Source organism: Lactuca serriola, chromosome 7 (genome assembly GCF_051521515.1).
Source record: "Lactuca serriola cultivar US96UC23 chromosome 7, Lser_US96UC23_V15, whole genome shotgun sequence".
NCBI classification, from domain to species: Eukaryota; Viridiplantae; Streptophyta; class Magnoliopsida; order Asterales; family Asteraceae; genus Lactuca; species Lactuca serriola.
Genome location: NC_136414.1, coordinates 57,067,831 through 57,212,009, shown reverse-complemented (window position 1 = coordinate 57,212,009; position 144,179 = coordinate 57,067,831). Strand labels below are relative to the sequence as shown.

At 35.1% G+C, this 144,179-nt stretch overlaps 6 protein-coding genes and 1 pseudogene across 8 annotated transcripts; 4 read left to right on the top strand and 3 right to left on the bottom strand.

Moving 5' to 3' along the window:
• Nucleotides 1-37,656: 37,656 nt before the first annotated feature.
• LOC145061212 (Peptidase M28 family protein) lies at nt 37,657-41,317 on the top strand. 2 transcript variants are annotated; one of them, XM_079008631.1, is made up of 12 exons: nt 37,657-38,731; nt 38,826-38,893; nt 39,007-39,088; nt 39,183-39,275; nt 39,391-39,543; nt 39,623-39,694; nt 39,819-39,906; nt 40,021-40,104; nt 40,200-40,288; nt 40,373-40,492; nt 40,573-40,752; nt 40,919-41,317. In XM_079008631.1, the coding sequence occupies exons 1-12, from the start codon at nt 37,784-37,786 to the stop codon at nt 41,099-41,101; spliced, it is 2,160 nt and encodes a 719-aa protein (XP_078864757.1). In that variant the 5' UTR covers nt 37,657-37,783; the 3' UTR covers nt 41,102-41,317. The 2 variants fall into 2 exon arrangements, with proteins under 2 accessions (XP_078864757.1, XP_078864758.1); XM_079008632.1 differs by having other exon boundaries at nt 37,658-38,731; nt 40,585-40,752.
• VPS15 (protein kinase family protein / WD-40 repeat family protein) lies at nt 41,187-48,088 on the bottom strand. Its single transcript, XM_079008629.1, has 11 exons — nt 47,576-48,088; nt 46,503-46,625; nt 46,363-46,408; nt 46,126-46,286; nt 45,939-46,018; nt 45,703-45,808; nt 45,263-45,439; nt 42,218-45,166; nt 41,884-42,143; nt 41,689-41,788; nt 41,187-41,505 (listed from the first exon to the last, which is right to left on the bottom strand). The coding sequence occupies exons 1-11, from the start codon at nt 47,846-47,848 to the stop codon at nt 41,329-41,331; spliced, it is 4,452 nt and encodes a 1,483-aa protein (XP_078864755.1). The 5' UTR covers nt 47,849-48,088; the 3' UTR covers nt 41,187-41,328.
• A 26,220-nt stretch (nt 48,089-74,308) lies between these two features.
• Nucleotides 74,309-76,886, top strand: LOC145061445 (glucan endo-1,3-beta-glucosidase 13-like). Its single transcript, XM_079008916.1, has 4 exons — nt 74,309-74,505; nt 74,746-76,038; nt 76,435-76,465; nt 76,597-76,886. Exons 1-4 carry the CDS (start codon nt 74,451-74,453, stop codon nt 76,733-76,735), a joined length of 1,518 nt encoding a protein of 505 aa, XP_078865042.1. The 5' UTR covers nt 74,309-74,450; the 3' UTR covers nt 76,736-76,886.
• Nucleotides 76,887-80,076: 3,190 nt separating this feature from the next.
• On the bottom strand, nt 80,077-81,773 carry LOC145060952 (profilin-like). The gene is made up of 4 exons (XM_079008287.1): nt 81,528-81,773; nt 80,627-80,764; nt 80,390-80,533; nt 80,077-80,277 (listed from the first exon to the last, which is right to left on the bottom strand). The coding sequence occupies exons 1-3, from the start codon at nt 81,648-81,650 to the stop codon at nt 80,399-80,401; spliced, it is 396 nt and encodes a 131-aa protein (XP_078864413.1). The 5' UTR covers nt 81,651-81,773; the 3' UTR covers nt 80,077-80,277; nt 80,390-80,398.
• A 10,225-nt stretch (nt 81,774-91,998) lies between these two features.
• Nucleotides 91,999-93,999, bottom strand: LOC145061328 (profilin-2-like; annotated as a pseudogene). The gene is made up of 3 exons (XR_013687167.1): nt 93,656-93,999; nt 93,198-93,335; nt 91,999-92,330 (listed from the first exon to the last, which is right to left on the bottom strand). The product of XR_013687167.1 is annotated as a profilin-2-like (transcript).
• A 2,190-nt stretch (nt 94,000-96,189) lies between these two features.
• LOC145064001 (uncharacterized) lies at nt 96,190-97,685 on the top strand. The gene is made up of 4 exons (XM_079011533.1): nt 96,190-96,814; nt 96,905-97,000; nt 97,057-97,091; nt 97,344-97,685. The coding sequence occupies exons 1-4, from the start codon at nt 96,190-96,192 to the stop codon at nt 97,683-97,685; spliced, it is 1,098 nt and encodes a 365-aa protein (XP_078867659.1).
• Nucleotides 97,686-112,059: 14,374 nt separating this feature from the next.
• Nucleotides 112,060-114,318, top strand: LOC145062856 (phosphatidylglycerophosphate phosphatase PTPMT2-like). Its single transcript, XM_079010444.1, has 6 exons — nt 112,060-112,758; nt 113,212-113,334; nt 113,426-113,519; nt 113,596-113,678; nt 113,764-113,853; nt 113,938-114,318. Exons 1-6 carry the CDS (start codon nt 112,549-112,551, stop codon nt 114,193-114,195), a joined length of 858 nt encoding a protein of 285 aa, XP_078866570.1. The 5' UTR covers nt 112,060-112,548; the 3' UTR covers nt 114,196-114,318.
• Nucleotides 114,319-144,179: the final 29,861 nt, after the last annotated feature.

The window sequence follows — 144,179 nt, the reverse complement described above, 5'->3', positions numbered from 1 at the left end:
GTTCATTCCCAAGGGGATAATACTGGTTCTCGCCCTAAAGTCTTCAGGGCTTCCCGACTGCATATTTTTTCTCCTGAGGAGTTGAACTCCATCCTCTTGAATGTCACCCAAACACTACAAACACCTTCCCAACCGCAGGGCACTTCTTCCGCCCATGCCAGAACTGAGTCGAGGCCAAACTTGACCACGGGCTGTGCAGTCAATAGCAGTGGGATATCGGTGGGATACGGTTATCGGTAGCTGGCAAAATAGCGATACTAAATAGCGGTATCGCAAATAGCGGCGATATTGACCGCTATTTGACTGATATTTGGCAAATATCGGTGTGATAGCAGTGCAATAGCGTTTATAGCTAAAGTTTTAATTAAATCACTTCATTTATTGTTAAAATATAGATATATGGTGTGGGGGGGGGGGGTTTGGGATTGACAAACATTTACTTCTAACATTTTCCAATTTACTATATGTTTTACTTAATTACCTTGTATCCATCCAATACAACACAAGGTTACAAAGGTGCTACGTAATATAAAAATACCGATATCCCACCGAGATTACCTATATATCAAATATCGGCCCTTGACCGATATTTGATTTTGAACCGCTATAACTGCATAGACCACGGGTCAAGGAAACCAAGGAACCTCAGGAAATCCTACTATGCTTACATTAGTAACAGGTGGTTTAGGCACGGTGAGCACAAATGTGCAAGGATCCGTGGACCCGAGGGACACCTCGGTGCGATTTCAAGGAATTGACGGTGAAGATTCTAGTGATTCATGGAGCAAGTACCAACCCTCCAATGAGGCTGAAGCAAAGAAGTATGCCGCTTTTCGAAGGGCATTCTAAGAACGCAAGGATCAACAAATCAAACAATTGCAGCTGAAGGAAAAAGAAATACAAGCAGTGGCTAAGTATTGGGCAGATGCCATTAATAATGCCAATACCGTAGCCACCTGTCACACCCCCAAACCAAGGATGGCGGAAACGTCCAGGGGTGGAGGACTTCATGTTCAGTATCACAACAACATGTATAATAGTGCCCAAAGTAAATACAACCATCATAAATATAATTGAAAAAAGTTACATCAGAGTGTATGTTTACATGTTTCAAAATCAATTACAATATGATGACAAAAATAAATTGTTGACGGTTTAACGTCCCATCCTCAAAGCGCTGAAGTTTTCCTGTTTCACTGATTTCCTGAGAATACAAGTAGTTTTGAAAGAGTGTCAACAATTAAGTTGGTGAGTTCATAAGAGTTTTGTTTGGAGTAGAAACCGTTTTCCTTTTTAAAATCAATAGAGTTTGATCTCCAGAAAATCCAATATTTTCTTAAGTAAGTGTAAACAGAATAATCCTATATGATGCGTTGATGTATTCTAGATTGACCCGTAGATTTCCCCTATAATTGTCCAGCATATATAAGTTATATAAGATTTAGATTAAATAAAACGTCGAATATAATGGGTCCGCCCTAGGTCCACAACCAAACAAGGAACAGGAGATGAGGCGGGCACCACCAATTCCAAGCCAATCCAGACTAAATTCTTGTATGACTCAAGCATATACGCTCAACGATTATAGTTGAAGTCCAACAATACGAAAAATCTATTGTGAATATAACCTATACATATCATAGTTCACCGGGGAGTAATAGGGATTAGTGAACCTGAACTATGCATATGAATAGCTTATCAAAGTGGTGGTGATGGTGAGTGTAACCTATACATATCATAGTTCACCGGGGAGTGATAGAGATTAGTGAACCTGAACTATGCATATGAATAGTTTATCAAGGTGGTGGTGATGGTGAGTGTAACCTATACATATCATAGTTCATCGGGGAGTGATAGAGATTAGTGAACCTGAACTATGCATATGAATAGCTTATCAAAGTGGTGGTGATGGTGAGTGTAACCTATACATATCATAGTTCACCGGGGAGTGATAGAGATTAGTGAACCTGAACTATGCATATGAATAGCTTATCAAAGTGGTGGTGAATTCCTTTCTTGTAATTAAGTTCCTAGGGTAGATGAAACATAAACTATACCTATTATAGTTTATTACTTTGTTTGTGATATGTATTTACCATAACTATACCGACTATAACTAGTGCGTTCGTTTACGGGGGTATAATGGCTTAACTATACTTATTATAGTTTATCTTAATTGTCCATAGTGGCAGTAAATCTTTTGTATGTGTAAAACCTTTAATAATGTGTTTGTTATATAAGTAACCCTAAACTATACCTATTATAGTATATAAATTGTTTGTATGGGTAGTGAGCATAGGCCCTTCTTGTTATAATTTACCAATGTTTATATTTATAATGGATATAGCCTCGTAATGTCATTTATATATTTCCCATGCTTGTGGAGGTGTAAAATCCATTTGTTTTCTGATGTATGTCTATGTAAGAATACAAAATTTGTCATATATTGCAACTACACATAACCACTTAACGATGTATACCTTGCTCAACATGTTACAAGGTGAAATGAAATTTATAGTGTTTTTCTGTTAATAACATTTTCTGTAACTGTTATTGGAAAAATTGTAGAAAAACCATAAAATGTCCAAATCAATTTCTGTAACTTCTGAGAGTTTGGAAAATGAGTCTAGTTTGTTCATAATTTTTATTATAATTTTTAATGACCTCTAACTTGGGTGAAAAAGTCCATAATCACAGACTGGTCCGGATTGATGTTTGAAATGATAGGCAGTTTTGTAAAAATCACCATAAATTGTAGAAAAATCGTATGGAAATGTGCAAGTAGTCATTTTAAAGCTAAGAAGTGGAACTACATGCACCTAAAACAGTTTTGAAAACAAAAATGTTTAAGATGTCCAAAACAGTCCGTGAATGGAGTGAAACTTTTCTGATGAAAGCTGTTAGAAAAATGTAGTTATGTTCTAAGAATTTTAACTTGTATTCCCCCCCTAAAAACTTGAGAAAACATGAAAATATAGGGGTATGAACTCACCTTAAGTGTTTTCAGTAGGTAAGTGTTGAAGAAGAGAAGTGTTCAACCCAAGAACACTTGAAGAGTCACTTGAAGATTCGAAGCTCTAACACAAATATATTGGAGTTTGTGTAAGATATCCATGATTTGAGTGGAAATAATTGAGATAATCATAAAGAGAATGGATTATGCTTACCAAATGTGGAGGAAAGACTCAAGATCAGCCCTTGAATCTCGAATTTCTAGAGAGAGAAAGTGAGAGAGAAAAGAGTTTGATCTTCTTGTGAAATGAGAGCAAATGAGAGAAAATGAGGAGAGAGGATGATTATCCAGCTCTCAAAAACGTAGGGATGGCTTGAGAGGGAGGTAAAAGGTACAAGGTATGGTGGAAAGGAGTGTGGGTTGTCATGGAGTGGGTATGGGGGTTGTTTGCGTCATAAAACAAGGTAAAGTCAACACTCCACCTTTGTACTTTACCTACTCTTATTTGGATAAGATTTTACCCTTAAAATATGATTAAATCATTAATTTAGGGGTCTTATATTTTAAAATAAAGTTTTGGGTGAAAATCTCATGTTAAAACAATTAAAAACGGGTCTTAAACGCAAAATTACGCGAAACCGGGTGAAAAATGGGCTTTCCAGCGAGATCCTTCGGACCTAGGCCGAGGTTCGGTCCCTAGGCCGAAGTTCGGTCAGACGGGTGCAGGGTTCGGAGGCGAGAGACGCGAGCCAGAAGGAAGAAGCGAAGCGAGGATCTGTCCGAGGCTCGGTCCGAAGAGAAGTCAGAAGCGAAGTCAGGCGGCTCGGTCCGAAGGGAGCCAGAACCGAAGGAACTGTTGTGAACAGTAATGAACAGTACCTTCGGGTTCGGTTCTTCCTCTTATGCGATGTTCGGCTCGGATGAACAGTAGTCTCGGTTCGGCTCATAAGTCAACACCTCGGTTCGGATCATGAACAGTACTCTCGGTTCGGACCTTCATGAATAGTACTTTCGGTTCGGAGGGTTCGTTTCCTTAAGTCCGTTTTTCGCGTAGACTTCCGTTTTTGGGCAATTTTCGCCAAATTCGAGGGTCGGGATGCCCCGAGTGATTATAGAAAGTTGGGAGAGATTTCGAGAGAGATTTGAGAGAGATTCCACATACTCAGAGAGATTTGGGAGAGATTTGACATTCTTGGAGAGATTTCACATACAAAGAGATATGTGGGAGAGATTTCACATACTTAGAGAGATTTGGGAGAGATTTGACATACTTGGAGAGATTTCACATATAAAGAGATATGTGGGAGAGATTTCACATACTTAGAGAGATTTGGGAGAGATTTGACATACTTGGAGAGATTTCACATACAAAGAGATATGTGGGAGAGATTTCACATACTTTGAGAGATTTGGGAGAGATTTGACATACTTGGAGAGATTTCACATACAAAGAGATATGTGGGAGAGATTTCACATACTTAGAGAGATTTGGGAGAGATTTGACTTACTTGGAGAGATTTCACATACAAAGAGATATGTAGGAGAGATTTCACATACTTAGAGAGATTTGGGAGAGATTTGACATACTTGGAGAGATTTCACATACTTAGAGATATGTGGGAGAGATTTCACATACTTAGAGATATGTGGGAGAGATTTCACATACTTAGAGAGATTTGGGAGAGATTTGACATAAGAAGAGATAGAGTGAAAACGATTGAGAGAGGTTTCATTGGTGTCCTTTTTGAGTGTCCGGCTACGCACTGCAAGGTCCATAAATCCTGTTACGCCTTGTTTAAGGATCTTGCATACTCCCGATGAGTATGCGACATTGTTTTATCGGTTTGGCTCGCCACGTACCCCAGTTTTTAGGTTAAGGAGATCTAGGTGTACGCACTTTTGATTTAGGATCTCTCGTTAGAATAGAGTGTTGTTTTACTTATCATAAGCTCTAGTACTTACAGCAAAATGAGTGGACCGGTTTGACTTGTTGACTTTCGTTGACTTTGACTTGACTGAAAATTGATGGTTGTCACATCATCCCCCCGTTAGAGGGAATTTCGTCCCGAAATTTGAATTTAGGCAAGGAGTTTGAAAATGACTAAGGTCGGCTCTACATTATTTTGATTCTGACTAAGAGACGAGTTATCATACATGAAAACTTAGCTTATACACATTATGATATAACCAATACTGGGCGGATAGTAAAATGTGTGATTCTATTTCAGTTTCACATCCCAACGAGGAAAAGAAACTAAGTCAGAATTCTCACATTCTATTATCTACCAGGTATTCGTTATATATAACTGGGGAATGTATAAGCGAGGAAATCATAACAAATAACTTAGTAATCCTTCTTGATGAATTAGAGTTCCTAGTCAGGGCTAACATTGAACCTAGATGTATTTTAACCGCTCACCTATAGAGTAGAAGCATGTTCTCGAAAGTTTGACCTACATCCCTATGATGCAGTCCCATTGCGGAGTCGAAGAAAATTCATAGAATGGTCTTATGACGGCCTTGGAATTTCCTATTGTTTATGGCTCTCAGTTTAATCTTTGCCATTACTACTATGCATGCTTTAATCGATGCTAGACTCAATCAAATAAAGAAATTTGGAATTTAAACGTCGGTGTTAGAAACATGTACTAATATTTGCGGGCAGTTTCGGGGTGGTCTCTCCTTCGGTGATCGCAAGCACCCTTCCACCACCACTGGCATCCCTTGCTCTTGGGCAGTTCCTTTTAAAGTGGCCTGTTTCTCCACATTCGTAACAGGCTGGGCTTACTCCAGAGTCGGGGAACTGGTTGATGGGTCGTACCGGTGCATTACAGAAACGGGTAGTGTGCCCTTTTCTATTGCAGTTCATGCAATGCAATTCTCTACAAGCCCCAGTGTGATGGAAGCTACACTTGTTACATTTCGGAAGGGTTCCAGCGTATTGCTTTATGGGGGTTGGCGTGGTGAGGGTTGTGGCAGCATGAATCGCAACAATTGGCGTGGTTGTCGAAGTGTCACGGCTGGCTCGATGGTCGATGAGTTGTTGTGCCAACTCCTTGGCGCTGTCGAAGGTAGTTGGTCTTGAGGCCAATACACTATCATGGATCTGGGATGATAGCCCCCAAAGGTATCGTTCTATCTTTTTCTCCTCTGGGGTGACCATTGCAGGACAAAGGAGTGCTAGGTCATTGAATCGGGCAGTATAAGCTTCGAGATCCATCCCCGACATTTTGAGGTTCCAGAGTTCCTCTTCCAGTTTTTGCACTTCGCCTCTTGGGCAATACTCTTTCAGCATTAAAGCTTTTAGATCCTCCCAGCTTATAGAGTTAGCCACTGCAGGAGTAAGTGACTTAACTCGGCTATTCCACCAAGTAAGGGCTTTTCTTGTAAAAGTGAATGCTGCATACTTGACTTTGCTCGCTTCGGGACAAGCGCAGATTTCGAAGACTGCTTCGGTCCTTTCAAACCATTGCATCAGCGCGATGACGCCCCCGCTTCCGTCGAAAGGATCGGGTTTACCATTTGTGAAGTCTTTGTAAGAACACTCCTTAGTGCGTCCTGTGCTGTCCCCCTGATTCGAGTTAGTATTCCCGGATCCGAAGCCGCCGGAACCATTTGTATCCATTTGCGACATTGCTGCTGCCACTGCTGCTGTTACGGCAGCTTGAAACATTATGGGATCAAACTGCGGAGGGGGCGGTGCTGTGCTCCCGGAGGGTCTGGACTTTTTCTTTGGCGGCATAGTCCTGTCATAAGTTGGTAGAGACGTACAAACGATAAGTTTTTAATAATAGTGACAAGTCAGAAGTTATCAAGCCAGACTTGTCTGTATCATGTTCTGTCTTAAAAGTATTTTGTATGTAATTCATAATAAAGTCCTTATGAATGAATTTTAGTGGTAGTGACTCAAATGCAACTAGTGATTTGTTTCGCCTGATCCCTTTCTAAAATTACTTGGTATATATTAAGAATTTCTTGGAGTTACCATATGTAAATTGTTTGTAGTATAGGGTTCGAGGAAAATAGGTCTACATCTCATTAACGTAAAGAAGATTTTGGGCAATGCTACGGTTCCCTTGAATAGTGTAGTCTCCGGATTCTGAAGGATTCGAATGTCTCCACTTAACAACCTAGGTTGGTCGTGTTCTTCTTTCCAGGTTTCCAAGCACTCTACCCAAGGAGGCGTTGGGCCTTGAACAACCGGACGAGGGTTAGGATTTGGAACAAGGGCCATCAGGGTAGGTTCTCCACTTCAGGGTCGGGGTCAGGACCATCAGCAAAGCCTTCAGCTTGGTGACCATCCAAAGGGATTCGGTACTCACTCTATGGCTCCTCTCCGAGCCATTCAGTATTGCCGTGGTTAGGGTAGTACGGGTCGTCGTGGAGAAGGAATTCAGCCATAATACCTTTGCGAGAAATGGGGATATAAGAAATAACTAAGTAGACGTACTAATTATATAATTATAAGGTGATCTTTATCAGGTACTTCAATATATTATTTAGTGCATACTAGTCACATGTATTTGGGACAGGATAGACCTTCGAATAAGCGATCCTAACTTTAAATCCCCAATCCAACGAGAACAGGAAGTAAAGCAATGATTCACAGATTCTAAGTCTATGACGTCCTGGATACATATAGTTTTATTGTATCCTCTAGGAAGTTATTGACCTATTGATAAAAATCTATTTAGTTCTCAAATAAGTAATTATAATAACTCCAAATACCCCTATGGTATTTCATTGTGGTAGTGTTGGTAAGTTTTTAGGCTTGTTGCAACACCTACGACCATTCCTGGGCATATGCTAATCACTTCTGGGTGAGACATAGTTGATCAGGCTATGTCATTCCCAGACCTGACTATACATCCCCAAGCCTACTCGTATTGTTCAACAATCACTACTTTTGTCCCATCCCACCGTGATACTGACCCTAGTGTGTGTGCACATGTTCCTACTTTTACCGAGGAATTATTTGTTTCTAAAAGTATAGTTGTTTTGAAAACTTTAAATCAGAGACTTTCGGTCCCAATGTATTTATAGTTTGTATATCTTATGTGGTTCGATATACTGAGTTCACTATAAACAATGCTCTGATACCAATCTGTCACACCCCCAAACCAAGGATGGCGGAAGCGTCCAGGGGTGGAGGACTTCATGTTCAGTATCACAACAACATGTATAATAGTGCCCAAAGTAAATACAACCATCATAAATATAATTGAAAAAAGTTACATCAGAGTGTATGTTTACATGTTTCAAAATCAATTACAATATGATGACAAAAATAAATTGTTGACGGTTTAACGTCCCATCCTCAAAGCTTTGAAGTTTTCATGTTTCACTGATTTCCTGAGAATACAAGTAGTTTTGAAAGAGTGTCAACAATTAAGTTGGTGAGTTCATAAGAGTTTTGTTTGGAGTAGAAACCGTTTTCCTTTTTAAAATCAATAGAGTTTGATCTCCAGAAAATCCAATATTTTCTTAAGTAAGTGTAAACAGAATAATCCTATATGATGTGTTGATGTATTCTAGATTGACCCGTAGATTTCCCCTATAATTGTCCAGCATATATAAGTTATATAAGATTTAGATTAGATAAAACGTCGAATATAATGGGTCCGCCCTAGGTCCACAACCAAACAAGGAACAGGAGATGAGGCGGGCACCACCAATTCCAAGCCAATCCAGACTAAATTCTTGTATGACTCAAGCATATACGCTCAACGATTATAGTTGAAGTCCAACAATACGAAAAATCTATTGTGAATATAACCTATACATATCATAGTTCACCGGGGAGTAATAGGGATTAGTGAACCTGAACTATGCATATGAATAGCTTATCAAAGTGGTGGTGATGGTGAGTGTAACCTATACATATCATAGTTCACCGGGGAGTGATAGAGATTAGTGAACCTGAACTATGCATATGAATAGTTTATCAAGGTGGTGGTGATGGTGAGTGTAACCTATACATATCATAGTTCATCGGGGAGTGATAGAGATTAGTGAACCTGAACTATGCATATGAATAGCTTATCAAAGTGGTGGTGATGGTGAGTGTAACCTATACATATCATAGTTCACCGGGGAGTGATAGAGATTAGTGAACCTGAACTATGCATATGAATAGCTTATCAAAGTGGTGGTGAATTCCTTTCTTGTAATTAAGTTCCTAGGGTAGATGAAACATAAACTATACCTATTATAGTTTATTACTTTGTTTGTGATATGTATTTACCATAACTATACCGACTATAACTAGTGCGTTCGTTTACGGGGGTATAATGGTTTAACTATACTTATTATAGTTTATCTTAATTGTCCATATTGGCAGTAAATCTTTTGTATGTGTAAAACCTTTAATAATGTGTTTGTTATATAAGTAACCCTAAACTATACCTATTATAGTATATAAATTGTTTGTATGGGTAGTGAGCATAGGCCCTTCTTGTTATAATTTACCAATGTTTATATTTATAATGGATATAGCCTCGTAATGTCATTTATATATTTCCCATGCTTGTGGAGGTGTAAAATCCATTTGTTTTCTGATGTATGTCTATGTAAGAATACAAAATTTGTCATATATTGCAACTACACATAACCACTTAATGATGTATACCTTGCTCAACATGTTACAAGGTGAAATGAAATTTATAGTGTTTTTCTGTTAATAACATTTTCTGTAACTGTTATTGGAAAAATTGTAGAAAAACCATAAAATGTCCAAATCAATTTCTGTAACTTCTGAGAGTTTGGAAAATGAGTCTAGTTTGTTCATAATTTTTATTATAATTTTTAATGACCTCTAACTTGGGTGAAAAAGTCCATAATCACAGACTGGTCCGGATTGATGTTTGAAATGATAGGCAGTTTTGTAAAAATCACCATAAATTGTAGAAAAATCGTATGGAAATGTGCAAGTAGTCATTTTAAAGCTAAGAAGTGGAACTACATGCACCTAAAACAGTTTTGAAAACAAAAATGTTTAAGATGTCCAAAACAGTCCGTGAATGGAGTGAAACTTTTCTGATGAAAGCTGTTAGAAAAATGTAGTTATGTTCTAAGAATTTTAACTTGTATTCCCCCCCTAAAAACTTGAGAAAACATGAAAATATAGGGGTATGAACTCACCTTAAGTGTTTTCAGTAGGTAAGTGTTGAAGAAGAGAAGTGTTCAACCCAAGAACACTTGAAGAGTCACTTGAAGATTCGAAGCTCTAACACAAATATATTGGAGTTTGTGTAAGATATCCATGATTTGAGTGGAAATAATTGAGATAATCATAAAGAGAATGGATTATGCTTACCAAATGTGGAGGAAAGACTCAAGATCAGCCCTTGAATCTCGAATTTCTAGAGAGAGAAAGTGAGAGAGAAAAGAGTTTGATCTTCTTGTGAAATGAGAGCAAATGAGAGAAAATGAGGAGAGAGGATGATTATCCAGCTCTCAAAAACGTAGGGATGGCTTGAGAGGGAGGTAAAAGGTACAAGGTATGGTGGAAAGGAGTGTGGGTTGTCATGGAGTGGGTATGGGGGTTGTTTGCGTCATAAAACAAGGTAAAGTCAACACTCCACCTTTGTACTTTACCTACTCTTATTTGGATAAGATTTTACCCTTAAAATATGATTAAATCATTAATTTAGGGGTCTTATATTTTAAAATAAAGTTTTGGGTGAAAATCTCATGTTAAAACAATTAAAAACGGGTCTTAAACGCAAAATTACGCGAAACCGGGTGAAAAATGGGCTTTCCAGCGAGATCCTTCGGACCTAGGCCGAGGTTCGGTCCCTAGGCCGAAGTTCGGTCAGACGGGTGCAGGGTTCGGAGGCGAGAGACGCGAGCCAGAAGGAAGAAGCGAAGCGAGGATCTGTCCGAGGCTCGGTCCGAAGAGAAGTCAGAAGCGAAGTCAGGCGGCTCGGTCCGAAGGGAGCCAGAACCGAAGGAACTGTTGTGAACAGTAATGAACAGTACCTTCGGGTTCGGTTCTTCCTCTTATGCGATGTTCGGCTCGGATGAACAGTAGTCTCGGTTCGGCTCATAAGTCAACACCTCGGTTCGGATCATGAACAGTACTCTCGGTTCGGACCTTCATGAATAGTACTTTCGGTTCGGAGGGTTCGTTTCCTTAAGTCCGTTTTTCGCGTAGACTTCCGTTTTTGGGCAATTTTCGCCAAATTCGAGGGTCGGGATGCCCCGAGTGATTATAGAAAGTTGGGAGAGATTTCGAGAGAGATTTGAGAGAGATTCCACATACTCAGAGAGATTTGGGAGAGATTTGACATTCTTGGAGAGATTTCACATACAAAGAGATATGTGGGAGAGATTTCACATACTTAGAGAGATTTGGGAGAGATTTGACATACTTGGAGAGATTTCACATATAAAGAGATATGTGGGAGAGATTTCACATACTTAGAGAGATTTGGGAGAGATTTGACATACTTGGAGAGATTTCACATACAAAGAGATATGTGGGAGAGATTTCACATACTTTGAGAGATTTGGGAGAGATTTGACATACTTGGAGAGATTTCACATACAAAGAGATATGTGGGAGAGATTTCACATACTTAGAGAGATTTGGGAGAGATTTGACTTACTTGGAGAGATTTCACATACAAAGAGATATGTAGGAGAGATTTCACATACTTAGAGAGATTTGGGAGAGATTTGACATACTTGGAGAGATTTCACATACTTAGAGATATGTGGGAGAGATTTCACATACTTAGAGATATGTGGGAGAGATTTCACATACTTAGAGAGATTTGGGAGAGATTTGACATAAGAAGAGATAGAGTGAAAACGATTGAGAGAGGTTTCATTGGTGTCCTTTTTGAGTGTCCGGCTACGCACTGCAAGGTCCGTAAATCCTGTTACGCCTTGTTTAAGGATCTTGCATACTCCCGATGAGTATGCGACATTGTTTTATCGGTTTGGCTCGCCACGTACCCCAGTTTTTAGGTTAAGGAGATCTAGGTGTACGCACTTTTGATTTAGGATCTCTCGTTAGAATAGAGTGTTGTTTTACTTATCATAAGCTCTAGTACTTACAGCAAAATGAGTGGACCGGTTTGACTTGTTGACTTTCGTTGACTTTGACTTGACTGAAAATTGATGGTTGTCACATCATCCCCCCGTTAGAGGGAATTTCGTCCCGAAATTTGAATTTAGGCAAGGAGTTTGAAAATGACTAAGGTCGGCTCTACATTATTTTGATTCTGACTAAGAGACGAGTTATCATACATGAAAACTTAGCTTATACACATTATGATATAACCAATACTGGGCGGATAGTAAAATGTGTGATTCTATTTCAGTTTCACATCCCAACGAGGAAAAGAAACTAAGTCAGAATTCTCACATTCTATTATCTACCAGGTATTCGTTATATATAACTGGGGAATGTATAAGCGAGGAAATCATAACAAATAACTTAGTAATCCTTCTTGATGAATTAGAGTTCCTAGTCAGGGCTAACATTGAACCTAGATGTATTTTAACCGCTCACCTATAGAGTAGAAGCATGTTCTCGAAAGTTTGACCTACATCCCTATGATGCAGTCCCATTGCGGAGTCGAAGAAAATTCATAGAATGGTCTTATGACGGCCTTGGAATTTCCTATTGTTTATGGCTCTCAGTTTAATCTTTGCCATTACTACTATGCATGCTTTAATCGATGCTAGACTCAATCAAATAAAGAAATTTGGAATTTAAACGTCGGTGTTAGAAACATGTACTAATATTTGCGGGCAGTTTCGGGGTGGTCTCTCCTTCGGTGATCGCAAGCACCCTTCCACCACCACTGGCATCCCTTGCTCTTGGGCAGTTCCTTTTAAAGTGGCCTGTTTCTCCACATTCGTAACAGGCTGGGCTTACTCCAGAGTCGGGGAACTGGTTGATGGGTCGTACCGGTGCATTACAGAAACGGGTAGTGTGCCCTTTTCTATTGCAGTTCATGCAATGCAATTCTCTACAAGCCCCAGTGTGATGGAAGCTACACTTGTTACATTTCGGAAGGGTTCCAGCGTATTGCTTTATGGGGGTTGGCGTGGTGAGGGTTGTGGCAGCATGAATCGCAACAATTGGCGTGGTTGTCGAAGTGTCACGGCTGGCTCGATGGTCGATGAGTTGTTGTGCCAACTCCTTGGCGCTGTCGAAGGTAGTTGGTCTTGAGGCCAATACACTATCATGGATCTGGGATGATAGCCCCCAAAGGTATCGTTCTATCTTTTTCTCCTCTGGGGTGACCATTGCAGGACAAAGGAGTGCTAGGTCATTGAATCGGGCAGTATAAGCTTCGAGATCCATCCCCGACATTTTGAGGTTCCAGAGTTCCTCTTCCAGTTTTTGCACTTCGCCTCTTGGGCAATACTCTTTCAGCATTAAAGCTTTTAGATCCTCCCAGCTTATAGAGTTAGCCACTGCAGGAGTAAGTGACTTAACTCGGCTATTCCACCAAGTAAGGGCTTTTCTTGTAAAAGTGAATGCTGCATACTTGACTTTGCTCGCTTCGGGACAAGCGCAGATTTCGAAGACTGCTTCGGTCCTTTCAAACCATTGCATCAGCGCGATGACGCCCCCGCTTCCGTCGAAAGGATCGGGTTTACCATTTGTGAAGTCTTTGTAAGAACACTCCTTAGTGCGTCCTGTGCTGTCCCCCTGATTCGAGTTAGTATTCCCGGATCCGAAGCCGCCGGAACCATTTGTATCCATTTGCGACATTGCTGCTGCCACTGCTGCTGTTACGGCAGCTTGAAACATTATGGGATCAAACTGCGGAGGGGGCGGTGCTGTGCTCCCGGAGGGTCTGGACTTTTTCTTTGGCGGCATAGTCCTGTCATAAGTTGGTAGAGACGTACAAACGATAAGTTTTTAATAATAGTGACAAGTCAGAAGTTATCAAGCCAGACTTGTCTGTATCATGTTCTGTCTTAAAAGTATTTTGTATGTAATTCATAATAAAGTCCTTATGAATGAATTTTAGTGGTAGTGACTCAAATGCAACTAGTGATTTGTTTCGCCTGATCCCTTTCTAAAATTACTTGGTATATATTAAGAATTTCTTGGAGTTACCATATGTAAATTGTTTGTAGTATAGGGTTCGAGGAAAATAGGTCTACATCTCATTAACGTAAAGAAGATTTTGGGCAATGCTACGGTTCCCTTGAATAGTGTAGTCTCCGGATTCTGAAGGATTCGAATGTCTCCACTTAACAACCTAGGTTGGTCGTGTTCTTCTTTCCAGGTTTCCAAGCACTCTACCCAAGGAGGCGTTGGGCCTTGAACAACCGGACGAGGGTTAGGATTTGGAACAAGGGCCATCAGGGTAGGTTCTCCACTTCAGGGTCGGGGTCAGGACCATCAGCAAAGCCTTCAGCTTGGTGACCATCCAAAGGGATTCGGTACTCACTCTATGGCTCCTCTCCGAGCCATTCAGTATTGCCGTGGTTAGGGTAGTACGGGTCGTCGTGGAGAAGGAATTCAGCCATAATACCTTTGCGAGAAATGGGGATATAAGAAATAACTAAGTAGACGTACTAATTATATAATTATAAGGTGATCTTTATCAGGTACTTCAATATATTATTTAGTGCATACTAGTCACATGTATTTGGGACAGGATAGACCTTCGAATAAGCGATCCTAACTTTAAATCCCCAATCCAACGAGAACAGGAAGTAAAGCAATGATTCACAGATTCTAAGTCTATGACGTCCTGGATACATATAGTTTTATTGTATCCTCTAGGAAGTTATTGACCTATTGATAAAAATCTATTTAGTTCTCAAATAAGTAATTATAATAACTCCAAATACCCCTATGGTATTTCATTGTGGTAGTGTTGGTAAGTTTTTAGGCTTGTTGCAACACCTACGACCATTCCTGGGCATATGCTAATCACTTCTGGGTGAGACATAGTTGATCAGGCTATGTCATTCCCAGACCTGACTATACATCCCCAAGCCTACTCGTATTGTTCAACAATCACTACTTTTGTCCCATCCCACCGTGATACTGACCCTAGTGTGTGTGCACATGTTCCTACTTTTACCGAGGAATTATTTGTTTCTAAAAGTATAGTTGTTTTGAAAACTTTAAATCAGAGACTTTCGGTCCCAATGTATTTATAGTTTGTATATCTTATGTGGTTCGATATACTGATTTCACTATAAACAATGCTCTGATACCAATCTGTCACACCCCCAAACCAAGGATGGCGGAAACGTCCAGGGGTGGAGGACTTCATGTTCAGTATCACAACAACATGTATAATAGTGCCCAAAGTAAATACAACCATCATAAATATAATTGAAAAAAGTTACATCAGAGTGTATGTTTACATGTTTCAAAATCAATTACAATATGATGACAAAAATAAATTGTTGACGGTTTAACGTCCCATCCTCAAAGCTTTGAAGTTTTCATGTTTCACTGATTTCCTGAGAATACAAGTAGTTTTGAAAGAGTGTCAACAATTAAGTTGGTGAGTTCATAAGAGTTTTGTTTGGAGTAGAAACCGTTTTCCTTTTTAAAATCAATAGAGTTTGATCTCCAGAAAATCCAATATTTTCTTAAGTAAGTGTAAACAGAATAATCCTATATGATGTGTTGATGTATTCTAGATTGACCCGTAGATTTCCCCTATAATTGTCCAGCATATATAAGTTATATAAGATTTAGATTAGATAAAACGTCGAATATAATGGGTCCGCCCTAGGTCCACAACCAAACAAGGAACAGGAGATGAGGCGGGCACCACCAATTCCAAGCCAATCCAGACTAAATTCTTGTATGACTCAAGCATATACGCTCAACGATTATAGTTGAAGTCCAACAATACGAAAAATCTATTGTGAATATAACCTATACATATCATAGTTCACCGGGGAGTAATAGGGATTAGTGAACCTGAACTATGCATATGAATAGCTTATCAAAGTGGTGGTGATGGTGAGTGTAACCTATACATATCATAGTTCACCGGGGAGTGATAGAGATTAGTGAACCTGAACTATGCATATGAATAGTTTATCAAGGTGGTGGTGATGGTGAGTGTAACCTATACATATCATAGTTCATCGGGGAGTGATAGAGATTAGTGAACCTGAACTATGCATATGAATAGCTTATCAAAGTGGTGGTGATGGTGAGTGTAACCTATACATATCATAGTTCACCGGGGAGTGATAGAGATTAGTGAACCTGAACTATGCATATGAATAGCTTATCAAAGTGGTGGTGAATTCCTTTCTTGTAATTAAGTTCCTAGGGTAGATGAAACATAAACTATACCTATTATAGTTTATTACTTTGTTTGTGATATGTATTTACCATAACTATACCGACTATAACTAGTGCGTTCGTTTACGGGGGTATAATGGTTTAACTATACTTATTATAGTTTATCTTAATTGTCCATATTGGCAGTAAATCTTTTGTATGTGTAAAACCTTTAATAATGTGTTTGTTATATAAGTAACCCTAAACTATACCTATTATAGTATATAAATTGTTTGTATGGGTAGTGAGCATAGGCCCTTCTTGTTATAATTTACCAATGTTTATATTTATAATGGATATAGCCTCGTAATGTCATTTATATATTTCCCATGCTTGTGGAGGTGTAAAATCCATTTGTTTTCTGATGTATGTCTATGTAAGAATACAAAATTTGTCATATATTGCAACTACACATAACCACTTAACGATGTATACCTTGCTCAACATGTTACAAGGTGAAATGAAATTTATAGTGTTTTTCTGTTAATAACATTTTCTGTAACTGTTATTGGAAAAATTGTAGAAAAACCATAAAATGTCCAAATCAATTTCTGTAACTTCTGAGAGTTTGGAAAATGAGTCTAGTTTGTTCATAATTTTTATTATAATTTTTAATGACCTCTAACTTGGGTGAAAAAGTCCATAATCACAGACTGGTCCGGATTGATGTTTGAAATGATAGGCAGTTTTGTAAAAATCACCATAAATTGTAGAAAAATCGTATGGAAATGTGCAAGTAGTCATTTTAAAGCTAAGAAGTGGAACTACATGCACCTAAAACAGTTTTGAAAACAAAAATGTTTAAGATGTCCAAAACAGTCCGTGAATGGAGTGAAACTTTTCTGATGAAAGCTGTTAGAAAAATGTAGTTATGTTCTAAGAATTTTAACTTGTATTCCCCCCCTAAAAACTTGAGAAAACATGAAAATATAGGGGTATGAACTCACCTTAAGTGTTTTCAGTAGGTAAGTGTTGAAGAAGAGAAGTGTTCAACCCAAGAACACTTGAAGAGTCACTTGAAGATTCGAAGCTCTAACACAAATATATTGGAGTTTGTGTAAGATATCCATGATTTGAGTGGAAATAATTGAGATAATCATAAAGAGAATGGATTATGCTTACCAAATGTGGAGGAAAGACTCAAGATCAGCCCTTGAATCTCGAATTTCTAGAGAGAGAAAGTGAGAGAGAAAAGAGTTTGATCTTCTTGTGAAATGAGAGCAAATGAGAGAAAATGAGGAGAGAGGATGATTATCCAGCTCTCAAAAACGTAGGGATGGCTTGAGAGGGAGGTAAAAGGTACAAGGTATGGTGGAAAGGAGTGTGGGTTGTCATGGAGTGGGTATGGGGGTTGTTTGCGTCATAAAACAAGGTAAAGTCAACACTCCACCTTTGTACTTTACCTACTCTTATTTGGATAAGATTTTACCCTTAAAATATGATTAAATCATTAATTTAGGGGTCTTATATTTTAAAATAAAGTTTTGGGTGAAAATCTCATGTTAAAACAATTAAAAACGGGTCTTAAACGCAAAATTACGCGAAACCGGGTGAAAAATGGGCTTTCCAGCGAGATCCTTCGGACCTAGGCCGAGGTTCGGTCCCTAGGCCGAAGTTCGGTCAGACGGGTGCAGGGTTCGGAGGCGAGAGACGCGAGCCAGAAGGAAGAAGCGAAGCGAGGATCTGTCCGAGGCTCGGTCCGAAGAGAAGTCAGAAGCGAAGTCAGGCGGCTCGGTCCGAAGGGAGCCAGAACCGAAGGAACTGTTGTGAACAGTAATGAACAGTACCTTCGGGTTCGGTTCTTCCTCTTATGCGATGTTCGGCTCGGATGAACAGTAGTCTCGGTTCGGCTCATAAGTCAACACCTCGGTTCGGATCATGAACAGTACTCTCGGTTCGGACCTTCATGAATAGTACTTTCGGTTCGGAGGGTTCGTTTCCTTAAGTCCGTTTTTCGCGTAGACTTCCATTTTTGGGCAATTTTCGCCAAATTCGAGGGTCGGGATGCCCCGAGTGATTATAGAAAGTTGGGAGAGATTTCGAGAGAGATTTGAGAGAGATTCCACATACTCAGAGAGATTTGGGAGAGATTTGACATTCTTGGAGAGATTTCACATACAAAGAGATATGTGGGAGAGATTTCACATACTTAGAGAGATTTGGGAGAGATTTGACATACTTGGAGAGATTTCACATATAAAGAGATATGTGGGAGAGATTTCACATACTTAGAGAGATTTGGGAGAGATTTGACATACTTGGAGAGATTTCACATACAAAGAGATATGTGGGAGAGATTTCACATACTTTGAGAGATTTGGGAGAGATTTGACATACTTGGAGAGATTTCACATACAAAGAGATATGTGGGAGAGATTTCACATACTTAGAGAGATTTGGGAGAGATTTGACATACTTGGAGAGATTTCACATACAAAGAGATATGTGGTAGAGATTTCACATACTTAGAGAGATTTGGGAGAGATTTGACATACTTGGAGAGATTTCACATACTTAGAGATATGTGGGAGAGATTTCACATACTTAGAGATATGTGGGAGAGATTTCACATACTTAGAGAGATTTGGGAGAGATTTGACATAAGAAGAGATAGAGTGAAAACGATTGAGAGAGGTTTCATTGGTGTCCTTTTTGAGTGTCCGGCTACGCACTGCAAGGTCCGTAAATCCTGTTACGCCTTGTTTAAGGATCTTGCATACTCCCGATGAGTATGCGACATTGTTTTATCGGTTTGGCTCGCCACGTACCCCAGTTTTTAGGTTAAGGAGATCTAGGTGTACGCACTTTTGATTTAGGATCTCTCGTTAGAATAGAGTGTTGTTTTACTTATCATAAGCTCTAGTACTTACGGCAAAATGAGTGGACCGGTTTGACTTGTTGACTTTCGTTGACTTTGACTTGACTGAAAATTGACGGTTGTCACACCACCATCCTTAAAGTTCAAGATTGGATGACAGAAATGGTTAAAACCTTCCACAAGACTCAGGAAGCCACTGCTGACCAACATGTCTCCAAAGTTCCTCCCACTCCCACTGCTGAAGGTTCACAAGATGAAGGACGTGAAATCGAAGTGAGTTCTGATCCCAGCTTCGGTTTTGATGATGCTAAACTAGAAGAGGTAAACAGACCCTCTCCTTCTGATGACGACCTCATGATGTTCGATGGAGATGAAGAATCCAGTGGCTCTCATCATTCAACCTCTAAACCCAAAGAGAAGAAGAAGAAGAAGAAGAAGAAGAATGTTGTTACAAGAAAAGAGTTTCTAAGTCTTCAAGCCAAGGTCGATCTAGTCCTTGTTGCGGTTAAGCCAACTCAACCGCAACCAGAAGATATACCTGGACCGCAGTCCCTGATGGAAAGGATTGAACGCCGGGAAACACGAGAGAGAATGGTTGCGGAGCGTATCTCTCTTAAGGTCGAAATGGGGATCCGGTCCCTTGACAATAATCGTCAAGCTGACCACAAAGATTTCATGGCTGCTGCGGAACGCCTCATCTCTGAGGTAACCACAATCAAAAGGGATCTTCAAGCAGCTGTTGCGGATCAAGCCTCTCACACTGACAAACTGATTGCGGAAACTCACACTGCCTATGAGTCCGCAATTTCAGTCCTTCAAACTACTATCAACCGTCTATAGAGATCTTTGTCTGCAAATTTCCATGGTATTCCAAAATTCTTCATCTTACCAAGGAAATCCACAGGCTACTCTTCAACCCCTCCATCCCAAACAATCAACAATTAGCTGAAGCTCTCAAAGCTCAATTCCAAGAGGTGTATGCTAAGGTTGATGGCCTTCGTCAATGGCTTGAGGAGGCTCCGGGTCTGAACTTCTCAAGAGGGGGAAGTGAAGAAGAAGAAGTTCATCACTCCAATCACTCCATCTCTCCACAACATCAAACTCCCCCTGTCACTACAGAAAAAGTTCCTACACCACAACCTTCACCGCAACCATCTCACCACACTCCACCTCATAACTCTCCAGTGCAACAGGAAAACACTCCTGAGAAACCAGAGACTCCTCCTCACTTCAAAAACCTCGTGGAGTACATGACCTCTCCAAGTTCAAATGACTCCCTTGCCACCACTCAAAGGAAAAGAGATTGGAAGACAGCCAAACTTGCTGAAGAAGTTTGGAAACTATGCAGTTTTGACACCATCATGGATGAGTCCTTGATAAATTCTTGGATCAATCCCCACCACAGGCCTACCAAAGGCTATGAAGAAAGATCCTTAGGTGCAACCAACTGTCCTGAACTTGGAGTCATTTTCAAAAGGAAGACTGATAATGTCAAATACTTCAATCCTATTACTGCCATGCATCGTCTCACCAGGAAGAACCTTGACATCTGCCGAAACGCAGTTGAAAAATCTAAGCACACAACTGCAGAAGTCAAGTTCAAAATCTTAAGAAGAATCAACTGGTTGGAGAACATCAGGAAGTTTTGGTGGATCCTGATCAAGTTTCTTAAACTTGATAGTTGATCAAAAGTTAAAGAGGTCACTTAGGGGGGAATTGTTGAATCATAAAAAGTGACCCTCTTGAACTTCAGCTACCGCAACATCCAAGCCACCACAGTCAAGCCACTTCATCAGCAGTCATCAACCGCAGTCTCTATCTATATTACGTTACTTTGTCTTTTTTGTAATACACGCTATTGTCCAGTATGCCTTGCATGGTTACTCTTAGAGTTGTAATCTAGTAATCTTTATGAGTCTCAATAAATAGAGCTCATTCTCTTGTAAAAAAAGGTGTATCGCATCTAATTCTAATACACATCTCTGAAGTTATCTTTTCTATCTTACTTATTCAATCTTCTTACTCTCATAATCGATCACAATCTCTCTTTAGAGCAAGTCTTCTGTGACTTAATCACTAAGTTTGATCTCACTTGTTAACTTGGCTTGAATGCATTCCTCGTTATGAATCAACTTAAGTGTATACTTGATATAACAATTGTTGTCATTTACATTTCTTTACTTTTCCGCAACTAACTCTCTAACATCTAACTCTAAATATTATTGTTGAGCTTTTAGATCCTTCGAGATTAACTATTCTGCAATATACTTGTTCTAACGTTTGTTCAAGTGTGTCTTAAATTTTTTCTCTCGACGCTCCTGATTTCAATCTCTTTATACATAAGAAGTTTAATTTCAAATGCTTCTATCTCCTAGGTCATCCAAGTTTGCATCGAAAGGGAAAGGATTTGCTCCTTTTCTTATTATTCTTTCTTCTTGAATCCTTATTCGGCCAAACTTTCATGCCACAATACTAATGTATTTAAATTCCTTATTAAAACTATAACAAAGACTTATTCAAAAAACATACCATCCGATAAAACTTTGTTTCCCCCTCAACATGTTTAATATCATACATGTAAAACGGACCAATAAACTCTTGACCATCATCAGACAAATGGTTACATATTTCCACCCAATAAACCTCATAACACTTAGTTCATATCTAATATGTGGAAATTCCCTAGACATTTCTTTGGTAAGTCATAAAATTACATCCAACATCTTGGCATGATAAGTATGTAACCCTAGTAATATGGCTTCGACCACTATCATGTGCTCCTCAATATAAATGGTGGTAACATAATATTTTCATACAAATGAGATCGAATGAATGTTTGTTAAAAGTATAAGGAATTTGAGTAGTAACAATGATATTGTGTCGATACTAATAGAACTTTAATAAATTGGTCAAGTAACATGTGTTTCACCAATTATGTTAAAGAATCATGAAAAGTAGACATTCAATATTACATAAATGATTATTTGCAAAACTTGACAAGACATGCGACATGTACTTCAAGTAAAAGCTAATATTTGACAAGATTGATAGAGAATGCTTGAAATTTATAATTTGAAAGTAAAAGGTTGTTTCTTGAGAAAGTAAGTGTAAATATTAAAACATAACCAATACAAGTTTCTATTATATATAAATATACAAGGATAAACAAAATAACCAAATTTTGGTTAATAAGAATTAAAAGTGCTAAAATGGCAAAAGAATCAAAATAATTTCAGTTAAATTAATAGATAATTGTTCATTTGAAGTTTTATATATATATATATATATATATATATATATATATATATATATATATAATAGACATTGAATGTTATTTATAAAGTGTTGGAAGTATAATAACATCAAATTAGATTAAAATTTGTAAGTTTGAAAATAGTTTATGCATTTAGAAACTTTATTGTAAGTTTGAAAATAGTTTATACAATTAGAAACTTTATTAAAGTAGGTTGCTAAGTTGGTACAAAATGTAATAACATCTAGTAATTTGAAATAACAAGTTGTGAATGGTATTAAAATGACTAGAATATGATATTTATTACATGGTTATGAATTTTAAAGTAAATTTCTAAAGGAAATTAATTTTGTTAAAAGAAAGTAATTTGCTAAATTGTGATTATGAAAATTGAATATCTTACATTTCAAAACCTTTATAATTAGGGAAGTATCCCTGCGTTGCGGGGGTTAGACGGTATTTCCTTGTAAACCATGATGTTCAACATGAAAATGTGCTATTTTTTCATATAAAAAAATGAACAAATCAGCCCACATGCAGCCCGTTACCACCTCACTTGCAAGATCAAAGAACTATCAAGATCTACTTTATTACCACTAAAGTCAGTTAGATGTTGTGTGATGTTGTAAGAACTGTCATGGCTGCAAATTGACCATACTAATTGAGTAATTTCTTTTAAATGCAAGGCGGAAATGCTTTTAATGATTTTTTAGTCTAATGTGAGAGGCATACACTGCTTCAAACCAACTACCCATGGAAACATATTTTACTAATACAAGTAAATACAAATTGTTGCAAAGCAACTATCCAAGATTATCTCTGACAATCATCACAATTTAGTAAAAAGAAAGAAAAATCAAATTCAAATGCGCCACAAATACCTAATCGCCAGAAAAAAGGTGCAACAGTTGGTAGGTATTGACCTCCAACCTTTGTGAACAGTATCCTATACAAATTGAAGCACGGTCGATCCATTTCCCAAGTTAACCAATTTTAATATTAGAGAAAATACATAAAAGAATAACATAATTCAACCATGTTATAAATTTCGTCACTAAACTATTATTTGTATCCAAGTATTATAAGTACATTGTGTTTTTCTATTAGAAAAAGTTTATACAATTCCAACTTTTACAAATGGTGACATCAAGTACCATGGAATAAAAATGCAGGATACCTTTTAATCTTCAACTACATTCAAAAAGCATGTGAATGGAGATACCCTCAACATATAAGTAGAGAAAAATAGTCTAGGGGTTTATTGCGGTTTCGAATGGTGATTTTGTTAGCATTGCAAAGTCATGGAGGTCATTAAAGGTGATCAGTATTTCACTCAATCCCCAAATCCTTGAAAACATGTAAAAGTGTAATGCCTAAAACCCATTTTTGCAACCACGAGAGTAAGTTTTTGTTTATTTTTAGTGTTTATAAATCATGTTTCTCTAAAATGCATCTACACAAAACAAAATGATTTGTCCTTGTTTTTCCGATGTTCTAACTTATAAAATGAGCTCATCAATGAATATATCAATAAGGTTCAAGTACATTGTAAATGAAAATGATTATTAAACTCACCTCAAGCTTATTTTTTAAGCAAGAGAATCTTTAACTGGAGGATTATTGAAGTCAAGTCCTGAGAGTTGCGAAACCAACACCCACACACAAGTGCAATCCCATAAAAATGTTGTTTTGGCTGAATGAAAACAAATTAGTAACTAACGGATTAGTAAAAATGAACCCTAATATATTTTACTATGTAATAGGAATAAAAATCAAAGCACGTGATTCTCTCCTGATTTATTGTAATCTCGTCAATATCTCCTACTTTGTTGCATTTCCTTTTAATCCCATGTATGTACTTATTATATAACAAAATGCATATCTCTCAAATATATAGTGAGAGAATTTCTCTCATACATGGTATCAAGCCTAATTCCGATCTTTTCTTCCCTATCCCACCTCCCTTCTGTCCTTGTCACCTGCATCCATCTTGCCCTCGTCCATGTTGAATTCTACTGATGACACTCTCCCAATGGCCACCTTCCTTCACATGATCACAATAAAACTATCATCTACTAACTACCTTCTATGGAAGAATCAAATTCTTCTTGTACTTTCTTACCAAAAATTACAAGGACTTGTTGATGGCTCTGTTTTACCTCCTCTTGCTACCTTAATACTTGATAGGAAAACATCTCCAAATCCCATTTATGTCTCTTGTATTAACAATGATCATCGTGCCATTCTATTGCTGAACTCATCCCTCACTAAGTATATGGTTGGCTCTTGAGGCTGCCTACAGCAATACGTCTGTTGAACGGGTTCATCACTTTTGTGATTCTCTTTGTCAAATCACCAAAGGTTCTCTCTGTTGTTGACTATGGTCGAAAATTCAAAGATATATATGATTGTTTGTCTACCATTGCACAGCCTGTAGATGATGATGATAAGTTTCAGTGGTTCTTGTCCGGTTTTGGTCAATCCTTTGAAACATTATGTACTGTTGTCCAAGCAACCAAACCCTCCCCGGTCTTCCAAGATCTTTTGGCTTAGGCGGAGAGCCACAAGCACTTTCTCAATCACTTCATAGCCCTACTACTCCGCCTGGTGCTTTTTTTGCTCAACAACATCAAAACCTGAACCAAAATTTTTCAAACAACCATAGTCGAGGGCGCTCCAATAACTCATCTCATGGCTCTTATTCCAACACTCGTGGTCATCCCTGTCATCCTCCTCATTGTCAAATTTGTAGAACTAAAGTACATTATGCTTCATCGTACCCACATCTGACTTCATTTGCTGCTAATGCTCCTAATCTTGATGCTAATTTGGCTCAAGCATTTCACACCCAATGTCATGTTACTAATGGGTCTCCAAAATGGACAACAGATACAGGAGCTATACAACATATGGCTACCAACACGAGTAATCTAAGTGACTCAACTCCTTATACGGGCAACTCACATGGTGTATTTGGTAATGGCACTTTTTTATCTATCTCACATACATGTCACTATCATACTTCAAATATACCACTTAAAGATGTTATGGTTGTTCCAAAACTTACCAAATACCTTCTATACGTTAGCAAATTAACAAGTGATTATCCGGTTGATGTTTTATTTTCTTAACATTTCTTTACAATCCAGTACCGACACACGAAACAACCACTAGCAACGGGAAAATGTGAAGACGGGCTTTATTTCCTACGGCACATAAATCATGCTCTGATGGCCTCGGTTAGCAATAATAAAGCCTCTTTTGAGCTATGACATAACCGGTTAGGCCATGTAGGATTTGATACAATTTCACTCTTAAATAGACATGGTTGTTTATCTATCGCTTGGATTTTACCCAAACCTACCATTTTTCACCCTGCTAGCTTTCCAAGACACATAAATTACTTTTGATTTTAATGAAAAATGGGTATTACAATTGTTGGATTTTGTTCATTGAGATTATGGGGTCCGAAACCGGTCATGAGCGTTAATGGATATAAATATTATGCGGTGTTTGTAGATGATTTTTCCAGGTTTTCTTGGCTTTAGCCGTTAAAGGAAAAATCTGATTTTTACTCTATGCTCAAACTATTCTTACAATTTGTTCAAACCCAGTGTTCTCGTAAAGTGAAGATTTTCCAATCCGATGGTGGAACCGATTTTGTTAATCAACATGTGCGACATACTTTTGAAGAAAATGGCACGTTTCATCACAGACCATTCTTAGTTTTCTATTTATACATAAACTTCTCATTTGTTTGGCACAAAAGTCTTGAAGGCAGCAGCCTCTATGGAGGATCTTTTTTTTCAGTGGTGATGCTTCTTTGACGTTCGTTTTTAGTGACAAGGTGATAGGCGGATCCCAGACTTAGTGTTGGAGAGGTAGCGAGTATTTGGGTTTTGATGAAATTAAAGTCACCATAGAGGCCCATGAGAAACTCATACAATCTCTCATTTTCATGAGGTTCAACGAGATGTCTTCCAATTCCATATGTGCACTTCGGTGTAGGGTGCATAGATTGAATTTCATCCCATAGTAATCATAGCTTGGTGTAGTAGGCAGACACAGAAGTCCTATCTTGTCAGGTGGCGGTGAGTTGCTTCTTCGGTTCATCAACTCTAAGAGCATTTTCTTTCCCAAATCTTTCACGAAGATCCAACCATATTTCTGAAGCAGTGTTGGCGTATTTGACGCTGCTTCTTATTTCTTTTTCTATTGTTGTAGTAAGCCATCCTGTGACATCCCCATTTTTCACGGCCAGAAAAGACATATTTGTTTATGCTTCATTTTTAAAATCAGAGTATACTTTTAAGGAAAAGTGTTGCAGAATTTGTTCCCAGAAAACATGATAATGATACTATCAACACATTTCCGAAGTAATACGTTTTGTTTATATTAAAGCTTTGGGATGTCATCGTCAATATAGAAACATAAGCATAAACAGACATTACATGTATATACATTAATGATTTTCATCTTCTTTAATCTCTAAGGCCCCGTTTGATATGCGTCTGACCGAGTCAAGTCAGACGTTTTTGGCTGACTCGGTCAGCAAAATGTGTTTGATAATCCAATTCTGGACATCTGACTCAGTAAGAAATGTCTGACTGAGAAAGGAGTTGGCAGGAGGCTGACTGAGAAAGAAAGCAAGACTTTACAATAATACCCTTCGCCTTGGATAAAAACAAGTGTAATTGGAGGTTACAAGAATTGAACTCGAGTCTCCTCTATACATAGAATGATGTTTACCAGCAAGCTAAAGGGTTTTTTGTGTTTTAATCTCTAAAATAGTATATTTAATGTCTTTTATGCTGGAAGTTTTTTGTATACATTATTATTATTATTATTATTATTATTATTATTATTATTATTATTATTATTATTATTATTATTGCTTTTATTATTATTATTATTATTATTACTTTTATTATTATTATTATTATTACTTTTATTATTATTATTATTATTATTATTATTATTATTATTATTATAAAGAGCATCAGGGTAAAATTGTCATTTTGTATCAGTCAGCACATTCACTCAGATGTATAATCAAACAGCATAGTTTCTTACTCAGTCAGAACTTATTACTCAGACAGATCTTTCTCAATCAGCACTTTCTTAGTCAGCAACTATCAAACGACCCCTTAGTGTAATTGTAGTTTCGTATCGACACTTGTGATACAAATAAACTGAGTGGGTCAAGTTGGAAAACCTAGTGAGTACATAGGGTTTTCAACCCACAATAATAAAGTTATTATGTTTCATCATCACACAAGTAACCCAATTACCCATCTCTATTATCTTTTTTATTTCTTAAGGATCTACCCTAAGAATCATCTATCATTCACTTTTTCATTCCTAAGGAATAGGCACTAGGTCCATCGTTGCCTATGGCGCAGCTGCTAATGTTATCTATTAGACGCAACTGCCAATATTATCCTTTAGGCGTAGCTACTAGGATTATGGTGTTCTCTATTAGGCGCAGCTAGCGATATTATCATTTAGGCGCAGCTTCCAAAATTATGATGTTCTCTATTAGGCGCAGTTGCCGACATTATCCTTTTGGCGCAGCTGCTAGGACGTTTAAAGTACATCGTAGTTCGAAAACATCTATAGGTTGTGGCGTAGCTACCAATATTAATCTATATCATCTTTCATCCCTCATCATTTATCTACCCATGTTCCACCCAGCATATTTGTAGATATAAAATACATATACAGTTTTAGATCTGAAGAAAAGGTTCAAATCTTGAAAACAAAATACATCTACAGTCTAGATCTGAAGAAAAGGTTCATATCTGAAAACAAAATACATCTACAGTCTAGATCTGAAGAAAAGATTCATATCTTAAAAAAATACATCTACAGTCTAGATCTGAAGAAAAGGTTTAGATCTGAAAACAAAATACATATACGGTTTAGATCTGAAAAACAAAGAAGTTTAAATCTTTCATCTTGCACAGATCTCAAGTAAATATGCACACATAGCACGTAATTTATATAAAATATTTCATATATCTATGTGTAAGATGAAAGTAACTATGCATTCACTTGATAATGTGGTGATTCCAACTCGTATAGCGCTTCGCTTCCTAAAAATATGATTTCCTTTGACGAAACCGAGAGGTTTGCTTGAAAACTGGGTTCTGCGTGGGCAGAGTTTCAAATCGAAAAAATCTTTTTCTCAAAGACTTCGGACGCTCCGGGGCTTAAGTCTAGTGCTAAGGAGGTTCCCTACGGCTTTAGGGGTGTTTAAGTGAGTTAGAGAGAGAGTAGAGAGAGAAAGAAGGTGTAGAAGATGTGAAAATGAAGGTTGGCTTCAGTCTATATTTATAGCCGGAGGTCCTCGGATATGCGGGGCGTTCCTACGAGGTGCGCTAGGCATTCCTCGATACGCAGGGTGTACCCTCGTACGCAGCGCGTAGGAGTGAGGTTCGTACAACATGTGTCGATCATCGGATGGGATAACGTGGCCGAACCGAGGCCTAGTCTTCCCAAACGCTACGCGTTCCTTCCTTTACACGGGGCGTAGCCTCGCATCCAGCTTGTAATTTTCACATCCGACTTCTAAAATTTGTAACTTTCGCATACGGGCTCTATTTTTGACGTTCTTTATATCCACGTGTAGGTGGGACCGTACTCTACAGCTTTTGTTTAGACTCTGTCGGCTAATTTTGAATCTATTTTTAAAGTTATATTTTTAACAGGTCGGGACAGGAAAGTCCGTTAAAAAATCATAACTTCTTCATCTGACGTCTATTCTCATCTGTCTTTTTACGGTTGAGCTACTATTAACGAGACCTTTGATTCCCGTTTAGGTTGTGTCGGCCGAAAACCGTTCGATCTACTATTCGAACTTCGGGTTGTGTATGTTAATCCGAAATTTGGAAAAATCATAACTTCCTCATACGAAATCATATTTAGGCGTTCTTTTTATGCATGATCTCGGTTTAGTGAACACTACGACTTTTGTTTAGATTGCTAAGGCTAAAAATCACTTTATCGTAAACTCATTTTCTATGTCATGTCGGTTCTGTCGTGAAACTTCGACAGGTCATAACTTTTTCGTTATAACTCGGATTTCGGCGTTCTTTATATGTCCGGAATCCTTGTCACAACCACTACAACTTTATTCATAGATATCCGGCTTATCTAACGTTTTATTTTTTACGCTTATTTTTATTATATCTTTACAAACAAGTATATAATCACATAATATTCAAGTAATTCATCTTTATTACTTTAAAATAGGTTACAATAGTTGACCTTGACTATTACATCATTGAATTAGTGCTTAGCCTCGAAACACGGGCGTTACACATCCCTTTATCACTACATCACATCTCATCCACGTCATTTAGTCCTTCGATGTCTTCTCTGGTTTCACAATGGTGCCGTTTATGAATCCAATCGTGTTCTTGGCGAACAAGAAATTCTTCATCTCTTGGACCCAAGCCGTGTAGTTCTTATCAGACAAAGCTTCGTTGACTTACATTTTTCTGGTAGAATCATATGGGTGAATATAGTAAGGAGATTCATGATCTGGTGTGTTGTTACTGTTCTTTTTGGAAGATTCGACACTGTCACCAACCATAGTGATGGAAATTTAGGGTTTCGCAGAGTAGATAGGTTTCCTACTCTGATACCATCTTAAATTTTGTTCATTCTTATTCCATCAGAGATCAAAAAGGATTCTTTAAATACAATACTTGCTCAAATTTCGTTCATTTTTATTGGTGGTTTATTGTCGCGGGGGAGGAGATCAAAGATTTAGGGTTATTTGAAAATGAGATAAAATGCAACATTAGATAGAAAGAGAGGGGTTTAAGGAATATGCACCGTTATAAATGGATGAAGATGGGGACGATGATGGTGGTGAAGTACTCTTGCGGGTGGGGTGGTCTGACAATGGCAATTGGTTTTGAAGGTCACGGTATCTAGTGTTTCTATGATTTTAGAGAGAATAACTAAGTGGTGTTGAAAGCCATGGTGTGACGGTGGATGGTAGACACATTGAAGGCCGCTAAGGTTTCAAAAAGTTGTAATGTTGCAAGGGTGGTGCCACATTAAAGAGTGGGTGGTGCTACAATTGTGGTAATTCTGGTGGCGGAGAAAGGAGGATGGAACACTTTGTGGTGTAGGTTTGTTGTCGCAGGGGATGAGATTAGGGTTTTCTGATAATGAGAGAAAATGCAAAATTAGAGAGATAAAGAGAGGTGTTTGGAATGTTATAAGCGTGTTTCATCTATTCTATTGTAAATCGTACATGCTCAAATGATAAGTTTAAGAAGATTGTACATGATGTTATAATCTTGGTACCTTTTAAAATTCAAGAAATGTCTAATATGCTTAATAATATAGTTAAGATATATATATATATATATATATATATATATATATATATATATATATATATATATATATGAGGACCACTTGTGTGTGTTTTAATTAGTATCTAGTCGAGATCACGCCTAATTATAAATATAAAACTAATAAATTAAAATAACACACAAATTAACATTGGATATAAATGTGTGAAGAGTAGGGGTGAGCATTTGGATTGGACCGAATCGGTTTCGGATAATATTATGGACCGTGGACCAGACCGGATGAGACTAACCGGGTCCATGTCCGGGTTTTCCAGTTCTTGGACCCGTTTGGACCGGTACAATTTTACATGCACACGGTATAATTTGTTAAAACGTGTGTTTGGGTTTGATACAACTCGTTAAACCGAATATGTTGATGGGTTTGATATGTTACACTCGTTAAAATGTATACTTTTTTGGATTTGATACGTTACAACTCATAAAAATGAATATGTTTCCGTTTCTTGTGCCTTTTTTGACCGATCAAACTTTGATTGTCTATAATTTATACCATTTGTTTGAAGGGTTGTAGCTCATTGAATATAACATCAAAAACAACAAAATTATAGTCTAAACTTATCTAAAAACTCTAAATTAGACGTTTGAAAAAACCGCATGTCAATTTGACTTAAAACAGATAATATATGTTTGTTTAAAGAATTTCACAGAATACAAAAGTTTAAATTTATTGCTAAATATTTCAACTTTGATATCTAATCTTTGAAGGATTGTAACTCATCAAATGTAACACCAAAAACAAAATTATAGTCTAAAATCATCTACAAATTCAAAATTGTACGTTGGAAAACCGCATGTCAATCCGACTTAAAACGAATGAGATATTCTTCTTTAAATAACTTCACAAAATACAAAAGTTTAAATTTTTTGTTGAAAAACTAAAATATTTCATCTTTCAAATTTCATCTTTAAAGGATTGCAAATCATCGAATATATAACCAACAAACAACAAAATTATAATCTAAAATCATTTACAAACTCTAAATTACACGTTGGAAAAAACCTCATGTCAATCTGACTTGTAATGAATGAGATCTGATTGTTTAATGAACTTCACAGAATACAAAAGTTTAAATTTCTTGCTGAAAAGCTGAAATATTTCAGCTTTGATATCTCATATTTAAAAGATTGTAACTCATCAAATATAACACCAAGAACAACAAAATTATAGTCTAAAATCATTTATAAACTCTAAATTACTTTTGGAAAAAACCGCATGTCCACTCGACATAAAACGAATGAGATATACGTGTTTAAAGAGTTTCAAATAATACAATTATTTTTTAAAATAAGTCGGTTCAATACTAGTTTTTACCCGGAACCAACCGAACTGGACCGGTAAAAAAAACGAACTGGTTTTGCTCAAATCCTAGAACCGAAAACTGAACCGGTGGTCCAAAAAAACGGTCTATTCGATCCAGTTGACATGCGGTATGTTTTGCATGCCTCATGCACGTCTTTGGTTGACTATTAATATAAGTTTGTTTGTGGATCTGTCCAGTTTACACAGTGGTTCGGCCAAATTTTTGATACAAATGTTTAAAAAATTGTCATTGGACCTAGCTAACTCTAGTTATTCCTGATTGCAACTGTAGCATGCATTACCTTATTTTATGGATGTCCCAAATTAGGATAGAAGAGCATACATTTAATTAAATTTAAGAATATGAACCCAACTTGACTCATCAACCGTAGTTTATGTGATAAATGCAAAAACATATAACCAACATGGTAGTAAGTATTTAGTAAATGCCAAAAAAAACATTGTTTAAAACATATGTTATAATATCATTGGTCAGTGTTTTGACAAATAAATGGTGACCAACAACAAAAGAATGTTGACAATCATTGATGTGAAGTTTTACCTATTTATATATAACTACTAGGTGATATCGGGCTTTGCCCGAAACGTTTATAAAAATAAATAAATAAAAAATAAAAATAAAAATAAAAATAAATAAATCGGTAAATTCAAAACAATAAAAACTAAAAAAATTAAATGATGATTTCTTAATAAGTAGCCAAAATGGAGGGATTATTTATCTAATTTATGACAAATGTATAAAATAGCAAACTTAACAAATAGTGGTGCATAATAGCAAACCCATATACGGATCAAAAGTGCAAAGCTAAACAATATCTAGGTACCATTCATGTAACTTATGCATATAGGGAAACACTTCAACACTAGACCTGGCAAAATCTGGCACGAACCCGACACGAAGTTAGCGGGTTAGGGTCAGAGATTTCGACCTATTTATGTATACGGGCTGACACGACACGACACGATAATTAAACGGGTAGGGTTAGAGTTAAGACTTTCAACTCGAAGATGACTCGTTTAATTATATATATATATATATATTTCATATTTTTATAAATATTTTCAATATTGTACGTTTGTAGTGGCCCAACTTCAAGAACTAAAAGTAAAATTCAAAATTTCAAAGTGGCTTAATTTTACTCCTTCTCACTACCTATCTCATTTGTTTCCTTACTCTAACTCTTTCCATTTTGCTTTCTAAACTTACTACTACCTCCGCCTATATTTATTGTCCAATTTTATTTTTGAAGTCTTTATTCTTCAAATTTGATCTTAAATATTTTTGTTTTTTATATGTAACACTTAATGCAAAATATATGAATGAATTGTGTTTTAAATGTCTTTTCATTGTTATAAGTTTTATCAAGTAATTTATAACACAAATAAAAATATTTAAGGTCAAAGTAGAAAAATAAAAACTTCAAAAGTAAAAAATGAACAATAAATATGGGACGGAGGGAGTATAATTTTTTTTCCGTTCCACCTCCAAACTCCAACATTTCACTTTTTCATTTTTTTCCTCCATGACTCTTACTTTTCAACCTTTAAAATGTTTCAACCCGGCATGAAACAACATATTTATAAGGTTTAAACCTTAACCCGAAACCCGATACGAAATCGACACAAAAATAAACGGGTTGACACGACACGACACGATAATTAAACGGGTCGGATTAGGACTCTCAACCCGTTTAATGTCTTGACACGGCACGAACCCGACACAACACGACACATTTGCCAGGTCTATTCAACACGGGTGCAAGGAAAATAAAGAAAAGAAAGGAGTAAATTACACGAATGGTCCCTATGGTTTGGGGTAATTTGTATGTTTGGTCCCTAACTTATTTTTTTATCTCGGAAGGTCCCTGCAGTTTGTTTTTGTTGCACGTTTGGTCCTGGTCTTACCTAAAAAGACTATGTTGCCCTTGATTTTGTAATTTATTTAAATAAACACACCTCCAACCTCACTTCCACCTCACCTTACCTTATCTTACATACTCCACTTTATTTAAATAAAGTAAAAAATCAATGGCAAAATAGTCTTTTTAGGTAAGGAAGGGACCAAGCGCGCAATAAAAACAAACTATAAGGACCTTCCGAGTTAAAAATAAGTTAAGGACCAAACGTGCAAATTACCTCGAACCATAGGGACCATTCGTGTAATTTACTCAAAAGAAATATCAAAAATGGTCAAAGGAGGTAAAGTGACAAACATTAGAAGTATGTGGGCAATCTTTAAAAAACCATTAACTATAAGCTAACACCATTATAAATAGCTTAATTTGTAGAGAAATTAAATATATTCCTACTTTTTTCCTACAAATTTTATTACTCAATTAAATAGTGACATGTGTAACATTTAATGTTCATCATGTCATCATTTAATTAGGTAGGAGAATTTGTAGGAACAAAAGTAAAAAGATATTTATTTTTTCTAATTTTTATTATGTTTTATCAACGGGCATCATGTTGATTTTAAGGGTTACGTGCGAAAAATAAATATAAGCCTCTAAATATAATTTTTTTATATGTAATCAAAACTCGTTAATACTATGATTAGTCTATTAATGTTCTAAACACTATCAAAACAAAAAGAATGATAATACGATATATAATATGAATCGTGAGCTCTCATAACATTTTTGGAAGCAAAGTTGGTTATCAACTCTTCATAATCAATATTCTTTAATATATCGTTCTCAATAACTATAATTGCCAATTCATGAAGTCTTTCTTATAACTTAGTGGACCGTAAGTAGGACTTTAATAACTTCAATTTTAAAAAACTTTATTCTGCGGGCATCATTGTTACTAGAATAGTTAGCAAGACAATATATGCAATAATTACATTAAAAAAACAATCAATTTTTTCATACATTTTAATGCATCGACAGGGTTGGTAGTTTCACTTAGTAAGAACTCGTCAAGCGACTTTAACTATAGATAAAATTCATTAACATCAATATCTGGTCATTCATCATACCTAAGTGCGGCTTGCAGACGACTAAAACACAAGTTAAGATATCTGTCATCAAATTCCATCAAATATTTTGAAAACAAAAAACTAAAATTATTTTCATACTACTCTTCATATTGTTTAAACCTTGTTTTAGGAGAAGTGTTTGTTTGATCAACAATATATAAAAAATAATTAACTTTAAAATTCTCTTAAAAGTACATCATCTTGATTACTTGAATTCTCGTCAAATTATTTTTTTCTATAAACAAGACGCTTTTGAGGGAATATTTGATCAATATTCATTTCAATCGAAAGTTCCTTAGCATCACCAATCATCTGATAGAACTACATTTCTCTAAACTCCTCGAGAACTCAATCAAGATGTTCACTTCTTTAACAGGAACATCAAGATCAAACCATATCTTTTGATTGTAAATTTTTTTCTAATTAAGTTCCCAATGTATAGTGTATAGTATCTGACACCAAAAACTCAAATTCACCAACCTCATTATTTGCTAACGATTTAGCTTCACTTTGTATTTTAGCATTATTGTTTTTTTTTCCGTCAAAACTCATGAATACATAAAACTTAAACATTACATACATGTAAAATAAACTTTGAACCCCCTCATGTACTATACACGATCGCTCACATCGCATATCTTCAAATATGGCAACCTATTTATGTCAAACAATCAAATCAAGTAAGACCAAAGATATTGTTTAAAAACCCAACATATCAAATGCGTCAAAAGTTTTTCAAAAGGCTTTCTTAGCATACGCATGAAACACGCCTTCTATTAAAAAGAAAGACCATTAGCATAATAATATACTAGTTGTGAGACCCGTATAATATACGGGTTGGTTAAAACAAAATGTTAAGTACGAACGATTAAATAGAAATTTTATTTGAATTTGAAATTGAAATAAGTGAAAATTATGAGAAAAAAATATGCAAAGAATAAATTAATTAAAATTATGAGTTTAGTGTGTACTAAACGGGTTAATTATAACAAAATATTAAACATAAAGGTCTAAACTGTAAATTTATTTGGAATTGAATTTGAAATTTAAAATTTGATAGTCATTATTGTAGGTTTAATTTATGGAAAGTAAATCAATGATATATTGAAAATGAAAATTAAAGTAATGACAAGTGGAAAATAAATATATTTCAAATTATGACAAAATGACAAGTGGCTAATTTTATGAGAGAATGACATTTGGCAAAGTCATTTTCATTTATTAGAGTAGATTTTTAGATTAATTTCAACTCAAATTATTATTTATATAAAATAGACAGGGACGTTGAGATTCAACCTACATACATGCATAACAAATTGTTCCATCACCCTTACCATCACAAGAACAAATATTGATTCATTTAACATCGAAACTATATTGTTAAATAAAATATTGAGTAAATTATACAATTCATTCATCGTGCAGATACCAAAAAACATGTTTAGTCCCTATTTTTAAAAATTAACTCAATCGTCTCCATCATCCCTATCCCAGACTTAGTGGCTTCCATTTAAGTGTCCCAAAAACACGTTCGGTCCTTTGTTTCTTTTAAATTTATTATTTTTAGTCCCTCATCTCTTTTAAATGATTATATTCCCTTTTTCTATTTATTTCTCAATTATTTATAATTTATCAATTAAATAAGATTGATAGTATCAATTGATTGATTAAACTCTCTCTCTCTCAAACAACCACTTCCTATCATCGCGGGCAAACATTTCATGTCACCGTCAACACCTGTCAACACCTCCTCTGACCACCAACAAATATGAATCTAAAACTCAAACCCAAACCCGATACTATAACCAAAATCTAAAACCTATAATCAACACCAAATCCTAATCTAAAACACCAAATCCTAATCTAAAACCTTCTTGAATTCCACCATTTTTATATTTACTTAAAGCATTAGCACTTAACCAAAAAAAGATGATAATTTTGTTCCTTATCTTCTGCTTAATATCTATTGTTAGGTAAGTACTTAAAGGACATAACTAATTTATAAGATACTAATTCACACTTAGACTTGACACTTAACCACAAATAAATTCATGAAACCCAAATTTGAGTGTGACCAGGCATAGCCCAAACTATCTACAAGGCCCAATTTAAAATGGATTAGAATATTTGGCCCATTTAAGGGATGTTTGGCTTAAATTTTCAAACCTCAAAAGTCTTTTTTAGAAAAGTTATAAAAAGTTTATTTTCTTTATGTAAAAACTTCAAAATTAGCTTTTAAAATTAGTTTGCCAAACATCTTTTGCTTCTTTTTCTTTTCCAAAAAAAACTTTTAATTATGAAAAGCTAAGCCAAACACCCCTTACACAAATTATTGTAGTACCCAATTTATATGCTGGACGTCACCTCAGCAACAAAGCAGAGTATCTACAAAGAACGCAATTGCATAGGAAAACCTGAAGTGGGGTTGTCCCTTTTATTAAATCAAAATTGAAAAAGATCCTCTTTATAATGATGGGTAACGTTTTATTATGCCACCACACACTTCATACCTATCTTCATCAATCACTCTCTTCAATGTCAATAAAAAGCCAAATAAGTGGACGAAAAATGAAATAAATTTATAAAAAGGTCTCAATTATTATTATTAATTTACTATAAATCACTCCTATTGGACCTTCAAAAGTAAAAAAATATCTCAGAAAATGACATCAAAAACAAGGCAATCGTCCATCTAAACAACCCAAAGAGAAGACCAAACAAGTGTTCTAAAAAAACACCACCGCCGCTGCCACACAACCACCACCGCCATGGGTGGCAAGATGATAACCACCTTTATAGCCATAACCACCTCCTTATCTTTCTACTTCATTTCAACCCCACCAAAATCCCACTACCACTCACTCTTCATATCTCCGCCGTTCTCCGACAACACCTCCATATCAAACCACCTCTTCACACTCACGCGCCGCCCTCACCTCGCCGGAACTGAAGCCAACGCGGAGGCTGCTTCCTACGTCTTATCAACTCTCTCCTCCAACAACATCAAATCACACCTCTCAGAGTACGCCGTCCTACTCACCTACCCCGACTCCCGTTCCCTAACACTAACCCGCCCCACCCCAGACCCACCCATCACTTTCACCCTCCGCCAAGAAACCTACGACGGCGACCCCTACGCTGACGTGGCAGACCAAGTGGAACCCACATTCCATGCGTACGCAAAGTCAGGTACAGTGAAGGGACACGTGGCGTACGTGAACTACGGACGCGTGGAGGACTATAAAACTATTAAAGATCTCGGGATTAATATATCGGGTGCTATTGTGCTTGCGAGATATGGGGAGATATATAGGGGAGACATCGTTGAGAATGCGTATGACGCTGGTGCTATAGGTGTGTTGATTTATACCGATAGGAAAGACTACGGTGGTGGTGGTGGTGGTGCACGGTGGTTTCCGGAGGAGAAATGGATGCCGCCGAGTGGTGTGCAGGTGGGGTCAGTGTTTAATGGAGCGGGTGACCCTACAACGCCAGGGTGGCCTAGTGTTGAGGGTTGCGAGAGGTTGTCCGAGGATGACGTGGAAAAGGGAGGAGATGTTCCGTTGATACCTTCGTTGCCTATATCGGGAGCTGATGGGGAGGAAATTTTGAAGTGTATAGGTGGGGTGGTGGGTGATGAAGAGTGGCAGGGTGACAAAGATGCTCCGGTTTATAGGATTGGACCGGGTCCAGGGATTATAGACCTTACTTACAAGGTAAAGTTACCCTTTTCGTCCCTGTAGTTTAGTAGTTTTTACAAAAGGGGTCCGGTGTTTTTGTTTCTGACGTTTTTGGTCGTTGGTGTTGTAGGCAAAACAAGTGATGAGCACGATTCAGAATGTGATAGGGATAATTGAAGGAGCAGAGGAACCTGATAGGTAAATCCTAATATATGATTTTATTAACATTTATGGTAAAGTTACCTTTTTGGTCCCTGTAGTTTAGTAGTTTTTATGTAAATAGTTTAACAGTGTGTAAAGCTTGTGTACAGATTTGTAATTTTGGGTAATCATCGAGATGCTTGGACATTTGGGGCAGTTGATCCCAACAGTGGCACTGCTGTTCTCCTCGAGGTAAATAATTATTATATATGACTAATGAGTACAAATGGCAAATGATTTTATTAAAATTTATTTATGGTAAATATGACGTGGCATACTGATACAGGTGGCAGAAAGGTTCCAGAAGCTACAGAAAGAAGGTTGGAAGCCTCGAAGAAGTATCATCTTTTGCAATTGGGATGCAGAGGAATATGGATTGGTCTACATCTCTCTCTCTCTTCTCTCTCACACACACACGCATACATAATTGCAGTTTTTTATAAGAAAAGTAAAATAAAAAATGCTAACTGGGTTTTTACGCTGGGTTTTTTCAGATTGGATCAACAGAATGGGTTGAAGAAAACCGAGAAATGTTAGCTTCAAAAGTTGTTGCTTACTTAAATGTTGATATTGCGGTTTCTGGAGCAGGGTTTCAGGCATCTGCAACTCCACAGCTTGATCAGTTAATTATTCAAGCTACAAAACAGGTAATAAAATTTATTTTTTGTTTACGAGGGTATTCTGGTCTTTTAAACATGGGTTCAAGCTAAAGTCAAACTTTTGAAGGTTAAAGACCCAGATAACTCATCACAAACTGTCTATGAATCCTGGGTTCAAACCACCGATTATCCTCCTAAAGTAAGTGTTTCACAATTACTTTCCTACCCTCTTAAGTTATTCCAAAATTAGGTTTGACTTTCTAACTGTGGAAAAAATAGTTTGATATATAATGCCTAACAAGAATTTAATGAAAAAAAAATAGATTGGAAGGTTAGGAGGTGGAGGATCAGATTATTCAGCATTTGTACAGCATATTGGTGTTCCATCAACAGATATATCTTTTGGAGGAGGTAAATTAAGTTGACATTTTTTTTTAAAAAAAAAAAAAAATTGGTCAACAAGTGGTCAAGGGAAATATTTAAGTTGATGAAAAGTGAAAACTAATTGAATGTTTTTTGTTGTAGGCTACCCAGTGTATCACTCCATGTATGATGACTTTGTATGGATGAGTAAATTTGGTGATCCAATGTTTCGTAGACACGTGGCGGGTATGTTTTAAGTTTTAACATTATTTTATATATTATTTAATTTAATGATAATTATAATCATACAACTTATTATTTACAAAACTAAAAATTGACAGCGGCAAGCATTTGGGGTTTAGTAGCTCTACAGCTTGCAGATGATGAGATTTTGCCTTTTAATTATGATTCATATGTATATGAGCTTCAGGTATGTTAATAAATCTGAGGCGAATGAATAATTCTATTTAAATATTTGGTGGAATTTTATTAAAATGTTTTTTGTTGACAAAAGACAAGTGCTGAAGATTTGGAAATTGAGTTATCGGATAAGAAGAGCATAAGCCTTGTTCCCTTGTTCAAATCTATTGAGAAAATGAGAACAGCAGTCATACAAATAAACAATGAAATCAAGGTATGATATTGATTCATCTTTTTTATATAAATAAATAAATAATAATACCATGAATGGAAATGGACATTAAATTAAAAAAGCTGAAATTCCAGGAAATAAAAGAAAAACAAAATAAAAGGTGGGCATCATTGGCATTGATATGGAAAGAGAAAGATGATGAAGCATGGAAAGCGAGAGAAATGAATGACAGATTAATGATGGCAGAAAGAGCACTTACAGATAGGGAAGGACTCCCTGGAAGACCTTGGTATAAGCATCTGGTATGTATTTTCTCTTTCTGCATCAACAAAAAGAGTAAATTACATTTTTGGTCCTTGAGTTTACCTGATTATGGTCCTTAAAGAGAGAAAAAGGAAAAATAAGATTATGTTTATGTTACCATGAAATGGAGAGGGTGATTGATGTTTGTTGGGTTGGGTGTGACAGATATATGCTCCATCAAAGCACAATGATTACGGATCAAAATGTTTCCCTGGAATAGACGATTCCATTGAAATTGCAAAGAGCCTCAACACTCAAGAATCATGGAATTCAGTACAACATGAAATTTGGAGAGTCTCAAGAGTAGTCACACAGGCATCACTAGTTCTTCGTGCTCAACTAACATAAATACTGCTGTCTAATAACTACTTTATTGTAAGTGTAACTGTTAACACTTGTATTTGTGTTCAAGAAAAGAGAAGGATGCAAACAATTTGTCCGAAATATAAGTTAAGAATGATTATAGTGGGGATGGGATACAGAGCTGATAATCAAAGTTTGTAAAACTAATAAATATAAACAAATAATATGTACAAACTATTACTAATAATTGTTGTTTATTTACATTACATGTTCTACTTCCAAACCTTGATTGTGCCATCTCTGCTGCTTGATAAGAGTAGTCTCTGGTTCAATTTAACAGAAGCAAGAGAAAGGATGGAGTCGCGGTGGCAGCCGCCTGTATCAGTGGCGGCAGAAGCAAGAACCGCCTTTCCAGTTGGCCTAGTTGCCAATGGTCGCCTCTTTGCCTCCTATAATCAACATATCAAAATTAGGGCCTTTGTTGTCACCATTAATTGTCGAATGGATAAATGATGTCTAAGTGTAAATGGGGCCCACAGCCCACACATTATTGGGCTTTCTGTGATTATCCCGATAATTATAGTATTAATAATAAGTAGAAACAGGTTTTCAATTAAAGAAAATCAACAAACCTGCACAATTTGCACCCCAAAACTGGATTTTGTTTCATAAAATTCGTCATTCCCAACTCCCTTAATAGATGGACCACAAATGCAATAACTTCGATCTGGGCTGCATTTTTAAAGAACCAAATTTATGTCAGTATTAATAACAACAGTGTTAGATTACACAAACAAATAAACAGAAAAAAATAAATAAATAAAAACCTGCAATGATCCCATCGACGAATTTTTAAGTCGGTCCCACCAGTTAATAAATCTCCACCAGGTAAAGGAAGCAATGAACGGATTCCAGGTGATCTAGCAGGAGGTTCATTCAACTCATCTACTCTATACTTATAATTCACATTCCTTCTAGAATCACCTTTTGAATTTGTCTTACTAGATGTAGATGTAGATGCTCTACCCAATGCCCAAGGCATGTCAGAAATCTCACCATCACTCTCATTATTCGCAACCCTCAACACCTGTAGATGTAGCCATTACCAAAAAAAAAAAATTAAAAATTAATTTTATAATAAGACTTGTGAGAATATTGTACCTGATGACAACTCCCATTTTCTGCATTCCAGAGAGAAACTTCATTACACCCTGCAGCAACATAAACAAGTGGCCTAACAGTAGTTGACAATGTGGTACTCTGAGGAGGGACAAAAAGACACATGTCTTCAACAGGACATGGAACAGAATACTGCCATGAGTTCACAGGTATACCAAATCTCAAATCCCATAAAGTCAAAACCCCTCTAGAAGACCCCGAAACAAACCAATTCCCACATGGACTTGTCACAAGAGCAGAAACATAACCCTCTTCTGGAATCACTTTCGTATTCCATGCGTTTGAATTCTGTCGCGTATCCGACAAATGGATTCCACAGTTGTGAGTACTGTAAAGAATCATTTTCCCATCATCGCCATGTGAAGAGTAGTTTAATAGTGTTAGAATCGCACCTTCTCCGATTCCATTCCGTTTGACATCCGCGATTCCGGAGTATTTCTCAACAACGGTTCCGAGTCCTCGGGAGACGTAATCGACTGAGAACATGTGGATTGTTCCATCGGATGATCCGACAACTACTTGAGCAGATCCATGGAGCATTGTGGCACAGAGTGCACGGCTTCCTTCAAGACAATAAGTTAGTCTTGATCTGAATGAAATGTCCTTTTCCAGCTTTCTAGAATCCCAAACTTTAACAGTGGAATCATCGGATGCAGTTACAAAAAAGCTATGGTCTGTGGAAACAGCGATGTCGTTGACGGCAGATCGATGTTCTTGGAGATGTGCTACCAACACACCGCGAGGACGCCAACCGGAATCCGGGATTCCGGGGGTTCGTGAGAAGGAGGGTAAACTTGGTATTTCGGTAGGAGAGGTGTCGTTTTCCACGATTGGATTCCCTCCTTTTAGGGTGCTGGAAACTCCCATGTCTTGGAATTTGTTGCTGAGGTGGACGGTTTGATCCGATTCCCGATCTTCCAGCTCGTGTACAACTCGGTGGAATTGCGGAGTGGAATTGGTGATTCCGATTGAGCTCGAGACAAGGCTGGGAGACGGAATGGAATCCAAACCGTCTAATTGTGATGATGATTCAGGTGCAGATGAAGAAGCACTTCCGGGTGATCTTTTGTTATCGTATTTGAAATAATACAAAGGAATCCCATCTGAAGATTTTTCACCCACTAAACTATTCGCCCCACTTATTTGAGGCGACATAAACCCTGAAAACTTCAATTTATCTGAAAATAAAGGATCCAAAATATCAACTGTTCCAGAACCAGTACGCGAAAACGAGGGCAATCCTGGAATTTCACCAAGCCCAAAAGATTGGATACTGTTGGAAACATGTTTATGATCTTGAAAATCGGGTCTTCTATCAGACCACATTTTCATTTTCTCCAATTCTCGAACACCTTTATTGTACACATCATCACTTTGTTTACCCTGTGCAGATGAATTATACCAAATCTTTCTTTGTCTTTCCAACATATCTGAACTCCTGTTGTTCTCCAAGATTTGGTAAAACACAGTTCTTGAAACGGGTGGCTTCAAACACGAGAAAAGGGCGTTTTCGGAAGCTAAAGAAGATGGTTGTCTACGAAGAAAAGGACGAATAAGTGGGACAAGAAACACGTAGGAGTCAACAGCACCTAAACTCTCGCTACTTGCTGAAACAAATGTCACCACTGACCTTCTTACCCATTGACTCGGATAACACAACAAAGGAAACGCATGTTCAATCATTTCAAGCAATACCCTTTTGCGTAAAAAGCCACTTTTGGTCAAAATAGCTAAACAATCCAATGCGTTGACTATCACTGCTTCTGTCTGGTCAACTAAAGCTTGTTCAAGATAAGGTAAAAGATACTCTTCAACACTCCGTTGACCAACAAAGAAACAAACATAAACTATTTGTCTATAAAAAACCGACCTCAAAAGCTCATCTTGATCATTCAAAAACGCAGGTAGAATCGGTAATAAAAAGTCATTGCTTTGTCTTTGACCAAAAAACCAACAAAGATTCCCAATGTCTTGTAACAATGCGCGTCTTATGTTAGGAGTTTGTTTGGGTCCCATTACAAGTTCTTGAATCACTTCAGCTATCGATTTCCTCAACTGTGCCAACTGTGCATCGTTTTTCTGATTCTGAAGCCTTCCGGACGCGACACCTGGCACTCCAGGTTTCTGTCCATCGTTCAAAACTCCAGCTTCTGTTAAGCTTATGGAGTGGATTAAGAATCCGTAAGCAGTAAGGGCAAGTTTGGAAATGTTACTCGCGTAGCATATACGTACACTTTCTTCAGGATCATCTGGAAGCATTGAAAGCATTGGGAGAATATATTCAGGGAAGATTTTTGCATCACTTGGAGGGAAATCTCTGACCAAGGGCAAAATGTCACATAAAGTTTCCAAAGCTGCTGATCTTACAATTGCAGAAGGATCTGACAGCATGGCGATTACATATGGAAGAACACGTTGTAATCGATCTTCATCGTCAATGTATGATGAACATGATTTTAGTAAAAGGACAGCTGTACGTCTGAGTTGTGGCATTTTGACATTGCGGATAGAGGAACAGAGGAGTGAGGCGATTAGAACCATGCCTTCACAGCTTATGTTGTCTTGTGGTAGGGGTAAAATCGGCATTCCGAAAGTATCGGATTGGTTGTCGTAATCGGACATGAAAGAGTTCAGATCACTTACTGTGATTTCTCGGGTGTGTGGATGGTGGTTTCTTTCGAATACATTTGAGATTGTTCTGAGTAGCTTTTTGGTGGATCGAATGCCAAATTGTTGGTTGTTTTGAGAGTTTTTCTTGTCCTCTGTGTGTGAGGGTATTTTGGGAAAACTTACATTTTGTTTGGAATCCATCAATCGGCGATTTGTAACAACATTTGTGGAGAAGTTGTTTATTCCAATGGTGTCCTCGCCTGATTTGTTGTTTAACATCTGTTTGAGTATTTCAGGGAAAGACAGCTGGCACATTGCTACCTGTATGAAAAATGATTAAAAGGGTAGCGAATATTTATTTATTTACATTTTAGTTAAATTACAAAATTGGGTCTTTGTCTTTACTCTCTTTCTTACCCTGGAATCAGGATTGATGGGATTCAAATTGGAGTATAAGTTATGGAGGAATGGAGAGAAGTAGCTTGGAAGAACAACACCTGCATAGGTTTGGAGATAGCTTTCAGCAGAACAACGGGAATCAGGATCAAGTTGAACCATATGGAGAATCATCTTGCGGATTCCTGAATCTGGAATCTGAAATGTATATATTCAAATATGAATTTGATTAAGTTGATTTAGGGTTTATTGTGTTAATGAATTTGTTTCAATTGTTCAGCCATTGATGTAATCAACCTATCTAGGAAGTGGGAACAACACATCCATTCAAGATAATGATAAGAATAACAAAGATGAGTTGCACAATCTTTAATATGTAACATAAAAGAATAGAACTTGAGGTTATTAAGAGGGAAAAATGAGAGATGAAAAAGGGAAAAGTCACAAAAAAAAAAGTTCACCTTCTCCAAATGTTGACTAGGATCAAATTGACCCCTTCTATATGCAAGTAGTTGTGATAGTTCAAAGAGGGGTTGACCTTCAAGGAAAAGTTCAGCAATTACACACCTAAAGCAACAAGCAGATAAAGATTATTGTTAAGAGACATAAAAAAAATAAATAAATAAATAAATAAAATAAAAAAAAAAGATTATGTAATTTCACTTGGGTTTGTTTAAATGTTGAATTCATGGCTTACCCAACAGCAAAGATGTCCATTGAAGGCCTTAAAGGTGCATCTTGTGAAACTTGAATCTCACCTCCATGCTCATAGAATCTCTAAACATCAATGATATACGGTAAGTAGATATTATAGCTACAAACATTATTTGGGAAAGTGAAATAAAGAAGTAACAAGATTGAAGAAAAGTATTATCAGTTATCACCTCTGGTGCAAGATAGCATCGTCTCCTTCCTCCAGTATCAAAGAAGAATGAGAAATCAGAGGGATCATCATGTGGGATATAGGTTGGTTTAAATGATGCAAAATCAGCAAGGTAAAGCCAGTTCCAAGAAGTAACCAGAACATTCTCACATTTAATATCACCTACAGAAGTAATTTGATATTTTTATTACATCAATGTGAGAATAACAAGAGCTATGATGTAAACAAGTGCACTCACCATGACAAACTCCATAGTCGTGACTCTGTTTCACTGCATAAAGCAACTACAGAGCAAGAAACATTAGAAAGATGAGTCATTTTTAGTGGTGTTGTTAAAGAACTCATCAATGTCATGGTTGATGGAGATAAAGGGAAAACCTGAAAAGCCAACCATTTCTTCTCAACAAGGCTGAGAAAAGGGCGTGTACTGAGTCGATCATGGAGGTTATTGAAGAAATATTGTCTCAATAAGTAAGCAGCTTTATCAGTCTCCAGCCAAAACTGCAAATAGGTTTTATATGTTTTAGATTTTCAGTATTTCCTATAGAGTCCCCCAACACTAAACATATATTTAGCATCCTACATCACATTCTGCACATTCATTAAGTCATGAATATCCTAAATTATCTTTTTGGCCTTTTTTCCATCATAGATTATACAGAAAGTGAAGTTTACCCATCTTTGTTTTCCCAGAAAACCAACCAAGCAACTGTGTATAAAAATTCCCTCTTTAATACAAGTTAATTACATCTCTTTTGTTCCACCTATATAATAGCATTGAAATCTAAAAGATTTAATGGATGGGAAGAGCATGAAAGCATACTATGAAAAAGTAAATTCCACATGACTTCACAGCTTGAATACAATAAACATCATTCAACATAACATGGATGATAATTTAAGCATTTACATTAGTATTTTGTATCCTTGGTATTTGACAGAGGTTAAAAATTCTCTGAAATTAAGCCTCAAGAGTTACCTAGACAATAATACTAGACATTCTAACAAGCATTCTTCAAATTATCAGTTAAGATGCTATAAGCATTCTAACAAATTATTTTATGTCCCCTTTGTTTGGCAGCAATAACATAGCATTCCAATTTAATAATAACCATAAGTATAGACTTTATGTGGATTTTAATGCAAATTTAACACCCACAACATTTTAGTTATGGTGCTTGTCATAGGGTACAGTGATTAGCAACTCCAGCTATTTGTAATTGCCTAATTGTATATGATTGAACTTCACATGACTGGTGCTTTAGCTATGATCAGTGAACTGCAGTTTTTGGGATAGGGAAAATATAATAGGGTTCTAATTTTACGAAAATGATGATAATACCAAACCCCTAAACTAAGCTTGACAAATAAGTATAATCATTTAACCCTCAGTTAGCTTCCCTTAGGCATTTACATATCATAAACAATAACAATTATATAATATAAGAAACCTGAAATGGCCAAACGTGAGGATTCTCCATACGGCTAAAGATCTCACGAATCTGAGACAATCGTCGTTCATAATCCCGAAGATCAATCGAGTCACCACGCTTAAAATAAACCTTGACTAAAACCAACCCTTCGTCATGCTTACACTGAATGGATTTCAGGAACCGTGCTCTTCCCAACACCTCTTTAAGCACCAAATTGTACGAAGACGGTAAGTCGTGGAGGTAATACTCCGTCGCCGAAGCTTGCGTCGTACGCGCGATCTTGTTTCCCATGGTTAATCCAATTCAAAGGCGTAATATTACCGATTGAATCGAATCCGATGCGAATTGTGATACTAGGTTTCGCAGTGAGTAATTGCGTGAGTTCTTGACAACAATATCACTGTATACCACATGATTATGGTGCTTTAGACTATCTTGATCGATCAAAGGAGTGGGAGCCAGTCAATTGGCGATGGGAACTTGGGGAATAGGGGAGGACGGGGATGTTGTTGCGTACAAATGGGAGTAGCCTGCGATGAATTTTTATCATTAGTAAATAATAATAAATATAAATAATAACCAACACAATATGATAATATAATATAACAAAAATAATAAATTAAATGAATAACATAATTTACATATTGGTTGCTAACTTTTTCTTTTTTTAATTTGGATAGTCATACGTTTTTATTGAGTTATTGGTCTTTGATATAAGGAGGTGTTTGGGATTGTTTTTTAATATCAAAGTTTTTTAGAATGATTTTTTGTAAAACGAACTATTTAAAATATGTTTGGATTAGTAAAATGATTTTTGGTGTAATTTTTACATGTAAAGGCACAAAAAGTCACAAAAAATCATGTTTTTGTGACTTTTTGAAACCCCTCATTTTCTTCTATGCAAAAAGTCATTTTTAAAAGAATTTTTCTATTACCAAAACATCTTTTTACTTTTTGAAAAAGTTAAAAGTTAAAAATCATTCTAAAAACAATGTCAAACACCCCCTAAAATTACCCTATTATCCTTACGGATTCAATTTCACCGAAAGCTCATTTTTCCATATAAACAAGTTCCATTTAGACTAAAAAGTCAATGTCTCGAAATTTGATGAGAATAGAGATTTAGGGCTTAATATTTTGCTCTTTGTTTATCTCTATAGTTTATATGCAATTTATGTGTTTATTGATTTTTAGAGGAATTTACTGTGTTGATTGGAATTAGTCTCATTGTTCAAAATGAAAGTAATGTTGTTTACATCGTAGAGATAGCAACGGGGCGGGTATTACAAAGGATCCCAATCCCCATCCCCATTCCGAACCCTCATTCCAATCCCCATCCTCATCCCTGTCGGGAAATATAAATAAGCCCTCATCCCCACCCCCAACGGCGATTGAGGATCCCCGACGGGGAATCGGCGAGCCATGGCGTGAGGCGTGGCGTGGCGGCAAGACCAAGCCTCAAGCTTAACGAGCCATGGCGTTTTTCAAGGCATGATATAAGACGGCGATTTGTATTAATTTAAAATTATATTACCACATAAATATAAATTTATATTAAATATAACTACTTTTTAGAAGTGTTAGTTCAATAACTAATAACAAAAAGTTAACAAAAACCACAATACTTGTATCTTCGATTTGAAAAGACATAACAAAGAGTAAAAAACTGTGTCTCAAACAAAAAAACACGCGCCATAACACGTCATAACGCGCCATGGCGCGCCATATCACGCATTGTCACGCGTCACGCCTAACATCAACGTTATGAAGCTTTTCGTAACGACGAAGTCACGCCTCACGCCATGGCGCGCCTTTTAGAACACTAGGTAAAATAGATAAACAAAATATAAAAAATATACATGAGTTTAAAGTACATAAAATGAAATATATATATATATATATATATATATATATATATATATATATATATATATATATAATTTCAAACAAGTAATTACTAATGACTTAGGTTACTTGGATCAAATTTCATGTATTGTAAATTGTACTATAAATATATGTTTTATATTACTTTTATATCTCCTATCCTAATAAATAAGAGTCTTTACTTTTATATCTCATATCCTAATAAATAAGAGCCTCATTCACACGTGGCATTTTCTAAGCCCTTCCCAATCAATTTTTCCCGCCTATATTATCAAAGTGAAATTTCAATTATACCCTTTGTTGTTATAATCTAATAAAAGTCATGCCATTAAACCCGGATGGAATAACGAAGAGGGCTGCCAAAGAAATCAATAAAACAGTTGCCAAATCACAGGAAATTAGGATGCAAGATCATTTTCAAAATTGAATTGCAATTGCTAAGGTTAAGTCCACTTACCTCAATCACTTCCAATAAAATAGCCATCAAATCGCAAAAAATCAGGAAGCAAGATTAGTTTAAATTTTGAATTGTATTTCCTAAGCTTCAGTCGATTCTTACCTCAATCGCTTCTACTCTGGGTCTCTCTCTGCAAAACACATATCTCTGTGTGGAAGAACGAAGAATCAAGAATTAATCGTCATCTTCTCTGAAGTTGACAACTTCAGGTAACCCTAAGTTTTTCCCTTTTTTTACGCTACTCTTCTTGGTTATGTTTCCCTCCTAATTCGATAATTTTTCTTTCAGATGTTTTTTGTTTACAACTGCGGTATCAGTCTCCTCTCACAAAAGTCCTACCTTCTATATCAGTGAATATCGTTTCATTCTCTCTGCGATTTTGGCGAAACTTGGTTATGCACAAACGATTTTTTTTCCTTTTACGCAGTAGTGATTTTGGCGTACAACTTCATTAACTTTTTTTGTCAGTGAAATCGTCTTACTATTATTGATTTTGTCATACAAGGAAAAAAAATTGTTTCTGTCATCAAATGGACTCGGATTTTTGCTTATATTGGTCCGGTTTTGGAAGAAAAGAATGTGAAGTAAATTGCATCAGTAGGTAAGTTATTCGGAGCAACACATCCACTTCAAGCTGAACCGGGTACAATTAGAGTGGATCTTGCTTTTCAAACCGGAAGGTTAAATTTTGGCCTTTTTTTATTTGTTGGTTTCTATAAATTTTGGAATTGGTTTCTTTTTATGTGAAGTAAATTGTATAATGAATCAATGATGAGTTTTTTGAACATAAATGTGGTTCATGCAAGTGATAGTTGTGAAAATGGGAAGCGAGAAATAGGTATCATCTTATATTTTGATCTCTTTTTTCATGGGTCGGGTTGAGGAATGAAGGTAAAATAGTAAATTTGTTATATGAAATGGAATAAGATAAGATTAGATAAGATCATATAGAAACAAAAAAAAAAATCTTGTATATGATTTATGTTGTAACATGACCAACGTCTATTTTCATGACAACTTTATGTTTCAAATAATGTGAATTAACAGAATGGACACAAGTTCAAGCTCCATGGCTGATAGAATAAATAGATTTGAAGGAGCAGTCGGCCAAGGTTGCTAATTTACCCTTCTCTCACCTATATTACATTGATTTACGTGCAAAGAAGTACCCCCGAAGCCCCGGTATCATCTTGACACCTGAAGCGAGTCCCGAAGCCCCGAAGATCCCGAGAAGAAAAGAGTTTCAAGCCGAAGCTCTACCCGCGAGAAGCCTGGTGTGTGAAGATATCTCGGTTTCACCAAAGAATACTACTATTAGAGTTGTAGTATTGTCCGATCATCTTCTGATCAAGTGAGTGTGTGGTTACTTTCTTCTAACACATATATATAAAGTATTATCTATGAAATACGTGTTATGTGTTTATACATTGTTTGCTTACTTGAGATGGATGTTAAATGAATGTTTTATATACAAGTTTTAAACTGTATATGTGTTTTATATCTACGAATATGTCGGGTAAACATGGGTAGATAAGTGATGTAGTATGAAAGATGTTATAGATAATCCTGGCAGATGCGCCTAATATAGAGTGTCATAATCTTAGCAGATGCACTTAATAGTAAATGTCATAATCGTAGCAGATGTGCTTAATAGTGAATGTCATAATCTTAGCATATGCGCTTAATAGTGAATGTCATAATCCTAGCAGATGCGCTTAATAGTGAATGTCATAATCTTAGCAGATGCGCTTAATAGTAAATGTCATAATCTTAACAGATGCGCTTAATAATGAATGTCATAATCCTAGCAGATGCGCTTAATAGTAAATGCCATAATCCTAGCAGATGCGCTTAAGAGTGAATGTCATAATCCTAGCAGATGCGCTTAATAGTAAATGTCATAATCCTGACAGATGCGCCTAAATGATAATATTTGCAGATGCGCCTAATAGATATCATTGGCAGTCGCACCTTAAGTAACAATGGAATTTGTGTATATTCCTTAAAGTCAATCTTTAGGAATGAATAAATGAAGGATAAGTGATTCTTAGGGTAAATCCTTAAGAAATAAAGGAGACAATGGGGGTGGGTAATTGGGTTGATGGTTTGATGATTAAATATAATATAATATTTTATTGTGGATTGAAAACCCTATATGTCCACCAGGCTCCCAAGCCTGACCCACTCAGTTTTCTTTGTATTACAGGTAATGGCACAAGAGTATAAGTCGGATGGCTTGACGAGAGATTTTGTATTATAGACCAGTAGTTATAAATAACTATTGTAAGGTCTGTATTGTACTGTTTATGCTTTTGGTCTGTATCGAAACATGACATCCCGAAATTTTGTTATTTAATGAAAAATACATTTCTTAAAGAAAAGTTTTACTAGATTCTTATCATATTTTGTTTTGGGAACAAATTCCGCAACTGTTTTCTTTAAAAATATTACTCTGATTTTAAAACAAAGCATAAACAAATTGGTCTTTTCTGGCCTTGAAGTTGATGTCACGGATAATGACGAGTTGGATATGAGTTTTGTTGATAGTTTGTACTCGTCTCCTGAAGATATGGAAACATTATTTCAAATTTTTGGTGATGATGTTCAAGAAACAATGCCTCTAGTGCTTAATTAGACTACCGGTACTTCAAATCCCATGGATACAACTTCAGGGCTTCCTCCCCCGAATGTTGAGATTCCTACATATATGGCGTCTGCGAGTGATCCGCTTGAGACTCATATCTTTGTGCCTTCATTGAAGAGAAGAAGATTAGATCCAAGGCCAGGGGTACTGATTCAGGATTTGGTGCAACCTATCCAACCTATACTGACCACCTCAACCACGACTTCAACACATGCTGTTGAACCTGAGCTTAATCAACCTAAAACAACTTTTGAAGCTGGAAGCTCTTTAGCCCCTGAGAATGTATCCCCTACAAGGCCTGAGCATGATATTGCCTCAGAAAGGTTTGTTAGGTTCGTGGCCGAAATCAAGCAGATCTTCCTTCTCGTGGTAAAGGTATATCCATAGAGGAAGGCAACTTGAAGGGGGATGATTCATCTAATCCAGAGCTTAGGAAAGAGATTGTTGTGCTCAAACAGCAATTGATCGAAAAAGATCTTCTAATTGAGGACCTTGATGCTCGTCTCTCGGTGCTTGAAGCTGAAAGTTCTTTAAAGACTGATCAAATTTCTGCTCTTCAACAAGAAAACACTCAAAAGTCCAAACAAATTTCTGATCTCCAGATTAACCTAGGTGCTCTTTCAGCCGGCTACTTTGATATGAAGAATAAACTTATCGTTGAATTTGGAGATAAGTTTCAATCGGTGGCGGAAGACCCTAGTGTTTCACAAATTCCTTCAACTGATCCATCCACTTCTCAAATCTTTGAGCAGATTGATAACAGACCAGTTAGAACCACAATGGTCGTTGACCGCTTTGAGAAGGAACCGGTTCAAGCTCCACCCATAATCACTATCAAGCGAGGAGGGAGAACGGTTACGTCTCAGAAAAGAGGATGACTGCTTTTCATGAAAATTACTGATCAGAATATTCACGGTGATCATCCTCAATTAACCGTGACCGACCTTGAAAAGAAAAAGTTCCAGTATAAATATGGAGATAGGTCAGGAGTCTGTATGTGAGGTTATCACGATAAAATCAATTGTTGGCTGGTCAAGAGGAAGAGCAAAACAGTGGAGTACTACAAACATCAAAATGACTTCTCTTCGCTTACCAAGGTGGATCTAACATAGTTGTATGTTGCTCCGTTCTACAATCTGTCACAACCAGGAAATTTGATGCTTCGTAAACATTGAACAATGATAACATGGTGATTAAAACTTGAAAGCATGTATGATGATTATTCAATGACAACAAAATTTCATCAAACAATCTATACAAATACTTCAAATAGTCAACAAAGAATTGGAAACCCTAGAAATCCCAGTTTAGGTCCATCATGGACTAGGATTTCCTTATTGGGCCTAATGGGCCAATAAGCTTCCAAATTGACTATTTTGGGCTTAGAACTCTTATGGGCCCTAATTGGACCCACATTCATGAAAATTAACATTTTGGACCATAAAGGATCTAAAATGGACTAGTTTATCTCTAATGGGCCTTATTGGGCCATAACAAATCTAATTAGCCCAAATGGGACATGAAACTCATACTTTAACTTATTTTGGGCCGTGAACCATCTCCAAAGACCTATTGGGCCGAAAAATCATCAAAATGGGCCATAATATGGATTTAAGCACAAAAAAGCTCAAATTCTTTCTTTCTTCTCCCTCTCTCGGCCCAACTACAAAAATGGGGGGAAAGAGTTGACTTTTATATGCCACCTCATATTTGTCCATTGGAAACCCATGCACAAATCCCATACTTCCATGCATGTCAACTCATTTTATCTCTTCTCCCCTCTCGTCTTCTATCCTCAGCCGAACACATAAACACACACACCTCTCCCTAAAAATCTCCTTAAACACTCTCAAAGAAAACAACTCTTCATCCTACATTAAAACCTTCGAAAATTCTAAGGGCTTAAAGAAGGATTTCATCCAAAGATCACTTCAAGTTCATACTAGTGGTAAGATCTTGCAGACATATTTCCTTCTACGCTCATTCACTCTTCTTACCACCTTAATTTCTTGATCATACTTCCTAAAACTCATCAAATTCGAGATCCACCCCAGAAAGCTTGCTCCGAAAATAGCATCAAACTTCTTCCATCTCTTCTTCAAAACCGAAACACCAAAGCTAAGGTGAGTTCACACCCCTCTAATTTTGGTTTTTACAAGATTTATGGGGGAGAATACAAGTCAAATGTGTAGATATATGTGTTTTGTACGATATGTGTGATTTCTTGAATTTGTTTGATAAATATGTGTGAAAAATCATGATCTAGCCGATATCCTTAACCATGATTAGGATATATATATATATATATATATATATGTGTGTGTGTGTGTGTGTGTGTGTGTTCTAAGGCATCTTAGAACATGTTATTATCAAGACCAAAGTATTATATAAGTTCAAAATAAACAAAACAAAACACAAATCCAAATTATGAACCATTTTTGACAAATAAGCAAAAGAGGGGAAATAAATGTCATTTACGGTTTTATAAGGGTCAAAAAGGTCAAATAAGTTAAAATATGAGTTATTATAACAATCTTGATTTTTAAAGGACTAAAAGTGTAAATTTTAGCCAAATGGGCTAAACCTTGGGCTTTTCAGCCTTTAGGCCCAAAATTTCGAAAAAGGTGTTTTTCAAGGGGTTGAAATGGTAAAATTCTCAAAACAAGGGGAAAAAGAGTAAACAAAATTAATTCAGGGGATTAAAATGATATTTTTCCAAACAAGGATAAAAAATGTAAAGATTTTGGATTTTGGGCCAAAATTGTAAAAGTTGCAAAAAGTTTGGGCTTTAACCGAAAAACACTTTTCTGGAAGGTCTTAAACTACCAAAGAATAAGTTTTGAGCTAAAAATATCACTTGAACAAGTCTATGGGTCAAAAGTGTCAAGAAAATGGATTAAGGGCTTAAAATGTCTTTTTTTTTATAAAGGACTAAAACTGTCATTTTTACTAAAGAAGGGATGAAAGGGTTCAAACCAATATTTTTGAGTCAATTATTTTATTTTTAAGATATTGAGTCAAAAACATCAAACTACAACTTACGAAAATAGAAACACGAATATACATGTAATTCTAAATATCGTTATAAGTAACCGATCGGCTTTGTATTGTTACGAATCTAAAAATCAATCTTTCCGACAAATTATGCAATACCTAAAACAATTAAATATTCAAATATTTGGCTTGAAAGCTCCAATCATGCTTGTTGGGCCTTTGTGACCCATTAACATGACTTTTGGGCCCAAAGGATAATAATAAATGTTATTGGGCCTTCTATGACCCAATTTCATATTTAAGGGACCCTCAATGGCTTTTAAGTACTATTGAGCCTTAGTGGCCCATTAGCATTGCTAGTAAGGTCCAAGTAAATCAAATGCGAAATGTGCCAACGTGCCCTTCGTATACCCAATAGCCATAAATAATATGTGGGATTAGTAGGACCTTGTAATCCTCTTCTCCTCGTTTATTAGACCTACCTTCAATTCAGTAAACATATACAAGTCGTTAATCAATGGTAATCAAATTCATGTTAGATTTATTGAGTAATAGCGGGCGGCACCTCTATGGGTCGTCTGTAGTCTGTAGTTATAATCAAAGTCTCCTCAAGGGAGAGCGAGAGTTTGTGTATAGATCTATACGGGGGTGACTCCCCCACACCTCAGCTGTTCACTACAATTAGACTCGGCCAGTCTAGGGTGACAAATTCTTAAGAACAATTTTGGCGTTCGTTCGAATGCCAAGACGGACGAACTAGTCATTATCATGCATGGTTATAACGACTCACATAAACAAATCTAACACTATCCGAGTAATCAGGGAAAAGTCATAATCATTCGTTGTGACGGTTTAACAATTTGAAACAATTATATCTTTTGATCAGAAAACATTGGGTTTTTCGAGGAAATCAGCACCATTCATTTGTACTTTTCAATACCTATAATGCAAAAATTTTTATTTATACACGCTTTGAAATCATTAATGCATAAACCTATGGATATTCACACTTTGGTATAAACAATTGTTTTTTTCAGAAAATATCAGATTTTCTGGGTTTTAAACTACACAAAACATTTTCATAACAACCATGCTTATGAACTCACCAACATTCCATATGTTGACGTTTTCAAAATAACTTGTATTCTCAGGTAACAGGTAAGCTGAGGAGTAATACCAAGTACGTTTGGGTATTATGCTTTTGAAAACTATCAAACAATTTATGTTATGGATATGTAATGTTTAAACAATGTACATTATGCGAACAATGTAAGTTGTAATATATTGATGCATGGTGATGTTTATGTTATGATTCATGTATATTCATTATGATGATATTCAATTTAAGTCACGCGAGCCCTCAGACGTTTCCACCGTCTGGTTCGGGGTGTGACAGTAGTCCCTCCAATAATCCTCAGGCAACGACTTTCAAACTTTTTCTGGAAAATCAGGTGAAAAGAGGATTTGATGGTATGAAGACTGTTGAATCATTCCTGAAAACTTCTAAGCATGTGTTTGATCCTACCACCAAGAAGAAAATCAAAACCGTCATGTGGCCTCCTACAAGCAGTTGACAACGATTATTATCATTAAAACTTTTGTAATGGATCTTTGCGCAACATGCTATACTGGGTTTATGATGGAGCAACGGCCTCAACAGTCATCAAGTTCAAAAATGGTTCATTCCGTCTAATTGATAAGAGGGGTCTTCTGCAATTTGGTAAGGAGGACATTCACACGTTGGCTGGTCATCAAATCATTTGTGAGCAAGAAGTTTTGGAGCCAGCTGCTAAAGAATTTACTAGCATGATCTCTGAGATAATTAACAAGAGTATGTGGCTAGGTGCAATGGGGAGATCAGATGTGTTGGTCATTGAGAAGGATTGAACTTATGCTAGCCTCAAACTAAGGGGGAGATTGAAAGGCTATTATCTCGTGGTTTGGGCTAGGCATTCATTTGTATAAGTCATAAGGTTTCTGGTCAGTTTTAGATGTTTTTGTCGTGTTTACGGCTTCAATGTGTGTACGGCCGTAAACCTGTTTACGGCCAACCTTCCCCTATATACAATGCGTGTCAAATTCTTGTCAGGTTGTTGGCAAATCAGTGAATCTTTATAGTTTACGGTCCCCAAGGTGTATCAGACGTTTATTTGATTAATATAACGTGTGCATGTTTGGATTGATTATATTCTTCTACTACATTCTTACTTGATTGATTGGTGTTTGTTTGATTACTGTTGGATTTATTGTTTTGGGACTTACACCAACGATCAACCCTCCTCAACACGACCTCTACGAGCCACTAGGGACATCGATACCGCGATCCAAAAGGTTGTCCAAGGTAAGCGATAGCTAACAAATGAAATTACCAAAAAGAATATTTTATAAATTACTAAATTATTTAAATTTAAAATATAAAACTTATTTCCCTTAAAAGCCATTTCTTATACCACTAACATCATTATGCAATTAAATTTAGAGAAGTTTAAAAAAATAACATTTATGAACAAAATTAACCGAAGAGAATAACTAAAAATTTAAAGGTTTAAAAAACAACTATGGAGTTTGGAACTCTGTTTTTTTTTTTTCTACTATGACATAAAGGTTTTTCAGTATATAAGGGATCCAAGACATTAGAAGTGGGGGCACATGTCCCCGATGGCTAAAAAATTTACATATAAATACTTCAGTTATTTAAAATTTTACTTTAAAACCCTTTATAGTTTTGCAAAAATTCAAAAAATGCCCCAACAAAAAAAAAATTATTAGAATCACCCCTGTAACCTGTTATATGAATATTATGAATAATAGAGCAGGACATTCCAAATTGACTTCTCATACGTTTTGGATTGATCTTTATTCCGAATAGAGATTGCGAACAAGTAGACAACTGAATTCATATTTGTTTTCTTTATATAGTTTAGAGTTTTATTATTCTTGTTTTGTATTCACTGCACCATTATTATTAAAAATGAGTTCATATAATCAAATTTATAGAGTCCGTGTTTATAGTGATTAACCTATATTTTCACATATAATGATGTAGACTTAAACCCATCCCGAAAACTGATTAACCTGGATCTTTTCAAGGGTTTTGTCCCGTTGTTGAGGGGAGTTGAACGATAACAACCCTATCGAAGTTGGTTTTCTGGATGTGACAGAGGCGATTTCCAACACTTTTAAGGGGCAACGTACAATGGATATCTACAAGGAAATAAGTGGTTTGTGGTTTGTCGTGGGTGGAGTTTTGATCAGACTATATGGAGGTTCCAAACTTTCATCTACGGTTGTTCTAGCTAAAAAAAATAGTGACGGATAGTTATTCGGTAAACTTTAACGAACCTTGATGGTGCTCAAGAGACTTTCAATACTCATTCAAGAGGTTACCAACTAAAATAATAATAATAATAATAATAAGTTAAACCGAAAAAATAGCCGGTTGGTTTTTAGAACTTTTTATAAAGAAAAACATTAACTTGAAACTAAAATACATTTTAGACCAAAATTTTAAAAGTTTACTAAAATTTCTCCCTTTTATCATTATAATAAATTGTTGATCTTATCCCTTTTGTTAGGTTGTCCTTGTCATGTCACGTGCCTATCATCCACAGTATGGAGGTTTATCTCTTAATAAATACCATCAAACACCATCTTCAACCCCACATCTATTCAGTGTGACTGAGAGTAAGATTAAGAGTGAGATGAAGAACGACGGGAAAAGTCTCAGATCTGGTGGAAAGTACGGCCAAGAAGCACGCAAGGACAGGAAATCCGCCACCGGCATCAACGGATCTCCGAAGAAAGGAGGTCATGGAGGTAAGTTCACTTGGTCAGGCGATTCTAATTTCTCTCCGGCTGAATTAGGAGGATTTGATCGAGCTGTTAACGATGATGCGATCCATCCTAAGTCTAAATCTGATGATCTGGAGTAGATAGACAGCAGAGCTTTGATCGAGGAAGATTTGATGATCTAGGGTTTATGAATAATAATTTTCATCGCCACTTGTGAACGGATATGTAAATAGAGTATGGACGCTATTGGCTTACGAATAATAATTTTCCTTTTCTGTTATCGTATGATTTGATGATCTAGGGTTTATGTTCGAATCTATAGTTAATCGTCATCATGATCTGATCTGATCTGATCTTCATTTCGTTTCTAATTTGTAGACGTGATTCTGAAAATATCAGTTGATGAATTCCAGAATTCCTTCACTATTCATCTTCCTGTAAGCTTATAATCGGATATGAGAAGATAATTTCGGGAAAATTGAGCTAAAAAAATACTGATGCTTAATCTTGTACGTTGATGATTGAGATCAGTGTATTTTTTTTTTTTTTTTTTAATTTGTAGCATGATTCTAAAATATACCACGTATCTATACAGAAACCAAAGGTATCAGCTATGTAACTTTATAAATATTTTAAAGAGAAAGATGGCTTAGATAAACATCACGATGTAATTTATTCAATAATCACAAAACTACCAAAATGGGTGGGTCCTAACTAATAAACTGATCGCATTTTCTGTTTTGTAGTTGATTTATAAATATGTGTTTTGATGATTTGATTGTCAGATTTCAAAAAAACATGAAATTAACGGAAATTAAAAAAAAAACTAAAAAAAATCAGAAAAAAAAATCAAAAAATAAAACCATACGCACATTTTAACAACCCTTGATGATCAATGAAATTTGCTAGTGTGTCAAAAAAAATCAAAAAATAAGATGATGTTACTTATTTAAGGTGGATCTAAAAAAGACTTTTCACTCCTTAACTTTGAGTTATTTGGACTCGGTTCTAACTGAAATGGACTTTGGAAAGAAATGGTGCTTATGGATAAATGGAATTCTTAGATCCGGTTCTTTTTAGTTAGGGCTGACAATTCTCGACACGACCCGCGATACGACACGAAATAAATGGGTTTGGGTTGAATTTTTCAACCCGTTTATTAAACGGGTCATATATGGGTTTCTCAAAAAATAAACGGGTTGACCCGCCAACCCGTTTATATTCATACTAAAAAAATTATTTTATTTTTAAATGTATTTATGTATCAAGTATTAATATTTAATAAGTATTATATAATATATACCATTGATTCATAGACCATTTGACTGTTTTGACATTTTGACTCGTGGAGGATGGTCTAAGGTCGTAAGTCGTAACCTATAAGGCTAAGTCTGTAACATGTTTCTATGAATGTTTTTAATTTTCATTTGGATATTTAAGACTTAAATGTCTAAAATTCGGACCCACAAACCCAAATCTGACCCATGAACCCGTCAACCTGTGAACCCGTATAAATAAATGGGTTGACGGGTCATATATGGGTTTATGTTCCAAACCCGCCAACCCGTGACCTGTATATTTAAATGGGTCGTGTTTGGGTTGACATATTTTGACCCGCCAACCCGCGACACGCCAACCCGAACACGACACGATTACCAGACCTATTTTTAGTTGATGGATCTCCTTGCATTTCACAATGAGTTAGATAAAGCGACTTTTTTTTTTGTTATCTTTTCTTATTCATCATGGGGTATACATTGTTATGGAATTGGCCATGAAAAAACATATTTTAAAAGGTAAGAGACTTTCTAATAAAGCCCGACGTCATCACATTAGATGTACGTCAACGATGTTTTGTTTATTAGAGGATGGCCAATCTTGAACTTTAATTGATCTTAAGAGAACCCTTTGGTGTTTAATTAACATCCGGTTTTAAAGGTTAATTTTATTAAAAAGCAAACTTTTTTGGATTTGACAGCGATAACTTGGAATTAACTCGAATGGCAAATCTTTTTAATTGTGAATTTAGTTCTACTCCATTCACATGTCTTGGTGTCTCTATTATTGGGGCAAATATGAAGTTGATTAAAAGTTGGTCCACGATTGATCATCGTTTCAAGTCAAAAGACCGTATTTGGATCCCTCCATATATGAACCATACCAATTCTAGCTCCACATGTCATTAGGTCTCTGATCATGAATAAAACACTTCAAAACCCATTTATCAGTTCATGTCTTAATAGGGGGAAAATGAAACATGCTGTAACTCTATATTTTTAGCCGTTTTTACAATATTAAGGTGATCTCAAGTAAATGCATCGTTAAAGATCTTTTACAATCCAAGGTGCAAGCTTTTTATAGATGTTAATTCATACAATGACTATATGTTCATTGATCTTTATAAACCGTTTTGTTTGTATTCTCGTACAACAAAAATCCATAGAAAATTATTCACCAGAATGATCACAAATTCACAAAATGACAACTTTAGGGATCTTTTTAAGTCGTATGTGCGTTCTCTACAACTAAATTAATATATATATATATATATATATATATAAAATAAACAAGATATGTAAAATATGTAAAATCAACGATCATTTAATAAGTTAATTGGATATACAAGGTCGTTCAAGACGGTGGACAGAATGGGCTACCGCCCATGACCCATCTTTCCAAGAGGCTTTAAAATTTTCGATTTTATACGTTAACAACTATGTATAGAAAGAATTCTTTTTTCCTATTTACCAAGCTTAAAATTCGTGAAGTATGTTTTGAACGAAGAAGTAAATTATTGAAAGTCTAAAATTTAAAATAAGATGGAACGACACCAAAGCAAGGGAATAAAAAAATTTGGAAATAAATCATCCTTTTGACCCTATAGAAGCAAACAATGGTGGTACATCATCTAATACTAAGTTACTACAAATATAAATAAATTGTTTTTGTTCTTAAATGTTGCCTTCAAAATTATATTCGATTATTTTTATTTTTGTTTTACATCTCCATTATGAATTAATAGATTAAATATAGTTCAATTTTTGGATAAGGTTAATCATTTGTGTAATGTTTGTTGGCATTTAATTTTACTTCTTATCTTTCTTTATTATGATATATTTCATTCTTATCAGAATATGTCATTGATATGTGGTGGTGTTTTTAAAGTTGTTTCAAATTTCATTAAGATTTGGATATGATAGTAGGACGATGAACTTATGGTCGTTGTTTCATTTCATACCTATTTTTTGGAGTCGCTTTATAAGCAAATGAGAGACTTAAGAACTAACAATTTCTTTTCATGTTTTTCAATAATAAAAGTAGTAGATGATTTATAACATTCTAACTTCTTTTTTGTTTTAAGCTTAAAGACCAAGCTCGTAATTTATGAATGGTTTATGTTCAAGAACAACACATATAACACATTGATAATATGTATTATTTATAGTTATATATTCTATGAGATCGAAATTTATCAATAAGCCTTCGTTTTTCGATTTCAACATGCTTTGTCATGATTCAAAACAAATAACTCGGATACTTATTAAGCCTTATAGATTGTTTATCAAAAGAAAAAAAAAATTGAAAATGTGTTGTAAGCATCCAAATTTTATGTGATGATTAGTTTTGAGCTTAATATCATAAATTTTGTTTATAGTTAGCGAGTCTTTTAGTTGAAAAAGATAAACAATTTATTTATTAAGGCATTTAGTGAAAGGGAAATATATAAGACGATGTCGAAGTAACTTTTTTTTTGGAATCGAAAATTACTCTAAAGTTGATATTTAATTCAAAATTTATTTGACTTTGTTGTTGGTTTGACTTATTTAAAATTTAGTGAAGTATATATCAATAAATACTGGAATTTTATTAAGTTTCGTCTTCGAAGATTTATTTTCTCTCCCACCCTTAGCGCAAAATATATTTGCAACCGGGTATACTCAACAATATATGTTAATATATGTTAGATCATCATTGTCGTACACATTGTCTTCTTTAACAAACATTCTTTAAGAAAATATTAAGCTTTTGGCAATATATGTTAGTATGTATATGTTGTTCGTCTATGTCTTTAAAGTAGTTAACATTAAATTTATATACAAAATTAATAAGTACTTACTAAACTTATTCACAAGTTACTTCTAAATCTAAAAGAAAAATCTGCAAGAAAAATCTTTATATTTTGGTTTCAATGACAAAAAAGTCATCATTTGATTTTTTTTAAATTTAACTACTAAAATCGGTAACGCTTGCAAAACAATCTTTGTAACCGGTAAGTGTCGATTTTAAAGGTTAAATTGCAAAAAAACAAAAAACAAAACAAAAACAAAAATTATGGGTGACTTTTTTGTTAATAAGGTTAAAGTTTAATGACTTTTATAAAGATTTTATTTTATACATATATTAACGTTATTTGAAGAAAACTTATATTTATTTATTAAAAAAACTCAAAATAAAGATAATATTTTTATTAAAAACACAATAATAATAATTTATATATTATTTTTGGAATCTTTTGTGATTCTCTTTAATAAATATCTTTACTTCAATTATAACATATATATATATATATATATATATATATATATATATATATATATATATATATATATATTACTTAAAAGGATTTTGTTGATTTATCGAAAGAAGTGCAATTCTATGTCAAATGCTACTTTATTGTTGAATTTTTAGGTATTGGTGTAAAACATTTATCATGTAACTACAACTTACCGAATATCCTTTCACAATCGAACAACATCTCAGACAATAAAGGCTTATTAGAGGGTGTTATTTATAAATAAAACTTCATTATACATACTATGTGACCTAGAAATGCACTTCTTAGGATAAATTAATGTCTAATATTAGTAAAAAAAATCGTTTAACCTTTTATAGGTTTTGCACCCTCTTAGTTAATCACCATTGACATAAAAGCCCTCATATTTACATATTAACTATAACATCGTAAAAATTAAAACAATTTTTCACATTTTCAAAACACATTTTCTATACACATCTATTAATAAAATCTCATTGTATCATATCTTTGTTCCACAAAACATTTCCCAAGATCGAAATACATAAAATCTCATATGTGTGTACGAATCATGTCGGCGCCTTCCCGCGATCATCACTGGTACCTGAAACACATAACACATAACACTGTAAGCATAAAGTTTAGTGAGTTCCCCAAAATACCACTCTAACACATATTAGCCACTCGAGGCTATAGCTCTGCTGACCCTCTGGTCAGTGTGTCCTAATGGGACCCTCCAGTCCCAACTCTCTGTGGGCTCTCTAGCCCTAACTCTATGGACCCACTGGTCCTATATCTGGAAACTCTGAATCATGCATATCACATATCACAATAACACACATAAATAGCATACAAATACACTGGCACATAACTCAGCAGTATACTAGCACATAACTCTGTTACCACTCTAGGTAAGTATAGTGAGAAGACTCACCTCGGATGTCTCGGTAAATCTCCGACTCGGTGGAAATATGGTCTAGCCTCCGCCTAATCACATAAAGTAAAATACTCTCATAAATATAACTCTCGAGACTAGACTCAACCCTCTCTTGACAAAAAGACCCCATTGTTGACCAAACCCTCAAAGTCAACGGTCAGACTTTGACCCGACTCGTCGAGTGCACTTGGGTGACTCGGCGAGTCTACGCACGTCCACTATCCCTCTAGTCTCACATGACACGTCGAGTCTTTCCCCTGCTCGACGGGTTACACCTGGCATGAATCGTGGGGCCACCCCGACTCAACTCGCCGAGTCCCATTATGAACTCGGAGAGTTCCGCCTTGAACTCCAGTCCTCTAATTCCCTCTGACTCACCGATTCATTCCCCCCAAATCGGCAAGTACTCACTGAGTGAACTTATGGGAAACCCTAACCCTACTCGCAGAGTCTGCTCTTGGTACTCGGCGAGTTCATGCCATGCTCGAGCTCAAATGACCTCCTGTGGTCAGATTCGTTCCTCTAACTCGTAGATATGGCCTCCTTAAGCAATATAAACACGTAAAGTTTGGATCTTGATGCCCATGCAAAGACCCAATGGCTCTATTTGAAAAAATGGCCTCAATATGTCACCCTAAGCTCATATTACCCAATGTCACCCCATAAAGATCAAGGGGCTTAGGTCTCTGGACCTCTTTGGATCCAGATCAGAAGCCTCAACACAAGAAGGGACCAATTGCACCATCATTCATACTCTAAATGGGCTAGAAACCCTAACTCTCAAGGATTATCACCCAAAACTGAAGAAGGATCGAATATATACCTCAGTATGAAGTCCTTAGGCTCTGAAATCCACAGAATAGCACCTTCTTCAGTTTCCTCTTGCCTTGGTCACCTTCTTCTTGCAAAAACACCCACACAAGGATCAAAAATGGCCTCTTTTTCCTCACAAACGCTCTAGATCGCTAGGGTTTCACTCAGGGGTCTGGTAGCCGCAAATGGTGGCTATAAGCCCCTTTAAATAGGCCTCAAACCCCGGGGATTAGGGTTTCATTAAACAGCGTGGACTCGCCGAGTCCACTAGCCGACTCGCCGAGTCTGGTCATTAACCCGGATGGAAAATCGCAACTCTACTCGGCGAGTCTAAGCTTCAACTCGCCGAGTCCCTCCCAAAATCTCCAAAAATAAATGAATAATTAATGTACCTGGAAATCCGGATATTACATTAACACCACCACCACCTTTGCCACCAACAACAACATCTTCACCACAAAACACCAACAACCCCCATCAACAACATCTTTGTAACACTCGATTCCATGTATGAAGTTACTTTCGTTTGTGTATGCTATTTTCTTTTGTAGGCTACAATGTGGTGAAGCCTCACCATGATGTGGCGATAAGCTTTTGGTCGCAAGGGTTTAATGACCCACCACGGCCTGGTGATTCTCTACCACGATGTGGTAGCTGCTATTAGATAAAACCATAAAGTTAAGGGTTGAGCCCCTATTTAAACTCCTTAACCTCTCATATCCTCCCTCTTATCAACCTCCATCTCTCCAAATTGTCTATTGCAAACCCTAGATCCCTTGTGTGAGTTTTTGGCCTTTAAGTAAGTGTGCGTGTGTGTATGTATGTGTGTGTGTGTGTTTGATGCTTATGGAGGAAGAAGGTGATGGAAGATCATATTGGGAGTCCAAAGCAACTTAGGTCCATAAGTTTATCTTCATAAAGCATCTCAAGAAGGTATAAATACTTCACCTTGATGAGTTTTTTTTGATAAATCTATGGATTTTGTCCACTTTTCTCTATGCCTTGTTGTTTTGGAAGTTTGAATCTCATAAAGCTTGCAACTTTATGAATCTCCATGCCATTTGAAGCATTTAGCTATTTGGATCTGATTTAAATTTATGTTTTGAGGCCACGCATGAAATCTTGGCCTTCTTTTACCTAAATTTACCTAATAAGTGTTCAAGACATACATTGGATATGCATGTCTGGAAAGCACCGATTTTTCTAATATGTTTGGTGTTAGAAACTCTTTATGGGTCCTTTGAGCAAGTAATCTTAAGGATTTAGTGAATATTGCTTAAGCCATGTAGTGTTTTGGACCTTAAACTTGAGATCTATGCACTTTGGAGGGTTCTATTGGATAAAGTTGGAAACTTTATCCATCTAGACCTATTATGGATCAGATCTGAGTTGGAGACCTTTTAGAATCGAAGAAAATGGTTGAATGCGTTAAGCTGCTGAAAACCATGTTACCACGACGTGGCAAGGCCACCACGACGTGGTGGCGGGATAGTCACGAATCTCTTATCGTTTTCGACACCACGACGTGGTAAAGGGCTACCACGACATGGTGGTCAGCTGAATTGACTCTTCTTGAATTTTTGGCCGTTTGACCCAAGGGGGTATTTTGGGTATTTTGGATTTTGTTGAGAAATGGTCTTTTTAATGGTTAGGTGTCGGTTAGAGCTGAGATTCGGAGTCGGAGCCTCATCAGCTATTGATTTAGATTCAGAGGTGAGTCTTCCTCATTGTGTTTAGCGAGTTGTAAGCACCAATGTCGGGCCATGGTTTGTTATGTTAGGGTGCTAGATGTATGTGTGACTCTTGCATGTGTATGTATGCTTAGTGGGTGGGGCCTAATGGGTAATTTGTATGCCATTACTTGTTTTATTTGTATGTTTGTGTGTTGGGCGGGGCTCGTTGTGAGAGTTAGGGCGAGGCCCGTTATACTTAGTGGGAGGGGCCCGTTATGCGAGTTAGGGTGATGCCCGATATACTTAATGGGTGGGGCCCGTTATACAAGTTAGGGCGGGGCCCATTATATGTTGATATGTGTGGTATATGGTATTTAGGGGAAACTCACTAAGCTTCGTGCTTACGGTTTTTAGTTTATGTTTCAGGTACTTCTTGTGCAAAAGGGAAGAGTTAGGGGTGATTGTAGTGCACACACGATATAGTTTTGCATTTTCATGACAACTCTAATAATTTGTAATGTTTTGATACATTTGATCCTTTTAAAATTTATGTTGAAGCTTTGGGGTAACGTTTTATTAACTGAAAAAATGAAAATTTTGGGTCTTATTATTGTGACGTTTCGATCTCGGACCCACCTTTTGCATTCTTCATCTCCGATCCACCATCATCACCATCGTTCACATATTGTTTTGTCTCTTCGCAACTTGATAAAAAGCCCAAAATGAAAAAACTTACCTAAATTTTAGGCATTAATGAGTACATATTTAGACTTATGACATAATCGTACATTTCATGTGAATATGAGGGCTTTTATAACAATAACCTTAATATAAGAAGTTATAAAAACACATGTTAAATATAATTAATATGACTTTTGTTGATTTGTTGCAATGAGTGCATTTGTAGACCATATATATCATGGAACTCTATTCATGAATTGTATTTTGATGACATCTTTATGATTGTAGTAATAATTTAAATTGAAGAGAATTACAAAAATGCCAAAAATGATATATTATCATTATTGTTGTTTAATAAAAAATGAGTTTTTTTAATGAAAGAGATATAGGTGGTATCTTTATTTTATGTTTTTTAACAAATAAATATAAGATTTCTACAAATAAATTTAGTGTGTGTGTGTGTATATATATATATATATATATATATATATATATATATATAAAATCTTCAGAAAAGTACTTAAACTTTAACCTTATCAACGAATAAGTCATCCATAATTATTTATTTATTTATTTATTTTATTTTTGCAATTTAACCCTTAAAATTGGCACTAACCGGATACAACAGTATTAGATTAAGGTGTCTAGCTCATATATAATTTATATACATTTGTAATTAGAAACAAAGTCCTTTTTAGGTTGCCCTTATGACCAGATATCTACAAATGATATTAGGATAGAGAAGTATGGTTTATTATATTATTATATGATTAATAAACTAATTGAAAATCATGGGAAAATAATTTGTTAATATAGTATATGATTAATATATATTGATTGAAAATAGATAGTTGATTTATTATGTGATTAAATAAATCAATATGAGATCAATTGTTAAATAACTGATCTGTTAATTTATATGATTAATAAGTTAATGTGAAATACTTTAGAATTGATTAATTATTAATCAGAATTAATCTGGAATTAATTCATGATCAATTGAAATTTATTAGAGGTGCAAGGGTGAATTGTAATTGTTCAATGGTCGAACAAAACAGACAATTCTAGAATCATCCAAGCATGGATGGTTTTGGGAACTCTTCTAGGGTTTCTGTAAGCTTCTTGATTGCATAAAAGGAAATGATTTGAATTATGATTAAATCTATTATTTAATCAATTCAAATCTTGTTTTGTCTGCAAGTTACCTATACTATAAATAAGACATCTTGGCTTCCAATTTCGTTCATGACATTACCTATAAACATATGAACATAATTTCTCTCATATCTCCTGTAACACCCGGTTATTTTAGGTAAAATCCATTCTTAAATTGGTAAGTTTTGTGGTGAGTTTTAAGTCTACGCAGGACATAGATAAACTCTACACGTTGCGCAGAAGGATGAAAGATGGCAGGACTTTAATGAACTATGCAGGAAGTAGTTGAAAAGTACGCATGACGTACTCGGCTAGGGTGCAAACCCTAATATTGAGGGTTTGAGCCCTATTTAAACAACCTTAACTCTCATAAACCTTTCCAACTTCAGCCTCCATCATCCCAAATGACCCCTTGTAAACCCTAATCTCCATTTGTGAAGTTTTGAGCCTTTTTAGTGTTTTGTGATCATCTTTGAAGGAAAGAAGCTCTTGGAAAGCACTTGAGCAGTTTCAAGCCTTGTGGATCTGGACCTTACATCTCCTTAGCAACATCCAGAAGGTATAAAGTTCTGAACCCGATGAATACTTTAGTAGATCTTGTTAGTTTTAATGTTTTTGTGCATTTTGGTCCCATAATCTTGGTGTAGTTGAGTATGAGCTACTCCAGACCTTATGAGTAGACTTTTCAGACATTTTGAAGTGCATGGAGTCAAAAATATGATCTTTATCCTTTCCATTCATTCATGCATGAGGCATGGGGCTTAAAATCTTATGATAAGTTAGGGTTTTAGATTTGGACACTTTCTAGCCATGTAAAGTCATATAGTTGGAAACTTTATGATTATGGAGATTATTTGGGGTTAGATCTGAGATTTGGATGTAAGTCCTAAAGGGAATAAGCACTTAATGAGGAAATTGGGACCCGACGGAGTACGCAAGGCACACCTAGAGATACGTAACGCATACCATGTTTGAACCCCGTAATTAGGGATGGGAATCTATGCCATGCATATAGATGGAGTACGTAGGGCGTACTCAGCCTCTGTAGATATTTGAGTTTTTGACCTTTGACTGGTTACCGTTGACTTTGACCAAGTTTGACTTTAGGTCATGTAGGGTAATTTGGGTAGTAATTAGTTTGTGGATTGAGATGTGGTCCTTTCTTATAACATTCACATTTAAGGTAATTCTCTTTTGCCCTCAAACTTAAAACCTTTTTGCATTTGGGTCCCTAGCCAGTATATTGGGCGTACCGGGCTGAAAAGATGGTCGCGGAGGCATCCGCGTACGCCATGCGTATGTGGAGTACGTTGGGCATATAGCCACCTGGGACAAACCCTAATTTATAGGGTTTGAACCCTATTTAAACACCTTAAGTTTCTCTTGTATCTTCATATGACCAACCTCTATCCCTCTGAACACTGAGAACGAAACCCTAGCCTCTATTTGAGTGTTTGTGAGCAATTTGTTGTGATCGTGTGGTGTTTTGGGTACTTTAAAGAAGGTGAAGCTTGGTGGTGAAGCAGTGGTGGAGTTGGATCTTGAAGATCCAAAGTCTTCATCAACTTTGCAAGCTTTATAAGGTATAGAGCTTCTACCTTCATAAATCCATTTGCTAAATCTAGTTTAGGGCTTTTTTTGGTATATTTTGGCCCCATGAGTCCTCCTTGTGAGTTTGAGCCACTTCAGGAGTTAGGAATGCTAGATATTAGCCTCTCTGATGTTCCTCGTGCATAAAAATGCCATCTTGGTGTGTTATATTGGACCATGCAAGAGATTGACCTCTTATTATGGTCTTAATGGACGAAAACGAGTATTGGGTCCCATTAAGCAATGCAAAACTGTAAAGTTGCCAACTTTATGTGTTAAGACCTTAAAATGAGGTAGATATGAAGTTTAGACATTAAGAGCTTAAGTGGCTAATTCAAAATTTGAGGATTGGCCCTTTGGAGAGTATGTTGGGCGTACTTTCTAGTACGCTGAGTGTATTAGCTCAAATGCCTATTTTCCGGTTCAACACTCGTACGTTGCGCGTACGAGGAGTATGCAGGGCGTACGCTGTGAATTGGATTTTTAGTGTTTTGGGTCCTTTTCGGACTTGAACTTCTTTTGGGCTTTGGGCCTTAGTTGGATTTTAGGCTTTGTATCTGTTGGGACATAGTTGGACCTTAGGTTTATGGGTTGGGCCATTTTTGGGCCTTAGGCCACTATAAAGTTATTGAGCCAAACTAGTTGGGCCAAGTAAGGAAAAGGAAAAATAGTATTTTACTCTAGAGGTTGAGGATGATGAGTTGGGACCCCGGTTATGAATTATGACATAATTATTAATTAGGGTTTTGTTTGAATACTTATTGGGGTGATTACCAGCTGCAACAACTTGTGTACTTTGTTATCAACAAATCGAGGTGATTTGCTCATTTTACTATAGGATACTAGGATCGATGTGCTTGTTGTCTTTGTGACTTTTGTTGTATGCACGTATGCATGATTGCTTTATGCATGTGGGGTGAAATAGACCCGGTTTAGCTTTGAGCTGACATATGAGTTGAAATAGACCCGGTTCATCCTTGAATTGGAATATGAGTTTAAATAGACTTGGGGGTGAAATTAATAGAACCGGTTCAACTTTATGTTGACTGCTATGTATGGCATGCAGTATTTTGGGGAACTCAATAAGCTTTGTGTTTACGCTTTTCATTTTATATTTTAGGTACTTCCTGTTTGAGGGGGAAGAGATCAAGATGATCGCATCGCACACACACTTGATGCTCCTCATTTGGTTGACTTGATGTATTTCGGATGAATATTGCCATACTATAATTTTCACTATGGTTTTGTATGAAACGTTAGGTTGATGGTTTTAATCAAATAAAAATGAAATTTTTATTTCTAATTTTTGGGACGTTACATTTCTTTTGATGTATAGGTGATCTATAGAGTTGATATTCAAAGTTTCGTTCTTTTTAACTATCATCTTGGTTTGAGGTGGGTTTCTTACTATGCATGCATGTCGAAGGCACCAAAGTCGACCTATTCGTTGTGTTATGTACTTGATGTAGGACCATTATATGATCATTTGTTACTTACATATGTCGACATATTCAGATGGTTGGGTTGAGGCTGGAAGCCAACTAACCCGAATGGTTGGGTTGAGGCACTGCTTCATGCGGTGGACCTATAAACCCGAATGGTTGGGTTGAGACTATATGTCGACAAACCTGGATGGTTAGGTTAAGGTTATGGACAACAAACTCTATATGCATGCACTGTAATTGTATTTTCCGATATGTTGGGTATTTTGGGAAACTCATTAATCTTGGGATTACAGTTGTGGATTTATTGTTTCAAGTACTAGAGATGATCAAGGAAAGGCAAAGGCTTGATCGTACAAATCCTCTGCAATTTTTGATTTCCACCTGTTTTGGATACTCTGATTTTTGGGACATTTGTATTTGACGCTTATGATTGTGACTTAGGTTTTATGAAAATGATGATTTTATCTAAATGGTGGATACTCTGATTTTTGGGACATTTGTATTTGACGCTTATGATTGTGACTTAGGTTTTATGAAAATGATGATTTTATCTAAATGAAAATGAAAAAGTTTATCGTGATTTTTGGGACGTTACATATCCTCTCTCCTCCTCTTACAGGGTTTATGGTTTTGGGTGTGAGCCATTGGAGGTATCATCCTTTTGGTGCTAAGCTTTCCAAGACCAACAAACACAAGAGATTATAGTGATTTGTTTACTACAACAAATCAAAGGTATGTAACCCTAATTCTTGTATTTTTTTTTTATTATACTAAGGTATCATTAGGGTCCATGTTAGTTTTATCGTTCATTGTATGTTACATTCAAAGTGTATGACATAGATCATTTAGGTTGTATATGTCCTTAAGTGTTAAGTGAAATTTTGTAGTCATATAGTTTTGTAACTTATAAAACCCATCAAAGAGTTGTTTTGCAAGTGTTTACCGGTTTCAATGATTTAATAATAATAATAATAATAATAATAATCATAATAATAAGTAGTGGATTTTCTGTCAATAGAGCCGAAATATTGAGATTTTTTTGTAGCTTCCTATTCTAAAATTGATTAAAAGCAAAATAGTTTCGTAACTGTTAATGTATCCCACATTGGGGCCACACATTCTTATAATAACTATATACGTTAGAGTCACCATTATCTCCATAAAGACTCTTTTGGAGAGACTACTCTGGACTCCACATATATTCACATGATATCATAGTCGATGTCCCACATCCTCGTGACTCAACATATTCTTGTCTATCCTCATCGAACATCTCATTCTGAGGGATCACTGCAATACAATACTATAACTGATTATATCTTAGAGTCATTTCTCTCCATAAAAACTCTTTTGCTAAGATAATATTGGGCTTCATATATATATATATATATATATATATATATATATATATATATATATATATATTGTAACAAATAAAATAAAGCTATTTTGGAAAAATAATATTAGACTCTACATATATTTATAATAGTATTTTACAGAGGTAATTTTAGACTCCATATATATATTTACCATAGCAAATAAAATAAAGCTATTTTAAAAAGATAATATTAGACCTCTACATATATTTACAATAAAAAAATAAAATGTTACAAGATTGTTTTAGAAAGAAATTGATAAGGTTTTTATTTATAGTGAGCCTTTATATAACATTATAAAATCAAAAACTGAAATTTCTTTCCCTTCCCCAAAGGATGTTTATAAATATGATTTGCAACTTCAAAAAATCCCTCCATGGATCTTTTGTCTCCATCTTTAAAAGATTGATCATGATGTTTTAAGTTTTTATTAAAAAAAATATTATAGTCAATAATTAAAATTTGGTATATCTGTATTCGATTTTTATAAGCTGACAAATATATAAATTAAACGAGCATTACGTGGGGAACAGACATGCTTTTTCTGGGACAAATGCCGGAAACAAGACATTTCAATTGATTCCAATTTATAAAACCATTTGAAGTCCGATTCTTGATTTTATCTCACCAAAAAAAGAACTTGTAATCTATCGTTCGCTCGTACTGTTTGCTGACACAAATACACCAACACACTCATCCCTGGTACTTTCACTTCCTCTGTTTTGTCACCATTATCGTCTATCGAGCTCCGAAAAGCTTCAAACCCAGTGCGTGTCTGTGTGTGAGAGAGAAATATAGACGTTACAACGTCTCAATAGAGGTTAAATTTATGTATTTGTAGAGACTACAGTTCAAACTTCAAAGGGTTTCGGTTTTCAAGCGAGTGAGAGAGCAGTGACATCGATATCTGGGTGTAGAATGGTAAGAGGGTTTAGATTGATCTTCGCGACTTCTCTGCTTCTCATGCTTCTGGGTATGTTTTCTTATGCACATTACTGTTTATGTACATGATTGATTTAAGTTGTTGTGGTGTTTTAAGCGTTTCGGATTCATTTTTGCTACTTCTGTTATGTTTCTGGTTATGTTTTCTTATGCACATTATGTGTTTGTGTTTATGTCTGTGCCAATTAAGCCTCTTTTGGAACAATGTGCTGTTTTGATTCGTATTTAGAATGCTAAGATTCTTCTTGTTTGTGTTTGTGTGATCTAAAAGGAATCTGCAATGGAAGCAAAATTGGGATTTGCTATGGAAGAAACGCCGACGATCTCCCGACACCGGATAAAGCCGTAGAACTCATCAAAAACCAAAACATCAATTCCGTCAGAATCTACGATTCCAACATTCAAGTCCTCAAAGCCTTCGCCAACACCGGAATCGATCTCATGATCGGAATCCCCAATTCCGACCTTCTCCCCTTCTCCCAATTCCAATCCAACGCCGACACCTGGCTAAAAAACAACATCCTCCCATACTACCCCGCCACCAAAATCACTTACATAACCGTCGGCGCCGAAGTCACCGAAGCCCCAAACAACGTCTCCGCCATGGTCGTCCCCGCCATGACAAACGTCTACACCGCCCTCCGGAAAGCCGGCTTACACCGCAAAATCAAAGTCTCCACCACTCATTCCCTCGGCGTTTTATCCCGATCCTACCCTCCATCCGCCGGCGCATTCAACAGCAAACACGCAGGTTTCCTAAAACCATTACTCGAATTTCTCGCAGAAAAGCAATCGCCTTTTTTAGTCAACACTTATCCATACTACGCATACCAAGATTCCTCCAACAACGTGTCATTAGACTACGCCCTTTTCGAATCATCCTCTGAAATCATCGACCCAAACACCGGTTTACTCTACACAAACATGTTCGACGCCCAAATCGATTCAATTTACTTCGCGTTGACCGGTCTAAACTTCAAAACAATCAAAATCACAGTAACCGAAACCGGTTGGCCTTCAAAAGGCTCCCCAAAAGAAACCGCCGCCACACCAGAAAACGCACAAACATACAACACAAATCTGATCCGCCACGTCATCAACAACACGGGTACGCCAGCTAAGCCAGGGGAGGCGGTTGATGTGTATGTGTTTTCATTGTTTAATGAAAACCGGAAACCAGGGTTGGAATCGGAACGGAATTGGGGATTGTATTATCCGGATCAAACAAGTGTTTATAATGTCGATTTTACGGGGAGGGGTAGTGTGGATGTGAATACGGGTGGGAATTTTACAAGTGGGAATGGAAATGGGAATGGGAATGGGAGTTTTTGGTGTGTGGCTTCGAGTAACGCGAGTGAGAAGGAATTGAGGGATGGATTGGATTGGGCGTGTGGGTCCGGGAATGTGGATTGCTCTCCGATTCAACCGAGTCAACCGTGTTTTCAACCGGATAGTTTAGTGTCACACGCGTCTTATGCTTTTAATACTTATTATCAACAAAACGGGGCTACGGATATTGCGTGTAGCTTTGGAGGAACGGGTGTCAAAACCAACAAGAATCCAAGTAAGTTTTCTAGGGCTATTTTTTTTATGATCAAGGGCATTTATGTCTTTTTGCATAGACGAGATCATGAGAGAGACCATGATCTAGACCTATCTTGTTCCACCTTTTAATGTTTGGGGCGAAAAGATGTAGGGTTATTTCTGACGATAAGGATGAGGAAGGGCATTTATGTCTTTTCGCACTCAGAGGAACTAGTCATTGACTCATTGTCCTCTTTTGGTGGTTATTTTGGACGATGGAGGACATTTATGTCTTTTTGCATAGATGGAAGATATATAACTAGGGCTAGTCGACAAAAAGAAAATCAAATTTTGTCTGACACAAATCTTTCTGTCCAATCCATGTCAAACACAGTAAAATAAATTATATAATTAACGTTGATTTTTGTGTGGACAGGTTACGACAGTTGCTTGTACATGACAGCCGGGTATGTAAAATCATCAAATCGCTCTCAAACATCGATAATTTTTTGTTTTTTATTTACAACTTTATTTACACATCGGTTCTTTCTCTATTAAACACTGATATATAGCTTACCAGATTAAGTAATGTTTGCAGTGGTAAGAAAACGGCTGCAAGTAATGTGACCGCAAATGCGACTTCATGGGGGCAAAAAGGGTATTCGGTTCCTAGTCCTTATTATTATTATTGTCTACTTGTAATCCTTTTTGTGTTGACCACATTAAGTGATGTCTAATAGACATTGTGTTTGTGGTATGTATTGAGGAGATTCCCTAGTTTTGTATGATAAGGGGGTAGTAGAGGTAGTGTGGTGTATGGTTAAGTTAACCAAATGTTGTAAACATGTACTACTATCAAATGTATCAATGTCCATTTTGCCACGCCAACTATTTTCTGTATTTTGGTTGCTAGTATGATTTAATTGGATAAATTATAATTATGTTAGTATTGGAGTAATGTAAAACATATTTTAAATTTATTAAATTTGTTGATAGAAATTGTAGATCAAGGAGGGTGGATGGGGGGTCACATCTACAATTAATGGGATGCAAGATTTCTGTCGACTTGTATGTTGGCTAACAACTAGACTTGATAAATTAAGCATAATAGTATATTTTTTAATCTTATTGATTATTATTATACACAATGATAAGTTATGAAAGATTTCTGTTAGGATTTTACAGGAAAAACTTAGATTGATAGATTACTATTCTTATGGTGTGATTGACATTTAATTTTTAGGAGCTTCAATCTTTTACCAGTTGTTTTTAAGAAAAAAATGGAAAAAGTTTTTCAGCAACAGAAACATTTAGCTTTTAGACGAAACAAATAAAAATTCAAATACTCTTACAATTTTACAAATTGACTTAATTTTTTTTTTTTAAAATCAGGGACATGTTTTAGTTAAGTCATTTGATATAATTTTATATGTTTTAAAAGTTTCCTGACTGTTTTTGTCGAATACTTATATACAAATAAAAACTACAGTTTAATTTTGACAAAGATGCCTTCGCTATTCATTTTATTTATTTGGTCATGCCAACCACAAGTCCACAACCACAACTTGTAGGTGGTATATTCACCATACTGTATTAAATGACCCAAAGTATATTGCCTACAATGAACAAAAAATAAATGGTTCTATGTTACATAATAAAGGCATCACATAAGATAAAATGTTGACCTAAAATATGTTGCTATTGTGTGTAATCAAGACTAACATAATTTTCCTTAGTTCTCAAAGAAAAAGAATAACCATTTTAAATTTTCCTTGTGAAAATTTGACATTTTCTTCATAGTCGCGATTGACATCATGTGATGGTAATTTGTTTTGTTATCTCAAGTGAAACCATTTCCTCCAAATTCCAATGCATTTCCATCTACTCTCGGATTTCCCTATCCATCGAATCCAACAAACTTTACCCTTTTCAGATTACGAGTCAAGATTCTCATTGTTTCAGCTTCATCCAACTTATTAGCCTAATTAGGCATGAATTTTTCTTGGATTAAATAAAATTTAATGGTCAAAATTTTCGGCCCTGAGCTCTGGGGCTTTTCTCTACTATATTAAAATATTTTTTAATCCATTTAATTACTGATTTTTTTAATTGTTAAACTAATGTATTAGTACTTAGAAAATGAATATGACAAGTTTTTAGCCAATTATTTTCGGTTATTGACGGTTAATAATTGTTACATAGAAAGACTCTAAGTACCTCTCTTTAATAGACTTTGAGAGTCAAAAACATTATAAACCACACATATTCATGCAAGTCCGTTTTTTGGATCATAAAGGGAGCATAGCCCTTTCGACATAATAAATAACTCTTGATTAGATTGTTGAATCTTAAGACGGACCCTTATCAAAGTTAGGACATTGCATTTGCAGCCTCAATATGTACCTATTTCATTGTGTAATATCATGAGCGTCTCGTTGATTTTGAGGCCCTAAGCGAAAATTAAAATTGGACCCCTTAAACATAATTTCTTTTTATATATAAACAAAATTCATTTATATTACAATAAGTTGATAATTGTTAGAAAAATAAAATAAAATAAAGAACGATAATATAGAATCTAATCTTACATGGTTACATATATGACAATGATTTTATAGCATTTTTAGAAACAAAGTTGTTCACAAATTGTTCATAATAAATACACTCAATATATTGTTCTCAATAGCTATAATTTCCAAGCCATTAAATTTTTATTGCGACATTATGGACCATAAAAAGGATATTAACAACTTCAATCTTAAGTAACCTGTTTATGTGGACACAATAGTTAAGTAAATAGTCACCAAGCATTAGGAAAACAAATCACTTTTGAAATGGGTGGTCTTATTTGGATTTTGAAACTTACACTTTTGATTTATAAAGGAGACGGTGCACTGATTTTGAAACAACCAGTTAATCAATAATCCAACATACACACCCTCGACGACTTAGCGTGTTCAAGAAAATGAGTGGCGTCGTAGCAACTTCCTACTCGGATAGGCGATAATCGCGGGGTGAACCAGTTTTAGTCTAGTGACGATACATTTGAATCGATTTTGGTTTTAAGCCTAGATTACTAGTCTACTATAACGAATCGCTTGTAAAAATTAAAAATTAGGCCCTTTTACAGCATGGACCATGTGCGATCACCCACATCGCACAACCTAAAGACGCCCATGTGTAATATCCATATTTAAATATATTTCTGACTGATTTTGATTTATATTTTAGTAAGTATTCTGTTTTTTACAGTGTCGCACAACCTAAAGACGCCCATGTGTAATATCCATATTTAAATATATTTTTGACTGATTTTGATTTATATTTTAATAAGTATTCTGTTTTTTAAAGTTTTGTAATAAGTTTATTGAATTTATACTTCTTTAATAACAACATATATTTCCTACAATAATATCATATATTTCCTCCAACCTAAGGGAAAAACATCAAGTCAAATAGTTTGACATTGGCGTGAATCCACTGTCTTGTTGACGACATATCATTGTAATTTGATTTTTTTTAATCATTTTAATAATTATGTTATTAAGGGCCCACCACCGCACCCCTACAAGCCATCCACGACCACCCTCTCCCTTTCGTCCCCCTTCTGGATTTGAAGTGAAACATAATTGATTTTATCTATTGCTAATTACATTACATATTTTTGTCCATTTTCATTTTTCGCATCATGGACAGTGCAATAGGCCCATATAAATGTAGGCCCACTTTAAAGCCCAATACACCATGTGCAATTTTCTTTATAAAAGAGATTCAAAAATAACTCAAAGACATCCAAAATAACTTCATCACTTTTTTCATAGTTCTTTGTTGAAGATTTACAGCAGACAATCAATAACGAAACTTAACACTTCAGACCTAAGATTTGGAACTATAGTTTATATTTAGCCTTAGATATAAAATTTTCTGGGTTTTCTTATTTGGTGTCAATAAAGATAGATTTGGAAGTTGATGCTAAGGTATGTTATATCTTTCCAAATGCAGATGGTTTGTTTAATGTTTATATCACCTTTTAAGACAAAGTATTTAACTAAATTGACTTGTGGAATGGTGAAAAAAATAATAATAAGGGGAATAAACTAATAAAAGCATAGAAAACAAACAAAAATATGAGATTATAATAATAGTACATTCAAAAAAAAAAAAAAAAAATCCACCAAAACAAGTATCACACTTAAATCATGATGAGGGTAACACCACTAGAAGTTTAATCAGTCTTCATATACTGTCACACCTTAGTTACTCACGTATCATTTCCCTCCTGTAATTACCATCGTTAGTCACATTAACAAAAAGCAATAATAATAATAAAATAAAAATAATCATCCGGATTTTTTAATGAAGAAATTGAAATAATAAAAATTAAAACATACCAAAGCAATCTAGAAACCCTGATCCACAAGGTAATCACCAAGCCTTTCAACAATCAAGTTGCATTGACCTGGAGTCATTGGCTCATCATAGATCCCAATGATCAAAGCCATTCCGGTCTTCTTAATTGTAACCCCTCCTGGTCCCTGGAATCGGAATCAGAGTTGGAATCACAACCATTTAATAGAGACAAAAATTATGACCTAACATTTGTGACTCTATAAAAAAGATTTGATCACCTTTTTGCCTCGAATAACAACTCCTGATTCACCTTGAATCACCATATACTTGGTCCCACCAATGTGTAATCCAGTTGGAGCAAGTGTGCCAGGCTCATTGAAGTCATTGATGATACCAGTTACTTCCTCTGGCTTCACCTGTTTGTTTCATCATCCAAAGAGATAGATTATCAGTGATTCAGTTCAACAAACAAAGATCTGGAGTTAAAAAGGAAGAAATAAGCTTATGAATTGCACTCAAGATTCAAGAGTATTGGTTGATTTGGTAGACAAAAAGAAACAGTGAGTATTCTTTTTTTCATTAAAACTTACTCAGATCTAGAACCTTTATATCCTTCAGAGATCAATTGTTAAAGTCAGGTTTATATCTATCCATGGATCAGTGAATAAAAACTAGGTCCAAATTTAGTTATTCGAAAGCTCAAAAGAAGCTATCATGTGCAAGTTGAGCAGTAGATTACAAAGATCGACCATGTATGCCCTAACAGCAATGAACAACTTATAGTACTAGAAACTGAAACTACAAAGCGATTGCAGCCATCGCATCATGGATCGCGAAGCCAGATCAACAACTCAACTATTTGAAACAAATCGATTGAACTCGAAAAACTCGACGAATCTGAATGAAAGGACTTGAAACTTCAGAAATCGACACTATAAAACGATTGTAACCAACGCATCAACGATCGGTAAATCAGATAAATGAATTAGCCGCTCAAAACACAACGATTAAACACTGAAAACTCAACAAATCTAAATTCAGATTTAGGCAGTATCGATATGGATCAGATCCGCATAGTTTTTGTGATCGAGCAAATCAATTGAAGTAAAACTTATGTAATGAGCAAATGAATTGAAGAATAATGAAAATTATACATAAATTGGTGGATTGGAAATGAACCTGAGGGAAATTGGCGGATTGAGCCCAGATGCTGCCGTCATGGCCGAGGATAGCGGCAGCAGAGAGGTGGTTGCCTTCGATCTCGCACATCAAGTGGTCATCGACGTAAGCTTGCCACGACATGTTATCCGATTATCTCTCGATCTCTCTCGGTCGACTTCCGAATTTTTCTGTCGTTGAATGCGCTTCAGCAGAAATCGTTGGGACGGAGATAAATAATTAAATATAGCGTGGAAACAACGAAAATGTGGTGTGCAATTATGAATTTCCACATAAAAGCTGATCACCACCTATTGTGAATTGACATTCATACCCCTACCTTTTGATCGTTTATTTTTGAAAATTTTACAAAAATAGCCTATTTATTTATGACTTAGCAAAAATGGCAAAAAGTTACGATTTATCCAAAAATAGCCAACGAAAACAAAAAATCCAAAAATAGCCAACGAAAACATAGATGAGTCAAAAAATCTTAGATGACATATAGCTATCTACGGTTTTTTATCAAGTCGTCTGCAAATATACAAGTCATTGATGCACCATCTATGCATTAAAGACATGTACCATTACAGATGGTCATGTCATCTACGGTTTCGTTTTTTTTTATTTTGATTTTCGAAAAGTTCTTATACATTACTTCTAAATTTCAATGTATGATACAAAACTATCTATAAGATCACTCAAAATATTTATTTTTGGAACTTCTTCTTTCCGTCATCAAAGAAAGAATTCTCGTATCCTTAGTGTGAAAAATGAGTTAGATTTTTTTAAGGTTTAAATATATTGGATTAGTGGACCAAGAAATGCGCACGTAGGCCATGATACTGCAACCCATCTGATGAAACCGTCGACAAGTTACCATGTCAAATGACAAAACCGCAGACGAGTTGATGAAACCACATATAAGTTAACGAAACTGTAGACGTTTTAGTTTCATCTATGGTTCTGATGACTATTTTTGGCTAAGTCATTAAAAAACTATGTTATTTTTCTATTTTTCTCTTTATTTTGATAAAATTACACAATTGGTTCGTTTGGTTCATGAGAACTAGCATGATGATAACAAATATTAAAACGTCTGGTGGTTTTATTTTCTTGCATAGTTGTCATTGTAGGTTTTTTTTTTCAAAATTGACATGAAGTTACTCCTTTACCCTAATTTGATTATTTATTAATTTTTATTTCTTATTGATTTTACAATAAACTAATATTCATTAAAAATAACTCCGTCTCAGCCTCACCCTAACCCTAAAAGATACCACCTTTCCCTATTTCTCTCTAAATAACTTTATCTTTTCCTCCTCTTTCTCTGTAAAAAAAACCTATCTGTAACACCCTGATGTCAAGAAAATTTCAATTTCAACCCTATGTTTGAATAATACTCTATTTTGGCCCTTAGGTTTGAGGAAAGTTACTAGATTGGCCCACAGTGGCAATATAATAATTTTGACCAGGATTCGTATGTTGAGCGCACGTTGTGTATGTTAGGCATACACCTTGTACGCGGGGCGTACGTGAAGAAAGTGCAAACCCTAATTTTTAGGGTTTGTTCCATACATAAACACCATTATAGCCTCAATTCTCATTAATTCATCAGTCTCCCTATGTGAAAAACGACCCCAAGCAAAACCTAAGTGAGAAAAGTGCATTTGAGCCCATTGGAGTGTTTTGGATGTGTTCTTGAAGAAGAAGAAGGTAGTGAGAAGAGCTTGGAGCTTGGAAACATATTGGATCTGAGATTATCTTCTTGTTAGATCTTATAGATTTAGACATTTCTTCCTTTAAGAAACTTTTTGTCCAAAATATGGTGATTCTTGAGCATGACATGTTCTTGACCCAATAAGTTGTCCTTTCAGACCTTCGGAGGGGTCTTAAATCATAAAAATGTGGTCTTGGTGGTTAGTTTTGCTCCATGCATGCTATAGAAGGTCTTAATGTATTAAGATGTTGAGATTTTGTGTATTAAGCACTTAATGGGCATGCAATGTCATAAAGTTGGAAATTGTATGACTCTTGAGGGTATTTTGGCTTTGGATCTGACTTGGGACGTAAAAATTTGGAGTATTAAGCTCTTAATAGGGAAAAGGGCTGAACATGGCGCGTACGCTAGGCGTACCAAGTGGTATGTTGAGCGTATGCAGTTAGTGTCCCATAGTTTGGTCTACCACCGAGTACACCCCACATACAGAGGAGTACGCCTAACATACTCGGCTGGGTCGACTCGGTCGGGTTGGCTCGGCTGGGTGACTCGACTAGGTGTTGACTTGACTTGTGACCGTTGACCAAGTTTGACCAAGGGCATTTTGGGGAAAATATTATTAATGGATAATGTTTTGAAATTTAGGATTTGGGTTGACCCGATGTGACATCCCAAAATCACAGCCAGAAAAGACCGGTTTGTTTATGCTTTGTTTAAAAATTAGAGTAACATTTTAAATAAAAGTGTTGCAGAATTTGTCCCAAAACAAAATATGATAAAAATTTATCAAAAGCATTTCCATATAAATGTATTTCATTAAAAGACTTGGGATGTCATGTTCGTACAGATCAAAAGCATAAACAGTACAATATAAGCCTTACTACATTATTTCATATCTACAGGCCTATATCCGTAATCCCTCGTCCAAACATCATAACTATGCTCAAGCGCCACTACCTGTAATACATAAAACTGAGTGGGTCAGGCTTGGGAGCCTGGTGAGCACATAGGGTTTTCAACCCACAATAAATAAGTTTATTAACTTCATTAAATTAAACAAACCCGATTACCCGTTCCCGTTATCCTCACATTACGTCCCTAAGCATCTATCATAAGGGACCTATCCTAAGGATTATCATCGGGACGGACACTACTGCTAAGAGGATTCCTTAGCAATAAATGTCCTTAAGGCAACCATGTGGGGGATGGAGTACATCTGGTGAGCACACAGTTTGAATAAACACCTATAGGTTGCGAGCCTGCTAGTGTTCCACTGGATTGTCTAGAATAGTCCGTGGTCGTCATCTATAGTCAGCTAGATGACTTGATCATCAATAACATCTATAACGAGGCCTCTCATCGTTTTATCTTGTCACACAGCAACTATTACATCTACCCATGTTTTACCCAACACATTTTGTAGATATAAAATACATATACAGTTTAAATCATTGAAAACATGTATAAAACGTTCATCCAGCATAGATAGCAAGTATTCAGATAATATGCACACATAGCACGTAATTTATATAAAATACTTCATATCTATGTGTAAGCTGAAAGTAACTATGCACTCACTTGTTAAAGTGATGATTCCAAAATCGGGCAGCGCTTGCTTCTAACGATTCTATTTTCCTTCGACGAAACCTAGCATTATTATCGCTAAATTTTAGTCTAATATTTACTGTGACCAACTATTAGTCTTATTATTATTATTATTATTATTATTATTATTATTATTATTATTATTATTATTATTATTATTATTATTATATAAGCGTTAAACAATATTTTCCAACCACTATGTACAAACAGGGGCCAGACATAAAACACCGGAGGGCAGGACCATTTTGGCATATAACACTTCTAAAATCCAACAACCCTATGCGGCCCTTTAAACCAGATTCCCCGTACCGTGAGTAGTTAAAAAAATATTATAACGACACTTATATAAGTTATAATAATAGCTCAAATATTTATTATAAGTTCATAATAACAATACTAATTTTAAATATAAGCTATATTAAAATAAGGTAAGCATAACTTACTTACAAGGGGGTTTTAGCTAGGAGTCGGGCTCTGCAGGGGCAGAACTTCGTCGCTGAATCTTTCTAAGAAAGATTCGTGTAACGCTTCAGCGCTCACCTTACTATACTAAACTACAGAAAGAGAAGTCGAATCACGAGGGACCGAAATGTTCGGGGGATAAGGAGAGAAAGACTCTTGAATCAAGAGAATAGTGCAAGAAATATGAGAGCCCAAGACTCTTATTTATACTAATTGAATTTTCAAAAACTACCCTCCATAATTACTTAATGACCTTTTAGTTATATAAACAACTAAATACCTCTCTATAATACTATTTTAAATGGATTTAATGATATTTGTACTAAACTAATGTCGAAAGAACTCAACATTAGTCTTATAATGACCGCATCGTCGATACCTTTCTAATGATATATACATATGTATATATATGTGTACGTATACATGATTTATACTTTATTTTAATACGTAAATATGCTATTATAATTTGTAACTCGTTCATACGAACTCCGTTTTTGACGTTCTTTATATCCACGCGTAGGTGGAGACGTACTCTACAACTTTCGTTTAGACTACGTTGGCTAATCTTGACTTTAGTTTTGAAGTTATATTTTTAACAGGCCGGGACATGATTGGTCCATTAAAATCTCATAACTTCTTTATCCGATGTCCATTTTCGTCTGTCTTTTTATCGTTACGCTACTAATAACGAGATCTTCGATTCTCGTTTAGGTTGTGTCGGCTAAAAATCACTCGATCTAATATTCGAATTTCGGGCTGTACACTGCTATTCCGAAACTTCGAAAAATCATAACTTCTTCATACGAAGTCAGATTTGGGCGTTCTTTGTATCGATGTTCTTAGTTTAACATATTCTATGACTTTCGTTTAGATCGCTAAGGCTAAATCTCGCTCTATCGTAAATTCACTATTTACGCTTCCCAGTATCGTGTCGGTTCTGTCGCAAAACTTCGACGGGTCATAACTTCTTCGTTATAACTCGGATTTCGGCGTTCCTTATATGTACGGAAACCTTGAGACATATTCTACAACTTTATGTAGAGATATCGGGCTAATTTCACACTTTAATTTTGACGCTTATTTTTATTCTCTATTAATTATACATTTATAATTAAATAATAAACACATAACATACATAATTCACATAATACTCAAATATTTCATTTTTATTACTTCAAAAAGAGTTACAATAGTTGACCTAGACTATTACATTGACAAAAATGCTTAGCCCTGAAACCCTGGCGTTACAATTAGGTGGGTTAGACCTGATCCCACATCGGCTTGGAAGGAGAACTAAACACTCCTTATAAGGGTGTGGATACCTTCCTTTTCACAACGCGTTTTAAAGCCGTGAGGACAACAGATCCCATAAGAACTCTGCAGTTAAGCGTGCTCGGGCGGGAGTAGTACCGGGATAGGTGACCCCCTGGGAAGTCCTCGTGCCGAGTGGCCCAAAGCGGACAATATTGTGATACGTGCCAGAGGGGGATGTTACAAATGGTATCAAAGCTAGGGCACGGGTCGATGTGTTCGACGGGGACGTCGAACCCTATAATGGGGGGGTGAAGGTGGGTTAGACCTGATCCCACATCGGCTTGGAAGGAGAACTAAACACTCCTTATAAGGGTGTGGATACCTTCCTTGTCACAACGCGTTTTAAAGCCGTGAGGGCAGTAGATCCCATAAGAACTCTGCAGTTAAGCGTGCTCGGGCGGGAGTAGTACCGGGATGGGTGACCCCCTTACGTGCCAGAGGGGGATGTTACACCCGATATTTGGGAGTAGAGTATTGATCAGCTATTCGTCAGATTGTGAGGTGAGTTTTTCTCATTGTACTTACGGGTCGAAGGCACCAAGACCGACCTATTGGATTGATATCCTGCTATACCTTGATCTATGATATGTTGAGTATGAGATAGATATGTATGATTATATGATAGTTGTTGATATGCATAAACCGGTATATCTGTAGCACTACCTGTGATTTATGGCTGCATGATTGTTTGTTTGTTGAATATGTTTGTTTTTTGTTATATGTTGACATATTGTGTTGGGTTGAGACTTTACTGCTATGTGGGTGAGTCAACAGACCAGGGGTATTCCAGTCCGATAACTGAGTGGAGCCGATGGTATTCTAGTCTGATGACTGAATGGACCCATTGTATATTGGTATTCCAGTCTGATGATTGAGTGGACCTGTTGTATGTTGGCATTCCAGTTCGATGACAAATTGGGCCAGGGCTAATCCAGCCTGACGGCTGTGGACCTGTGGGTATTCTAGTCCGATGACTGATTGGACCCATAATGCTTGTTTGTATATGATATGTGCATTGTGTGGTGGTACTTTGGGGAACTCACTGTCACACCCCAAAACCGGAACGGCGGAAACGTTCTAGGGTGGATGACGTCATGTCAAGTATCACAACACATGCATTATAGTAATCAAAGTACAATAAAACATTGCATTATTAATAATAGTTTTACATGATTTACATTACAATACATCAAAGTAATACAAGTAAATATAAGTAAGTACAACATGGTACTAAGCTATCTTCATCAACAGCTTCGGGGATGTACCTGTCTAATGCTGACCTGAGAATACAAGTTATTTGAAAAGCGAGTATCAACATTTTTACAAATGCTGGTGAGTTCATAAGCATTTAGTGACATTTTATTCAAATAACTTTATATAAGTAGTAGTTTTCAAGTATACAGTGAAATAGTGTCCTTTCCAGAAAATCCTATATTTTCTATTTAAAATGCAGTCTTCTACCAAGACTGGTCAGAGTTATGTGGTAAAAAGTAGTTTTCCCTTATACACTTTCATTTTCAAAATACGTGATTTGCTTTTTAAGAAAGTCCGAGAATATCAGGGAAAATAACATATGCCTCAGCAGTGAGGACTGCTGACTAAGGCAAAAGGAATCATAGACTCCAGGAGAGTATCGAATGAACGACACGCCTGACTTAGTCTAACAGAAAGAGACACAGACCCTAGGCGGTACCAAATGGAAGGTACAACTAGTAAGGTTTAAAACAGTGAACACAGACCCCAGACAGTATCAACTGAATGATACGTCTAGCAAGGTTTAAAACAGTGAATACAGACCCCAGACAGTATCAAATGAATGATACGTCTAGCAAGGTCTAAAACAGTGTGACTCCGAGAGTGGGTTCCAGCATACAGTGTAATTATAAGGTAACCTGGGATACTCGTAACCATACTAACCGACACTAGAGTACCTGACGCCCTACAAGCGTCTAGAGAATATGACATTTGTCACCCCTTGGCTTGGTAGGCCGTGGACTGTAGCTAGTAGTCAGGGTGCGGGGGTGTCAATCCCGTACAGATCTATACACACAATGTCCGCTCTCCCTATAGGAGACTCTGGTTACCAACTAGACGACGGAGAAGGCCGTGTCCCGAAGATGCATCCCAAATAGTAGGTAGTGTGTTTCCAATACAGTGTTGAACTAGGGGTAGAGACTCATAACTGAACTGACTAAAGTAAACTCATATGTCTATGCTTGTGTACATAATATATAACTAATGAATCAAACGACCTTCGGATGGACATCCGATCCCACCAAACCACATCTCAACGAAGAAAAGGAAATAGGGCGGACCAGCCTTCCTAAGTCCTTCAATCATTACTTATATGCATCTAAACAAGCACAGACATACATCTAACTACACTTGAGTGTGTAACAAGTGGAATCATATCGTGAAGTATAACCGAATCGTATGGAATAACCGGATCGTGAAGTATACGTGTACAGTGTGGATTAATCGTATCGTGATAAATAACCGAACAGTGTGAAATAACCAAATCGTGATGTATAACCGTACAGTGTGGAATAACCAGATCGTGAAGTATAAGCGTTAACTGGTATAAGTGTATCACGAAGTGGAAGTGACAACAAGTGAAGTAAGAGCGTCTAACAGGTATAAGCTATCACAAGTATAAGCGAAGTATAGGTAATAACAGGTATAAACGCATCACAAAGTGAAAGCGTTATCAAGTAGGAACTTTAACTAAGAAGGAGTATTAAAACATGGAAGAAAACCTTTATTCTTGAGAAAATCACGACAGAGTATTCTGTTTTAAAATAAGTTTGAAAACCTTTGGAAAACTCTCATAAATCAGTTTTAAATGAAACATTGAAAAAGCAATATAAGTAAGAGATCTGAATAAGTGGAAACATTTTAGAAAGCCATTTATAGCATCATACTCGGTAAAACAGTTAACAGTGTGGTAAATCCTTGTGCATGCGGGTTATCAATCACATGTGATTGATATGATAACTGGCATGTTTAACTTGTATTCCCCCCTATAAAACATGTAAAAACATTTAAAAGGTTCATTCAGGGGTATGAACTCACCTGATGTAAGTGGATCCGACGAAGGTGCCGGTTGGGTGCTCGGTGTCAAGTAAAGACTTGGACACACTTAGTGACCTATTTAACATATGATAACATATGTTCACATACAATTAGTACATTTAATACTAATTAAACAAGTATACGCTTCCTAAGTGCGAAAACACTTTTAATTAAGCGTCAGGGGTGTCCCGAGTAACTTTTAAGGGTGTGTAATGATGCGTGGGACTTGGGAATTGAGTTTACTCTTCAAGAGTAAACTCCTTAGGGAGTTTTCGGCCTTAAACACCCCATACCCATGAGTTTACGGCCGTAAACTCATGGAGGAGGTTTTTGAGTGTTAAATGGCTTACTACAAATTAAGGGATGATGCTAGGTTTTGTTCTTGGGCAATAGAAAGGGACTAATTCAAACATATGGGTTATTTGATGAGTTCACGGCAGTAAACTATGAGTTTACGGCCGTAAACTCTCACCCACACAATCATAAATTGTTTTGAAGGGCAAAGGTAAAGCATAATTGGTTCAACTCATTTTTACAAGTCAAGGGGTGAGTTTGGGGCACCTTTTAACCCCTTTGTAGGAGTTTACGGCCCAGGTACCCTTCCATGAGGGGTTTACGGCCGTAAGCTCCTTATGGAGTTGTTTTAATTAAGTTTAAAGTCCCAACTTGTTGGTGGTTGATTCTAGGATTTAATCCAAGGCCATTGGGGGTGTTGAGGGCACTTCTAACACTCAAACATGAGTTTACTCCCCATGAAGAGGAGTTTACGGCCCAAGCATGTTCTTGGGCAGTAAACTCATGTTTACTCTTCAAAAACTCGTTTCAAGGTGTTCTAAGACCGAATATGTAAGCCTAAAAGTCATATCTAAGCCTTAGGGGCAATTTGGAGGGGTTTTGGGGCTTAAAAACCCCATTAAATGGTGTTTACGGTCCAAAAGTGTTATTGGGCCGTAAACACATGATTTTGTCCCTATTTTATGTTTTAAACTCGAATTTGTAGGCTAGATAAGTTATACAACGAGTTAGGATAGTTTACCTACTCGTTTGGGGCTCGAAACGGACGATTTTTAGCTCAAATTTAAGTTGTAGAGAGAGAGAGAGTGGGGAGAGTGTAAAAAGTCTCTAATGGACTCTACTCACCCTTATATAGGAGTTGGAGTTGGGGCTCAGTGGGATTCTACCCGATACTGCCGTTATACGGGGCTTTTGGTCGCACCCGATTTAGTGGTCGTAATAATAAAAACTAACTTTTTCTAAATTACTATGAAAATGTACTTTAAGTGTTTTCTTTTACTTTATTACGACTATCACGACATAAAACATAAATAAATAAAACATTTATTTATTTGACGACCTCTTATTAACGGAACTTTTATACAGTGGAATATTCCGTTAACGGTAACGGGGTAATGTAACGGAATAACTTTGGGTTGTCACACTCACTAAGCTTTGACTTATAGTTTTTGGTTATGGTTTCAGACACTTAAGAGGATCGTGGCAAGGCTACATATATTTTAATAAAAAAAATTAATGTTCAACAAACCATAGCAAAAAAAACATGAGATTAATTATTGCATTAGGACGCTATGTCACAATCAAAACTTCACTAGATTCCATATATCTCACATGTTTTTGGATGATTTATAAAGAATTATTTTTGTTAACATAAAAGACAATATTTTTATATATTAGTTCCACAAAATACATAAATTACTTTATCAAATAATTCAATGTTTTATTCAAACTTGGATGTGCACTTCAGTTCTTCCTCGTTCTCTCAAATCCAAAATTAACCATACCTCCATCTATAGAGAATCATTCTGAGTTTGTTGAAAACCATTGACGTGAGAATGAAATTGATGAATCTTTGAGACCTTTTGAGAGCAAAAGAGGTGAGAAGGATGAAAATATTCAATCGATGTTAAAGCTTTTTCTTGTGGAATAATGAAATTGAAAGACAGAGGCAGTAGAAGATTTGTGGAAAGCATCTATCGGTGTGAATGGGGCAAGCGGATGAGTATATATATATATATATATATATATATATATATATATATATATATATAATAACATGAAATAGTAACATATTATCTTTTTATTTTTTATAAATATGGGCAACGTACTTTTTTGTTTTACTTACAATAATAACGTACTTACACCTTTCTACCGATTGTAGCAATTTTAACCTCAAAAACCAATTGCTTTTTTACTTACGTGGCATTTGAGTCTACAAGAAACTTTTCTTTAAACAATTGGTTACCTATAATAGCAACGTACTTACAATTTTCTAACGCATATTCAAAATGAAATCAATAGAAATACAAAATGCAAAATTTTGAAATGACATCAAACTTATTGAGAGTGTGATACAATGAAATACACATATAATTTGTTTTATAACAAGGAATTGGAGATCAAAAATTCAAAACTAATTCACATTCTTTCAAGGAAACCGAAAGAAAAGTGTTCACGCCATATAATTATTGAATAACGAAGAGGAGGTGAATGAGGTTTGTTTACATGCCCTGGTCAACGAGATAATCCCCCAACCTCTCCACAACCATGTTGCATTGACCGGGATTCACAGGCTCATCATACAGACCAAACACCATGGCTTGACCAGTCTTCTTGATGCATATTCCACCCGCTCCCTACCAAATACCAACATACTTTCATTTGTTTGTTTATTATAAGGGTTTTATGTAGAAAAGTCTCGTTATTTTGGAAATTTTTTTGATAAATTCCTAAATGTTTTTTTTTTTAACAGAAAAATCCTATTATTTTGGAGAAACCACACAATTTGTCATTTCCTGTTAAAAAAGAGTTTTTTCGTTAATTTGGGCAAAATGTTAAATAAGCGACACTTTTTGTTAAAAAATATATAGTGCTTTATCAAATTTTTTCACAAAATAATGAGATTTTTCTGCTTAAAACTCTTTATTATAGCATCATACTTTCATCTATTCTTATTACAACATTGTGAATCAAAAAATCAACATATTCAAAAGTCATAACAATGTCATCCATATTCAAAAGAATTTTCACTGTTATAACTTAGTAAAGTTTCGAAAATATCATGTAAAAAAAATAAAAATGGAAATATAATGGTGTAATAGAAATAAAGGTTAATTTGATAAATGACGTTATATATTATGATTTTCCATATCAAAGCTCAACTTTTTTTTTTCTGAAAAATACCACATATTTTCTCATTTTTTTCGATTAGGCCTTTTTTTTTTTTTTTTCTTTTCTGAAAAAACTTGTCAAATGTGAGGGTGTTTATGGATGAAAAATAGAAGTTGAGGGTCTTTTAGAAAAAACTAAAAGGTTAGAGGGTTTTTTTTTGGAAAAAAACAAAAAGTTGAAGATTTTTTTAGAAAAAAAGAGAAAATAAAGTCTTTTTCAGAAAATAAAATAAAACTGAGGTTTAATCTTAAAAAAAAAAAAAAAAAAAAAAAAAAAAAAACTATATAAGGTAACCCTAGAAAGAAATGAAAGTAGGATGGTGTATTTATCACCTTCTTTCCACGGATGACAGCTCCAGCCTCTCCTTGGAGTACCATGTACTTTGCACCACCCAGGAATAGACCTGTAGGAGCAAGCGTGCCTGCATTATCGAATTCATTACAGATGGCTTTCATCTCCTCGGGTTTAAACTGCAAAAACATAATCAATGAGATATAGAAAACCTGAATCATTACAAGGAAATACATGAATCAGCAAAACAGAATCAGTCACCGAGATCTTGTTCGAATTAATACGAGTTATTATGCGCAAACGATGATTACATGATCAAATTTGCAAATCGTTGATACTTGATACGACAATGATATAAGCGGATCAAGTAATCAGATCGTGTAAATCGTAGAATCATCCAAATCAACATCGAAAAACCAAACACTAACGAAATCGAATACAATTTCACAACCTAATTCGAAACAATCGAAGGAGAAAGGGGGGGAAATTAAGAAATGACCTGAGGAAACTTGGCGCTCTGGGCCCAAACGGTGCCGTCGAGTCCGGTAATGGCGGCGGAGCTGAGATGCTGGCCACTGCCATCGATGTCACACATCAAATGGTCATCAACGTAAGTTTGCCACGACATTTTGACGACGATTACGTTTGTTTGATTCAAATTGCGAGATTGGAAGATGGAAATTGGGGTTAAATAAAGAGATGTGAATAGAAATGATGATGGTGATGGTGTGGTGTGGTGGTGAGGGCGAGCGGTCTTCTCTCCGTCCACTGCTTCCATCCATCCATTCAATCACCGCCATACCCGCTCGCTCGCCTTCTTTGCAGGAACTACCAACCTTTAAAGTATTGTATTTCATCACGAATATGAACCTATATAATTTTGGTTAAATAGATTTTATACTTCATATTTTTCATATGCATAAGTATTAAATATTAAACTTTTTTTTTTTTTTTTTTTTTTTTTTTTTGTGTATATTTATTTGTTTATTTTATTTATATTATATGTATATGTATATGACCAGTTGCGGAACTAACATGTTGGTAAGAAATCTATATACGTTTGTGGGCTTAAGGAAAACTCAAAAATTCTAAATCATAGCCCATTAAATTACATTATTTAGCCTACAAAATGAAAAGGCTTATGGATGGTGGAATTAGTACTCCCCCAACCAATTTGCTCACAGACTCTTCCACTAGCAAGAAAACAAACATTAGTTATTTACTTTAATTTTTAAAGATTTATATTTTAGTTTAATTTAGTTGTTCAAATTGAAAAGCTAAAATTAGATAATTAGTTGTTTACTTGTTAGTTTGTTATTTTGTTAGTGAAATTATGTTTAAATCTTTAATTGTGTTTGTAGGGATTCATTTTTTTAAAAGAAAATTGGATATTGGTAATGGTAATCGTAATGAAAGTGGTGGAGGAAAAAGACATCAACATTAAACACAACCACAACCTACTTTACCAAGTTTTGATATTAATAATCTTTCTTATGACCCAAAAAATATACCACAAATTACTTCCTATCATCCAAATCAAAGGGTTGAAATACTGAAAGCATATTAGATTAAATGATCTTCTCAACCAAAAGGTCATGACTCTCCATCAATAAAAAATGGTGATAAGAATAGACGTTTTGTAAATGAATGGTTTGATAAATTTAATTGGTTAGAGTACAACACACAAAAAAACTTATTGTTTATGTTGTTACTTGTTTAAGGACATTGTAGGGCAACAAGAGGGGAAATGTATTTGCGACGGGAAGCTTTAACACACAGGAGTAAAAAGAAATCAATGAAAGATCATGGGGTTAATGTTGACAATCATCACAACAAAGCAAAACAAAAGTGTGAAAATCAAACAATATATTAGTGAAGATTTTCATAAGCAAACCAAAGTTGAGGCATGTAACTATCAAATTTGAGTACGTGCTACAATTGATACTTGTAGATTTTTATTGAAAAATATGATGTTTTATGGTCATGAGGAGTCTGATGGATCTCATTGTAGAGGCCTTTTCATTGAAGAATTATTTGTCTTTTAGGAACTTACTGATTGTATTTATAATGTTACTTTAGAAAATGTTACAAAAATGAAAAATTAACATCTTCGGAGATTCAAAAAGAAATTGTCAAACGCATTTCGAAAAAGCTAATCAAGTCCATTTGTGAACAAAGTGGTAAGAATGTGTAAACTATATTAGTAAACAAGTCTAGTGATGTATCCAAGAAAGAACAAATGGATAGGATATGATGAAGCAAGTAATATGCATGGTGCATTTAACGGTTTGAAAGCATTGATATTGAAAAATAATCCTTTGGCTTATTAGTACACTACTTTTTTCACACTGACATCAATTAGTGGTTATGGTCGTAGCAAAGAACCACGATGGTGCTCATGATTTTTTTTGAGAAATTAGCTTTGGTGATTAACGTGGTGTGTACTTATTGTAAAAGAAAATATATAATACGATAGAGTTACACGAAAAAGGTTCAAAAAAATTGTTAATGGTGAAATTGAGACCAAAAGTGGGTTAAATCAAGAGACTTTTTGTTAAGATAACGATTACAGAATAAGATAAAGATTACAAAATATATTTAGAGTTAAATGTTTTTGGATTGTAATTTCCTTTCATTGTATTCAGGATTCTGTTTCTCCAGAATTTCTTATATGTAGGTAATCTTCAATTAAATAAAATCAATTCACAGTTTTCTATCAAAACTTTTCTTGGTATCAGAGCCAGGTTTTGCTGAGATACTCAAACTCTAAACCATGATCAGTGATACACCACCACCACCAAAGATAGACACGAACTCACCATTCTTTCTTGGTCCCCAAGATAAACCTGGTGATTATATAACTGCAACAAGATTCAATTGAAAAAATTATGACGAATGGGCAGGAGAGATCGAAACTGCCTTGTAGGCAAGACGGAAGTTCGTGTTTCTTGATAGAACAATTGTTGCAGCAGAAGCACCATACACACAGTCCGACTGGTGCACTATTCACGCCATGTTGGTATCTTATAGATTATGAACATAATTACACCAGAAGTGAAGTCATCCTTGTCAAAATACAAGGATGCAAAGCGCTTGTGGGATACTCTCAAAGAACGATTTGCTCTTGTCAGTGGTCCTAGGATTCAACAACTCAAGGCTTCAATTGCAAGATGTGAACAAACCAAAGGTATGATTGTTGCTGCATATTATGGTAAACTAAAAACTTTGTGGGAAGAATTGCACAGTCATGAACCATTAATCACATATACTTGCTATACACGGTGCACTGTTGGTCGAAAACATGAAACCCGTCGAGAAAAAGACAAGCTTCATGAGTTTTTGATGGGGTTGAATGGTGAGTGTTTTGTACAGATTCGGTCAAACATTCTGTCACAAGATCTTTTACCCTCTCTCAATAGAGCATATCAAATGGTAATTCAAGATGAAAGGGTAAGAACCATCTCTAATGTAACTAAAGAAAAGCCTGAAGTTATGAGCTTTGCAATTCGAACAAGCAAAAAAGGTCGAGACAGAAACGATCAAGTTGACAAGAATAAATGCTATTGTACACACTGTAAAAAGAACAGTCTTGAAATCCACCAATGTTTTGAAAAACTTGGTTATCCAGATTGGTGGGGAGATCACCCTAAACCTGATAGTAATACATGACGTGGAAAAGGCTATGGAGGAAGTGGACCTCGAGCAAATGTGGTTGTCGTTGAATATATAAGTTTTGGATTTAGTTCAGAAATGTTTTTAGCTGCACAAGCATTCACTGCTGAACAATTGAAGGCTCTCACAAGTGTGTTTGGTAATATGTCATTCTCGAATGATCATTTGTCTGGTAAGTTTCATGGATTTTACTTGTGTGGTCAAAAACATAAAATTTTTTTTGTGTAGGAAGCTCCATGGACAATTATGGATCATTGATACAGGTACGTCAGATCATGTAACCAAAAATCTCAATATCACGTCCAATGTTAGAAGCGCTTGGTGCTTGGTCGGTCTTCCTGATGACAAGAAAGTTGGAGCAACACATGAAGGATCTATCAAACTAACAGATGACATCACCCTTATTCATGTTCTTTTATGGTCCTCAGTTGAATTGCAACTTGATTTCTATGCCCCAACTTTGTCATGATCTCGATAGTATTGTCATATTTAATTCCTCTGTGTATGCTATATAGGACCAAATGAGGGCGCTACATGGAATGGGAAGTAAACAAGATGAACTCTACTACTTTGAGGAACCAAGTTTAGTTAAAGCAATCAAAGTAAATAAAGACGATTCTTCTTTTTCATTGTGGCATAGCAGAACGGGGCATCCTTATGAGAAAGTACTAAAATATCTTCCTATGACTAGTAGTAGTAAAGATTATTTGAATAAAGCGTGTGAAGTTTGTTTTAAGGCTAAACATCCTAGAGATCTTTTACCATTAAGTGAACATAATAGTAATCAAAATTTTGAAATAATTCATATGGATTTGTGGGGTGCTTACAAACACATGTCCTCTTGTGGTGCTAAATAATTTTGACCATTATGGATGATTTCTCACGTATTGTATGGGTTTACCTAATTGTTGATAAAACCAAAGTTTTTCATATGTTCATGAATTTTGTTGCCATGATTGAATGTCAGTTTTCTAAAAATATTAGATTGTACGAAGTGATAACGAAACTGATTTTAACTGCTTACTTGATTACTTCTCTGCTTCTGACATCTTGTTTCAAACCTCGTGTGTTGGCACTCCACAAAAAATGGGAAGGCGTAGAGCGAAAACATCGACATATTCTTAATGTTGCTCGGGCGTTATGATTTCAAGCAAACTTACCAATTTATTTTTGGGGTGAATGCGTTTTAGCAGTAACTTATTTGATTAATAGGAAAACTTTTAGTGTTCTAGACTATAAGACTCCTTATGGAAAGTTGTTTGGTTACCCTCCGTCATACGATGCAATTCGTGTTTTTGGATCCTTATGCTTTGTTTATAACCAAAAGTTAAAAGGAGTCAACTTTGACAGTCGCAGTCGTAAGTGTGTTTTTGTTGGGTGTCCTTTTGGAAAAAAAAGGTTGGAAACTTTATGATCTTGAAAAACAAGTATTCTTTGTCTCACAAGATGCTGTTTTATGTGAAAACACTTTCCCTTTTCATGAAAATGAAAAAGTACAACTCAACGTTTATCTAGTGGTCGATCAGATGAAGCGGTTGACATGGATTTTGCGGAATTTGACAACAACCATACAATACCTTCAACATCTGTTGTTTTAGATTCTTCAAACCATGAAACAACCAATACTCCAGATAACGAGCCTTCTCCCACGCCACAATTGGTGGTTGTCGAAGCCAACAAAATTAATAACCCTAAATCTTGTATACTAAAATAGTGTATAGTGGTAAAGGTCTCGAATCCGCGGAGATTGGTTCAATTTAATAACTCTATGAAAACCTTCTTTTGTAAAAATACTTGTAAAATGAAAATAAAAGTAAAAATGGGGGTTTTGATCTTTTGAAATACTTGAAATAAAACTAAAGTTAAACTAAGATTTAAGTAGACAATTCAACAAAAACAAGAGTTTGATATAAACTCAATAAGAGAAATATGGTTGACTTAAGATTTCCTCACTTGAACAATTGATGAATATATCATTAGAATCCAACGGTGCAATACTTGTTTTAAATCTTTAACTTGGATATATCAATCATATAGAAGCTTGAGATCACCTAGACTTTTCTTAGTTGTTAAAATAGTTAGAGAAGCTCGTAACAATTTATTTAGTTAAAGTCATAATTTCCATTAAACATATAATTAGTGAAAATTAAAAGTCACCAAATCCAAGAGGAATCAAATGCTTTCACTCCCGTATTGGAGAAAATGTTTTTTTGATTGTGTGAAGTGAAAACTAACACAAGAACCACTTGTTGCTTGCTAATTTGAGGATCTATTACTTAATCAAGAAATTAGCTAACTAATCACTACAAATACATTTAAAATCATGAATAAAAACATACAAGTAGCAAGAAGATGTTAAAGCATAAAACATTCTCATAAAGATCCAAGAACAAGTTCATGGAGTTTTTCAACATTAACTCAACATTCAAGTGATTTCACCAAATTCAACCAAGATTAGTTTAGCCTAGCATGGCTAAACTCAAGAAAACAAAATAAAGGTTAAAAGTACCTAACATGTAGCAAGAATCAATAGCAAAATATGGTGTTTTTGATGTTCTTTAAGTGCTCCAAAAGCTTCCAAAACTCCAGAGAAATCACCAATTTTCGGATGTGAAAACTAAGTCCCAAAAGAATCCCACCAAACTTCCTCAAATAGAAGCCAAAAGTAAAATCACGAAAATACCCTTGTAGGAACCCATGCAGGCCGCATATTATTCTTGTGAGGGCCACATAAACTGACTGCGAATGGGCCATTTCTATTTGTTGAGCATGCACTGCTTTAGCCCACTGATCCAACTCTTCTTCATTATATTATAGCCCACTAATCTTCTAGGTTTATTTAATTTGAGCCCAATTTGACTTCTCCAAATCCTCAAGAGCTCAAATACTCGATCGATCAATCAATTCCCAACTCAAATATTTCTTCCATCTCCTTTTAAGCTCAAGCCCATGTTTCTTCAATTCTTCATTTGACCAACAAGCCCAAGGATTGATCATATCCATAAGTCTTTTAGCCCATGATTCTTCATTGTCCTCAATGCTTATTTGAATCTCGTAATCCCGAACATCACTGTTCCATGTTAGTCTTCTAAAAATCTACAATCATACTCTAAAACTAGAAAGAACCCGATTAAAGGTAAAAAAATAATAAAAAGAGGAAATATCCATATAACCTAAATTAAGTTAGATGATTTATGCTAAAATAAAGTAGGAAAAGAAGTAAATAAAATGAAACTATCAACACTCGACTCTAGGATCAGATGACTCAACCAGTGTTGACATAACAGAGTCACATATTGATCCTAATGCTAATGCTGATGCAATTTTAGATAACACCAGTGAACTCTGGGGGCGTGGAATGTGAATCAAAACACCCTCGGTTCTTCTCAAAGGCTATGTTGCTAAACACATTACACACGAGAGTCCATCATCCACAACGACTTCCCTTCCATGACACACCTCAGGTAATCCTTATCCTTTAGTATACTATGTTAAATGTGATCAGTTTTCTATGTCATATCAAGCCTTTCTAGCGGCTATCCTTGCGCGAGATGAACCAAAATCTTTCAAGGAAGTGGTAAATAGGGGTGCAAACGAGCCAAGCTACTGGCGAGCTACTTGGGATCGGCTCGTTAAAAGCTCGACTCGAAACCGGTTTTAAACGAGCCCGAGCCGAGCTCGAGCTTAATATTAAGCTCGTTTATTAAACGAGCTCGAGCTCGAGCCTATGTCACTAAGCTCGATTAGGCTCGCGAGCCTAAACGAGCCTTTATATGATATAATTTATTATTATTTTCATATATAAAATAAAAACATATTTGGGAAATTATGGATTTTGGGTATTAGTAAACGAGCTTCTTAACGAGCTTGAACCGAGCTTAAGCTTATTTAGGCACATCAAACGAAAAATGAGTCGAGCCCGAGCCTGAGCCGAGCTTTTATAATTCTTTACGAGCTCGAGCCGAGCTCGGTAAAAGAAAGCTCGAATCGAGCCAAGCTCGAGCTCGAGCCTCGTATAACTTAAACAAGCCCGAGCCGAGCCCGGCCAAGCTCGGGCTCGACTCGGCTCGTTTGCACCCCTAGTGGTAAAAGATGAAAGATGGAAAAGTGCAATGCAAGAAGAAATCAAGGCATTAGAAGATAATGACACCTGGACTTTGGAACCCTTACCTCTTGGAAAACATGCATTGGGAAGTCAATGGGTTTATCGGAGAAAATACAATTCCAGTGGTACTCTTGAACATCTAAAATCTCGTCTAGTTATTCTTGGCAATCACCAGATTGAAGGTTTGGATTATAATGAAACTTTTTCCCTAGTCGCCAAGATGACAACTGTTCATGTTTTTCTTGCCGGTTCTACTTCTAAAAACTAGCTACTCCACCAAATGGATGTTCATAATGCTTTCTTACATGGAGATATAAACGAGGAAGTGTACATGAAATTGCCTCCGGGGTTTGAGTCATCTAACTCAAATTTGGTTTGTCGCTTACGGAAATCATTATATGGTTTAAAACAAGCGCCTCGTTGTTGGGTTTCAAAGCTTTTCACTACTCAAAAATCTTATGGTTTTCTTCAATCCTATTTCGACTATTCCCTGTTTACTTACATCAAGAACGACTTTCAACTAAATGTCTTGGTGCATGTCGATGATTTGATCTTTTCCTGTAAGAACTCAGGTGTTTTACGTGCTTTCAAAACTTACTTAAGTGAATGTTTTCAAATGAAGGATTTGGGCACTCTCAAGTATTTTCTTGGTTTCGAAGTTGCTCGAATCTCTTTTGGATTATTTCCATGCCAACAAAACTACACCCTTGATATCATGACCAAGACATGCTTATTGGGATCCAAACCCGTATCCTTTCCTATTGAGCAAAACCATAAACTCGGTTTAGCTACCGGAAGAACACTCACCAGAATCTTACAGGCACCTTGTGGGTAGACTAGTAAACTTATCTGTTAATAATCCTAACTTGGCCTATTCAATGCATGTATTATCTCAATTTATCCAAGCACCGTGTCAAGAACACTAGGAAACGGATTTACTGGTGGTTAGGTATCTTAAAGGCACCCCGGGTCAAGGTATCTTATTAAGCTATGATAGTAATTTGTCTATAGAAGGGTGACGCGAAACTGATTGGGCTTCGTGTCCTGTCACTCGACGTTCGTTAACAGGATGGCTCATTTTTATTGGACATTCTCCGATCTCTTGGAAGACAAAGAAGCAACATATCGTCTCAAGATCATCAGCCGAAGCAGAATACCGTGCAATTGCAAACATAACTTGCAAACTCAAATGGCTCAAAGGTCTTTTACTCAGCTTAGGAGTTCACCATCCTAAAGCTATTCATTTGTTCTGTGACAGTCAATCAGCTATACATATTGCTGAAAATCCGGTACAACATGAATGCACTAAACACATCGAGGTCGACTGTCACTTTGTTCGTGATGCTCTTCAGGACGATTTGATCGACATTTCATATGTTCATACTACTGATCAATCGACAGACTTCTTTACAAAATCTCTTGGCAAAAGCAATTTGATCATCTTCTTTCCAAGTTGGGCATTTTGGATCCACATGCTCCAACTTGAAAGGGGGGGGGGGGGTGTTAAGATAACAACTACAATATAAAATAAAGATTACAAAATATATTTAGAGTTAAATATTTTTGGATTGCAATATCCTTTCCTTGTATTCAGGATTCTGTTTCTCCAGAATTTCTTATATGTACGTAATCTTCAATTGAATAAAATCAATTCACAGTTTCCTACCAAAACTTTTTAGATTTCCATTGTTCTAGCCGGAAATACAAGATGGGGCACACATTATATAACAATAACAAGTTTGAAGCATTTGTTTCTGGAGGTTATCAAGGTTTTTAATTATGTTGAAGAGAAGTGATATAGTTTACATAATCGAAATCAAGAATACAGTATGTGCCATATTTCAAGATGCTTTATTTAAACTTGACATTGGGGATTTTTGGTGTCATGGATGCCTTGTCAAGACATCTTTCAAGAAAGGATCAAGATAATTTAGAAGCGACTTCTTTGGTGAAAGTGACAATGAAAACGTTGAAAGCTTTAAGAAATAATCGGTTATGTAAACTATATTCCTCCTCTTCAACATAATTAAACACATTTAAAACCTCCAAAAACAAATGCTTCAGACTTGTTATTGTTTTATAATGTGTGTCCATCTTGTATCTCCGACACGAACAAGAGAAATCTCTTGATTTAACCCTCTTATGGTCTCAATTTCACCATTACTAATTTCTTTTTGAACCCTTTCCATGTAAACTCTCTCATACAATATATTTTCTTTTACAAGAAGCACATACCACATTAACCACCAAATCTAATTGCTCAAAGAAATCATGAGCATTATCGTGGTTCTTTGCTACAACCATAACCACTAATTGAAGTTGGTGTGAAAAATAGTGTACATAATATGTCAAAGTAATATCTTTTAATATCAATGCTTTCAAACCATTAAATGCACCCCACATATCACATGCTCCATCATATCCTTTCCATTTGTTCATTTTGGATATATCTCTAGACTCGTATACTAATATAGAATTTTTTTTTTTACATGTGCTAATATAGAAAACAAAGTTTTACCACTATCTCACAAATATACTTGATGATTCTTTTGAAAAGCATTGAACAATTTCTTTTTGAATCTTCGGAGATGCTAATTTTTCATTTTTGGGAGCATTTTTAAAGTAACATCATAAATGTTTTCATTATGTTCTCGAAGGAAAGATAATTCTTCAATGAAAATACTTTTACAAAGAGAATCATCTGACTCATCGTGACCACGAAAAAATAACGTATTTTTCAATAAAAATATACAAGTATCAACTTTAGCACGTAACCAGTTTTGATAGTTACTCGCCTCAACTTCGGTTTGCTTATAAAAATCTTCACTAATAGATTGCTTTTTCTTTACTATATTTTCACACTTTTGTTTTTCCTTATTATGATGACTTGCAACATTACGCATGCTTCAATGATTTCTTTTTAGTCAAAGTTTTAAAGTCACCCGTCACAAATACATCTCTCCTTATTGTTGCCCAAAATGTTTCCAAACAGGTAACAACATAAACAATAAGCTTTGTTCTATTTTGTGTTACACTCTAACCAATTAAATTTATCAAACCATTCATTTACAAAACGTCTATTCTTATCACCAATTTTTATTGATGGAAAATCATGAAATTTAGGTTGAGAAGATCCTTTAATCCAATATTCTCTCTTTATTTCATCCCTTTGATTTGGATGATAGGAAGTAATTGTCTAATCCGCCGGGTCATTAGGAAGATTATTAATATCAAAATTTATTGAAGTAGGTTGTGGTTGTGGTTAAAGTCTTTTTCCTCCACCATTTTCATCGCTACTATCATTACGAACATCCGGTTTCTTTTAAAAAAGAAATCCATTGGAACCCTACAAACAGAAATAAAGATTTAAATCTAATTTCACCAACAACATAAAAAATTAACAACTGAACATATAATTAGCTAATTTTAGGTTTTAAATCTGAATAATAAAGTTAAACTATGTGACAACCCGAAAGATTTGGATCAAGCATGGTCTAGATTGTAACCATGTGCAAGTGAATTCACAATGTAACCTTGTTGCAAATAAACTCTTAAAAGCCATAAGGGCATTAGTGGTATGGGTATGTATATAAGTTCACACAAACACACACACAGACACACACACACACACACACATATATATATATATATATATATACCTTAGGAATCATATTTATAACAAGATCTTGAAAGTAAACAAACTATAACAAGTCAAGACAAAATCAAATAGTTGAAACATAAATCATGAACTAATACCTTGCCTTATAATCTTAAGCCTAGGACCCCACCTATTTAATGTTTAGGAAGTACTAGACCAAAATCACCCCCTTAGCGGGTGATTCAAAACCGAAATCACTATGAGGGAATGAAGTAAGACCAAAATCCTAAATCCTAGAAAGAACTAAGGCCGAAAACTCCAAAGGTAAGTGCATTAAGGTCGAAAACTCTAAGGATGAGTCCACTAAGGCTGAAATCACATTAGTGGGGGAAGTTAGGACCGAAATCACAAAGGAAATGAAGTGATTTCGGTCATGCATGGCCGAAAACTCCAAGGTAGTCCATTCTAGAGTGATTCTAGTGGGATACAAAGGATAAGGTTTGACTTTAAGATGTGATATCTCACCAGTTTCCTATGCAAAACAATACACAACATATATCAATGTATTAACCCACAGTTAACCAAGTAAACATCACATCACCTTCCCTTCCTTATATTTGGACGACATCACACCCAAACTCCACCACTCTTCTATTCTACTTCCTACTAATCTCCCCTTATTCTCTCAAGAACAAACCTAGGATCTTCCAAGTTCAACATTCCCCAAGTATCATCCTTAGATTTTGGTAAGTATTTTAGAGATTTCCTAGTGATTCTATACATTTTTATGTTGGTTTCACTCTGTTTACACACATTAAAATGTGTTAAAACCTTTAGGATAACATTATTCTCAAAGAAGTTCATCAACTTCATTCAAGAGTTTAGGCTTGAAATCTTCACTTCATCACTTCAAGCAACCCACAAACCCACTCAAGGTGAGTTCATACCCCCATATTTTCAAGCCTTTTCATGTTTTTAGGGGGGGGGGGGGGAGGGGATACAAGTAAAACTTTGTTTATCACACAAATATTTACATGTTTTCATCTTTATGTTGAAGATAAGATATTATTTGCATAACATATGGTTAATACTAATTTTTGTATAATTATATGTGATATATATTAGTTTGAATTGCAAAACTAACAAAACAAACCTAATCTATGCTATAAAAATCATAAGAAAATTTTGATTCGTAAAACTACATGATTTTTGGAAACTTTTACTGAAAGACAACCTTTCTAGCAAATCTAGTTACATTATAGTCATTTACTATTTTGGTGGGTTTCAACCCAAAAATATTATATTTTGAATTCATATTTTGACACTAGACAAGATAAAAACCTTACATTTATATAATAGAGTATATAAATAGTCTTAACAAACACACAAGATAAACTATAATTGATATAGTTTGGAAGTCACAAACCACACTTTCATTTCAGAAGAACCATATAATTATTCAAAGGTATAATTACTTCATCTTACATTATCATTTTACAAGGAAAAGATACAAAGAAAATACCTACAGTTATAGTTCATATTAAAGAAAATATCGGATTTTCTATAAGTAAACAAAAATTCATTTTACACGAAAATGTTACAAATCCTTGTCACACAAAAATGCTTATGAACTCACCAACTTAATTGTTGACACTTTTCAAAATCACTTGTATTCTTAGGAAACTAGTAGACATGTATTCAACCCTTCTTGAGGACCAGCGTCATCATTTCATGTTTTCTACTTTTCAGTTATTTGTATTAACTTTTGGGCAAACAAAGTTTGTAAACAATGTAAACTTAAATTCTCAATGTGTGAATGTTTGCGTTGCTATGTTTCATTTCTATTCAATTGTTATGATATTGTACATGAAGTCACTCCATCCGCCCCTAGACGTTTCCGCCGTTCTGGTTTAGGGGTGTGACAATCTAAAATATTAAAACATTAAAGATTAAAGTAAATAACTAGTACTTGTTTCACTGTTGCTAGTGGAGGAGAAGTCGGGCCATATAGCCACTACAACTAGCTAAGTTGTGAGAGTCTGTGAGCAAGTTGTGGGATAAGAAGTCAAGGCGCCACACTACCTTTTTGTTGTCGATGATGTGTCGTGAACAAGGGGCCAGGAGAAAGTAAAATCATTTTTTCCATTTGATGAATTGTTGTTAAGTGTTGACCTTTGTGCGTTTTATGTATGTAGTGAGCTATTAACTCCATCGTTCGTCTCGCTAATTCCACCATTTATCGACCTTTTAATTTTGTGGAATAAATAATTCATTTAGTGGTTGCTACTTGGACAAGGAATTAGAACTTTAAACTTTTCATTAAGCCTGGTAGTTGCACCTTTTAAGTCCAGCTGGTGCACCATATATATAGAAAAAGGTCCAATATTTTTAGTACTGATGGGAAGAAAATGAGCGGTATCATGTGCTACCCCTTCCAACTTGTTAGTTTTGTCACTGGTGATGGCCCATGCATAATCGCAATGCTAGTTTATATACATATATGATGCAATCTCTTTTTTAATATATGATTCTAACCCTTTAACTTTGGGCATAACACATCAACTTCCCAACCACCTTTTGTTATCATCGTATAACCCTATACATAAGTCCATTGAAGGTTTATGGACCATAACTATTACCAAGGGGAATTTAGGGGATCTTTGAAGGGTATACGACATGGGCGACCACACACGACCCACGTCATAAGGGGGCCAAAAATTATATATATATATATATATATATATATGTGTGTGTGTGTGTGTGTGTATTTATAATTAAACAAAAATATTTAGATGATTAGTTAACTCCAAACAAAAAATCAGAAAATTATTTCTTATTTTATTTCTTTATTAGATAACTAACAGAAAAAACTAAATTTGCAGATGGTGGTTAACAAAAATATGTATTTTGGTTTAGATAATACTCATAGATATTAGTTATCAAAACTGGAGTTGTTAAAGTTCTATTTACGGTTCACAATGTCATAATAGAGACTTAATGTATTGATAATAATAACTATCGAGAACAATATATTGGAGAGTATTAATTATGAAGAGTTGGTGGCCAAATTTGCTTCCAAAATGTTAGGAAAGCCTTATGATTCATGTAATTATATATGATTATATATCGTAGTATCATTCTTTTGTTATGATTATACATCGCAAATTTCCCACCATTAGGAGGAGAAAAGAAAACCCAAGAAAAGCATGTTCCATGGCATGAACATTTTTTATCATATATTAACCATCACATAAAGCGACATGAACTGAAAGTTCCAAAGATAATGCATTTCCAAAAAAATGGAAAATCAATTACCTGATTCATTTACTGACACAAAAAGGGTGAGTAATCATATATACCAGTTGTTAATGCTTTAGCTCGAATTTAAATTCCAGATAACCAATTTGACGATAAAGCCACTCAAGAATCTAAAACATGCATGAAACGTGGAAGACCCTTTCGTTCTAAGGATAAAAATTCCTGAAAAAGAAGTGGATCACAAAATATACTTGATCATGATGAAAATGTTTTTAGAGAAACAAAAAAATATCATAACTTCCCCAATAGAGGAAATAAATGATATTAATAAAGAGATCGCAATAAATTATAGTCAAACAAATAGAGTATATGACCAAAAGGAAACTAATAATATAAGTACAATATTTTCTTATTTAATTGCATGTGATTTTATAAATGGTGATCCCGAACCACAATCTATCATTAAATGTCAAAAGAGACATGCTTGGGCTAAATGGAAATAGGTTCTCTTAATAAGAGAAAGGTTTTTTTGGGGTCATTATTCTCACCTAGAGTTATGAAACCATTAGGGTACAGATGAATCTTCATACAAAAAAAAATGAGAAGGACGGCATTGTAAGATACAAGGCTAGGCTTGTGGTTCGAGGTTCCTCTTAAAGGTTTGGAATTGATTATGAGGAAACATATTTTCTTGTAATCGATGAAACCACTTTTAGATATTTAATCAACCTAGTAGTATCTGAAAATTTAGAGATGCGTCTTATGGATGTTGTTACAACTTACTTGTATGGACCGCTTATATGAAAATCTATGAAGGATTAAAGTTTCCCGAAACATTAAGTGCAAAACCTAATGAAATGTATTCTATAAAACTACAAAGATATTTGTATAGGTTAAAGTAATTTGGACACATGTGTTACAATCGTTTAAGCGATTATTTGGCAAGTAAAGGTTATAAAAATAACACTATTTGTCCATGCATATTTATTAAGAAAACAACATCCAAATATGTGATCATTGCTATCTATGTTGATCATCTAAACATTATTGGGACGAATAAAGAAATCTGTGAAGTGATTGAACTTTTGAAGAAAGAATTTGAAATGCAAGACCTTGGAAAAACCAAATATTATCTTGGTTTGCATATGCCTAATGGAAAACTTGTGCATCAATCAAATTATATAGAAAAAGTCTTAAAACGTTTCAATAAGGAAAATGTCAATCCTTTAAGCACTCCAATGGTTGTTATATCATTAACTATTGACAAAGATCCATTCGTCCATGCGAAGAAAATGAAGAAGTTCTTGGTCCAGGAGTACCATATCTTAATGTAGTTGGGGCTCTTATGTATCCTAATAATTTTACTAGATGTACCATTTCTTTCGTTGTAAGGTTCATTTCATCCCCGACAAAAAGAAATTGGAATGGGATCAAGCACATTTTCAATAGCTTAGAGGAACTACTGATTTAGGGTTATTTTATCGTAACAATTCAAAACAAGGATTGATTGGTTATATAGATGCATGTTATTTGTCTGACCCTCATATGCCTAGATCTCAAACTAGATACATATTCATGAATGGAGGTACTGCATTTTCCCGACGTTCTCAAAAGCAAACACTTGTTTCCACATCCTCAAATCATGCTGCAGTAATTGCACTAAATAAAGCTAGTAAAGAATGTGCATGGTTAATATCGATGAAAAAAAATCATTTTAACTTCATGTAGACTTAATAAATATATATGGCCAACTTTAGTTTATGAAGATAACTCAACATGTGTCACTCAAATGAAATAAGTATATATCAAGAGCGACTGGAATCTTCAGAGAACATGTCTATGACTGATTTTTCCCTTTACGAACCTTTTTGTGCCTTTAGGCACTTCCTACTACAATCTTCAGAAATCATGTCCATGGCATTAGAATGCGACATGTGCATAACATATAGTGTAACAGATAACTAAATGAAGGGGAGTCAACTATACACTACACTCTTTTCCCCGTTGCTAGAGTTTTTTCTCATTGTGTTTTCTTTAACAAGGTTTTTTTATCGAGGCAATACTTCAAATTTGAACCCTTATCTAAAATGATTTCATCCAAAGATGAGTATTCTAACTTATTGAATGACATCATTTTCTACCCCTGATGTCAAATATGTGTAAGAGTTATTATCAACTCTAATGACAAATATGTCAAATATGTGTAAGAACTCATTACTTATGTCTAGTGAGTTTACTAGTATAAATAACACAATTGTATATGTAAGCGACTTCAATTTGAATACACTTTATAAGTAATCAAATTCTTTCCAAATCTTTCTTAAAAATTTAATTTAGTTTTATTAACCTTGTTTTAATAAGTTTTATATATATATATATATATATATATATATATATATATATATATATATATATATATATATATATATAACACCTAATATTATAACAACCAACACATTTCATGGTTGATATGACAATATGATGGGATGTAAAAAGGATCTTATATGATTGTGATGTGGTGGAATGTGGTTACCATCATCATAATCATATTTTTTTTTCTCTCCATATCTTTCTACCTCTCTACATTAATCAATAAAAAATATATGTTATTTAAATAATCAAAAAAATAAAAATAAAAAGATATAATGATATGTAATAGTTATATACGATCTTAATTTGGTTTTGTGATGATGTGAGAATGACATGGTGCCACCATATTTATGTTTAATGATACATCATGCCAATACCGGATAACCTAACATAATTTAGATAACTAAATATATACACGAAATCAAATTTATTACTCTTTAACTATGTTATTAGCCGCGCGTTATAGCAATGCTATAGTGACACTATAATGTTTCGTGATGGTGAAGAACCACTGTTTTCAGTTTAGCTCTTTCGATTTGCGGTAACGCTATTAACGACACTATTGACTACTATTTACCGTGATAACCATAACCGATATAGTGTCGCTACAGGCGCTTTTGCATTTTCGTTCACATTTAGGCCATTTGGTTGCTTTTAAAAAAAAAATTAGTTGTGGGCTAATTATGTGTTAAATCTATTTTTTTAATGAGCCCACTATACTTGCATTTAAAAAAACCTGAATAACTAACCTAATTAAAAGCAACTACCAACAACTCTCTTTCTGTACTCACGGCGACTTGAGCTGCTATGGTCAAACTCGATTAATGTTTTTTGTAAATCGACCCACACCTGCAAGGTTGCGACTTGGTACTTCACTCCTTAAATCGAACACGATGACTTGAAGAGTTGAGCAACATCTTGACTTCGATCTTTACTCTCCTTTAATCGACCTCCACAATCCACAACAACAACTTCCCTCCCTCAATCGACTTCTATAATCCACTTCGCAGTACCAGGTATGTAATGGTTTCTTTAATCCTTTCCTTTCTAAACACACACTACAATAAACAATTACACAGACTTCGACCTGACGTGAATCTGTGATTGTCAATGCTTCAATTACTCACTGTGAATCTATGTTAAATGTTAAATGTGATGTTTCCTATGAGTTATGATCTTGATCAGTTAAATAGTTAGGAAATAGGAACATTAAGGAGAATGATGACTGAATAATACTAACGAAGGATGGGCTTCAAGACTTTGTGGGTGGTGGTGATGGCCTTCTTTGGTAAGATTTGCGAGAAGCAATGGGAGGGAATGCATATGCTTGACCAAATACTACGAGCAAACGAGAGTGTTATAGAGACGATGATGATGATATTAGAGATGCGGGGAACGATCTCGATGGAGATAATGCCTTAGATGATGTTGACTCGGAAGCCGAACCCGTGCAATGCGATTAAAATCTATTTAACATGTTGACACCATTTAGTTTCAATAATACTATATTGGAATAATATGTTATGTTTTTGTATGACTTTTTAGGTTTTATGATATTAATTCTATATAGACTTGTAGTATTAATACTCAAATATATAAATATAAATTAACATAAATTCTATATTAATATAATATAAAATTATAAATTATACATAATATTAAAAAAACATTATACCACCATTATATCACCGTGATAACCACGATTTCAAACGACCATTTTTGGAATACCACCATTATATCACCGTGATAACCACGATTTCAAACGACCATTTTTGGAATTTTGACCGCAGTCTTATTAACTAAAATTTATAAAATAATGAAACTTCCTTCAATTATTTTTCCTTATTAAAGTTGTAAAACCTTCGATTATTAGTGTCCATTGAGTGATAGAGTATTGAAACTGCAATATACATCGCGTCACGGCATATTCCCATAAAGATAACAGGTAATTTCGTAATTAAACTGAAGTCGAATGGCAACAATATCCAAATCCTACACCTTCTTTCTTCTTCTACACCGAGAGTCCGAGACTACCAACACTCACACCCTTTGATTCCTCTTTCCATATTCCCCAAATCTGCATCTCCAGTCAGATTCACACTTCATTTTGTACAAATTCTTTCCAATATACCAAATCCGACATTAAATACTTTCCTATCTCACTTTGAATCGATTCATTTATTCCCGGATTTGGTAAATATTCTCCATTTATAGCTCAATTTAATATTTCCAGGGTTTTCGTTCACTCTTCAGTTGAAATGTTGCGTGGGCTCTCTAAATTCGTCTTTTAAACGGGTATAATTACGTCTCCGTGTATAGTTGAAGCGATCGGGTTGATTGAGAGGGTTACCGTTTTGGTTTTGTTTGAAGTTTGGTTGCGATCTGTGACATGAAGATCGAGGATTTGGAGGATTCATCTGATGTGAAAAATAATCAACAAATTGTCGATTATAATTATAGTCGGCAAATTGTTACAGTGGATGCGAAGAGAGCGTTGGTTGGAGCTGGTGCTCGCATCCTGTTTTACCCCACGCTTCTGTATAATGTTTGTCGTAACAAGATTCAAGCTGAGTTCAGATGGTGGGATCAAATCGATCAGGTTTGTGCTGTTTTATTGCATCCTGCTACATCAAAGATGTTATATGCGATTATTTAACAAAATTTGTTTCGTTTTGAAGCACAGAAACCTAAGTAGATGGAATTTTATATGGATTTTGTGTGTGTCGTAGTTTAATTACATCAGTAATCGAACTTAACAAAGAGTCAGCTTGAAATTTAATGGTGGATATGTTCTTCATGTGAACTATAAGATCCTAATCAATAGAGTGGTTGACTATTCAATAGCTTAGCTAACAGCTAACTGGTGAATTAGTTGAATAACTTCTTGAGACAACCAAAGAGTGTTTGACCATTTCATAACTTGGATTACTTGTGAAGTAGAAGAATATATCATTCATTCACTTTTTATTGATGATTCAACACTTAAATAGATAAAACTACTGTATGAAATTTGATTTATTATCTCAAACCTTTTTGCTTTTCATATATCTAGTTTCTTCTTCTGGGTGCTGTTCCATTTCCAAAAGATGTTCCAAGATTGAAGCAACTTGGTGTTGGTGGTGTCATCACCCTCAATGAGCCTTATGAAACTTTGGTTCCTTCGTCTTTATATTGTGTAAGAACTTATAAAAAAACAAAATATTTACATATGTAAACAATTAATTCCAGATTTGTTTTATACATTATGCATTTGTCTACTTTTTCAGGCTCATGGTATAGACCATCTTGTTATTCCCACCAGAGATTACCTATTTGCCCCTTCATTTGTTGACATTGATCGAGCAGTAAATTTCATTCACAGTGAGTAAACTCTACTTTCCTGAATCTTTTAATATTAACTAAATGTGTCTTATTTATTTATTTTATTTTATTATAGAGAATGCAACAAATTGCAAGACTACATATGTACACTGCAAAGCTGGAAGGGGTAGAAGCACAACAATTGTACTATGTTATTTGGTAACATCACTTAAACTTGATGAATAATGTAAATTTTGTTTTTTTTTGAATGTAAGGGTAAAATGGTCATTTGTGGAACTTTTAGGTGGAATACAAGAACATGACTCCATCTTCAGCACTGGAATACGTACGATCTAGACGACCTAGAGTGCTCTTAGCTCCATCTCAGTGGAAGGTTAGCTCTTTATTTTTTTCAAGGGTAAAATGGTCATTTGGCGTAATACACAGACAAATGAAAGTAAATTGCTATTTTTCACAGGCAGTTCAGGAATACAAGCAGTGGCGATTAGCATCAACTGCCACGTCATCACCATCATCAGGGGATGCTGTTTTGATCACGAAAGCTGATTTGGAAGGGTATAATGGTCAATTACAAGGCAAAGAATTGGCACTTGTTCCAAGAGTAGCAAAAACAAGGCCCATGATAGCAAAACTATCATGTCTTTTTGCATCTTTGAAAGTTTCTGGTGGATCTTCACTAATGAATATGAAGTTAACTGAGGCCCCAGCTTGTTAGTTACTCTGGTTTTTTTATAAAGAGGATCGAAGAACAAAAAGGACAATATAATATAATATATAATATAATGTGTATATATATATGTTTGTTTTCTGTTAATGAAAACGTATTGCTTTTTGTGTTTGTTTGGGTAATGCAATTATATATATGAAGTAGAGTATCTACAATGCATAACACCATTTTTACACCAAAAAATATATTTTCCTTTTGTGACTGATAAAAATTGTCTCGAAACACTATTTCTAGTAATTAACTACAATCTTTTTATTATAAAGTAGAAATGTATAAACTTGAAATTTGAGGGGCCAAAATTTTCAAGTATCAATTGAAAGTTTGACTGTAAATGAATATATTCTTTTACAACAAATGATGCAAGAAATACGGATACAATGAAGTGAAAAATGTTGCAAAAAACAGGATTTGTAGTGGTGAGGTATCGTGTTTGATGTTCGTCTTACTTATTAGATGGAACATGGTTAGGTTGTTTTTTTTTTTTTTTTTTTTTTTTTTAATTTTTTTTTTTTAATTTTTTAATTTTTATTATTAATGTTGTTTTCTGGGTGGATAGATTGGTGTACATAAAAGTCGTGTATAAGTTAATGGATCATGTGTTTAGCTATTCACGCCATCCAAATTGGACCAATATGTTGAATTTATTTTAATTGATGGATGAGTGTCGATGTGACTATTTGAAAAAAGAATGACAAAAATCATTATCTAAAATCTTTGTAGCAGATATAAAATTTTGACATTTTACTACTGTATTTACAATGATATTTGTATAAAAAAAAGTTATTATCACTGTAGTCCAACAAACTTTAGTATATTGATTTAAATGGTCTTTCGTGACTATTTTGTGCATTTGAAAGGCACGAACTTGTATTTTTAGGTTTTAAAAGGTCATTTTGAAAAATTTGAAAATGTCATCCGGTGACACCCATCCTAATCAACAGCTTTAGATGCCAAATCAATTACCACATGTAACATCTAATGTAAGTGAAATAGTGTTGATACAGTCGGTGAGTCTTCTCCTAAATCTAGACACCATTCAAGTACACCTTTATTTCCTCATCTTCTCGATTGTAATTTTTTGTTGCTGGAATCATAATTTCGTTCTTTGATATGCAATTCATTAGGGTTTGCATCTGATTGTGAGAGATGTTAGGAAATCGGTGGCAAAAGAGCTTGTTGGTTTACAAGAGAAACTTGATTCATTAACATTTATAAAATCTGAAACCCCAAGTGAAACTACAGAAGAATCTCAAGAAGATGATGGTGGAAAAAAAATCAGAAATACCGCTCTTAAGCCACAAGTGGAATGGCAAAATGAAGAAAAGATCGACAAGCTTAACAACGATCACAAAGTTGAAGCTGCAGATCCTATACACGATATGAAGCCGGAGCAACTGGTTGAATAGATCTCCAACGAGCTTAATATGTCAGCAAAAGTGATTTTTGACCGATTCAAAGATCATGAAGCACAGACGGAATCAGTAGGTTTAATTTTTTTTTCTCTCTATCGAATAAGAGATTCATGAGATTTGATTTTGACTCTGAACCTTGATAAATTGAGAATTACGCTTAGAGTAGGTACTTCTCCATCACCAAATTACCCTATATCATTTGATTTTCTACATCCTTTGTTGTGATTATCATCGACCACCCATAGACCACCATCATCTTGAAGATCTGATGAAGACCCATACAGATCTGCAATTGCAAATCTGATGAATTTGATTTTGTTAAAAACAAAAAAACGAAGTTGGAGACACAAACATGCAACTCTAGGATTTAAGATCAAATAAAATATTTAATCGATCGATTTCTTTTTTTTTTTTTTTACTTTTATTCTTGTTTATCAATGGTGGACTGGTGGTGTAAGGATTTGAATATTGATCCAGAATCAACGGTTTTTCTAACAATCAATCTTTTTTTTTTTTTTTTTTTACTTTTGTTTTTTACCATGGTTTCAGGTGTTCATCAATGGGTTCATCAATAGTGTACATACCTGTTTCGGACCTTCAACAGGCATGGCTTCAGCCTCATCAATTGGGGGAGAGAAAGAAACAGTAATGGTGTTCGGTAATAGACGATGGAGATTGTGATTTCTTGCTTTGGTGGCATAAGGGAGGAGGGAGTCATTCCCTCTCCACCCACTGAACCCAGTGAACGCACCTTAGTTGTATTGTATTTTTTTAATTGAGTGGGTTGAGAAAGATAGGATTTCCGTGTGTTGTGAATTGGGAAAGATGAAGAAAAATGAGAGACAAAAAATAATGTAACAATGGGTTAGTGGGTTGGGAGGGAATGACTCCCTCTTCCCTAAGATGGATCAGGATGGTGGTGAGGGATGGATAGTGATAGTGGATGGTGGGAGATAGATGATGGTGGTAGTGGTGGGAGACTAGGAGGTGGATGACAGGTGGTGGAAATGATCGGTGGTTGAAGGATCTTCATGAACATGAACATCATTATAGAATATAAATAAAGCCTGAAATTTATTTAAATATTTATAATTTCACTCAAATTCAAGGATAATCAACCACCTAATCACAGTGGAAATCTTTGTTCTTTGCTTTTAAATCTCTGATTACAATCTATTTAAGGGGATTCTGTTGCCGACGATTTAAGGAACCCAAGTATCTGCTGTCGGCTGAAGGTGTTGGAAGGTGGGTGTTCTTCAACATGAATGTAACACCCAGAATCAGAAAGACCAAGAAAAGAAAGGAAAAACTCTAAGTTAAGAGTCAACTCGTCGAGTCCAGGGAGGAACTCGACGAGTCGGAGCGGGATCCGGGGTATAAAGTAAGTGACTGACTCGGCAATGTCGGCTAGTGGACTCGACGAGTCTGGTCTGGGCGAGAAAAACCCTAATCCCAGAGGTTGTGCCCTATATAAAGCACATTATAACCCACCCTCAGCCTCTTTACTCCCATTTTGAGTTCCAGAAACCCTATAATTGAGTGAGCGTTCATTATTTGAGAGAATAGAGCCTTGGAGGAGAGAATCTTGGGAGGGGCTTGAAGATCAAGGGCCTTGCTGCAAAGGAGTGGTGTAGATCCGAGATTTACTTCAGTTGGAGCTTTCATTTGAGGTAATAGTCTGTTGCTTGGGCTTATGTGCATCTAGATCTATCTTATGTTTGAGTTTTGGGCATTTTGAGTATGGATGAGATCTATTTCGAGTTTGGAGTAGATCTGAGGTTGCTACCTCAGATCTAGGTTGGTAATAATCCAAAAAGTCATAAAGTTTAGGCCAATAAATTGTTGGTGAAGCCCCTTTGTTACAAACCCTAGCCCTAGAGTTTTCTAAGCCTATAACTCCTTGGTTACACGTAAAGTTTGCCACTTTACGTGGGGGTTAGGCTCTAGAGGAATGGATCTATGGATTTGAGCCCCTGCATGGCTCGGAAAGCCACTGTATGGATTAAGAACTGAAGAGACTCGGCGAGTCACATGGGTGTACTCGGCGAGTTGTATGAACATGAGCATGGACTCAACGAGTTAGAAGAACAACTCGACGAGTCTGTTCTTGGACTCGACGAGTCAGATCGCAGAACCCCCCCCCCCCCCCCCCCCAACCTCTTCTGGTTAAGACGCAGATTAGTGAGTTGGTCAGGATGGGACTCAGAGATCGTTGAACTCGACGAGTCTTGGGGTGACTCGACGAGTTGGGTCGTATTTTGAGAGCTTCTGAGTTTAAGGACTCGGCGAGTCGAGTCAATTGGAAGGTTGACTTTGACCAGGACTTTGACTTTGACCAGAGTTGACTTAGTTTGACTTCTAGAGTTCAGTTTGAAACTAAGTGTTATATTGATATTAGTAGCTTGAGGAGCTAGTGGGGCAGCGGTTCAAAGAGTTGTCGGACAGCAGCTAGAGGTTTATCAACAAAGTTCAGCAGTGCGAGGTGAGTCTCCTCATTGTTTGTATGGGTCTACGGCCACAATGCCGACCCATATAGTTTTGTATGATAGGAAGACCCGGGGGTTAGCCCTGAGCATTATGTGTGAAAGACCAGGAGGCGACTCCTGGCACACAGTATGTTAAAATGTATGATAGGAAGACCTGGGGGTTAGCCCTAGGCAATATGTAAGAAAGACCAGGAGGTGGCTCCTGGCGCACTGTATGCTATTGTGTATGGAAGACCAGGAGGTGGCTCCTGGCACACTATATGCGAAGTAGCCTAGTAGAGTAGTATATATAGTTGTCTTTGTGATACTTGCATGAAAGACCAGAGGGTGGCCCTTGGCACTTGTCTGTAAGACCCAGGGAGTGGCCCCAGGCTTGACCAGGAAGACCACGTGCGGCCCGTGGCATAACCACAAGACTATGTTTGGCACATAGCACCTTGGCAAGACTATGCTTGGCACATAGCACCTTGGCAAGACTATGTTTGACACATAGAACCTTACTTGATTATGGATATGTTGGTTATGTATGGCTCTTGGCTATGTATCGCATGTATGGATCAGTTGGTTGTATGGTATATGGTATCTGGGGAACTCACTAAGCTTCGTGCTTACGGTTTTCAATTTTGGTTTCAGGTATTTTGTTTTCAAGGAAAGGAGCCGGCTCGATCGCAGCGCATCACACTATGTTTTCCACATATGAGATTTTTGGGATTACACTATGATATGGTTTTATGATAAGATGTTTTGATTACTGACACTTTGGGTTGTCATGAGATATTATAATGAATGTTTTTGTACTGATGGTTTTATGTAATATCTTATTTAAAAATGAAAATTTTAGTCTTAAATTTTGGGATGTTACAATGATCATATAAAGTCTTCGTGGGTATAGTTGGTAAAATGAGATGAGGGTATTATTGTCCATATATTATGTTTCAGAGGATGGATAATTTGTGAGGTGGATTTTAATTTAATTCTTATAACTTAAGAAAAAAAGCATGTCATCAATGATATCTTGGGTTTTTTTAGCCGGTAAAAATAGACTTTATGTCCCTAAACTACCATAAAAAATTACAAGGGACCATTTAAAATAATATATTAAATTTTGTTGGACTATAATGATATTAAAGTAACCATAAAAACTAAAAAGACATTAGGAAACTAGAAATGGCTGTCAATCACATAAAAAGACTTCCAAAATATAACCGACTTATTACAATAAGTAGATATCTTAGAGGGTGTTTGACTTAGCTTTTTAAACCCCAAAAGTTCTTTTTGGAAAAGTTACAAAAAGTCAGGATTTCCTAACTTTTCCAAAAAGTTCTTTTTGCTTGTGTAAAAACTTCAAAAGAAACCATTTTGCCAAACATCTTTTGCTTTTTTTTTTCTTTTTCAAAAAGTACTTTTGGCTTTCAAAAGCCAAACCAAACACCCCCTTAATCAATTGTTATTTTACATTTTTTATATTATATATAACCTATATATTTATCGAATGTTGATTTGACATAATGAACAGTAAACATACTACCCCGCAGTTTGACAATTAATTGACCTTATTCTCAATGGGTTGGAATTTTTATAGATACGAAGTCCGCAGTTTGACAATTAATTGCCCTCATTCTCAGTGGGTTGGAATTTTCTCACTTTTGCTTCGAACCCAAGGGATTATACATATCTTTTTAATTTTACTTCTTAACCTGTAGTTACTTTTTTATTATTTTTTACCCTCCAAATTTTGTTTTAGTTTAAAGGGAGAATAACTTAAAATAGTAATATATCTTTTGATTCGTAAACATTTAGTCATTGAGATTTTTTTTTAATTTATATTTGTCCAATTTATTTAACGGTACACATTTAATTTTTATAACCAGTTACTCCAGGTAAGCTGGAAAAAATAACTTAACAGGGTAATATATTTCTCACTTTGTACATATTTAGTTCTTAATGTTTTTTTTGCACATTTAGTTCTTAATATTTTGTTGTTGCAAAGTAAGTCTTTATTGTTTTTGTACACATTCAATACTTAAGAACGGTTTCTTTAGGATTGTCTCACGATATCCTAAATGAGACAATCATTAATGAGATGTTTGGGGCTGTTCATGCTTTTGGTCACCGCGACCTCGATTGCTTGGTGCTTAAGTATTGTGTTCTGAACATCATAACTTCTTCATACGGTCTCAGATGTTAACGATCTTTATACCCACACGTTCGTATTTGAGTCTACTGCAAATTTTTGTTAGATTATTCTTGTTAAAAAGTAATATATTTTTACTTATGATATTTATATACATGTGTCATTTATGAATATATGTATGAACGTTTTTTTATAAAGAACACGTGTATATAAAGGTTGTAAGTAAAAATATATTTCTTTTTAACGGGAGTAATCTAAACGAAGATTATAGTAGACTCGAATACGAATGTTTAAATATAAAAATCTTAAAATTCGAGATCGTATGAAGAAGTTACTATATTCAGAACACAAGACCTAAGCACCAAGCAATCGAGACCGCGATGACCATAAGCATGAACAACTTAGGACATCTCATTAATGATTATCCCATGTAGAATGTCGTGAGAAAAAGCTAAAGAAACCGTTCATAAGTATTGAATGTGTACAAAACAACAAATACTTATTTTACAACAAAAAATATTAATGACTAAATGTGCAAAAAAAAAATATTAAGGACTAAATGTGTACAAAATAAGAAATATATTACCCTATTAAGCCATTTTTCCGGCTTACCTGGAGTAGCCGGCCATAAGAACTGAATGTGTATAGTTAAACAAGTTGAATGACAAATATGGAAGAAAAAAACTTAATGACCGAATGTGTATAAATTAAAAACTATATTACATTTTTAAGTCATTATCCCTAGTTTAAAATCTTGACCATTTCATATATTTATTTAGGGTAAATTATACCAATCGTCTTTCGTCCATGTGCTAAAGCACACATTTTGTCCTTATTTCAAAAATTAACTCGGACCGTCCCTCGTTTGGTTAAAATGTGCACATTAGGTCCCTCGTAGACATAAAATGGCTATCTTGCCCTTTTTTCATTTATTTTTCAAGTTTACAATTTATCTTATCATTTTTATTAATTATAATTCTAGAAAATAGAGCGGTCCTTATATCATGCCTGGGACCTCAATACCTCCGCCAACGACCACCCAATACCTTCAACAACCACGTGTAACAAGCTTCACCGACGATCCCATATCCACATGTCACACCCCCAAACAAGAACGGCGGAAACGTTCGTGGGTGGATGACATCATGCGTAGTATCACAACAATTGCATCATAGTAATCAAAGTAAACACAACCATTACAATATAATATGAATATTTACATTTGTTTGATTCGGTGTTTGTATACTTCAAAAGTATAATCAAAATAGAAAGACGTGACTCTATACGCTCCGTCTTCTCAAAACTCCAAGAGGTACCTGTCTCACTGATTCCCTGAGAATACAAGCAGTTTTGAAAGAGTATCTGCATAAATCTGGTGAGTTCATAAGCAATGTTTTTGTAATGAAAATCTGTTGATGACTCTTGTAAAAATGTTTGCATGGTTCCAAGAAAATCCAATATTTTCTTTAGTAAGAGTGAGATAATATCAGTTCCATTTATAACCACTTAGTTCATGCTAGCCACGTATAAAACAATATTGAACTGACAGTTGATTATGTGGATCTGCCCTAAGTCCACAACCAAACAAGGAATAGGAAATAAGGCAGAAACCACACATTCAACAGTCTATCCAATATGCTCCATACGTAACCCTGATGCCTAAACTAAGGAATTATAGCATTAACTATGAATGTTTGTTACTGTATTATGTTGTAGTATAGAAAAACATTAGTTTGTATTCTAGTTACTATCAACCGCAGTGTGTGTGTATTCTTGTACTCAAAACCTTTGTATAGTATGTTCTGTTTGAAAACCCTGGCTACTACCAATATGTAAAGTCTGTTCTGTTTGAAAATCCTGGCTACCACCAGTATGTATAGTAGTTTTATTACTTATAATAAAACCGTGTATTGTGTCCTTGGAAACTCTCTAGTGTAATGCATAATAGTTCTATTAATGAAAAATAAAACTAATGAAGAATGAAATTCTATAAATAAATGATTAGCTTATACTATTGTGAGTCGTATAACCATGCTTGATATGACCTAGTGACCTTTACGACGTTCTTCAAGTGTCGGTTACATGACATTTGTCACCCCAGGCATGCCTGCCTAACTGTAGCTAGCAGTTCAGGTGTGGGATTGTCAGTCCTGAATAGATCTATTCACAAATCTCACGCTCTCCCTCCAAGAGACTCTGGTTATACTATGATAGGATTTAATTATGTACACCTAAGGGTACAATTTTGAAGTAGAGTCTCACAATTCGGTATAATCTAGTTTACATGTAATTCTGTAGTGTTCTCTTGTATTTGGATCCGTTGTATACTGTATAGAGCAATAATTATACTTAAATAATTATTAAATGTTGTACTCCTGTAGTAATGTATATCATAAACTAAATATGTCGTAGTTTATATGTTTACCCATGAATGTAATCTGAATTGGTAAAAGCTGTGTATTGAATTCCTCAAACTATACCCATTATAGTTTACTTGAAATGTTATGTACTTGGTTTGGAAATTGTTCTGAAAACCATGAAATTGTATTTCCAAAATAAGAGTGTCCCTTATGCTCAACATAGTACAAAAGGGATAAAATATCTAAATATTTTATAAAACGTGGAAATCGTTTGACTATATTAATTTCATAAGTTTAAAACTTGTTAAAATCATTTGTATTGTATCCCCCCTGAAAACATTAAAAATTGTAAAAGCGTAGGGGTATGAACTCACTGTTGTTATGTGAAAGTGTTGACTGGAAACGAAGATCCTCGGGTTGTTGTACGTGGCACTTAATGGAATACTAATATCAATAAATACATATATGCATCTAAATTAGCGATTTCGTCAGGTAAAGTGTTAGAAAAACACTTGAGTTTGGTTAAGGAATGTTATCGGGACTTGATTGAATCGAGGAAGCGAGGTTTTCACTGCTTAAGAGACGTGTACGGCCGTGAACAGTGGTATACGGCCGTAAACAGGGTGTACGACCGTGAACTCTTCTTTGAGGGGTGTACGGCCGTACACTCAAGAACAAGGGTGTTTGAATTCGAAGAAAATGTGTTCCAGATGCTCCCAATCGATTCCAAATGACGATTTTTGATGTTTTTGGAAGAAAAGAGGTGTTTTTAGTGTGTATGGTCAGAAGTTCTAGAGAGAGAATGAGAGAGTTTTCGGCCAAGAGTGTTCAAATGAGGGTGAGGGTCCTGTATTTATAGGCTAGGGGTATGGTCGGTGGTGGGGTCCACCTAACACCAACCGTAAATGGGTGTGTGGCCGTACACGGGTGTGCGGCCGTACACTCACTTAGGCCGAAAACTGGTTTGTTTTTTTCAAGGACTTCGGGTTTTCGCGTGATTTGGTTCCGACTCAATTATATAATTTTAATTATATAAAACTAGATTATTTCCTAAACCATGAAATTTTGACGGAAACTTATTAAAATTCACATTTTATTAACGGAAACGGAAAAAGGTTCGGGTTGTCACACCATAATCACGGTGTTGAAAAATCTCAACGATTTAAGATTTCCTTTCTGAAAAACAAACCCTAGTGTAACATTCCGTTTAAATAAATAAATAATAAACCTTAAAGTCGTAGTAAATTATCAGGGTGTTAGCGTGGGGAGTTGAATTGTAAAGAATTCTGGAAGCTGGGGGCAGCTTGGTAACTTTTGGACTTGAAATGTAAAGAAATTCGTGAAGCAAGGGCTCTTTGGTAAGTAGTGGATTTAAATTGAAACGAAAAGAGGGGGAGGGAACGAAAGTGTAAAATTGGTTAAAAGTTTGATTTTTTGGGGACGAGGATTTAATCCTATCACCCCACCCTTAACCTCGTCTCATATTTTCCCTAACCCTAACCTTAGAAAACGTTTTCAGCCGCCACCCTTGCCGCCACCTCCCTAACGCCGGTGTGAACCACCGAAGCCAACCACCGCTGTAGATTCCGTGGCCGACGAAGACGATCAACGTAAGTTGATGTCATGTCAGTCGAGGAGATTGAAAGACGAAGTCCATGCTGTCGCTGTTGTTGTTCTCTGTTAGAGGTCATACACCTTTTCTTCTCCGCCTTTTTTTTCCTGTCGTGTGTTGCTGCCATTGCTCTGACTACCGCATGCCACCATGAGGGTGGCTGAGTTCGTGTGTGCGTATTTCATAGTTGGGGCTCGTATGTCATGTGTGTGTGTGTGTGAGTGTGTGTTTTGTTGCTACAATTGTGAGGTTTGCATGGGTGTGTATTTGGCTGCCCGGAAAATGAGAAGAGCCACCATGGTGGTTGCCACCGTGTTGCTTTTTCTGCCGCCACCAGCTACTGTGTGAGGTGAAAGTGTGTGTAATATTGTGTGAATGTGCGTGTTTTAATGTGTGATGTCGTAAGGACATTTTTTGGCTTGAAAATCAAAGAAAACCCACCACCACCTCCTGCTGCCGTCTGCCACCCTTTTTGGTGGTTGTATTGGACATTTCTTCTTGTATTTTTTTGATGCTAGTGTGTGTATGTATGTATAAACTGTTATGTGTGTCGGGTTGTTGAACTTACCACTTGAAACCGCCGCCGTGTGTGGGTGGCTGCCGCGTCGGACCGTTGCCGACCACCACTGCCCGAGGTGGCAATGGGTGGTGACCAATTTATTAAATATTTAATTATCCAAACATCTAACCTTAGTCCGAGTGGCACAATTTTGGGGTTGGAAACCCTAATTAGGGTTTAGAAAACCCTAATGTCAAGAAAACCCTAGTTTTTAGGAGTTTTGTCGGGACCCGCTGTTAAAGCTATTAATTGAACTTTAAATAATACCTAATAATTCTATAATTAACTTAATGTGACATTGGACTCAATGAATTAAGTCCTTAAGGGGTTATGTGTGGAACACTAACCCTAGTTATCATTTTATGTAAAAAACCTTAGAATCGGGGAGCTCTATTTGGACAATGACTGGGCACGTATTTGGGTTGTTGATTGAATTATTATTTCACCCAAGAATGAATAAGTCAAACCTAAACCAGTCATACCCCTAAGTGATTAAGTCCTTAATGGTTTAAGTGTTCTTACTTAACCCTAATGGTCATTTTATGTGAAACCCTAATCGTCATTTCATGTGAGGTGGTCACTTTTGCAAGTGACTATGACCTATGATCAGGTATTGAATCAAGTATCTTCATATAGGTGATTGGAAGTGAGTTGAAGCTGGTAGGGTTCTTCGTTGCTATAGTGGTTATCTACACATATATCAAGGTGAGTGTTGCCTTACTGTACCCGTGGGTCGAAGGCACCAATGCCGACCCACTAGTTTGGTTATCTGCTAGTAGAGGGATCCCCTAGTTTGGTATACTCATCAATGGACATGTTGCCCTTTTTCAATGTCAGAAACTGGTTCTCCAGTTCTAGCATGTTTTGGGCTGAGCAGAACTTGCATTTAAAGTGTACCAAGAATTCTTCCCATGTCATTCGTAATGGCTTATTGGGGCTTATGGTCTTTCCCAAAGTGTTCCACCAACGAACCGCCCCACCCCGAAACCGACGCACAACATAAGTGGTTTGTAGCTTGCCCTTGCAACCATATGTTATAGAAGCTAGCTCCATTAAGAGATCTAATCCATAACTCCGATTGGATCTTCTTTCCTAGTAAAATTTGATGGTTTGCAAGTCGTAAAGTCTTTATACTTGCATTCCTTCCTTTCAATTCCTTCATCATGGTTATTTCTTCTAACCACTTGTGGTTCGACTTGACTAACAGTTCTACTATAGTTTCCTTTTTCTGACTATCCCTCATTTAGTTCAGGTAGCACAACTGGTATAGTAGGTTCGTCCCTATTATTATGCAACATTTATCTCATCTCCTCCCTTTGTTCGACCATCATAGCCCGAATCATTGCTTGGACTCCTGCCATTGTGATTGTATCGGGTGCAGCTGCTACCTTTGGTGCATGCTCAATCACTCGCGGCTCAGGCTGCAATTTTCCATTAATGTTTCCTAATCTACTATGAGTTCTCACCATGTCGATCTATACACCCAAGAAGATGTTCAGTGTACAACTACGAGAATTAAGATAGGGAAAACTTTATTTACGATATGCTTATACATCTCCTTATCAAGTTACATGCTAGTTCTAATACTGTAATCGAACGTTTAGAAATCTAAATATATAAAGTTTCTAGATCTGGTCGGCAAAAGACCATAGATCCGATGAAATAATGACATCATAAAGCATATAAGGCATTTGATAGCTATACATAAATCATTTAGAACATAAAAACAATTTAGGTATCTTTCCTAAAATAAGCTAGTGCTCGTGTCTATTTAGGTATATTTTCTAAATACAGCAGACACTCATCTCACAATCACCACTTAGCATTGTAATTTTAAGTCTAGAAATCCTACAAATTCCTAGTTCACTTAAACTAATGCTATGATACCAACTGTGACATCCCCAATTTCACGGCCAGAAAAGATCGATTTTTTTAACGCTTTATTTAAAAATCAGAGTATCCTTTTGAAGAATAATATTGCGTAATTTATTCCCAAAACTATGATAAAGATATTATCAAATCAATTCCAAAGAAATGTATTTTAATTATATTAAAAACATTGGGATGTTAAAGTCAATATAGTACATAAGCATAAACAAAAATAACATAGTCTTTACAAGCATCTATTCTTCTAATGACCTATAATCCATAGATCTCTCATCTGTTCATCACACTTGTGCTCTTGTGCCACTACATGTAATATAAGAAACAGAGTGGTTTAGGCTTGGGAGCCTGGTGAGAACATAAGGTTTTTAACCTACAAGAATTAAAATCTTTATTTTCATCAAACCATTCAACCCAATTACCTGTTCTTGTTATCCTCACTTTCTGTCCATAGAACATCTAATTTAAGGGACCTAGCCTATGTATTATCTTCGGGATTGACAATAATTCTTAAGGTATTTCTCAACAATATATGTCAGTAAGGCAACCATAAGGGGGATGAAGTATACTTGGTGTGCACGTAGTTCAAAAACACCTACAGGTTGCGAACCTGCCAGCGTTCCACTAGACTCTCTAGAATAGTCCGTGGTCGTCATCTATACTCTGCTAGATGACTGGATCAGTTTTAAAATTAAGGCCCCTCATTATTTATCTCATCTTTTGTCTACCATTTTTACCCAACATATTTTTAGGTATAAAATACATATACAGTTTAAATCAAATAAAACATGTATAAATCGTTCATCAAACATAGATATCAGGAAAACATATACTAGGCACATATAACATATAATTTATATTAAATACTTCATATTTATGTGCAAGATGAAAATAACTATGCACTCACTTGGTTGCTAAAGATAAAAAATATTTCGTTAAAAATTTACTTTTTACGATACACGGAGTCGTGCCAGTTTAATCGTGAAACTTTGACGGTTCATAACTTCTTCGTTATAAGTCGGATTTCAGTTTTCCTTATATCTCAGGAATCCTTATTACGACTATTTCGAATTTCTTCAAAGGTATTGGGTCTAATTATTATTTTATTTGAGACGCGTATTTTATTCCTATTTTATTATATCATTATAAGTATGTATATTGCAAATTATTTACACATAAATCACATAATACTCAAATAATTCTTCTTCATTACTTCAAAATAGGTTACAGTTGTTGACCTTAACTATTACATCATAATAATAATGCTTAGCCAGAAACGCGGGCGTTACAGAACTCTTTGTAAGTTAAGCTACGCTTACTAGGCTTTTAAGTGTAACTTATATTTATATTCATAGTTGTTATTATGAATGTAAAAATAAGATTTATCAGTAATGCTAGTTATAATACTGATTGATCTACTTACGGGAGAGGTGTCTAGAATGGTCACATTGACTTGGTTGTTGGATTTCAGAAAAGCTATATGCTGAAATGATCCTTCCTCCTAACTGCCTTGCCTAGCTGATCCTTATTTGATAGAACTCTTAGTATTTGTTGGGATAAATGAAATATGTAGCCTTCATTACTAGATTCCCATAGGGACTAATAAAATATAGTAATATGGCTTAATACTTGTTCGACGCGTTCCCCGCCGGTTGGATCGCCGATGAAATCTCCCAGATAACTGCTAATCTTCTGAATAACTGTCCAAGTGAGTTACCTCACTATACTATGCATTACAATACATATCCATGTGTGTTAGGTTGTAAGAGCTAATAGAGTAGAGCCGATAGTACATTTCCTCGATGCTCAATATTAGTGTGCTCAAAGTTAGTAGTAGAATGGGGAGTATAGCCTCTATATGCATATGTTAGTAGAGTCTAAAGGTGTAGTCTCCATATGTGTAATATGATTATGTACGTTAGGTGGGGCCCTTTAGGTATGTTGGGCGGGGCCGATTGTGTAGTTTGGGTGAGGCCAATATATATGCTCTTTCAGCAGGGCTCATTTATATGCCTATTGGACGGGGCCCGCTATATGTATTGTGGTATATGGTATTTTGGAGAAACCATTAAGCGTCGTTCGTATTTAGTTGAATAAAAATGTTTTTCAGGTATTTCAGTGATTCGTGAGAATGACAATGTTTGATTGTACACACGTGCATGCGCAACATGTTTTTGCATATTGTAATTACACTATGATATATTTTAATAAATAAAAAATAAAATTAGGGTTGAGAATAAGGACATTACATAACTACATGTACTGATTTGTTATACGCATATTTACCGAATTTGTTATGATTCATGTTTTAAAATAAAAAAAAAATATCAGTTTACTTTGTATTAAAAATTTGGGCGTTACATAGTAGGTTATAACCTATGAAAATGTAGATTTTCCTAGGTCCTACTCTGTGAAAATATATGTTTTAGCAAGTATCAACTTGCGAAAATCTAAGTATTTGTTTTTCGATAATCTATTTTTTTTCCATATAAATTTACAATGGTTTTATTTGCTTGTTTCTAAACATTTTTATATTAACATAGCGTGTGTTGCAATTATATAAAGAGTCTTTAAATTCAGAGGCCGATGGCGGGAAAGTTAGAGAGACCATACATGTTTAACATGAAAAAAGTTGGACTTATTTCGCACCACAACGTTCAAATATTGGGCCGACGTACCTCATGTGAAGTGGGACCCCTTGTTTTTTCATTTGTTGATGTTGCACGGTTGTTTTTTCAAATGAGCGGTTATGATTTTTAGTTGGCAAATGATATATTTATTTGTTTCAAGAGGAATTTTATTTGATAACCATGTTTAATTTTAGCAGTTGGTATCCGAACGTCAGTGAGGAAATTAAAGTTGTTTCTCATCATTCTGGAGGCGTTGTTTTTCATATGAGATTACACTTCTTTGTCATTCTGGAGGCTCACATACACTTATTTTTAACAAGAAATTTTACTATATACCGAAGAGGAAGTGGTAACAACTTGTTTGTTGTTCATTCTTTGTGAAGGGTTTAAAGGAAAAGAGCAGATTAAAAAATTTAACGGTTGATTGACTTTCACTAGATGATGACTTGCGTAATTAGAATATGTCTGAAATATACAATTAATTTGTAAGGTTTAAAAAATCTATTTTATTTCCTTGTATGATAGATATGCATGGGGGAGTTTTTATGGACGCACAGTTATACTGAGATGCTAAAGGTTTTTAAGAAAGTAGATGCCTATACAAGTCGTCTCACATTTGGGGAAAACTCCAAATCATTACAGTATATATAGTTTCTTTGCTTCTATGTTTCTACTCAAGGTATGGTTTATATATATATATATATATATATATATATATATATATATATATATATATATATATATATATATATATCCTAGTTTATAACCCGTGGTTTTCACGGTTACAAAATTAATTAAAGTTTCTAAGTGAGAATTCAAAAATTATTAATTAATTAATTTTAAATAAATTATTAATTAAATGATTTTTTTTAGTTATATAAAGTTATAATCGTTAATTTAAATAAATGTATGAAATATTATATCACGTACAATTTGTATTAATTTTATTATAATGCTATTAATTTAATTTAATTAGAATGAGAAATTTAAAATTTGAAATTTGAAATGGAGAACTAATAAATTGACAAGTGGTATGCATTAATTAGGAAGCCTAATATGGTGACACATGACAAAAAATGAATAAAATATGTATTAATTAGGATGCCTAATAGAATGACACATGTCAAAAGGAGATTAAAACTATTCTTTTACTAGTTTATAACCCGTGAGAACCATGGTTACAAAATTAATTAAACTATTATAGGGAGAATTCAAAATTATCAATCAATTATTTTAAATAAATTATTAATTGAGAGATATTTTTTTAGTTATATAAAATTATAATCATTAATTTAAATAAATATGTGAAATTATATCACTTTATAATTTGTATTAATTTTAATTTAATTTTTTTTTCTAATGTAATTATATTAATGTAATTAAAGTGAGAAATTTAAAATTTAAAGTTTAAAATTGAGAATTAATAGGTTGATAAGTGGCATGCATTAATGATGAAGACTAATAGGATGACACATGGCAAAAGTAGAATAAAATATGCATTAATTAGGAGTCTTAATAGGATGACACATGTCAAAAGGAGATTAAAACTATTCTTTTATTAGAATAGAGATTAGAATAGGGATATATATATATATATATATATATATATATATATGTGTGTGTGTGTGTGTGTGTGTGTTATAGAAATTAAAAATAGTTTTTGATTTAAATTGTTGCCGATAATGTTTGTTTTCTTTTAATTTATTTATAGTGGATCATGAATCTCTTGCTCGGTCCCCACAACCTTCCACGCCACGATGGAGGAAGTTTCATGACCCAAGACGAGGAGGAGGTCAAAACATCTTTGACACCCTATAAATCTTATTTTCTTTTAATTTATTTATAGCATATCTTGAATCTCCTGATTGATCCCTACAGCCTTCCCCGCCATGATGGAGGTAGTTCCAGGACCCAAGATGAGGAGGAGGTTGAAACATCTTCGACACCCTTTAAATCCATTTGTGTAACCATTTTCATCTTTGTTTGACATCCCTCTCGTTCTCTCCCTCTGTTGTTTCATCCCTCTTTCACCATGTCAGCTAACACATTTCTCTATAGAAGATTACAAACACAATGTGGCTTTGTGTTTGAAATCGTGTAATGAGAAACTGATACAGGTTGATGATGGATAACAAATATTTACTTCAATTTGGATAGAGAAATTGGGAAACACTTGAGGTAATGAAGGACAAAACACATTCCAAGGTCATGCGATTGACATTAACATTCTATTATGAACAAAAATCTACCTGTAATGCTCTTATTGGCTCTATAAAAGATGTTTTAGGATGTTTTGAAGAAAAGTTAACATCTCGATATATATTTTTTTAAATAATGTAGCATTTTAATATGTATTTAACTTTTTTTTTCTTTAAATATAAAGAAAAAATATTTTGTTTTATGTTAAAATGATACTTCATAGATATTTATGTTTGATATTTTGAAGCTTAATATCCTCATGAGGTGTTCACACAAACATATTCCCTAGTTTGATTATAGGGAATTTGATTAATCTAACTAAGGTGATTTTTTTTAAATAACCTCTTTTTTGGAAAAATAATCACTTACTCAAGAATTTGCATTCCGGAGTAGTTAAAAATGTCAAGCCAATATTATAGCCCAATTATATATATATATATATATATATATATATATATGTATATATTGTGTGTGTGTGTGTGTGGGGGGGGGGGGGGGGGGCATACATTGGCATACTAGAGATAATATTCCGGATAGTTCTCATTCCAATTTTTTTTGCAGCCATAATATCGAAGCTTATTTTTGTATTTTATAACATGAATTCAACAAACCAGGTTAGTTTTATTGATCATGTACTTGCATTTAAGTTAATAAATGATTTTATGTACTAAAAAAATGCATAAAACTAATCTGGAATACATAGAACTAGTCAGATTTGCATAAAACGTGTCTGGAACGCATAAACGTGGTTGGAATGACATATTGCATGTATATTTAATATTACTTTTAACAACTATGACCATATACGTAACTTAAAATCTATTAGTACCACTTCATAGAGAGGAAATAAGTGTAGATTACCTACTGAATATGATTTTGGCATACATAATAAGTGTCCCGAATGTGAAATAAGTGTCCATAATCCGTAGAACTAATCTGCATTGTTTGGAATAAAAAGAACGTATGCTAAATGTCTCTTAGTTTTTTTTTCTTTTTGTTTGTCATATTGTTAAATTAAGAAGTAATATTGATTTGCATTAAACTAACACGTACAAATTAGCCCGTTAATCAGAAAGGTGTGTTAGAAGATAACCCTAATTAATTTCCTAAGTGTGTTGCTAACAAAGTGGGATTTACAAATGAAGAAAATGTATACCATCTAAAAGAGTTTTCAGAATTGGTCCCGAAAAAAGGTAATCTTTAATTAAAAATATATTTTTTTTATAAATATCTATTTTTTATAATACTAAAATTAAACATTAACTTTTTGTTGGATTCTTTTTGCAAATCAAAAATCAGATGTGGAAATAAAAACATCACACATTAAACCACCAAGGGCACCCATAAAATAAGATGGAAACATAGATGATGTTAAAGACTAAATTGAAAGCACATAGAACTCTAAAATATTGGACCGCGTCAAGTTTAGATAAACCTGTTATTTTAGACTAGTTACAATTTTATAATTTTTGTTATGGATACATTTTATAATGTTTGGTCTTATTTTGGAACCAATTAACTTTATAATACCTCTATATATTTTTTAATCACAGTCTTCGACATCCAATGAGTCGACTGATGAGGATGCACTGCTAATAGAATATGAACTACTACTCCTTGAGGACTACCAACGAGATATTGTTGTTATGACGATTTTAGAATTGATTTTATAGTTTCAACATACGGAAAAGCTAAAGGTAATATTGGAAATCCCATTGCAATGTACGAAGAACATAGAAAACTAGTCTTGGATAATATGCAGATACTCCTAATTACAATGTCTGAAGATATTTGACGGTTTGTAAACACAATAGACATCATTAAAGAAGCACGTGGGACAGGAGCAAAAATAGAAGAATGATTGCAAATGTCTGATACAGTGTTCCGCATAATTGATATCGTGTTCTACCTAACTGAATCCTACATGGAATTGAAAGATCTTTTATGCTAAAGAGTCATTATAGAATGATATTGTGAATAACATATGATCCTATAGGGTCACACATTATAGCAAGTTACTACCAATTGATTATTTATTAGTATATTTGATTATTAATAAATATCAACACTTGTATTTAATCGGAAAAAAATTATTTTATGAAAATAATACTTACCAATATGTTGGGAATTATTATTTTTAGGAAATAGTAATAAAGAGAACAAAATTAGAAATACATCATATGGTATGAGTGTTAATGTTGTGTACAAACTTTTGGACACTTTAGGTAACCAATTTAGTTTCACCTCAACTAACTAGTTATGGGATAAGAAAATCACACTTGGAATTGTCCCCCTAGACCATAAAGCCGAGTTTTTTAAGAGCATGGGTAAAGATTGCATTTTCAATTGTTTAATACATAATGCCATGATTGGAAAAAATTCTTTCACCTTTACACTTTATTGTCTTAAATTTATGCTTTCAATAAGCATAAAAGAAAGGCATGAATGAGATTTGGAGCTAGTTCTTTGACTTGGCCTTTTCTTCTTCGTTTTTGGTAATAACCTAGAGCAATAAGCTCTCTAAGGGCTAATAATTTTCAAAGTCACATGCTCTCTCTTTCTCACTTACTCTCTCTCTCTCTCTCTCTCTCTCTCTTCCCATTTCTTCTATTTGGTGCTAGAAATGAAGGTCCTAAAGTTTCTATTCTTTAAGCACTTATTTGGTACAATTATTAAAACTTAAGAACAACTTTATACAAGTGTATACTTGCATATTTTGGTAGTTCAATCTTGCTTAGTGGATACATTGAGATAACTTCTCTTTTGGAGTTTCATGCCACACTTCATAAACTTCCAATCTCCCATGAGAATCAAAGACTTCAAAGGTTGTAATACTTAAATTTATATGGTTTTCGTCTTTTTTTCAAAATTTTCAAGTAGATCTTTTGGTTGGAATAAAACCATTTTTGTTTTGTTCAAAATTAAAGTCATTCATTGCAATATTTATGTTTTTGAAACAACTTTTAAATAAAACCCCAATAATTGGTATCAGAGCCACCTTGCAAGCTTAGATAAAAATTTTGATTGTTAGGATAATCTTGGTTTTTGGAAAATATGGATAACTTGTTTTTATTATAAAATAAGTTCATACATATTTACTATTACAACTTTATAATTGTTATTTTATGTGACAAAAATTTTCTTGCATATTTTTTCATCAAAGTTGTCTTAGAAAAATAAAGGTTGTTTTGTATGTTAGATATAGTTTAGAATGCATAAACAAGCCATGAAACTTATTTGTTGTAACACCTAGTTTCCATGATGTTTCTGATTTAAGAATAGCAGGTCATAATATAATCGAGGAAAGGTCTCGAGATTCAAAGGAATAGAGTTTAGACCCTATCAGATATTGATAATATTGGTTAAGTAGATAAGCCCTGAAATTGTGCCTTGAGGCAAAGTGTAAATGGGAAAGGTGATAACTCGAGTTTCTTGCATGAATTAATGATTTAGTTAAGTATGTTTTTAGTAAAATGTAACTAGATATAATTATGGAATTGTCAATACCTTCGTATGCATATAAATATCGTTGAAAACGGAGTTGAAACGAAGAAATTATGACTATTTGAAGTTGGAATAGATTTGGGTGGAAACCTGTCGCCACAAGGTGGAGAATTATCCTCCATGGCGTGGCAATTGCCACAGTGTGGAGAATTATCTTCCACGACGTGGAAATCGCCATGAAGTGGAGAATTGTCTTCCACACAGTGGAAGCTGGGCAGGCCTAAGCCCATGATTTTTAGGATTTTCAATGTATTTAAAGGTAAGGATCCATGTTTTAGGGCATTTTCTCAGCCTCCATCTCAACTAAAACTATTTGGGAGCAACCTAGCCTCCCTCTTCATGATTTGAGCTTCTCCCCTCTTTTGGGCGCTTTTGGTGGTGTTTTGATGAAGCTTGAAGATCAAGAATTTTTTTTGCAAGGAAAGTTGTTTCAAGTTTGGATCCGTAAAAGTCACTCCATTTATGGACTATTGTGAGCATAAAGTTCATATATTGCTTTTTAGTTCTTTAGATCTTGGACTTCTTGGACTAGGAAAGTTATGAACTTTTTCCTTCCCTTTAATCCATGCTAGTTATTTTGGTCCTTTAGGTCATTTTGGTATATTAAAGTTTAGATCTTGAAAGTTTTTTGTAATATTATGAATAAAGTTGGAAACTTTATCCATCTAAACATCATGTTGATTCAAATCTAAAAGTTGGAGACTTGGACTTAATGAATTAAGTTGAGAAAGATGCATTCTTATTCCCTTTGAGACTTAAAGTCTGGATCTTGGAGGTTTGGATCATCCTAATGGATAAAGTTGAAAACTTTATCCAATGTGAATCTATTAGGCACAAAAAACTGATGTTACAAACCTTGGACTTTTTGGATTAAGCTCTTAATGAAGAAAAGCTTTTCAAACTGAAACTACAACGTGATCAAGGAAGGCCCATGACATGGTGGCGAGATTCATCACGACTGTTTTGTCCTGATTTGGCCATGATATATCGAAGAGCTTACCACGACATGGTGGTCCACTGAGTTAACTTTTTCAATTGACTTTTAACCAGTTTAACTTTTGGTCAAACTTGGGTAGAATTGAATATTTGGCTAAAGAATAATCTCAGTTTGGCATTAGGTAGCTTGGGTCAACTGTTCTGTTGTTCAGGTAGCTATTAAGCTTCTGTTGAGTAGCTCAGGTGAGTTTTTCTCACTATAGTATGTACGATGCTAGATTGTCTTTGTAACTCTTTCATGTGTGTTGGGTTGGGCCCATTTTATGGGCGAGGCCCATTATGTGGGCGGGGTCTGATATGTGGACGAGTCCTGTTTTATGGGCAGGGCCCATTAGTTCTGTGGGTGGGGCATGATGTTATGTATGGTACATGGTATATTGGGGAACTCACTAAGCTTCTTGCTTACGATTTTATGTTTAAATGTTTTAGGTTTTCTTATATTAAAGGAAGGGCGTGACTTGATTGCATCACATCCATTAGAGATTTCCGCACTTAATAACTCTTATGTCTATACTCTGATAATTTTATTGAATCAAATGGTTTTATTTAAATCTTGTAAGTTGTAATTGGAACAAATGCTTTTATTTTAATGAAAAATTTGGGGTTGAAAATTGGAATCTCCTCCACGACGTGGGATCTTATCAGAAAACATATTTCACTCACCATGACGTGGTGACTTCTCTGCCATGACGTGGTGATTGTTCATAGATTTTTGTTCTTAAAATTTGTTTGCCTCGTTGCTTGCCCCTTAAGTTATATATCTTGATTTAGCTCAACATGCAAATCTGTAAATTTTACTAAAGTTTAAAAACATTATGCTTATTGGTTTAATTAGTCAATTAATGGTTTAATTAATTAAATAAAAGTTAAAGAATTAGATCTTGATTGATTATATATATATATATGACATTAAAATATGAACATTGCGTCCTCGCATGTTTGAAAACATTGTCAGTATCATCATGACTAACTTCATTTACTCTAAATGCTAACATTTAATGAGGTCTCTTCGACTCCTAATGAGGCTGGCTTTTAAGTGGCATTTAGTGCTCCCCACCCTCACCGCCATCTTGTGTTTTGTGAGTAGAGTTACCGAAAGGGTTTGATAGGAGACTTGGTTTGTTAAAAGTATTTACATTATAAGTATTAAAACAAAATCCCATTTTATATAAAAATGTGAATCTTATGCTTCCCATGGAATTACGCCTTATCGTATATTCTTTTTGGTGTTATGCATGGGTGGTTTACCGACATGTCAAATGGGAATTCTCGAACTAAGGTATATGGTAATCGCAATCCTCAAGCTTTACTTGAGTCGAATATAATGTAACTTCGCATGGTCATTTCACCATTTGGATTCATGATCCATGGCTAATCCAATCATGAATGCTAAATGAGCATAAGAAGAGATTAACATGCTATTGACATAGTTGTTTTAATTAGGAACTGATGCAGTTGTATCCAAATGATATCTTGAAGAATGAAGGAGTAGTTGATACCTTATCTAAGGGCCAACATTTGATTATATCAGAGTTTGGAAGTGGCTTTGGAAAGCACACTTTGCTAGTTATTCAAAGTCTATATTAGAAATTGTAGTTGATGACTTGTCCAATTGGGAGACTGTTGGAATAGGTGTCCAAGGTCATAACTAAATTGGTCAACATCAAAAATAAATTGGTATAACTTTCTTGAATAATAGTAAAGTTCTTTTTGGGTTGCCCTCATAACAATAAATAGCTAAGAATGGTATTAGGAGAGAGAAAAAATGATTTCTTTATTTATTATATGAATAACAAATTAATTAAAAGTAATTGGAATTAATTAATTATTGATCATAATTAATCTACAAATAATTTGGAATTAACTGGATCTAATTAAAGGTGCAATGGTTGAATTGTAATTGTTTAATAGTTAAACAAAAGAAGTAATTCCAGAACCTACTATAGTACTATAGGGTGGACAATTTTTGGGAGGTCCTGGATGAGATTTTGGAAGCCTCCTGATAGCTGATAAGGATAAGGACTTGAATAAATTAAATTTAAATATTTAATTATTCAATAAGTGCTTATCTTGGAGATTCAATAACTATAAAAATGACCCCTTAGGTCATAAGTTTCGTGCCTTATGCCTTACAGAGATTGAATTTCTCCTCATCTCTTCTCTATTCCTTTCATTCAAGGATTTCAGGTGCGATCCATTAGAGGCAGCCATATTTTTGGAGCTAGCTTTCTAATGATCAAAAAGGGATTCAAGGATATTACCTACTAGGGCAATATCAGAGGTATGTAATATTAACGTGTTCTATTACATCTAGGATTTCTTTTAGTTTCATAAGTAAGTTGTTATTAGTTGTTAAAAGACATAGATCCAATAGGTTTCATGTACCCTTAAGTGTTAAGTGATTTTCCACATGTATATTGATTTTGTAACCTATAAATTACATCATAAGATCAAGGCTAGAAGGAGTAAGAGATTCTTTTAAAAGAATACATATACGGATATCCATACACATTTAGCAAGGATTGTTATAAAAGATTTTCTTATACTCATGTCATTGACTATGGTACTAATCATACTCATGACATTGACATCAAACCTTTTCATAAGTAGCTATGATTAGATCAACAAGGATATTATTTATTATGACTGCATATTCTTAATATGAGATATAGCAAATAGATTTCAAGAAAGGTCATTTTTCTTAATAGATATCTACTTGAAGATATCTATACAACTTAACCTGGAGGTTTTATTAATCCATGTTATTCTAAAATAATGTATAAGGCTTAAGATCCACTTGTGGATATAAAGAAAACATCTCAAGGTTAGAATCCTCATTTTAATATATACATACAAGGTATACTTTCATAACAAAATGAAGATGACATTTGTGTTTACTAAGAACTAGTGAGAGCATAGTAAAACTATCAATGAGGCGGGTTTGGAGCAAATCACCCTTGATCCAAACCCTTTAAAAATTGTAAAAACATGGCATTCCCCGATCCAATAACCCTGAGGGTTTTGACTAATCGAATCCATACCCATATCCACCGAATCAACAAATACCATATCCATTAACCTAAACCTTTTTCAATATTACAATTTCACAATTTTGACGTGTGCCACAAAGTAATATTTATCAAAAAAGATAAAATGTATACTTAAACAATATGTACATTACTTAATACTCAAAATCCAATACAATAAGAATTACATTTTACTTAGACATAGAGTTACATACTTTATTGTTATATATATATATATATATATATGGAGTCGGTTATAAATAAAGTGAATCGATAATGATCCATACCCAACCCATTTAATAAAAGGGTAAACTGGTAAACGAATCGAAAATTGAAATCCAAACCCATATAATTCTTATGGGTTTGCAACGAATCAAGGTCAAAATTTGCTCCATTAACAGGTCTAGATCATAGTGATATTCCTAATATTGTATGAATAAGACATACTTAATCATCAGAGATTACATTTCGACTATGCAAGGCTTTTTCACCTTGACACCGAATGTTTTTCGAAGATAAAAAACTTGGGAATGACAAGATATATTCTTGGAATGTAAAATCTAGAGATAGATAAAGATGAATGCTAAAGTTTTAAATTCTTTATGCATATTTTGACAATATCTTAAATGAGATTAAGATAGAAGATTCCTTTGGAGGATTCTCGGCATTGTCACGTGGCACTATTTTGAGCTAGCCTCAAAAGGCCATAGTAGATAGGTTTGAGCTAGATAAAATGATTATATTCAGTTTTCTTGGTAAATGAATCTATCACTTATGCCATATTATGCATAATACTAGGTATATGATTGTGACATCTACATATCAGAAGATACCAACTGGATGACTATAAGAGTATTCTAAGAGTATTTAAGAAGAATTTAGAGAATGTACGTGAGATAATCAATTTAGAAGAAGATCTTTATGTAAAGAGCTACACAAAATGCTAACTTCAAAAACAATATATATATATATAATTACAAATTTAATTGGATTATGACTTCATTACAGAATGAAAAGTAAGTTTTATAGGAATGAGGTCGAAGCAAAAAAAAAATTGCATAGTCTACTAAATAAGAATACATTACTACTTCAGAAGATAAAATCAAATATGCTTGGATGAATTAGATCATTAAAAAACTAGGTTGATTGCTTCCATCCATGGATAACCTAGAAATCTTTTATGACTATTAGTGTATACTTAATCAAGATAAGAAACTTTATGTCACATCAGAGAACCAATCATATTCTCCAAGATATTTGAACATACTTAGAGTAAAGTAAAATATGGAGATGATCGTATTTGAAAAATTCACACAAATTATATTTAGTCGGCCCATTAATAAAGTTCTTCCCTTTTAGCTAAGTATGAGTGGTCACACTTCAACTATAGGACTTCATTATACTAGAAATTAGATTTTGATTTGAATTTAGTTTTTGGATATTGGAACATTAAAACAAAAACTATTATACTGTTTTGATATATTGAGATATGATTATCACATCAATAATTTTTGTGTTCTTATTAACATGTTTAATCCATGAATAATCTTATTATTCTAAAAGTTCATAGTCGGTTATAACTGTGGGAGAAATTATGCAGCAAGACTAATATGATTTAGATTGGATGAATCTCACCAGTTGACAGTAGACATGTGGTTGTAACCCAGATTAACAGTTACTTGTCATAGAACTAGTACTGAATGACCAGCATCAAGATCACCTAATAAATCTTTGTTTTGAGTGATACTTGATCAAAAGGTACTCTCTTTGTATCATTAACATTTGAGATACATATAGGGACTTGAGTGTAGGGAGTGTTGTGTTTGATATGGTCAAATGCTGATCCTTAAACGAGTAGTTATAAATGCCATTTTCAGGTATGGTGTGAACTATGCAAGAGGCTTATGTTGTCAACATTAGATTTTTTCCTCTTATATGTTGTAAGTTATACATCTACTGCGGTACCAAAAGTTGAACACCAAATGAGATTGATTGCGATCTAAGTCTCATGTTTTACACGATGTCTGTAACAAAGGGATAACTGATAAACTTACTGTGACATCCCCAAATTCATGGTCATTTAAAAAAAATTATTTTTGCTTATTTGAAAATAAGAGTATTCATTTTTAGGGAATAATATTGCGGAATTTGTTCCTAGAAAACATTTTAAATACATTATCATAGCATTTCCGAAGAAATGTATTTTGTTTATATTAAAACTTTGGGATGTCATCGTCAATACATAAACATAAGGATAAATAGACCTTACATTTATTTACACTAGTGATTTACATCTCCTTGAATCTCTCAATATAATGTAGCTCCATATCGATACATGTGATACAAATAAACTGAGTGGGTCAGGTTGGGAAACCTGGTGAGTACATAGGGTTTTCAACCCACAATAATAAAGTTATTATGTTTCATCATCAAACAATTGACCCAATTACCCATCCCTATTATCTTATTTATTTCTTAACGATCTACCCTAAGAATTATCTATCATTCACCCATTCATTCCTAAGGATTGTCCTAAGGAATAGGCATGAAGTCCATTACTGCCAAGGTTTATTTAACAGGAACTAAGTCCACAACTGCTGATATTATTTGTTAGGCACTAAGTCCATAGATGCCAATATCCATTTATAGGGAACTAAATCTACAGCTGCCAATGTTCATTTGTAAGGCACTAAGTCCATAGCTGTCAATGGTCATTTGTAAGGCACTAAGTCCATAGTTGTCGGGGTTTATCTATTTCGCACTAAGTCCATAGCTGACATGGTTTATCTATCAGGCACTACGTCCATAGTTGCCAGTGTTCATCTATATCATCTTTCATCTCTCGTCATTCATCTACCCATCTTTACCCAATATTTTTATAGGTGTAAACTACATATACAATTTAAATCAAATCAAACATGTATATTTTGTTCATCCGACATAGATATCAAGAACACAGATAATATGCACACACATAACATGTAATTTATATTAAATACTTCATATCTATGTGTAAGATGAAAGTAACTATGCACTCACCTGTTAAAGTGATGATTCCAAACTTGGGCAGCGCTTCGCTTCTAACAATTCTATTTTCCTTCGGCGAAACCTAATATCATTATCGCTAGATTTTAGTCTAATATTTATAGCGACTATTTTCGAGCGATATTGTTTTATAAGTGTTAAACAATACTTTTCAGACACTATGTACAGACAGGGGCCAAACATGAAAAACCGGAGGGCAGGAGCGTTTTGGCATTATAGTACTTCTGAAATCCAACAACCATATGCAGCCCTTCAAACCAGATTCCCCGTACCGTGAGTACTTAAAAGATATTATAATAACACTTTTATTTTTAAATTTTAATATATATATATATATATATATATATATATATATATATATATATATATATATATATATATATATAGGAAAAGTGAATATACCCTTAAGGCTATATAAGCTTAGGTACCCAAACTCACTATACTACGTCATTTTGTATCATACAATACATTCTAATTGTTCAATGTTCTTATAATTTAACTTCTGATTTTACTTCCAAAATTCTTATAAATTACACATTTATCTTCCTCTTACATAATTTTTATTTTCAACTACAATATATATAGCATAGTAGGTGTTCGGGAAAATATGTGATGTAAGAAAAATATAATAGTGAAATTTCGAATATCTTGAAAGTAAATCAAATTAAGGTTGAAGTTTAAGAACATTATAATGAATATATCAAACAAAATGATGTATTATGGTGTGTTTGGGTACCTAAGCTTATATACCCTTAAGGGTATATTCACTTTTCCATATATATATATATATATATATATATATATATATATATATATATATATATATATATATATATATATATATATATAAGCTTATATACCCTTAAGGGTATATTCACTTTTCCTTATATATATATATACATACATACATACATATATATATATATATATATATATATATATATATATATATTGTTTATAAGTTTATAATAACGATATTGAACTTAAACATAAGCTATACTTAAAGAAGGGTAAGCATAACTCACTTACTAGGAGGTTTGCCTAGGAACCGGGCTCTGCAGGGGCAGAACTTCCGAGCTGAAAAGCTCTTATTCTCAGAGCCTTATGGCGCTCCGGGACTCGCCTCTTAGCACTTGGGAAGTACTAAGGCTTGGGAGAAGTTTAGAGAGATGTTAGAGAGAGATAGAAGGGTTATGGTGTGAGATTTAATGGCAACCCTTGCATGGTATTTATAGGGAGCCTGGTCCTTGGTACATAGGGCGTTCCTCAGAGGGACGCTGCACATTCCTAGTACGCTACACGTACGAGGGGGCACCTGTCATCTTCCGAATCGAGGACCGTAGGGAGCAAGAAAGGGCTTGGATCGTGCCACGTCACCCACTTCACATCAGCCCACTTCCGACTTCTAAATTCCGTAACTTTCGCTTATGATCTCCGTTTTCGACGTTCTTTATATCCATGCGTCGGTGGTGACATACTCTACAACTTTTGTTGAAACTTCGTCAGCTAATTCTGAATTTATTTATAAAGTTATATTTTAATAGGACTTGACTGGTATAGTCCGTTTTCATTTGTCTTTTTATCGTTGAGCTCCTATTAACAAGATCTTCGATTCTAGTTTAGGTTATGTCGGCTAAAAATTGGTCAATCTAAAGTTCGAATTCTCGGCTATGCACTGCTATGCTAAATCTTAGAAAAATCATAAGTTCTTCATACAAAGTTCGATTTGGACGTTCTTTTTTTGCACGCTCTCGGTTTAATGTATAATACAAATTTCGTTTAGATCACTAAGGCTAAAAATTATTTTATCGCAAACTCACTTTTTACGATTACCGTTGACGTGCCGGTTTTGCTGTAAAACTTCGACGAGTCATAACTTCTTCGTTATAATTCGGATTTCGACGTTATTTATATGTACGGAACCCTTGTGACATATAATATAATTTGGTTAAGATTATTTACTCTAAATAATCTTCTATCAAAAAGTCATTTTTGACGCTTATTGTCTCTAAATTGACTAGCCTGAATCTGCAGGCGTTACACTTACCTTATACATCAGATGGAGCTTTAAGCTTTTAGGGATTGGATGTTGATGAATGACATTATTTGTCGTATGTTATTGGGG

What these genes read in the sequence shown, in the direction of transcription:
- LOC145061445 (XM_079008916.1), top strand. Translation starts at nt 74,451, where the DNA reads ATGGTAAGAGGGTTTAGATTGATCTTCGCGACTTCTCTGCTTCTCATG. An exon ending in CAAAACCAACAAGAATCCAA is followed by an intron (nt 76,039 to 76,434) that starts GTAAGTTTTCTA and finishes TTGTGTGGACAG; the next exon opens with GTTACGACAGTTGCTTGTAC. An exon ending in TGCTTGTACATGACAGCCGG is followed by an intron (nt 76,466 to 76,596) that starts GTATGTAAAATC and finishes TAATGTTTGCAG; the next exon opens with TGGTAAGAAAACGGCTGCAA.
- LOC145062856 (XM_079010444.1), top strand. Translation starts at nt 112,549, where the DNA reads ATGAAGATCGAGGATTTGGAGGATTCATCTGATGTGAAAAATAATCAA. An exon ending in GGTGGGATCAAATCGATCAG is followed by an intron (nt 112,759 to 113,211) that starts GTTTGTGCTGTT and finishes TCATATATCTAG; the next exon opens with TTTCTTCTTCTGGGTGCTGT. An exon ending in CAATTGTACTATGTTATTTG is followed by an intron (nt 113,679 to 113,763) that starts GTAACATCACTT and finishes TGGAACTTTTAG; the next exon opens with GTGGAATACAAGAACATGAC.
- LOC145060952 (XM_079008287.1), bottom strand. Translation starts at nt 81,650, where the DNA reads ATGTCGTGGCAAGCTTACGTCGATGACCACTTGATGTGCGAGATCGAA. An exon ending in AATCCGCCAATTTCCCTCAG is followed by an intron (nt 80,765 to 81,527) that starts GTTCATTTCCAA and finishes TGAAACAAACAG; the next exon opens with GTGAAGCCAGAGGAAGTAAC. An exon ending in TTGTTATTCGAGGCAAAAAG is followed by an intron (nt 80,534 to 80,626) that starts GTGATCAAATCT and finishes TTCCGATTCCAG; the next exon opens with GGACCAGGAGGGGTTACAAT.
- LOC145064001 (XM_079011533.1), top strand. Translation starts at nt 96,190, where the DNA reads ATGAACATAATTACACCAGAAGTGAAGTCATCCTTGTCAAAATACAAG. An exon ending in AGATCACCCTAAACCTGATA is followed by an intron (nt 96,815 to 96,904) that starts GTAATACATGAC and finishes GATTTAGTTCAG; the next exon opens with AAATGTTTTTAGCTGCACAA. An exon ending in ATTATGGATCATTGATACAG is followed by an intron (nt 97,092 to 97,343) that starts GTACGTCAGATC and finishes TATGCTATATAG; the next exon opens with GACCAAATGAGGGCGCTACA.
- LOC145061212 (XM_079008631.1), top strand. Translation starts at nt 37,784, where the DNA reads ATGGGTGGCAAGATGATAACCACCTTTATAGCCATAACCACCTCCTTA. An exon ending in TTATTCAAGCTACAAAACAG is followed by an intron (nt 39,544 to 39,622) that starts GTAATAAAATTT and finishes AAACTTTTGAAG; the next exon opens with GTTAAAGACCCAGATAACTC. An exon ending in GTTTCGTAGACACGTGGCGG is followed by an intron (nt 40,105 to 40,199) that starts GTATGTTTTAAG and finishes AAAAATTGACAG; the next exon opens with CGGCAAGCATTTGGGGTTTA.
- VPS15 (XM_079008629.1), bottom strand. Translation starts at nt 47,848, where the DNA reads ATGGGAAACAAGATCGCGCGTACGACGCAAGCTTCGGCGACGGAGTAT. An exon ending in CTAGTCAACATTTGGAGAAG is followed by an intron (nt 45,440 to 45,702) that starts GTGAACTTTTTT and finishes TATACATTTCAG; the next exon opens with ATTCCAGATTCAGGAATCCG. An exon ending in TTGGGGTGCAAATTGTGCAG is followed by an intron (nt 41,506 to 41,688) that starts GTTTGTTGATTT and finishes TGTTGATTATAG; the next exon opens with GAGGCAAAGAGGCGACCATT.